Below are 144,179 nucleotides of genomic sequence, written 5' to 3' on the forward strand. Positions count from 1 at the left end.
GTTTCTGTCATTATCTTAATTCAATGCTACAGCAGAATCTTTAACTTTTAGATATCTTTGGTATGAGGGAATAGGATAGACACACTGAACAGAAAAAAAATAAATAGTAATTTGACAAAATAATCTTAAGTAAATAGCCATAGTTTAAAAGAACAAGGTCTTAATAAGGTGACTTTGGTACCATAATGACCCAAGACAGAGCTAGCGGGGGCTGCAGTGAAATCCCCAAAGGGAAAAAAAAAAAGTGACTGCAAACTGCTAAGCACACAAGAGCCACTACATGACAGCACAGATTCTATTTTCACTCATGGGGGAAGCACCAAGCTCCAAAACTACACTTCTCAATAATTACAGCATGCATGTGGCGGTAACACACGTATCTGCAAAGACAATTTGGCTCTACAATCACCACGTAGAAAATATCCCCGAGCAATCAAGTATTCATCAGAAAAGTCCAACAAAATGTAATAGCTCTCTTTTTTTTTTTTTTTTTTTTTTTTTAAATCAGATCACAAATGAAAGGTGCTTGGAATAAGCCACTTGTACATTTAACCTTATTAACGCTTCCTTTAACATTAAATTGGGTGAGCAAGCACTCCACAGACCCAAAAATCTGTATACTAAAGACATTTAAATTTGACAAGTTATCATTGCAAAGTTTTTTTCAGTTTTACTAAAATAATGTGAATGGGATAAAGTAATATTGCAAGAAAAATATCCAAATTTTACAAGTACAGAATTGAATGCAAAGTGTGAGATTATCCAAACAAAATGAAATATGGGTATGTTTATTTTAATGTTTAAATGCTAATGTAAAAATGGGGTGAAAACACTTTGGCTTTGAAGATGATCCCAGCAAGTCAGATTCTTTCTTTTCCATTCTGTCAGCGTTGAATAAGATGAAAGCAAATAGCCCAACATCAGGGAGTGCTACGCGAATAAATGGAAAGAGCTCATGTGAAGTAAAGAAAGAGCCTATGAAAGCAATGATTCCATGTGGAACATCGGACTCCTTTTAGACTCTAAAATGGATGGACTGTGTTGAAAAGACAGCATACAGTATTTTGACCCATTAAAAGATGCGCAGTTTGATTTGATTTGATTTTACCACTGGCAAAATAGAATATTTTCCCAATCACATGACTGATTTAACTGATATGAGTTGAAATGGGGCTCAATGTGTTCGACATTCAAGAGACCCGGAGGCCTCGAATACGCAAGGATTTTTCAGATCTTCAAAGATTTAACTTTTTAATCTGACAAACCCCACACATACAAATAAAAAAAATAGCATTTAAAAGCATTTAATAAAGATGATACTCTTTGCGATTCCGTACTTAATCGGTCTGAAATAGTGATGTTGCATTTACTTGTAATAATATAGAAACACCGCATTATTATTATTTTTATTTTGTCAAAATGACCCTGCACTCTCTCTCATAGGTTTCCCACCTCGGATACCTCTCATTATTTTAGTAATAGCAACTGCGCTAATCCTAATGCAGGGGGGCCGATGGGCATGGCTACGCACCCGCTCACACACATATGCTAGTTTGTAAAATATCAATCAACCGTTTATCATGGGTTGAGGCAGAGGTAGGTGGACCCAAGTGCTAGGCAGGGGTCCAGGCAAATGTTTGCCATGCTGGTGCTACTACTACCACCACTCGTACTATGAGACAAAACATGCAGAACAGCTTGAGCCAGGCTGCATCCCTATCAGTTTGGCTTGTCTCGAGAGTGCTGACAAGCCACGGAACGTTAACGCTCAAAGATGCTGCACAAATTACGTAAGGGATGTCCAAGTTATCTGTCTTCAAATACAGTAACAAGTGTGTTGGTGGAAAGCACAACTTGATTTTGAGTCTACGGAAAGCAGATAACCCGACCTTCAAACACACACCAGACGCCATTGAGGAGCTTTCTCACAACAGCCCGTGGAGCGAGAAGATGTAGGATGCCCCTGCCGCCAAACCTTCGATGCCAACTCCCGTCATGTCAAGTGCTGCCAGTGTAGTCAAGCCAACGGCAGCCGTGCTGTAGTAACTGGAAAAGAAGGAAGAGGCAGAAATGGAAGACAACGGTCTTCTCCTTCTGAAAATAAAAATAGAAGGAATGAACGGCAACAAAGTTTCCAATCAGAGCACGACATCGGAGTTCCACAAAAAGTCAGACCTGGAAGGTGGTGACAACAACAAACACCTAAGGAGGAATGAATGACTTACGGGGATTATCCCGGACACCCTCACAAGTGGTCAGAAAAGGGACAATCAAGGTCACCTGTATTGACTCCAGACCCATCTGAAAGTGCATTTTTCTTTTGCCTCAAGAATGGTTGTGTATGTGAGCATGTTGTAGTGTAATGGCATTGTTGAAATAATGCCAGTCAAGGAGTGTATTGGAATATTCTAGATGTTGCTCTTCCTGGCTGAGGGCATAAACTCATTAAGTTACAATCTCAGCTATGAAATTGTAGTAGGAAGTGACACACCGAGAAGTTTCCAGCTTCCCACAAAAGTGTGTTTGTCGCTATACAAATTAATCTACTTGTTCTTACCTTTTTAAAGGTGGTAACATGAGTAGGTGAATACATCACATTCATCCATCCATCAATTTTCTTAGCCGCTTATCCTCAAAAGGATCACGGAAGTGCTGGAGCCGATCCTAGCTGTCAACGGGCAGGAGGCAGAGTACACCCCGAACTGGTTGCCAGCCAATTGCAGGGCATATGGAGACAAACAGCCGCACTCAAAATCACACCTAGTGGCAATTTAGAGTGCCCAATTAATGTTGCATGTTTTTCGGATTTGGGAGGAAATTGGAGTGCCCGGAGAAAACCCACGCAGGCACAGGGAGAACATGCAAACTCCACACGGGCGGGTTCAGGATTTAACCCGGGACCTCAGAACTGTGAGTCCAACAGTTTTCAACTGAGGCGCCATGCCCCCATCACATTCATATTTTGCTTAACTTTGATGTGATTGTTTCATCATTCATTTACCAATACAGAGTGGTTGCATGCATGTTTAATTTACCTGCTTAGTTATTAAACCTTTACTCACCAAAGGCCTTTTGTAGCAATATTGCTGTTTCATACCATTTTAAATAAATCCTGGTAAATATAACAACTCCCTGATTCCATGCAGAAAGTGTTGGAAGGAGGGGTTCAGCTAGCTGTGAATCCCACGCTAAAATTTCCATTACATTGGGTGTAACAGAACTACATTGACACCACCCAACCATCCATTTTCCGCTCTGTTTATCCGTGCTATGGTCCGGGGTGCGGTGGAGTCTAACCCAGCTATCATTGAGTGGGAGGTTTGCTGTGGAATCAAACAAACAGCAATGTGATGTGAAATTCCAGTAGAGGTATGACAGCCAGGAGAGGCTTTTTGTTGGGTTTACGGTGAAGAAAGTGGGTGGTAAACTTTCTCAACATGATACAGAGAAAGCTCAGGGTGGTTATTGACAGTGTTGGAAAAAAACAATTGAACAGCTGGTAACAGCTAGCTGCTCAAGATAAGGTACTGTAAGTGCTGTTGAAATGAAGATGAGTCATTCGCAATAAATGTATTCAATAAATGAGTATCTACGTCTCACTAATGAAAAATTCTGTCAGCCCTTCATTTTTTAAGCGTAATGTAAAATGAGTTTAATATAACAAACATGCTATGAGATCATAGTTTGTCATGTATATACTGTATAAGTTTTCAAATATTAATATCGGTAGCTTTACAAGAAAAATGGGGTGCACCAAGTACGACCAGATTTTTATTATACGCTTTAGCGCTACTATGTTTCTAACACCTGCAAGTAGACGAGGCTTCATTCTATCCATCCATTTTCTGAGCTGCTTAGCCTCACAAAGGTCATGGGAGTGCTGGAGCCTATCCCAGCTAACATTGGGCAGGAGCCAGTGGACACCCTGCACTGGTCTCCAGCCAATCCCATAGCACAGGGGTGCTCAACCCGTGGCTCTCGAGCCGCATGCGGCTCTTTGCCTCCTTTCGAGCGGCTCTCGTGAAGGCACAAAAGCATATTGAAGTTCTGTTAATGTGTGCACACGTCCGTGCTTTGCTTGAGTTCATTACGGTTGTTACGAGACAACAAGGGTATTTTTGTTGAGCTGTGCATGCTTCCCTAGCATTTTGAGAGCGAAAGTGACAAAGATCACCATCCAACTTGGAAACTTTGAGCTATCTTCATCTAGTGTGAAAGTCAGTTTTGCAAAAATACCACACTAACCTTTTCTGCTGCGGTCACGTGACCACGGTCGGGAGACGTAGGCGAGATGTCTTCTCCGTGTCGAGGGCGTCCTGCTCGGGGTAATGCTTTCTTCTCTTGTTGTACAGCTGAGCTGGGTGGCGGGAACAATTAAGGCACTCTTCCCTGGTCATCATCACGCTTTTTTTCCCTTCTCATGCTCCCACTGCACATACTGCAGAGTCCTGTCTCACATCCATCGACGCACACACACACTGAGTTTGTTGTCCTGGATGACTCAACATCTGTAATTCTAAATAAACATACATCAGAATACAAAGAAACCAAAGTGGCACCTAAAAACCTTCGCTGAAACACTCTAAAGTTGTTCGGCACCAAAGGGCCACAGATCTTCCTTTTTGCTTGAACTAACAACTGAGCATGGTTATAAAAATAATAAAAGAAAAAAGAAGAAGAAAGAAAATAAAAAGCAAAAAAAGAACTGGTTTATGTACATTTTTCCACTTCTGGGTTGAGAAAAGGAAAGCTGCCAGGGGCAAATCAGCTCGTTAATTGATTCGGTAATTGCTCAGAATCCCTCAGTCGTCCTGCCAGTGGCATCACTATTGAGGGAGTTGACATTTTTACCCGTGTCACTCTATTCATTGGCTCTGTCCGCTAACTCCTCCACAGAGCATGAAGCATGAGATTGGATTTACGGCACATTGTTAGCAGGGAGCTTCGAGGAGGAAGCAGACGAAGAGGATATACCTGGCTGCAGAGTTGCTTAGAAATTGTTCCAGACAGGAAAGAAGTGGTGCTTGGATTCACGTTAACTTGACTTGGGAGTGTTCTGTCCTCAGCTATTTTAAGAAGACTGCATAGAAAATTAGATTAACGTGACGTTTAAGATTTTTGTCCATGTAATGTGAAATACTAATTGAATTAATAATACTTGAGTTTTGGCAGTCATTATGTCTTCCCAAAGTGCTTTAGGATTCTGACTCCTTGTTTAGGCCAGATGACGCAAAGGGACAATTTAAAGGGAAAGGAGGGCAGCATTGTATATGCTAATTTCTTTCTCTAAATTAATAGGTTCAGATATAAAATAAACAGGGCGGCATGGTGGAGCAGATGGAAAGCTTTGGCCTCACAGTTCTGAGGACCCGGGTTCAATCCCTGCCCTCCCTGTGTGGAGTTTCCATGTTCTCCCCATGCCTTTGTGGTTTTTCTCTGGGCACTCCATTTTCCTCCCACATCTCAAAAACATGCAACATTAATTGGACACTCTAAATTGCCCCTAGGTGTAATTGTGAGTGTGACTGTTGCCTGTCTCTGTGTACCCTGCCACTGGCAGGCAACCAGTTCAGGGTATACCCCGCCGCCTCTCCGATGACTGCTTGGATTGGCTCCAGCACTCACTCCCGTGACCCTTGTGAGGATAAGCAGCTAAGATAATGGATGTGTGGAGATACCAAAATCTTGGAGAAAATCTTCACCAAAGAGTGGAAGTAAGCAGTTCTAGCTGTTTGTGTATTATACATTGGAAATAAGTTTGAATCTAGTTTTTGATTTTTGCATGGAAGAGACTCAATTTAAGCAGTGTTACAGATAATCAGATAATGTAGGTATGGACATCAAAAGACCCTCACACGTGTGTGTGTGTGTGTGTGTGTGCGTGTGTGTACGTGATCTGGCTTCACTCACACTGAATGATTGATGGCATTTGCTGGACCGCGAAAACATGAAATGACTGCATACAATCAAACTGAAATCAGCCCATATCAAACCCACCACATGCACAAAACACATAACAGAAACAGCACGACTCCTGTGGGCATGATGTTGAATATTATAACCAGATGTGAAAGGTCGAGGAAAACAAAGACATGAATCTTCTCATCCTATATGTTTTTCTTTAATTCCCCATATCTGCATGTTGATGAAGGAAAACCGAGACAGTGTAGAAGTGGACTCATCTGTTCAATTTCAGTGACAGAGAGCTGATCTGAAAATACTCACACGTGCACACGGACCTTAATTCCAAATCTAATTTCTGGCTGTCTTCTTACAAACACTGTGAAAATCAACCCTGGCAGTGGAAGCAAGAGTCACAGGACTGGCAAACTAATTAATACACATGGTCCAGCTCTAGATCTGTCCAGTGAGAACACACTTCAACTAATACATTCCACGTGTAGTCCCAGTAATAGCTGCGATGGCACTGTTGGCACACAGGGTGGAATTTTTCACGGACAATGTAAATGGGTCGGACAAGCTGTCATCGCCAGTAAATGCATAGGTCTAGACTGTAAAAGTCTTTATGAAGAAGCTCCCTGGGAACCTGACATAAACATTAGGACTCGATAATGCCAAGAACCCCCACTAAAACTGAGAAATGTAACTACAGCTCAGTCCTATTAAGCAGCATAAACACACTAGATGTCATACAATTTGAAAATTTAACACCATTTGTGAGAGTGTCCCTCTTGGCTCACACAAAACCTAGACAATGAGACTTCAGTTCAGTTTGGATCCAAAGGATCAACTGTGTGTTTTGCTTTTTCTTTGGCTCTTTTTGAAGCACTTATTCCCAAAGAAAGACCAGCATCTACTAGGAGTGTCAAGCGATGAGGGGATTATACACCTAAACTGGTGTACACACACACAGACAATCACGCCGAATCTGACCACTTTTTGTTTCTCTCAAAGTCAGGAAGGCCCGATTGTCTGATGTCTCTAAAGGATTATTATAGTGACTGATTATCCAGTGATAAGAGTTGCAAACATTTTATAACTCTCTGCACCCCACAGATGGTGGAGAACCACTGGAAAGTTGGGATTCTCAGCAAATACAGTAACTTCCATAACCTGCTGATACCAAAGAAAGAAAATTACCACAGACATGCCTCGAGGCATCTAACAGACTCACAGACCTGCCACCACCTGCTATGCTACCGCTGACTTTAACTTTCTTTTTAATAAGAGCAGTATAAACCATAGTCATGTTTTTTGTCAGAAATGATTGTCACTGTAGAGCGGCTCTCTTGCGTGAATTCATTGCTAAACCTTCACTTTAACGCAATGGATGCAATCTAAGTGATGATGGTCACATTTCAAACTTTTATGTATACTACGAATTCATTGCTGCCCATGTCATCGTAAACTTTATTGTTTACCCATAAAGCCTTACCTGTAAAATGACTAAAGGCAACAGTTTGATGCTGCAACAGTCATTCTGGGGACTATGACTACTGGGAGTTTTAGTCAAACATTTAAGTAAATTCTGGTGAAGAGGCTTCCTTAAAAAAAAAAAAAAAAAATCACATCCTTCTCTACATCATTCTCGTCATGTTTATTTTCAATGAGTTTTTGGAGCCAAATGCATAGGAATGTTGGCATAGATGGATGATTTGCTCCACAGGTCACTGTGGTGACTGACACCTGACAGGTTCTCTGAGAGGAGACAATTTCTCATTTTCACCTTTCATCCTATAGATGAAGCCACCAGAGGATTAAAGTCACAAACTCGTAAATTTCTATTTGGAGCAAAAACAAAATGACTCCTCGAACCGAGAAACTGCATTTTTCCTATAAAATATGGTATGATTTGCCAAAGGTTGATGGGGGTGGGGGGGATAAGCAGGGACAACAAAAATAATAAACCAGACTGCATATTACAATGCTCCAATAAATGTCGACAGGCTCCCCCCCTGAACCATCACCACAAACCTCTCAGCGGTGAACCAATAATAAAAGATAAACCCTCATCATTTTTTTTTGACCGCTGGATAGTCAAAGCACTCAAGAAAACCACTGCCAAAAAACTCATTGTGACACTGTGAAAGATGGTTATTTTAATGAATCACTGAACTAAAAGTAAAAAGGAAAGAAAAAATATATTTTTTTGGCACCAACGACACTCTTCATGAGGTTTGAATAATTTGTTTTAAGTTTTGAAAGACGTTTACTTGGTAAACCAAGGCAAGACAAATCTGAAAAGTAACAGGCAACAAAAATGGGAAGTGGGTACCTGGTGGCTGGGATTACCCCCAGTGAGGTCTGGGCAGAAACTCCCCTTGCCCCTAGACTCACCACTTTTGGGAGGGGCCAAGGAGGTCAAGTGAATGTGAGCTGTGTGGCTGCTCAGAGTACTGTCCCTCTTGGGAGTATTTGGCGAGGGTACTGGAGACCATCCCCTCTGAGGAGTCCTTTACTCTTCTGTGGGACTTCACTGTTAACATGGCAACGACAATGACCAGGAATGTTGGACTTCTCTGCTCCTCACGGATTGTCCGTAATGAACACCGTGGTGAAACAGTTGCTTGAGCTCTCCATGAGATAGGGGGAGACTAGACCTTCCGCTCTTGCGGATCCAAAGAACCCAGGTGAGGTGGCTCAGGCATCTGGTTGGGATGAAAATCTATTAGCTCCTAAATGATATGCAGATACTTCATAGAGTCATGGGAAAACTGAGTAATGAGACCCCCCCCCCGCCCCCCACACACACCTCCTCTCTTCTTCAAATTACCTATTCAACTTCTTGGGTGAAAGCAAACCAGCTGTTCAACAACAACAATATATGTACTTTTAAATAGTGATAGCCTATGCAGCAGTGAATTAAACATTGAAATGTGCTCTTCATTTCACACATGATGTAGCTTTAATCTTAGATCACAAGGTGTGTCTTTTCCCCAGAGCTACTGCATAAGCCACTCAAAGTTTGATAACTACTGCACGTACCGTATGCATCCAAGGTCTGCGAGTGTAATACATCTCTGACAGGAAACACGGCGTAACTAATCAGTTACGCTACCTCCACCTCCTCAATTTTACAGGGGACCTCAATGAGGTTGCAAGGGGCTCAATAAATATACTTGAGTGTGCTTTATCCATTATGCGGCTGCTTAAGGTGGTGAAATATTATGATTAGTAAAGCAATCCACAAGATGGATCGCTGTATTCTCAAAATGCAAATATTGCACATGAACACAACTACTCGAGGCCTCCTGATCTTCATCTCAAAATGAAAGGCTAAAAGCTCTTTCATAATGAATTAAAAAAATGATTATCTCACTTAAAAAAAAGGAATTTAATTAACTTAAGTATCAGCCACAATATATGGACCACCTGCACAATTCAGCATTTGCAATTTTAGAGATTTTTTTTTTGGTCACGCCGGATAGGTATACAAAAGTGACACTCAATATACAGTATATGCATTGACGCCAATAGAGCTGAGCAACAGGAAGTGTCAATAGCCAATGGAGCAACACTAGCCTCTAGCGGAGGATCTACACAAATGCAACGCCAACTGAATTACCTAAATGCCGTTAAAACTAAGCTAAGAGTTACAGAGAGAAGGATGAATGTTTTTATTGGAACTTGAGCTGAAAGGTATTGGAAGCACCTTAAGAGCTGTTATTATAGACGCACTGGTCACAAGATAAATTGCTGACCCTGTGAGAAATTGAATCATCAATACTGACAGCGTCTGAGACTTGCAATGCTATATTTGAGAGACAATCTTAAAAAAACACACTGAAAACTGGACCAATTTTGATCCCGACTCCCTTCTACCAATCAATCAGAGATCTGAGTATCAGATGTTCCCAAAGATTTATTTGAATGATTTGTTCTGGCGTGTTGGGTGAGTAATCAATACCCTGTAAATTGAATTAAAGGCTGGTTTACACTAAGGACCAACTCCAGAAGGAGACTCAGCAATCTTGTTTATGTGGAGTGAGTGCAGCGTGGAGTACATTCACATCTACAAAAATCCTTGGTGAAACATCATCAATGTGCTACTTCTAAAATGGTCAATCACATTAAAGTATTATGGAGAAGTTTAATGTAAAAGATGCACCGCGCCCCCAAAATACAATAAAATAAAAAGGCACCGCCATAAATCACAAAGCCACAACATGATCTGTTGATGATTGAGCTGTACTAGGAATGCACTGGAAGTAGAAGTGGATCCGGGTGACATTAGACAGTGATACTGATGAGGGGGTACAAAGCAGTTGGGCATCACGTGGGTGCATTCAAAGCTACATTTTAAAAGGACAACAGGATTAGATGTCATCACAATACAAAACAATGTCATCGTAACAAGTTAAACGCTCAATTGTCAAAGAATTACAAATACCGTTAAAACTGTGAATTTCTCAAGGCTGAAAAAAAAAAAATAAAAATAACGCAGACCTTTAAGCAAAGTTTGGTTTGTAATGCAGCGATATGAAAAGCAAATAGCATGGTAATAACAATTGAGTGCACCAACCTGCGGTAGACTCACGTGGGTTGCAAATTGATCAAATATTTTTGGCTTGTCTTTAATTTGTATTTAAAATGCTCATGACCCTAAAAAAAATAAAAATATAAAGATAAAACTATGTATTTTCATTACCGTTTTGAGTTCAAGTGTGGCAATTTCAGTCATCACAATATGTCTCAGAAGACTTTTGAATATTTTTACTAATCCCATAAATGAGTTTTATCATTGGCACAGAACCTTGGATTACATCACATGTTGCCACTTGAGTTCATACAAACGACAAAACATTATGAAAACTGCATTATCTCACCTGTAAACAGAACCACACATCACAGCCAGCTAATGACACTCAATAAGCAGATTAATTGCGGGAACACTACGGTTGGTTCCAGTGAGCTGTATTGAATAAAATGGGAAAACTGCTCCTTAATGCCCCCTGTCGGGAGAACGTTAGCACACTACAGAATCCAGAATTCATTTCAATAAAAAAATTCTTTTCACAAGTAGTACTTTGAAAGCTAGCATGTCTTGCGTGAAACATACGGATAGGACCAGAAGTATTTGGATGAAGAGGTTTCATGATATTGTCTCTTTACACAATCACAATTGATTGAAAGGCCATGGAAAGTGAAAAAGTTGAATTTAAATTTGATACCACAGAAAAAGACTACGATTCACAATCCTGCCATATTTGAAAGAGTTTTAAAAAAAAAGTTACGGGGATCTAAACTTTTTTTTTTTTTTAATTGTGAAATGTATAATTCTACACTTTAGTTCAAACATGGTTGTGTGTAAAGGCAACACCCGCAGTAATTTACCTTAAAATATAATGTCTTCTTGATGGATTTGTTGGGTTTGACATGCTTTGGAAGAAACCACTGTCGAAAAGATGTCTCAGCTATAAGTGGAAGTCAAGAATGGGCACGTGTTTGCTAATTTCCACAAATGCCATTCAAAGATGTATAACATGTGCTACACTTATGCTACACTTGAAAGTGAGAACAGTATTTCTCTTCAGTCTGTCTGACTCTGCTGGAGCTTTAACATCTGAGCTGTCATGCTCGAGGTTGCTACAGGCAGGTTTTGAGGCACGTGGGCTTGCTGATATCTCTTACAAGCAATATCATCGGATGTCGAAAAGTAGGAAAAAGATAACTGGGCTCCAAAAGACACGTACAAGCTGGTGTCCAGTGCGATCCAACTAAGCAAGGCTGAGGTTTGACTGTAGCAAGGCAGTATTTGGGAAAAGGCAAACTGGTATTGGTTTTCAACTAGACGGACATGGTCTCAGAGTACAACTGCGTGGGGACTGCTGAGCCTTCTTGCTGTTGGGCTTGTGGCAAGGGAGACTGTGTGTAAGGGGGCGGTGCGTCGTTGGAGCTACTCGAGGCCCCTCCCTCAGAGATGAGAGGTGTGTGAGGGGAGGGCCGAGGTGCGTCAGCCTCGTCGTCGTGGGCACACTCGCTGTAGGGAGGGGGCTTCAGATCGTCCTCTGAAAAGGAAAGCATGTTGAAATAACTAAACTTCATTTATAATGGCGCTTTCACAACAGCTATAGCTGCACCAAAGTGGTGAAAGCAAAACGTAAAATAAGGACAAGACTAAGAAATTACCAACGTCTTGTTCTCCATTGAATAAAACAAGACGAAAGCTATGAGGTAAACAAAAACTGAGGGCTCGAGTGTCATTTACCCATGACTGTGATGAGTAAAAATTTATATTTGTCTCCTGGACAAAGTCTAGATTTGTTGTTCTTATTACCAACATCTGAACCAAGAAGCTGACTTTTGTGACACGATTGGACTCATATCGCTTCCAGGCAGTCAGCAAACGTGAGCAGAGTTACAAAGCTAGAGGTCATGGATGGCTTCAAACACAACGTGACAGCCCAAATGTGAGACGACCACAATGCATCCCACTGGGCATCACTTCATTTTTTTATGCTATATGGTCACGTATCATAGGATAATCTAAATTGATCAACAGTTTAATCTAGTAATTAAGAGTAGCTTCCTTCTTTACAGACCATGACTCTATATTTATATTTTTTGTACACACACATATCCCATGGTATTGTCATGAAGTCAAAATGGAAGGAGTTTTTTTTTTTTTTTTTTTTTTAAACCAGTACACTAAGTGTTGAAATACACAAAGAAAGCCATGCTATGTGTGACCGTTTAAATCCTCAATCTCAATCCTCAAATCCTGGACAAATCATTTTCCATCTTTCTTTAAATTGAGTCTAGATGCTTAAGAAAAGACCATCTAATCTCTCTCTAAAATGATAAGTACCCATTGGCAGAATTGTTCATTACCTGTAAAACCTCCCGTTGACAGTTTTTAGCATGTCAAAATGGAATTTTCATGATGAGTAAATCTCTTTCCCTTGTGTGAACAAACAGGTTATGAGCACCGTGAAATAAATTATCATTTCTTAAGGAACAACCTAGAATTTTAACATTTAACATAACACAATTTAAATTCTAATTTAACATGCTTTAACTGACTGTTTTAGCTCTGAAGAACTTTGTCAGAGACCAGATAATTTGTTGTACTCATTTTTTTGGACTGGGAGGACATTTACCTACTTTTTTGGCTATTAAGAGTCAAACAGCAGGTTTATTCATTCTGCAGAAGACAAAGTATGGATTGCACTCTCCAGCTATACTGTAGTACCTTTGTTGCAAATGTCAAGGGTATACTATTGAGTTTCAAATTTGGTATCTCAATTGACCCCTCCGTAGAAATTGCGTCATCCGCGTCGCTGACCAATCAGAGGCCAGAGATCTGCATAAACCACGCCCCTTGTTGGCGTCCGCTATTATCTCAGACGTTGCATGTTCCAGTATAGCTTTTGTTAGCGTTTTATCACGTATTTAGGTTCTTTAACAATAGATATGGTTAAGAGGTATAGTCACGGACTTTGTAATAGTGACGACAGGTATCCTGAAAGGCTAGTTGGTGGAGTACAATTCGTACCCTTTCCAAAACCGAAGACCCAGTACGAAAAATGTCTTCGATGGATCAAACTTTGGGGAAGATGGCATGATCAACTGAATCGATCTAAAATCAACCGGAACAGAAGACCGAGTACGAAAAATGTCTTCGATGGATCAAACTTTGTGGAAGATCGTATGATCAACTGAATCCATCTAAAATTAACCGGAACAGATATGTTTGCACGAAGGTAAGCCCTATATTTGATTTTCAATACATGTCTCATATAAATGAATTAGCAGTTCTTCGCTTGCATAACATAGCTACGTGTGAATGATTGACACATTTGATCTGTGTTGAGCGATATTTTGCGATGATCTGACTGCACAAACGTGTCTGTGTTGGCGGCTACCGAGCTAAGCTAAACCGGACTAGCGAGTCCTAAAAGCCTTCGACGTGCACCGAGACACCAAGACTGAAGGAAGGATGTTTGAGGACACTATAAAGTAGTGGTTGTCGTACTCGGTCGGGACTTGCGTAGGTTCGGCACTAATTCAAGAATAATTATTGAGGGGAGCGCGTGACGTTACACAAAGAAAACGAGAGAAACAACTCGTAAATCAAGCCTCGCCTTCTTCTTTTCCTTCATACGGCGGTTCACAAACGGCTATACAGATACACATACAGATTCTGCACACAAGTGTGATAGGTAACACGAAAATAGGAAACTGTCAGTGATGAATTCGTCTTTGGGTTATGATATATTATATTATGTGGCTTATCGGTCTTCCTCTGACTCCGGAAAGATCTTGCGCTAATATCAATGGTTTCTCCGTCGATATCCATGTAAATACCATTGAAATACCCCTCGCAGAAATACTTGAAGCCCTGCTGTCTGCTTTTCAACGATATTTCACTATTCGCTAAGAATGCTAGTGAGAAATCAGCTGGTAAATCGGACAATTTCGCTCTAGTCTTTTCTTCCTGCGCTGCCATTTTTGCTAATTGTTTGTCTGAGGTTAGCACACGTGAGGTGACGTAACTTCAGGAGGCGTGGTTAAGTGCCCTGTACGGAGGGGTCAATTGTCGTAGTGTACTGTATTTGAAAGCTGTAAAGAGCCAGCAGCCTAAATCACTCTTCCTGCTTCAAGGCAAAAGTGGATGTGCTACCTCCAGAGACGGCATCATAAGGTGGTGGCATGTCCATGTGGGAGAAGGCCAGAGCAGGTGGCTGCGCTGTGGAGGGCTCTTCTTGTGACAGGTCATCAGGCACGCCGTACCAGCTTGGCCAGAGCGAGGTTTGCTGTGGAGGGAGGGAAAATATTTTTAAGTCAATTGCACATCTATTAGAAAATACACACAATAAAGAGGCATACATGCTATTCAATGCCTGAAGTATTTGTGGAAAATGAGAGAACACGATGAGAGCATTTAATGTTTTTTTTTTGTTTTTACTGCACACATCTTGTTCTTTATCTTGTTAGAATACTGAATGTTCTTGTAACAGTTTGCTTCAGGTCACAAATCTACAAATTTGACAACCCAGCGCCCATTACATTCTAGGCGTGGAATACGATGACTGTACTCTACATGCAATACTGCACACTTCTGAACAGATAAACTTGATGGATATCAGCATCTAATTAGAGTGCATTTGATTAACAAGATTTTCATTTCCAAAATACAGCAACCATCCTGCAAAATTTGACGCTGACTGTGACCATTAGTCAGAACTACTGCAATGTGGGCGAAGGTTAAGACAAACAGGAAATGCCTTAAATGAGTCACACACGATTGTGTGTTGCTGCTCAGTGGTGTTCCTCAGACAGTAATGTGCAGAGAAAGGCGTTAGTGTTTCTAAAATATGGATAGTACAATTATGAAAAAATAATCCAAATGGAAATGTTTAAAAAAAAAAAAAAAGAATGCTCTATATATATATATATATATATATATATATATATATATACACGCACATTGAAAACTACAGCTGTAAAGCATGCATCTTGAACATCTGACAGACCACCCACTAACATTTTCGTCTAGTCTTGTCACATAGATGAATTCTGGCATACGTTTCATCATAATTCAGTGATCAAAGACCTTTGTTTACTTCTCACGCTTATGCTGTCACCATCAAAAGAAAAGGGGCATCAATAAATTCATTTCGTCATTGTCGACCAAAACACTGCCTGGAGGTATAACAGCACTTCTGCATGTGACGTCAATGTTGTTTTGAGTCTGGACTTACACTCTGTCGCTCGCACATCTGATGGAGATACGCCCTCCCTCCAACAATGACTATCTGGGCATTGCGGGGGTTGCTCAGGTATGCGGCGAGCTGCCTCTGTCTCGAGCGGTACCAGCATACGTAGAAGAAGATCTTGATGATGATGAACACTATGACCACTCTGTAAAGAAGGGGACAGAGAAAGTCAGCCCGTGCATCGTTCGGTCTCAATAATTATCAATATTGATATTAACTATACACACATATACCAGTACAGCTCCATTTTGGTGGGACTTCTATCACTATGCAGTGGCTTTCATAGCTGACGAATAATGCAGCCAATTTCTGAATGGAAATACAAATATTTAAAGGCAAATAAAAGCAGAATCAACAACATTATGGGTTGTCAGTTTTCTAATAACTAGCCAAAAGCAATTTCACTGGGAGTGCTGAGTACGTGTAACAAAAATTAGACAAGAGTAAAAATCAGTGGGAAAAAAAAAAAAAAAACATGAAATGCCCAAAAAGCTCACAAATATATATAGTACTTAAGAGCATTGTTGGGCAAAGTATGATTTATGGACCACATAAAGACGATGTCTTGTATTTCATAATGTATTGGTTACAAATTTTTTAGAAATTCATTATTAACACTTAAAAACGTTACGTTGTTAAAATGAAATTGTTTTTACAGTACCTAAAATTTTACTTTACCCATTCTGCACTAACGAATAGCGAGGAGGATGTAAGCATTATGTCTATATTGGGACAGCTTCCAGCTAAATTTTCAGGAACACGTTGAGAACGTCACTTGACTCAACAATAACAAAATTACTGAATCATAGCCAATGTTTCTCGAACACACCAGCCGACCAGGCGAGAAAAACACAACCCCGGACACATGAATATGAATGTATAGAGTAAATATACAGTACAGTATACAGGTTTGACGCTTAACAATTAAAAACAGCTGTTGTGAAAGCCAAGCTAGCAGCTTATGCTACCAACCATCGAACTTTGCCCAGAACAAATAAGGCGGACTTACTTTAATGTTGTGCCATAGCCTTGAAGCAGGAGACAGTTAGTTAGCCTAGCTGCGTCTTGTCGGGTAATACGACTGATGCCAGGGCAGCTCCAGGAAGCAGCTGAGGTTAAAAGCCATGAAAGCAGGCCACAAACAGTCGCGGCGGCCGCCTTTTATCAACCATTCTGCGGAGAAGGACCTGAAAATCACCTAATGTGCCAGCATTTTCAACGCAGCCCCGCGGGAAAGCTAGCTATTTACTTACCAGAATGTTTAGTTTACAACATCAGGAAAAATAACGAACTCGTCCTGCGTTTCCTGGCTAGCATTATTGTTAACCAAGCACACCCCCGTGCTGCCCACTAAAGTGGGCGGTGTTTCAGCTGTTGCCTTCAGCGATAATCGGAAAATGCTTGATTTAACCACCGGAATGCGCGTGAAGAACTGCGTTTTATGACAACAAAAAACGGCTTATTTTATTTCCAACAAACGCGACAGTCTTGCGGTCATTTTTTTTATTCATAATAATAGCACAAACTCACACTAAAGAGATAAAAATCTTTTTCAGTAATTGAGGCGTTCTACAGAAAGAACAAAGGAGCACAAACAATCGCGAGTCATAGATGGCTACGTACAGTGGATTTGATTATTTCAACTTGATAGTATTACTAATCGATTCCAAACATATTCAAGCACTAACAATAGGAAACATTATTATTATTTTTTTTTACGTCCGTCGACGCTTTGTTACGTTTAAATAGCCGTTATTGTGGAATGGAAATCGCACGTTTTTGTGATTTAAAACAAGTAAATACTGGTGTTTGTTTAAAATGCTTTTAATCACCAATATTACTTTTGTTTTCACATTTACAACATACACAATAACATTTACAATTATTAGCCAGTGAACTATCTCCATTAAGTAGTCCTCTCATTTTGTTGTTTGGCGCTGTTATCGGTTATCTTCAACAATGATGGTCCGTCTTGGGTATGTGTCTATGTCCACGAATATGTAGCGGAAGTCATATTTTCCAGATTCAGGATTCTGTAAAACATAATTAGTAAGCTGTATTCATGTTACATATTGTATAGTATATAAAGTATTTTGTACAGGTGCACCTCAATAAAAAAAATAATTATAATCCAGCCATCCATTTTCTTAGCTGCTTATCCTCACAATGGTCACGGAAGTGCTGGAGCGTATGCAAGCTGTCAACGAGCAGGAGGCGGGGTACACCCTGAACTGGTTGCCAGACAATTGCAGGGCACATCGAGACGAACAGTTAACACTCACAATCACACCAAGGGGCAACTTAGAGTCTCAAATTAATGTTGCATGTTTTTGGGATGTGGGAGGAAACCGGAGTGCCCGGACAAAACCCACGCAGGCACAGGGAGAACATGCAAACTCCACACAGGTCGGTCCGGGATCGAACCTGGGACGTCAGAACTGTAAGGCCAAAGCTTTCCAGACGATCCACCGTGCCAACAATTATTATAATATCGTGCAAAATTTAAATCATGGTAGTTGAAAAAGGGCGGCCCGCATTTTGTTAAGTCTTTGGCCTCAGAGTTCTAAGGACATAGGGTTCAAATCCCAGCCCCGCCTGTGTGGAGTTTCCATGTTCTCCCTGTGCTTGTGTGGGTTTTCTCTGGGCACTCCGGTTTCCTCCAAGATCCCTAAAACATGCATTCATTGGAGACTCTAAAATGCCGCTAGGTGTGATCGTGAGTGCGGCTGTATTCTGTCTCTATGTGCCCTGTAATTGGCTGGCAACCAGTTCAGAGTGTACCCCACCTCCTGCCCGTTGACAGCTGGGATAGGCTCCAACACTCCCACGACCCTTATGAGGATAAGCGGCTAAGAAAATGGATTGATGGATAATGAGATTAATTTTTGGAATTTAATTACTCAAAAAAACACTTTTGTATGATATTCAAATGCATTGCTTTTTATTCTTAAAGACCAGAGGAGTAATACAGACCTCTTTTGATTCAGAGTGCACTGTGCCTTTTAAGCCCGGTTCAGATCCCTCTATGTAAAACTTCAGTCTCATGTGCTTCAGTCCGTCCTTCAAGTACTCCATATGACTACAGTAGAAACACACACTATATTATATTTATTGCAAATTACAAAATTAAATAGTTGAAAATTGAGATGACACAAGATGAAAACGTCATTTGACAATTATAATGACTAATATAATCTGGTTAGTGTTATTACAATATTACAAAAACAAAACTGAATAGATTTTTTTTGAATTAGAAAAAATAAAGTTGGTTGATGAATTGACAAATGTAAAAGAACAAAAGAAAAGAAATAAAATATGGCGCATTTTCCATCAGGCTACCAGATATCCAGACATATTTATGCCATTTATACCAGAATAATATTACAAGAATTATTTCAAGCTGATTTTATTTGAGCTGACAATATTCAAAAAGGCCCAAACATTGAATCTAAGATGGTTATATTAAAGATTATATAAGGGCTTTTTGTCAACAGGAATTTCTACGCAGGAGTTATTCATGCCTGCAATGACAGGACTGAAGACGAAGTTGTCTGCTACTCAACAGCTGAAGTCAGGGATACCTGAACTTCAGTAACAGTTCTCAGTTATCTGTATTTTTCATGAATGAATTAACTTTGTAACATTGTAATACACACTGACATACACTTTTATCATGATTTAAACTAATTAACTGTTTCATCCCTTATCAACAACTAACATGAACAAGATATGTAACCATAATGAATGTGCTGCTACAATCATATTCCCAACCTGACTTGCTGTCTTCTTCCTCGACGAGTCGTCTCACCATAACACTTGATTGGTTCGCCGAATGCACCAATTACCTGAAATTTCAATCAGGAACAATGTAAATCCATTGCAGTGGTTCTCAACTGGTGCCACCCTGGCACCTGCATTTTCCTGTTGTTGCAAAGCAGTGACCCATCTTTTTTTGTCAAAATTAAGAACAATAAAAATGTCTGTTTTGTCAAAAAAAAAAAAAAAAAAATCTGAAAACACATGTACCCCGCATTACATTTTAAAATGACATTTAAAATGACTTTGCTGTACCGCTAAAAGCAATGATGCCCATTGACCAAAGGCTGAGTGGAAATGCACAGTATTTGTTTACAGAGTACACTAGTGGCTAGAAAGCAGCAATGTAACATTTCGTGTCACTTGTCTAACATTTTCCTTGGCACGAATACATCAGATTAGGACATACATTTCATCAAATAAATGAGAATAGGCATAGCGGTACTTTTAATCAGAATATATATATATATAAACAAGCTGTCCTCTCCCCACAAATTGAGAATCATCTACATCTATTGTATCTCACCTCATAACAGGCAATGAAGTTAACCCAAAATAATCTTGCATGGCAACAAACACATGGTCTTTCTAGAATGACAACACATTCAGTACCTCTGGGTCTGATCTGACTTTGTTGAACGCTTTCCCGTATACTTTATTTGGACTGGAGGAAGAAAATAATTCCTGGAAGACCACATACAGAAGACCACCTGAAACACACAAGAATGAATTCATTAAATATGATTCAACGATTAGTAAATACCTGTTAATTTGACAATCTCCTGTCTACATGCTCTATTGTCTTACTTACCTGTAACTCCAAGCCCGATGAGTACAATTATCAAATAAGTGAAATCGCGGCCAGCTTCTTTTACTGTAAAAAAAAAAAAAAAAACCAAAACAATATACATTTTAAAAAGTGATTACAACACAACATACACGATTCACTTCTGACCTGTTACTTTCGACGACAACAAATCGTGCAGGTTGAATCAAAGAGAGGCTTCATTCAAATAATGTCTCGAAAATGTATTTGTTTACCTTTGCGTGCGGCGGAGGGCTTTGGGCTCCCACTCTGGTATTTGTATACTGATTTCTGTCCAGAGTCTGACTCCTCGCTTTTATTTCTTGCTCTGAAATCTAGAGTAAAACCTCTGCGTGATTGCAAGGAGCAATGAAGATATCTACACGCAACAGGTTCGACGTGGTGTCTCCCGTGGAAGGTCAGCCTCAACACGGCTGACTGAGACTCCGTCCTGTTCGTGTGCTTGAACCAATTGCCCTCTGAAAATCTGCACGTCTGCCTCGCTGCTGACATTAAATTCCGACAAAAGACTTTCGATATCTGAATGTACGCCATTATTATTTAGTATATTGACTATAAACTAAATGCATGAAATCTACTGTCACATTAACGATGGTAACCTACAGTTTGGGCTAAAAGTGCGCCGTGGAAAGTAGCAAACAAATCCAGGCGCAGATATATGACGTCATACACTAGGAATCTTGGGAGATTGAGTTGTATTGGGGAAAAGATTTCACTGTTCTTTTTTTGTGAGTAAACGAAAAGTGTTTTTCTTTACATCAAAGCTCATTATCATCTTAATTTAATATTTTTTGACATCTTGGTTTTGTGGTGTTTTATCATGCAAAATAGCAGCTTTAGCTCAATATGAAGTAGAACATTGTGGAGTGTATAGATGGCATACAATATGTTTGAGTGTCTGTGTTAGTGGGGATAGTGATATTTTCTTCTCTCGCTACATTGAAGAATGAGTGGCTATATTGCTGATCGACTGAATCATCACAATAAATCAGTAAACATTTGTTTATTGAAATATTCCGTCCAGCATTTTCTTATCAAATCAATATGCAAATGACTCTCAAATAAAAATACAATGCAGTAATTAAGAGTGACAAACTGAGGATTTATAATGCCCAGACATGCCAAGTAAATAAAGGGTCATTGATGACATTCATCACTTTGTTTCACACATCAACCTCAATACTGTAAAGACATCACACTGCACACTTCCTGGAAATCAACATGAAACGTTTGATTGAAGCATGAAAATGATTTTAAAAAACCTGATTCTATTTTTTTTTCATGATGAACAACTTTACATTAAAGGTATTCTCTGGTTTCAGTCATTTAACAATGTTCCATGGCTAGTTCATCCTTGCCAGTTGTTGTTCACAGGTAGAGGAACAACACCTGTGTGGTCTGAAGCAAAGAAAACACTTGATGCGTACATTACAGACCCCCCCCGGCCCTGCCCCAATCACATCACTCTACAATACTCAGCCATATTAATTCTCAGAAGTTGCACAAGGGAGAGCCCTCCAAATGCTGTCAAACTTGGCAAGATGCAGACGAATGATGCATCTCTCTGACGTATCTGTAGAGAAATGAAAACACCATTATTTCAACTCCCTTCTTTTCTGAGTGAGCCTTGCATGCTTTTTTTCCCCCTTTTCTTTTTTTTTTTAATCTGCTGCCAGACCCGCTTGTGATAAATTGGTCCCGACTTACTTATTTGAACTGAGATGTCTGCTTCCATCAATTTGCTGGCAGACAAACCACTGTTTCACTTTGTGTTTTTGAGCACACGACGTGGAAGAGGGAGTATGTGAATAGCGTTTCAAAACATTGAGCGATGTTTAAAAAAATAAATGGAAAGTACAAAATGTTTAAAGAAACTAAAGTGATCGGGGATTTTCTCATATAATTATTTACTCAATTACAGAGAGTACCAGGCATCTATGCATCTGTTTGTCTAATTCAAGGAGCATTTTGTCCTTGCAATCGTCAGCTTTACAGATGCCACATCTGCTTTCCAGGTGTTGTGTATTGTAACGTCTACCATGACACATGGTGGAACCCATAATTATGAACACCTCGCAAGGAAAAATGAGGCATCTACTCAAATGGATGACCCGCTCAGTGGCGCAGTGGGCCAGTTTTAATTCCAGCTGAAGGCCACCAGTCCTCATTAGGACCAAAGGTGAGCTGGAGCTGACTTTGGGCAATGGTGAGTGCAACACCGGACCAGTCACCAGCCAATCGCAAGAGTCAAGGGCACTGTGTGAAGAAATACTATGTCTATAGACTTGATGCAAGTGTAAAAATATATATGCAGAGAAATAAATGTTTACAGATACATTGCAGAGAAACATTTTTTTCCAGTGTATTTTATAAATGAGCATCTTATGTACATGTACAGTATGCTTGCTTTGTACTATGTAAGTAATTTGTGTATGACAGGTTTTAACCCCCCCCCCCAAAAAAAAAAAAAAACAAAAAACAATTTGACAATAGACGATCTCTCCCGGTGGTTAATGTTTTACCCTCATAATCCCAGCAGCAATCTTCAACTTTTGATTAAAGGCAAAGTGAATTTCTGGTGGATTAAAATAAAAATACCCTGCAATTTTCAATTTGTTGGAATAAGTCAAGAAGAAAACAAGATACATACATTTAATACCAATAATGATGTCTGTGAGCCATGGGAGGCATGCATGATAGATTTACTACAGAGACAAGTTCAACAAAACGACAAAAAGAAGGTGCTTTATTGTTATTTAATATTAATATTGTTACAAAGCATAAAAAACAGCCCTGAAGGATTGTTTGAATAACAAAAAAAAGTATTTTGCCCAAGTAAAAAAGTCTCCATTAATACAAAGATATTAACCTTCCTGTGATGATAATTCTTAAAAAAAAAAAACTTGTATGATATAAGAGGACAAAAAAGTCAAAGGGTAAAAAAAAAAAAAGAAAAATCCTTAAATGATTTCGTTTTGGGTGTTTACCGAACTGTGATCAGCGATCAGCATGCAATGCATCTTATTTCTACAAATATTTTTGGAATTTATGTCTAATATAAGTAGGTTGAGGTTGAGGGGGGGGGTCTTTGATAGTTTAATCTTATATTTCAATGGATATTGAAGAAGATGTATACTCATTGTTAAAATAAATGTATTACCATTGATATGTGTTAGTAAATGCTCCAATTTTAATTAACAAAACTATAAATCTAAGAACTCTATGACTGATTTGGATAATGCATGCTTCAAGTTAGATCATGTAAGGTTGATCATTCTTGACAGTTAAACAAATATCCTAAATTTAGTCAGAAGACGAAGAGGCCGTTTTTCTTTGGCGACAAAAACAAAAATGGGATGCACGGCAAACTTCATTCAGAGAATAACAATGAAGTGTGTTCATCTAGTCCTTTGTGCTCATCTTTGCACATGATCACAACATTTTGGATAGCGTCAAAGCCTCCATTCAGCCTCAGCGTCATGCTGGTGTAAGTGTCCACTCCACTTTGTAACATCAGTGATGCCCTCTTGCACTCATCCGGGATTGCACTACTCTCAAGAAGTCTACATAATGGAAACAATGCCACATAATGCAGAGCATAAGTGCACACACCCACACACAGACACAAGACACACACGCACTCTTACACGTTCGCATAACACTGTTTTCATGCTAAAAGATAAAGCAGGCTCACGTGATGACTGCAAATAAATCATCGTCAATAGCAGAATAAAAGCAGGCATTAATAAGTCCACATGTACAAACTATTTGTGACTAAATCTCACTTCGTAGTATTTTTAATTACCATATTATCCAGTCACAAACTGACAATAATAAACACATACCTCTCTGACAAGATATTGTTTGTGTATTATTTTGCAAAGGAAGAATATTTGATACAACTCGTATGTCATATGCTGGTGTACTTTATGAAGTGTTTAGTGAGTATAAAATGCATAAGGAGCAAACATTATTTCACACACAAACTGCATAGATTTCATGACAACCAAACACACCAAAAACTATGTAAGATAATTCATATCCTTCACAAGTTTAGAAAAAAGTCAATTGTCTTATAATGAATGAGAATTTGCTGGTTGAAAATGAAACAAGTTACACAAAACTGGAGAAAGTTGTTTTAGATTTTTAGTTTCAACAGTTTTACATCGTAAGCATTTTCTGTTAGTTTAGATTGAGAAAATTATTCATATTCTGACCATTTTTGTGGAAACAACATTTCATGCCATTCCAAAGGACCTTGTTTGGTTCAAAAGTGTTCCATGTGGGTGCTCTTTTGTGGTACTCAAATATATATATATATATATTTTTACATTTTATGATATTTAAATACAATGTTCCAACTGCCTATTGTTACAATGATTTTCAATAAACTCTCGTTTTTTTTTTTTTTAAGAAATAAAACCTCTGCCTGTTTTTCACTGTTTCACTGCTGTTGGGGGTAGTGAAAAGCTTAACAAATACAGTATTGATTGGTAACAAATGCAATTAAAGCTTGGAAAGTTAAAAAAAAAGTCCATGCAGATTCAACATCTACAGTTTGTCCACCATAACAAATCATGCAGTCAAATCCAACATCACACAGTCAAGCTAACACACTACAGGAAAAGGGAAAGATGGCTGCAAGCAAGTGAACCATCTTAATGAAAATAAAACTGAACAACAGTAAAAAAAAAAAAAATCATCAAAGCAAACTGTGCAAAGGATAACTACACAAAATACAGCACAGAGATTATTGAATTAGGGGGCTTACCTTAGACCCTAGTTGTGTTGTACTCTGATTCATGTTTGCTCAAAGAGCCAATGAGGCAGAACCTGAAATATCACGCTTCCGTACTTTAATGTCACTTTGCAGATACGTCACAGTGCAACACGTGCTGGTGTGTTCAGATTCGGCATGCAAACTCATCTGGTAATAATATCAAAAAGTCAGAACCAGTGAGGAAAAGTGCATGCAGGAATAAAATACTAATTGATTTGATTGGTTTTCTTTTGTGAATGTCAAACAATATGTGATATCCCAGAGGTAGAAAATTCCTGGTTTTATATTGACATTATGCACTGATTTTGTTCAGAGTCAATTTTAAACTTGTAACTGTATTTTTAAAAAGGTGGATATGATAAGCGCTACAGCTGCTTCCTGAAAAGTTATACAATCATGTTGTAAATGATTCCAATAAAGTCTAGGGACAAATTTTGATTGATTGGGGGCTATTAGTTAGGAGCTGTTAGTTTTCATCCATCCACACATTTTTCAATAGTGTTCCACATAATTTCGGTTCCGGGGGACCACAACATTATCTTACTGCCCCCTCCATTAGTTCTCGCTTTTTTTTTTTTTTTAATTTTTTTTTTTTTTTTTAAATCAAGAAACAACACCATGCTTTCAACTTTGTTGCAACAGTCTACGAAAGGCCCTTTGTTGCAATACCCTTAAGGCCTTCGTTAGCTCACTAAATGTCTTTGGGATGAACTTGAACCGAGACCTGACAGATACATGTGTGAGTGAATACAAAGAAATTGTAATTGTAGTTAATTGTGGAAATTGTTAAAGCTGCAAACTAACTCCACATTTTTACTTGCTGTAAGTGGTGTCCCTACCCACAAAAAGTTTGGGATATTCTTCTTTCTGTTGAAATTTCAGGATGAACCCAAATCTCATTATAACTTTTATGGGAGAATTAAATTTCAGTCTCTCGAAACTTTTGAGTACTCGTTCAACTATTTAACATTTCACTACTTTTTACACAACTTAGGTACTGTTCTCTAACTGATCCAGGAACTGGATTGGGTGATTCATAAATCACCTGATGGCAATTTTACTGCAGAGCTCCTCACTGGAGAACTGCAAGTTATCCAAATGTACGGAAACATTAAATTCAACTATTATGTGAAGCGTGTTTTAGCTTCATCCTGCAATTTCACCCTGATGCTCAATATCCCCATGTTTTTGAAAATAGTAAAAGGGTAGCATGCAAGAGCAAGAAAACTGTTTTAAAATGTAAAGAGGAGTAAAATAAAATACTGTTTAAGAAGCGTAAAGAAAGAACAACGATGAACAAAAATGGATGATCCAAATTAAAATGATACTATTTCACAGTTAAATTAGGGCTGGTGTTCTCTCATCAAAAATCTATGGATACTGACCGCTGTACTGCCTTCTCATGGCGTGAAAGCCGGTGGCTGGTGGTTGGAACGTCATCCAAGTCGTCATCCAGGTCGCAGCCAATGTCTGCTCCTTCTTGCGAGTAGCTGTGCTTCATGACCAAGATACTCCTACGGTTCCCCGCGCTGGGCAGCAGAGGCCGCACAGACATGGGAGGCTGGGGGAGGTCTGCAAGGAGGCCGGCCGCCGCGGCGTCCCGTGAACTCAGGTTGCCGCGGCTCCCTCGCCCGCTGAGGGACAACTGGGATATCTGGGCCGAGCCCGGGTTGGAGGACGAGCCACAGTGGTGGTCGTGGATGCAGCGTGAAGAGGCACGACGGAGGGCGTGGTAGTTCTCAAAATCTTCCGCTAGGTCCACTAGGTCTGCTGAGGCAGCGGCCGTGGCACTACGTAAAGTGCACAGCTCGTAGTGAGGCGGCTCGTAGACCTCTTGAAACATGGTGGGGTCAAAGTCCTCACGCCGCAGGATGTACTTTTTGCGAGGCTGCTTGATTTGGACGACAACGGAGATGATGAGGAGGAGAAGGACGATGCAGCACGTGACGCCAATGATGGTCCCGTTTGTATTGTTCAGGTTGTCCAAGATGTTGGCTTTCGTCTTCTCTGTGATTGAGCAGAGACATTTTTTACAATGGTGATTCCCATCGTAAGAGTGCCGACAGATCATCACGTGTGCTGGGAAATTATTCACTTATTTGGCCAAAACATATCACCAAAACAATATACATATACAGTGAAACAAGCTCTTCTGAATTTACTTAATTCGAAGATGTACATGGGTTCCATATTAACATATAATATAATATAAACCTTGTGTTAGCTAGATTTCACAATGAAGAAGGAATTCATTGAGTAAGGTGAACAAGGAATTCACTGAGTATGGTGAGCTATTTTACAATGCTTTATATAGTTTATTTTGTAACATTTTGTTTTGGCGGGTGGCCTTTAGACTTTTGGAATATAAAATAAAAACATGCATATTTCATCAATGACTTAAAAAACAACACCAGTGATTGGTCAGTTCTTGGGCTCATTCCTTATTCATCAGTTTACATGACGATCATGACAATCATTATACTCTGTACTGATGATTGGTTGGTCATGGAACTTAATTTTAACCAGCTAGTCTAGAAATACAGTGTAGTAATCCATCCATCCATTTTCTGAGCCGCTTATTCTCACGAGGGTCGCGGGAGTGCTGGAGCCAGTCCCAGCTGTCGTCAGGCAGGAGACAGTGTACACCCTAAATTGGTTGCCAGCCGATCACAGGGCAGATGGAGACAGACAATAGTCACACTCACAATCACAGCTAGGGGCAATTTAGAGTCTCAAATTAATGCACGTTTATTGTGATGTGGGTGGAAACCAGAGTGCCTGGAAAAAACTCATGCAGGCAGGGGGACAAGTTGTAAACTCCATGGGCGGGGCCGGGATTTGAACTCGAGTCCTCAGAACTGTGAGCCCGATGCTTTACAGCTGCTCCACCGTGCGGCCAAGTGTAGCAATGATTACACACATTACAATTGCCACTGGTTGGTTATAGCAATCTTTCCTCAGTCTATGCATGTCATTCATAACACATTGAAAGTGCCAATCACTGAACTGAAATAATTATAAATACACGTACAAGAGGCATCTTCTGTAGACCCACATCTAAAAGTCTCAATACAAAAAAAATTACAAGCTGTTTAAGTTTAAAGATGTTGCATTAACAGATCTCACCTTTACACTGATTCTCATCCCAAGGGTACACGCAGTTTTGTTGGCCATTGCACACCAATGTGTTGTTTATGCACATGTTACTGTGACAGAAAAAGGCATCTGGATCACATGGAGCTGTAAATGGAGATGGCACACAGTGGAGGAACACTTAGACAATTTTTGGACTGAAAGTGAAGAGATTAAAACCTAAAATGAAACAGTGTCATTCACTTTCACACTCGATCCCCCAAAAAAGTCCCCCCCACCCCCACTTCAAACCCATCTTCATTAACAGCCCCAAATCTGTAAGCTGCTTAAAAATGTGCAAATCAGTTCAGGGAAAGTCTTTTGGACATTTAAAATAAGTCTGCTCCCCTAAAACCCATCTGTTGTTTGCTGTTTTTTCCCCTCACCATCATCGTCAAAATTACTTTCACTTGATACTGTATGTGTGGATTTTGTCCAGGAGATTATCTGCATACTTCAGAACTCAAATGAAACCTTTTGTCATCATCCAAATTTTGTGTGTCGCTTATTTCTTCCCATCTTATCCTCAGCAAACCTCTCACCCTTGCCTCACTGCTTTTTAGCATTGCCTCGCCATAATTATAAGACAGCCATCCTGCGATTCGTCCTGTCTATGATGTCAGCGCAAGGGCGGAACAACTAATCAAGTAGACGTGGTCATAAAATGAGTGTGCTAATGTTCCAGCCGACGTCATCATGAAGCAGCATAATATTAAACCAAGGTGACCTGTTTGTCACTTTGTCCCACCATGTCTCAAATGGCAAAATGGCATAAAATGAATTCATGTATGCATTTTTTTCTGGATTCAAACCGATGTTTAAATGGTTATTTGACTCTCCCTGAAGGAGTCTATTTGAATTTGGCTCCATACTTTTAATGACTAGCAAACCAACCAACTAACCAGCCAACCCACCAGCCAACCAAATAAATATCCAACAATACCTCATCACTCATGTGTGTTTTTGACGAGATATATTACCAGATATTTAATGCGTAAACGTTCAAGTTATTTTACCGTGTGCATATAAAGTGTTAGTGTAATGCATATCCCAAATAACAAAGCATCAAATAAAATATCTAGCTCTGTGTCTCAAGCAAAAAGCCAGAGAGTGAGGTATGAATAACCAGCAGAGGGGGCCCAGTGTCTTTGCTTTTCACCACTCAACCCTCCTATCATGAAGCCAGATCAGGGTGAGACCAGCAAGTGACCATCATTGCTCTTCTACCAAATTAATACTAACAAGTACAGTCATAAAAGTGATTTTTTTGTCAACTCATAAATATGTCCCGCAAATTAACAACCAAATCAAAAGCTGGTGTAAATAATTTGAGTGTCTGAGGAGAGAGCTTAATTGTGGGAACAAAAACAAGGTTTATGCAGCCAAGCCCTTAGAGGAAAGTGATGTTGCTTTGCGGTTTCAATTGGCTAAATTCCCATTTTGGTTCACATGGGATTACCTCCCGATTTAAAGACACCCTTTTTGACGGTATTAAATACAGTACTAAAACAGCGAGCACCGTTGTCCTAATATCACAATACATAACACTTTTATTGATTGACTCCTTTAGTCCGCTGAAATGAATTAAACCACATTTAGCTCAGTTTTCCATGGGACTGGACAGATTTTCTTATGATAGTCATTAAGGGTTTGCTTGTATTGATTGCTGCCATCATTCATTGGCTCCCAGGAAACTGCTGTGGTGTTTCTAATATTTTGGTTTGAGGAATTTGCGGCATGATCTGGGTGAAACATGACAAATCAATACACCTCTATTTTTAACAACGAACAATTACAGTCTTTGTCAATTTTGACAGTGCTGTGAGAGTGCAGAAGTATCTAATACTTTGGACTGAAGGACACAGCAGTTCTGGCTGACATCAGTACATCGTGCTCAAGATTTCTCCCTCAATACTTTTATTTATGAAATGGAGATGATTTACAGTCTGATACTTCACATTGCAGCAACATGTTTTGGGATAAGTGTTGCTGACTGTGTGTGCCTCTGTTTATGTGGTTAGGGTTAGGGTTATGAAGGCACTTTTTCTACCCCACAAAAACAAACAACCAAAGAAACAAGAATCCGCCATGTGATAATATGTAAGATTCACTTTTAATTCTTTTGATTAAACACTTTGGAGAAAGTCCCCTCTCAAAATATTTTCCTGATATGTTCATGTTCTCAGATACCCTCAAAACATACCTTTAATTATATATTCTTTGTCTTTTAAAGTATAGCTGGTGATGCATGGTATTCTCTCAGCTTGTCTAAAGATGTCCACTTATTATTCATGAATCAAGCTCACATCTGTAGCAACGAATTCACCCATATATCTTATTACAACTTGAAGACAGGTCATTGTCACTGACTAAACGAAATAACTGGCGCACATCTAAATTTGACACATGTTGCCCAACAACTGTTTGTTTGGTTCGAAAATTGTGAAGCAAGCAGAAGACTAAACTGAGTCACTTGTTGGTAAAGATGTCCATTCGCTGCTCAGTAGTTGACGATGCTGCTCTAAAGGCTGTGGTCTTTAGCCAGAGGCGTTGCTGTGGCAACAGTGCATCTTGGCTCCGCTTGGTGAAAAGGTCTTGTGAAAAATGGTGACACTGACTTCAAAACACAACAAAACACATTCTAGTCCCTAAATGAGCTCATGAACATGTATTGATACTTAATTGCACTACAATTGTATTTTTTTTGCTGCTCATGACTGCAGTTCTTAATTGACAGTCTACTTTTTTTAAATTCATGCTTCCTGGGTATATATGAAGATTTCAGACACGAAAGTAGATATATCCATTTTTGTTGTTTGTGTAGATTCTTTGATTTAAGAATTTATATACACTAGTACATAAATGCATTCCTCATTCATCTTACCTGTTATATTTTAAATTTATATCATAAATGCTTAATGCTTAGCCAAATTCAACACAATTTTCTTGTGAATACAGACATGATTTAGTAGATATCTTTGGGTGGGTTACTTTTTGAAATTCTAAATAATTTCAATGTGGTGATGTGTGCAGTCTGACTATTCATCTTTGCCTTCAATGGGCACTGCCTATAGCCCATTTTTTCCTGCAAAAAAAAAAAATAAAAATAAAAGCGCTCTGTAACCTCTTGCAAACTCTTAGCAGATCCTCCTGGTAATAACAAGCAACGAGGCAAGACTGTGTCTTTTAATCTCTCATAGATATTTGGCTCAAATACATATGGGGAAAAACACACAATCGCGTTTATTTTTCTCTGTCTTTTCACAAGAAGGCACTGACTGTCACATATTCTACATTTGTGACAGCCTTTAGCTGAGCTCAATTATGTCAGTATTGTAACCTTCACAATCACTCAGAGGCACTTCTCTGTGCATTCGTGTTGCATCCCTTTTTTTCTCCTTTTTTGCTTTTATTTGATTAGTGATTAATCTAAGTGGAAAACACTAGTTATCCAAGTGGAAATCATTAGTTTCTGATGGTAGCATCTGACAAAACCTGTGCAAGTTTGACGCTCCCTTCACATTATAGGCTACAGTCGAACGCCACCTGAGTGGCACAATCAGGAATTAAGTAATTTTCCACTTGAAAGTTGCAGACAACAAGTTTGAACAGATGTTATGAGTGACATCAAAATGTTTGACTTTACAGCGCATGGTCTGTAGCTTTAGGTTGACCATTTTAGAGTGCCTCGTTGTTGGCCATGAGGTGGAAGAGTGAGGAAAGAAAGAACCCCATTGTTGCAGCGTGGAAAAATCTCGTGAGCACATGATGGAATATATTCAGGCCACCAGAGGCTTTAAACGGATATCATTTTAAAGCTCAAACGTAGTAATGTGTGGGCAGAAAAACGATGCAGGATAAACTAGCATCCATTTTCCAAGTCATAGTAGTAGAAATCTATTGACAGATGACAGCAGAACATGGTGTTTGTTCAATTATTATCTTTGTGGTGCATCAAATTTATAAAACATTCATTTTTACCCTACAAAGACAAGTATAATGAATGAATGAATGATCATGTTCATGGGTCATGTTATGTTATAGAGTCTCACGTTCTTGGTAGGTCGTGAAAAGGATGCGGAAGCGACTTTTCCGGCTGGCCTCGTCCGCCCACATCCGGATTACGCCCAGAGTCGATACCAACATGAGGTCATTGGCCACTGTGGAGCAGAATTTGCTCTTCAGGTCCTCCACTGAACTAGGGTGACATAAGAAGTTGAGAATTTAAAAAAAAAAAAATACAAACAAAAAAATCTTGATTTTATTTTTTTCTACGAATAATGCATGGTTCCTAATGATAAAATTCAGCCATGACAGAGGTTTGGATGGTGCATGTCATTCTAATCTATCTTGTGATCACAGCTGAATATTGCAGATCTCTAGATAAAACAACCCATTACACAACTCATTATACTTGTCAAGTGCACACTTAATCATTCTTTATCTGATTTTAACATACATTATCTCAAGAAGATGTCATTGATTTGCAAGTAAAGATGATTAAAGATTTGCGAAAAAGCTTAGCTGAGGGAAAAAAATGTGTTAAAGCCAATATTTGGTGAGATTTTTTTTCCAAACTTGATGGTCTTTCAAAATAGAAGACAGCAGACAACATCAACAATTGTACTTGTACTTCACAAAATCAACCATTGACTATACATCTTTGAGAGCTTTATACATTTGTCATGTTATGTCATTATCAAAGCCACTTATCCTCACTAGGGTTGTGGGAAAGCTGGAGCCTATACGAGCTAGCTTCTGGCGAAAGACGGACTGAACTGGTCGCCAGTCAGTCGCAGGCCAGATATCGACATCATCACTGAGCGGGAATCGAAAAAGGCAGGCGTGCACACCATCAGTCACACCTTTATACATTTGATATAAAACAAAAAAAAACATTGCTTGCAGTCCTGCAGTTATATTTATTATTATTATGATTATTATTAGGATTTTCATTATTATTATTCCATACATAATATGTTATTTTTTTTTATAGAATATCTATACAGTATTACGATGGCTGTATTATGATGTGAAAAGTTGGATAAAATTGTATTTCCATGATTGTTTGGGGCAGATTTAACTTCATTTTTCAGAAAGTAATTGAACAAAATAAATGACTGGTCTTGATGCAATTAAAGGCATATGGGACAGTGTTTTGAAGGTCTTCGAGCAATAAAAGTAAGGTTGATCAGCGAGTGCGGTTAAAAGATAAAAGCTTACTTATCTTGACATAAAACAATATTACCTACTTCATCTCAAAACGGATCATACATACTGGGCTTTTATCTTGACATAACAGTATGATTAGGTACCAATTACAAAGGCCATAGGAGACCATAATGAATTTTTGTTTCGTATAATCCTACCTGCCGCCATCATACACTGCCACAAAGTTGCGCTTGCACTCATTGGAGTTGGCCATCTCATAATCAAGGAAACGCAGGTAGATCTGCATGAAGCAAGGAAGGCCAGGGAAAAACAAAAACACACATACATGACTGGAAAATCTCTAACATGAAATGTATGACTTTCCTGATGAGCAGCATGAATTAAACAAGTCAACAATGTCATTATTGTAAACAACATAATTCAGCATATGATAGTCCAGGACGCCTGCGACTCTGGAGAGCGAAGCAGTACAGAAGATGAATGGGAGACTGTGCAGACTTGAGCCAATATTAAAACTTATAAACAGCAGAGGTTTTTGATATTAAAGTAATGCATCAATGTATCGTTGCCAATTCTGTTAGACTTTCTTGATCAAAGTTAAGTTTGGGAGGTTTTACACCGAATTTCTCTGTGCGGGATACAGCAACACTTTCCTCTCTATGCTTTGGCTTTCATAATGACATCTACCATAACACATGATTGTATTAGATGTCACAGCAAAGGTAGTTACTGTCACCTTTTTTTTTTTTTTGAAGGGAGAAAAAAAACAGTTATTTTGGGTTAGAGCCAATGATTTATTTAAGATGACAATGCACACAGCAAATAAGTAAGGCAGGCAGAGTGTTCACAGAGGCCACTGTTAAATGTGGGAGGGACAAACCATTAACCTAAAGAAGTCAGCCAAAAACAATGCCTCTTACATTCTAAATAATAAAGCACAGGCTTCTTAAAAAAAAAAAAAACAAACAAAAAAAAAAAACAACTGATACTACCTTCTTAGACCAGTTTCTATGACTCATTCATCAAGACAAAAATCGCCCAGTCACATCCGTGGCTCCACTTGGCTGCACGCCCAACTCACCATCATTACGGTTAATGAGTAGAGCCGCTCACCAACTGTGACAGGAGAATGTGACTCTTTAAATGTCCAGAGAGGAAAGCTGCAGATGGGGCTTGATAATGGAGCTTGCAATATCAGCATTACTTTGGTAACATGACGAGGAAGATGGATCTCAAAGCAGAAAAACAAAACAAAAACAAAAACACCCACTCAACACGATTCGCTAGTTGTCCATAAACTCTATATTGCATTGTCACCCAAGCTTGGATTATTTGTGTTACAGGCTACACATTAACAGACCAAAGGAAACCAGTACAGGAGCTGTGTAAAGTTTTATTCAAAATCATGCCCTCACGTTGTTAAATGTGATGTTGTCAATCATAACTCAGCATCTATCTTTGATACATCTCTAGTTCTGCATACTATTAGTTTGTACAAGCCCACCTAATGGGAATTGGTTCTCAATCCAAAGTTGCATCCATCCATTGTATGTCTTGCCTATGGCGTGTACGTTACTAAAACAATGCCACTGAGTATTGGGAATTAAATCACTATTACTTTTTTAATATGATGGAAGAGCTTCAAAAGACATTTTCTCTGCCCTTTGGGAAGGATGGAGCATAGATATTTAAGGACATCACATTTTAATGTTGTTGAATTTTTATCATTATGGCTCTAAGAGTCTGAGCATGTTGGTTTCTCAGTAGGGTGGTGAACTCCCTCACTGATATGATAGGAATAGGGGAAAAAAAGAAAAGATATTTTTTTTAAACATTAATGTCAGTAATAGTTAAACTGGTCAAAGGATTAGCAGTAAGGAACAATATCTGTTTATTGAAATAAATATAATGACAGCCGTAATATTAAATAACTCAACAAAGTACATTGTTGTCACTTCAGATCTGAAGTATTCAAATAGTAGGGAACATGGGTTGAATGTAGAATACCTTCATAAATTCAAAGTAGAGTGAACCAATTAATGAAAACCTCCAGTAACTTGTTATAACGCCATGGGCTCTATTGTCATTAACTGGACAATGTGCGACAGAGATTTTCGTGCAAGAGCAAGACTTGCGGCATGTTGACAGACCGATCTGTGAGGTTGTTCCCTTGGAGATGTGCTTGGGAGAGTAAGATGTTGGTGTAAGGACATCCATGTAAACCTGTGCCTTGCCCTACCACGTTTTAGTTTTGGGGCAAGGGATCTAATACAATTTTGATGAATCACATTGGCGCACATGCAGTTCAGAAAGATATGTGAGCTTCTCTAACATGATAGATGTATTTTAACACCAGACATCTAACCCTCTGAATCATTTTAGGAATCAATTCATTGAATGCATTACTAATATTATCATAACCACCATTATTTTTTTTCATCAAACCGCGTACAGGTGGTGGAAATGAATGAGGTCTGCAAACATATTTAGTAAGGCTATAACGCTAATATTCAATGCTCCAGTCATGTATGGATCAATGATTTCTCTTAAGCATACAAGATTATTTGCGTTCATTCAAAGAGGAGGATTGAACCTGCTTAGATAGGATTGGATTAAGGTCGGATCTGATGATACCCAGACCAGCCGAGAAGTCCCATTTTAAATCTGATGGGGGTATGCGGTTGCGGGAAATTATTAAAATCGGGTCTAGCCCGCATCCTCGCCAAGGGGGACCACATCTACCAAGGTTGCCGAATTAGATGAAGGTGGAGGTAACACCTGGGGTGCATCAGACGGATCGTTCTCTCCATGAGAGACTGTCCTTGGATCTCATTTCAAGGGAATGAATGAATTAAGCTCCTTTGATTGGAGACTAATAAAGTCAGCTGTTTTCATGTTTTTGAAAGTGGTATCTGTGCATGAAATTGTTATGAAATTCAAACAATTGGTCTAACCTAGAACTGCGCCAAGTACAGTACTGGACTTGTTCTGTTTTGATACCAAAAAGAAATTGTTACAGTAGATCATTTTATTTGAAATGGTATTTCTGTATATATTGATATTGGTGGAAAATAAAAACAAAGCTGTTATTTTTCAAGATTGAGCATGCCGGTGGAAAAAAAGAACCCTGGATGAAGAAAAATTAAGTTAAGTTTCAATTTTATCACAAACCCAAACGACGGCAATGGATCAAAAAGATACAATCACCCATTTGTAAGGCAAGAGATTGGCTCAGGTACGAAAATAGGCTTCCTGCCTATTGATTCGGCCGCAGCCAGTAATGAAGCAGAATCCATCACTGACCGGTGGAAGAATACGTTCACACTTTTGCTAAAAGGCCCAGTAATGGTGAGTTCCCATTGTTCATTGCAGTCACAACCAACATCCATATTTCTGATGAATGACATGCACGTGAACATGCTGTTGAGGACAAAATGAGGCAGCATTGACAGGGGCTAACACTAGTTGGAGAAAAAGCAGAGCAGATACAATTTATAACTGGCTAAGTAGTCAACCTTTTCTAAACTGTGTGCACGAATTGGGGTTCTGGTGAGCTGGAACCTGTTATAGGTGCTGACTAAATAGTCATTTAAAATACACCGCAGAAAAGTAATTCAAACAGATTCACGGTAGTAAAGTACACCATTGTGCATTTGAGGGTACAATGGCTCATCACTGGGCTGCTACCTACAAAGATATTCCCATTTTGCCCTTGACTTTTACAATTTGGGAACATACCTTTGCTTTTTAGGCTCTGGGAAATGGCACAGACACTTGCATTTAATGTGCTCCATGGGCTAAATAACTTTTTATTATACCCTTAGACATCAAAAGTGTGCTAAATTAGTTACATTCATATGACAACTGTGTATTGCACATTTTTCGAGGAAGACTACAACAAATCGGTTTGCCTTTGCCTCACTTTAGGTTTCTTATAAAAAAAAAGGCTTCATTAAATCTTATATACAGTATTTTCTTCACCCTCTCTATTCCCAGGTTTACTCCAGGGGTTCCCTTGCTCTCTCTCGAACTCTTTGGTGCAGTTAATTAGAGCCTCTAGTATAGGATGTCATTATCAACTGTAGCTGTGCTTTGTGGAACACAGTGGTATTATAACTGTGCAATATTAGCAACATGAGAGGGAGAAATAAATGTTTCTCAGAGTGATATTGTGTAGGTCTACAGCACAATACAGTATTTTGTTGTTGTATTCTTCTTGAATAATTTTTATTTACGTCCAATATCATCTCAAATAGTAACTGCATAAAAGCTCCACCATTACCAATGTCAGTGATGTTAATATCAGAAATAACTTCCCTTCCTAAACTTTGTTCTAAAATAACTTTTTGGCTTTCTATTGTGTTATACTATACTAAAGTGCACTACTTTGTGTCAATGCATCATAGGATAAGTAAAATTGTATAGTACACAGCATATAAGGTCATCCGTGGGGGAAACAAAGTCATTTGGCGGATGTGACCTAGAGAATAATTCAGATAAGGTCTAAATAATGGATGTTGCCATACATCATAGTGGCCTCAACACTATCATGCAATGAGTGCACGTGCAATAGAACAGAGGTTAAAGCATAGTAAGTTTTTCTTTTTTTTTTTAAATTTAACCTGTCTTGTTTGGCAATTTGATCATGCGGCATGTTGAATGAGTATACCTTTTTATGCCATAACAGATTTGTTGTGCAACAGACAAGTTTTATATACTGTACCTACCATACTCTCTCTGGTTATTTGTGATAGTTTATTTTTTATGGCGATGGGTATTCATTAAAAAGCAGGGACAGAGAAATAACACAAAAAGAACTGCACAGAATGATATAAAACGGTGTATTGCATTTGCATTGCAACTGGAGTGTGGTGCCACACAGAACAACTAAATCCCATAGGTGTATGCCTCTCGAGCTTTACTTGTGAATGAACACTGTCACATATGGACCTAAGTCAATGGGGGTAGCTCTAGCCCACACAATGAGGATGAGCGGATTCTCCATGAGCCATTTGAGGGGGACACATGGGACACGTTGTCAGGCCCGGATGTACCTGGCTGACAGGACACCACCCACGCCGAGGGACACCGAGCCAAACAACTGCCCACACTCACCGCCCAGCTGTCCTGTCCCTGCGCAGTGCTCATGTGGCTCTCAGTAGAGTGCAGTGCAGTAAAATTGGAGGACGTATGATGCTGGTGGGGCTCACGCAGGAAGACTATAGTGATATGTCGACCTGCAGCCTTCTTCTGTTCCAAACGGCACAGCCCATCAAAGCACGCTCAGTATGTGATGCATTAAAAAAAAAAACAGTGGGTGATAGGTGGGGCGGGCCAGAAGGAAGCAGGGAGGCAAAGCACAATTGGCCTTGTGGGCTCTTCGCCCCACCCCTACCTAGCCCCTTAAAATGTGTGTGTGTGTGTGTGTAAAGTGTTAAAAATGGATATGGGAAGTACAGAGGACCAGAACAGCATAACCTGGGAACAGCGATGAAACTCAAACTGCCAGACACATCCCATGGCCTGCAGGACCATTTAAATCTCGTGAATTTAGTACTACATCCTTGGGTGAACATTTTCATTCGGAGGCATCAAAGTAAAGAAAATGACTATTTTTGTGAAGAGCAGACATCTTGTGTGGCGAGGAGAGCAAATGTGCAGCAATGGTAGGTTAGACAGCTGTTGGTAATTTCATACACCAGCACAGGACAGCTGATCTGATAGTGGACAGGCCGCACCACTGTGAGGATGTTCTTTCCTTTACTTTCACCACCTATCAAAGTGTTTTTTGTCATTCCCTTTAAATTTATCACAATTAAATAACAGTATAGATTGAGACATCCCCATGAGGAAACTCACAATGCATAATTGCAGGCTTCAGTGCAAGAGGGGAGGGAAGAATTGTGATCTCTGGCCAGTGGGTTAAAAGACAACATGAGCGGTTATACAGTATGAGCTGGTAATAACCGCTGGGGACTTAAATATTTCAATGATCAAAATCACCAAAATTGTATTAGTCCACTCATCTACCTTGCGTCAGGAGTCAGATGTGGTGTGATTAGCTGTAAATTTCGACTGACCCAATTGTCACTCAGCCAGGTCCTCTAAGACAGTGCCTCTCCTGTGCCAGAACGTCCAACTTAACGTAGCAGGACTTGTACTTGCACAAGGAGATGTAACACATTCACAGTAATTTCACTTCAAATTTTGTTTCTGTTCTGATGCTGTGAATCTATAATCTAGATTCCACACAATAGAGTAAACTAGTGTGTGTTCGGGGAGCAAAACACAACAAAATCAGCTTGAACAAGTTCTTTCTTTCTCTGAAAGAAAAGAAGAATTTACCCGACATGAACCACTTGGACCGAACTGTCTGACCCTTCATGAGGCAAGGCCCCCCTGCGGTCATGAATTCATACTTTGGGATACTGCTGACAGTTGCAGACAGCCCTCGTGTAATATCAAGGTTTCCTGATGCAACCCTCTGACCCTCATGTTAGTGCATGTGTTGGGAGGCTCAATGGAAGTAAAAGAAAAAAAAAAAAGTACAATCTTGACGATAACCCTTTCTTTATGAGTACCACTGAGATTAGAATTTGCCAATTGTATCAACATAATAATGCAAAAAAAAAACAAAACACATTTTGAGTTTTAATATTCTGACCTTACTGGGGAAAATCTAGAAGGGGGAAATATAAGAATGGCATCTTACTGTAATATGATGCAGTGCACTTAGTTCTACATCACTCCAAACTGCCACAACATTGCTTAAGTTCTGGTTGTCTTTCGCTTCTACAAGAACAGTTTTTTTGGCGTGGGGCTTGGATACTACAGTGCAACTGCACCTCATGAAGTGGGCGGCGAGTGTACGTGTGTGAAGTAAAGTTTACTAAGAAGGGCAGCTGACTCACCTTGGAGTGTGGCGGCGCCCGGATGTACCATTTGCAGTCAACGGCCTCATTAGCGTCAGCCTTCCCGTCTCTGGTGATCTGATGAGACTCGACGATACCTTCTGGACCAACCATATCGTACTGACATGCTGAAACGCAGACACACAGGAACACACACACACACACACACACAGGAACACACACACACACACACACAGACACCAGTGACAAAACAAAGACAGCCTTGTCAGTTCATCTAAATACAATATTTCTTAGATCCTATTGTCTAAACCAAATCCTCGTGTCCTGAACCTGCTTGCTGAATTGGTAACCCTTTTTTTTATAGATCCTTAAGCACTTTTCACTTGGTTGGACAACTCTTTTTCAGCCACTAAAACACATTTTGCAGTCAGATTCACTTGTGTTGGATAATGGTAAGTACAGGTTGCAAAAGTGAAACTCAATTAAAGCACAAGTTTCTCACTGTAAATGAAGCAACTCAAAATTGACTAAAGCTGTGACTAATGATGTGAATGAAGAAATAAGAAATAATCCAGTTCAGGGAGCACTGGTTATTGAAGTTTCACTATAGATAGAGATGATCAAAGACACAGAGGCAGAGTAAGTGTAAGGGGTGGCTGAGGAAAAAGAGGCGAGAGAGCAGGTTTAAGACAGAAAAATTACGTATCTCATATGAAATATGGGAAATGTTCCTAGCTGCTTTTCCATGGTTTGACTATATTATATTTTTGGTTTTGTTTTACAAAATGCATTCCTATTGTACAAAAATGAATATTTCTACAGCTTTATGATCTGATCATTGAGTTTTCCTTTTTTTCCGTGATGTTTAATGACTGTTCAGTGGTGTTTTTCCATTTATGGGGTCTGATTTCAAGAAATATTTTTTAGCGATTGAAAAAAAAAAGGCAGAGGGAGAAGAGAGACAGAGCAAGAGAGAGAGAGAGAGAGAGAGTGCGAGAGAGAGAGAGAGAGAGAGAGAGAGAGAGAGAGAGAGAATTATACCTACAGGGTAGAGGTGGTGGTACTCCCAAGTCTGCAAAGTCTGGATCTGAGGAGAAAGCAGAAGAGGGCTTGAACTGGAATGAAATGTATACAAAAACAGGATCTTATGAAACACGATCAGGTGACAATATAGAACAATGCCCGAATGGACTTCCTGTCATATTACAAAAAAACTGATGCGTACATTGCAGTACAAAATGAGCCCAATAAAAATATCACCATGTTTTTAGTTTTCCAGGGTATCCCCATTAAGTACAGAAGATTAATAAAATGTGAATTATCTAACGTGATCTTTTTGGAGCTGATAATATACACCAACAGGAGGGTTAGAGAAGTGAGTCAGCTCTGTTTAATGTTTTTTTTTTTAAACATTTATCAAGCACACTTGAGAGGTCACCAATTTTAGACCTGAGAGAGGGCTCAAAAATCTCTGTTCTGCAGAAGGAAAAACCGTACCTCATTATCAATTCATAACCCGCTCTGCTGCATTTTAGGTTAATAGGGGAAAAAAGTGTTAGAAGTACTACAGAAAAATGTAGAGGGTATTTAAAGATGATACATTTAATTCATGATGAAGTTTCTCACACTGGGAGTGTGCCAAGCCCATACATTTTATCAGCCTCATGAGAGAAGAGAAGTATCTGATAAAGTTTTGAAAGTCACCTTGCTGTAGAAGGTTTGAAGCAACATTTTGTATAAGGTTGCAATAAATTAAATCAAGAGCCTTGGCTGCTCTTCGCACCTGGACCATCACCACTTGATCTTCCTCACAAAGTGTCTCAACTAGTCTTAACAGACAGAAAGATTTGACCCTTGAGTCCTGTTCATCCTCTATGTATATTTTAGTTTCTATAGTGCTTATCCTCAAGAGGATCACGGATGAGTTGAAACCTAACTCAGCTGACTTTGGAAGAGAAAACGGGTACACATGGGACTGTTCACCAACCAAAGCCAAGGCTTGTATACATTTAGTTCTTAGACTGAATAGCAAGAGTAATTTCAGACCAGTTGCATGTACCGGTATATATGTGGTTATGAAGAGTTTTAAAAAAAAAAAAAACCCAACAAATCATATTGAGTCCCCTACCATCCTTTATATGGAAAATTAGAGCATTTCCAGTTGGCCTACAAAACTGGTAAATGATTTAAAACTTTTTATTCTGGTTCAAATTTACACATTTTGTGAGACAAAAGGCTTATGCACCCCATCACAGGCTTTTCTTCTACTTCTAGCAAGAAGCAGCCTCAAATTGCATCTCATTTTAAATGACCTTATCAGCTTTTATTGTAGCTTTTACATTTTCTTGCTGACAGAGTCCAGCAGATTTGGGTGAAGTGATCCATGTCAAGCAACAGACTTTCATTTATAGGTTCACCTCAAGGCTGTGTCCTGTCACCATTTGTTTTTATAATGTATACTGACAGCTGGAGAACATCACAGGAGGGCAGTCATATTGTGAACTTCCCTGATAATAGGACTCTGGGCCAAAGCCCAGATAATGATCATAGTAATGTTTTACCAGCTTTCGTTCAGTGGTTTGATGATAACTCCCCGGATCTTAAAGTGCCACTGTCATGAAATGCATGATTTTTAGTATGTTATTAATGAGAAAAAAGGCAGCCAACATGGAGCCATGTGTTTTTTCACCACAAAACATGTTTTTGACGTATGCAGCTTTTTGTAACTCCCGCCATGAAAATACTCTCGAGGCATTTGTTTTCGAGAAGAAGCAGGAAGTGACGTAAAGTACAGACCCGCCCTCAAATGGACTCATTTGTTTCAATTAGTTTTACCTCCGGGAAGGTAGCTCGTTGTTCCTTTTAACCAAAATTCCGGCTCGTTGCATTGCTGGACATCGCTTGAACACTCGGGAGAATGGATTTACCTCCCATAAGTTTGCAAGAGACCCAGTTCGTCGTGAAAAATGATTTCACGGGTGCAGAGGACGAGAGCTTTGTGGGTTCCAAATGACAGGTAGGTGTGTATACAGTTACTAAAAAAAATAATAGTTTGGGGTGGACCACGTAATCCGTCTCTCATAACAAAAGATCCACGTCGAAATGTGTTGATGTCCGCGTCGGCCGGCGTCGGGATGCTGTTGCTGGCGCTTCGCACAGGCTCCTGGATGGCGGCGGCTCTGAAGAACGCTGCCACAATGCAGCACTCAGCTGCCTGAGACGACAATGCAGTAAAGCTCCCCGGCTCGACGGTGTTGTTCATCGCGTACTGTGGAGTCCATGAACAACCCCCTAAAGCAGCCCGGCTCGGCTCCATTATAAGCCACCACGGCACCAAAAATGAGCCACACCGGATTCGGCGCTGCGGCTTCGGCGAAGGCTGCGCGTTGAGCTTTTGGACGGCGGCGGCTCTGAAGAATGCAGACAACAATGCCTCACTCAGCTGCGTTCGACGACAACGCAGTAAAGCGCCCTGGCTCGACGGTGTTGTTCATCGCGTAGTGTGGCGGCTATGAACAACCCCCTAAAGCAGCACGGCTCGGCTCTGCCTCACTCAGCCGGATGTGACCACAACGCAGTAACGCGGCCCAGCTCAACGGTGTTGTTCATCGCGTACTACGGCGGCTGTGAACAACCCCCTAAAGCAGCACGGCTCAGCTCCGTGATAAGCCACCTTGGCGCCGAAAATGAACCACTCCGGCTGGCTGCGATGAGCCGCGATGGCTCATCTCCACCGCGAAAGTGGATCGGACAGGAGGCGGTTTGGCCGTGATCGCATACAGATGAATTATCAATGAAAATTAACATGTTCTTGCCACATAATTTATCTTGATGCTCTCTGGCTGGTGTTAAACATTTGCCCCTAATAAGGACAAATAGATACTCAAAGTCATTCATTCTTTCTGCTATCAGGCCACTAAAGACAAGAACCACTTTTTTTTTTAATTGAATCAGTTTTCTAATAATTTTGAATCATTAAAATATATTTTATGTAGGCCCCGTAGCTCAGTGGTTAGAGCATTAGTTCGGTAAACCAGGGGTTGTGGGTTCATATCCCACTGGGGCCTCCACTCCCTGAGAAGGGTTGCGTCAGGAAGGGCATCTGGTGTAAAAATTGTGCCAAACGAATATGTGCATTCATCTGAGATGACACCCTGTGGTGACCCCAAAAGGGACAAGCCGAAAGAAACTTACTATTAAATAAATAAATTAAATATTTTATGTGGTCTGATTTTATTGTTTTATTGTGCTTATTTCATTCTCCTTTTTTATGCAGCCCTATGGGGGCACAAACCAGTCCAATCTGTAGGCCGGTCCCAAGCCCGGATAAATGCAAAAAGGAAAAGAAGAAGATTCTCCTTATTTATGCAGTTTTTTCACTTGGTCCTATAAACAATTTGCTGTGTTCTGTAGGATGTTGTTTCACCCTCCCTGGAGCAAATAAAATTTTGCAGAGAGAAAAATCTGATACTCTCCGAAATGATACTCTGGACTTAAAATTTTTGAATATATTAAACCAGTTGCAAATTTGCAACCCCTGCTTTAGTCTGTTAAAGATGAATGGACATTTGGACCTTGAAGCTGCAAATTGCCGACACCAGGCTCAATAAAGTTGTCTGAATCTGAAGTGTGAATGCGGAGATGTTCCATTTCTACAAAAGTAGGAACGGTACAGCAATGGTGTATTAACAATGCCATGGCATTAAAGATGATACTGTTGCCAATCAAAGTCCTCTGATGTCATTTCTATACTGCTCATATCCACTAGAATGCATACTTGTGTTGTATCCAGGAATTTCATTTCATGCAAATGATCCCTGTAATGATTACTATCCAATAAAAGTGGAAACCTTACAACATTGGCAATTGATTACACTGTAACTCTATTAGGAAGAGTAAGACAAAAGCCAGAGTATCAAACACATATGTCACTGGAAAGTACTGTATTCCAGTCCATTGACAAAGCGGTCGCACTGTTAGCTATGAGATCATGTGCAAACACACGCAAAACAACACACAAAGTCATTAAATGTGGCTGTTCCCTGCCAACTTCCGATGCTCTAACCACCAACTGAGCCCACTACGGAAGAAAGGATTGATTGCGCAGCTGGAGCAACTTCTCCAAATGTCATGGGCTTTTCTCTGTATATGCTCAACTTTTTTTTTCCTGTCAAGTCATGAGTTACTATGTCAGTGTCTGTATGTTTGTGTGTGCAGCGGATTTGCGAAGCAAGTGAAAGAAAAAAATGGTGACATGTGAGGCTAGTCGGCGAAAAGCTGTAATCAAAGAGTAGATATTCTTGGCCTGACTTCAGCTTTGTTGCATCAGGGGATCCCTAACCTCCTCCCACAGTCAGGATGCAGAAAAGTAGTGGACACAACGACTGTGATGTTACGTGCTTAAATCTGTTAATTGGGCCGTTTGTCAAATAGGAAGATTACTTTTACAGACAATAACATTGACACACTAATTAAAAAATTTGTTCATTTTGTGGCTAAGGTCGCCAATCAAAGTCCCAAGTGATGTACAGCACGGTGGTCCAAGTGGTTAACATGTCTTGGTTACAGATCAGAGGTTCGGGGTTTGAGCTTTAATTTTGGTCTTTCTGTCTGGAATTTGTTCTCAATGTGCTTGCATTGGTATTCTCCACTATTGTGAGTTCTCATCACAGTAAAACGCATGCAAATTAACTGAAGACTCTAAGCCACTCGCAGGGTTAATATGTGTAAATGAGGACAAGTCCTTTAGAAAATGGTCAGATGTAATTTTGATGTCTCTGAAAGTGGCTCACTTGCTTGACTTCTTTACTACTTCAGTTCCCACTTAGTGACATTTTGAGTGAGTATGAATGGTTTTCACTTAACTTATGTCACACTTTTTAAAACAATTTTTACACTTTTTTTCTCTTTTTTTTCTTGGAATACGTCGACTTTATTCTTGCAGTTTTACGATTTGGAAAATGAAAAATTTTAGGGTTGTGAAAAAAGGTTGGGAAGTGCACACAGGTGTCAAACACAAGGCCTGAGAGGCCACATCCAACCCACCACATGACTTTATGTGGCCCACAAAAGCAAATCACGAGTCTCAACTTCCATGATTTTTGTTAAAATCTATACCAAAATTTCAAACCATCATAAATATACATATATATATATTTTTGTTACTGAACCCATTTTTACATTGAAAAGGGTTGAACAAACTATGATTCTGGACTTCTCATTTTAAAAATTATTATCCATCAATTTGTAGTGCATATGAGCATAATATGATGAGGCGATGAAACATTTTTATTGGTTTCACAAGTCATAATGCTCCTCTGAGGGAAACCATGTCCAACCAAACAACAATGTGGCCCATGGCAAAAATTTGTTGTCACCGCTATCTGCACTAAATAAAGTTAGTTAAAGTTTCTCGTTTGCATTTGCAAGGATGCCCTTCCAGACGTCTATTAGCCTCCTCCAAGATATGTGGGTGTGTGCAGCAGGGAGGAAGATGCGCATGAAGGATGAGAAAATCAGAGAGGAAGACAGTTAATGAAACAGTGACCTTCAGGTCATGTGTGGCGCTAGTGCCAGAGATTTATGATTGGTGGCCAGCATCACTTAACCCTCTGACGTCACAAGGTCAAAGCGCCTCAGTGGAATACATGCACATGCAGCAACGCGCCTCTATTCTTACATGGCAACAGAGGCTACTGTGCTTATAAATGCCTCTCGTGTGACCCACGACCTTTTTGGACGAGGGCTGCTGAATTTGAATGAGGAAGGCTCTGTTTCAACTTCAATCAATTGCATTTCCCCTCCTCCATCTTTGATTCATTGATTGAATCAATCCCATAGATTGATGGTTTACGTAAACATGCAGTGGTAGGTAAGGTATGGTATGGTATGTGCATTATGGGCTATTGTGTCCATTATGTCAGTGTGTCTGTGTGTGAGTGTGTGTGTGCGATTGTGTGTACAACAGTTAAGAAAATAAGTATTTAAACACCCTGCTATATTGCTAAGTTCTCTTACTTAGAAATCATGGAGGAGTCTGAAATTTTCATCGTAGGTGCATGACCACTGTGAGAGAAAATCTAAAAAGAAAAATCCAGAAATCACAATGTAGGATTTTTTAATGATTTATTTGTGTAATACAGCTGCAAATGTGTATTTGAACACCTGTCCATCAGCTAGAATTCTGACCCTCAAAGACCTGTTAGTCTGCCTTTAAAAGTCCACCTCCACTCCATGTATTATCCGGAATTAGATGCGCCTCTGTGAAGTTGTTAGCTGCATAAAGACACTTGTCCACCCCATACAATCAATAAGACTCAACGTGTAACATGGCCAAGACCAAAGAGCTGTCCAACTCCACACGGCTGGAAAGGGCTATGGAGAAATTGCCAAGGAATTTGGTGAAAAAAGTACCACAGATGGAGCAATCATTAGAAAATGGAAGAAGCTAAACAAGACTGTCAATCTCAATCGGAGTGGAGCCCAATGCAAGATATCATCTCATGGGGTCTCAATGATCCTTAGAAAGGAATCAGCCCAGGAATACACGACAGGACTTGGTCAATGACCTAAAAAGAGCTGGGACCACTGTTTCCAAGTTGACTGTTGGTAATACACTTAGATGTCATGGTTTGAAATCATGCATGGCACGGAAGGTTCCCCTGCTTAAACCAGCACATGTCAAGGGCCGTCTTAAGTTTGCCAATGACCATTTGGATGAAACAGAGGAGTTATGGGAGAAGGTTTTGTGGTCAAATGAAACCAAAATTGAACTTTTCGGTCATAATTCCACGAACCGTCTTTGGAAGAAGACAAATGACGAGTTCCATCCCAAGAAAACCATCCCTACTGTGAAGGATGGGGGTGGTAGCATCATGCGTTGGGGGTGTTATTCTGCACATGGGACAGGAAGACTGCAATGTATTAAGGAGAGGATGACTCCGGCCATGTATTGTGAGATTTTGAGGAACAACCTCTTTTCCTCAGTCAGAGCATTGAAGATGGGTCGTGGCTGGGTCTTTCAACAATGACCTAAAGCACACAGCCAGGAAAACCAATGAGTGGCTCCATAAGAAGCATATCAAGGTTCTGACGTGGCCTAGCCAGTCTCCAGATATAACCAAATAGAAAAATCTTTGGAGGGAGCTGAAACTCCGTGTTTCTCAGCGACAACCCAGAAACCTCTTTGATCTAAAGAAGATGTGTGTGTGGAGGACTGGGCCAAAATCCCTCCTGCAGTTTGTGCAAACCTGGTGAACAACTACAGGAAACGTTTGACCTCTCTAATGGCAAACAAAGGCTACTGTACCAAATATCAATATTGGTTTTCTCAGGTGTTGAAATACTTATTTGCAGCTGTCGCACACAAATCGTAAAAAAAAAAAAAAAAAAAAAAATATCATACATTGTAATTTCTGGATTTTCTGTCTTTCACAGTGGACATGCACCTACGATGAAAATTTCAGACCCCTCCATGATTTCTGAGTGGGAGAACTTGCAATATGGCAGGGTGTTCAAATACTTATTTTCTTCACTGTACACCATTTTATTCATGTTTCCCTGCATGCAGCTCCCTCCACAAAAATCAGAGCACATCCACACATTGCCACACCCTCTCCACTCTTCATAAAGCTCAGCTAAAAGTGTAATCTTCTAAAGCTTCCTGTATTTTCCCTTTACAACAGTGGAAATACTCTCTTTAAAGCCAGAGACACAGATTGCAATGTTGCCATACAAGTACTGTTCAAACATGCAGATACAAGCCGAGGCTAACATGCACTTGTAGGAAAATATGGCAAACACATAAATATTCAAAGTTATCACGCAAAGCCTCCAGAGGAAAACAAATAGCTTGTAGCTCAAAATCATGTTTACCATGCTCACAGCATTGCAGAGTTTATTCACGTTAGCAGCCAGACATTCACATTACTATCAGACAGCGATTTACCATCTGCAACGTGTTCATATTTTTAAGCAAGCAGACAGCAAAGTAAATTCCCAAGAAGCACACCATCCCAGCGGTTTTATGGTATTGCAGGCAACACTTCATGTTTTATTAATGAGGTACTCTAACTGGGAATTAAACAGTAAGCGCCAATGCTCAACCTCTTTATGAATGAAAGTAAAAAAAAAAAAAGTGAATGAGTCTCAGGGTTTGAGGTGTGTTGTAATATCCCCACAATCTCTCTCATACACAAAACTCAATTTCCCAGAGGCCCTATTTCCTGCCAGTGGCTCCTCTGTGACATTTAAACAAGGATCTGATTAATAATGTCTGCTTAAGTGGTTGATCAACCTAATAAAGTGCTGTCATTAATCACGACAGGTAGTATTGCAACAGACAGAGCAAGAACATGAGGCATTGATCAAGAAAAAGAGGGAAAAGAAAGACTGCACAATAAAGTTATTAAATGCCCAAAACACACATAGCATTCATTAGGAATTATGAATAAAAACCCAATACCACCAATTAAAAATCTGAGTTTCTCTTGAAAAAATAATAACTACATGAGATAAAATTTTTATGGGCAGTGGGGTACATTTTTGTGGAGATCCAGGATTTTTCAATGGCTGAATTCCTCCTAAAATATCAGCCAGAGTTGGAACTGGGCCATGAAAACTCTCCGCCAATGTGGCTAAACCATGTAAAAAAATCTCCTAGGTACGCTTGTGTGTACTTAGCCACAGCATTACATGTGTTTATGCGGCTAAACCTTGCGCCACGCTTCGCCGGCCCTTGTCACTGGGAAGCCGATAAGCTTTATCTATCTGGGCACAATGAAAAGTACCTACAGTATTCATCAATCAGGCCCAGGGCTGAAAGAGTTTAGAAAATACTTTACCATTTTCCTATTGATTAACACTGACTAAGAGCGATATGAGTCACAATGTTGAATCAAAATCGACTACCACAGCGTTGAAACCTTATGCTGATATCAATTTCATTTTTTATGTTATTCACCAAGGGGAACTAAAGACATTGTACTTCACGCTTGCGTGGACACAAAGTGTGACCTTGGCTTGTATTGAAACGATCAAACCACTAACACGCCCTTGAGCCCCAAATGCACCGGTGGAGGTTCTGAGTAGTCGCAAATATCAGCTTAGGGGGCAGAGTGTCATAGAATGTGATCGCTGCCCTTGTGAGTGAACTCATGCTTCAGCGGATGCATTATTGATACCGATAAGAGAAGCTAGTATGAGAGCACTTCACATTTGTTGAGGTGAATAGTTGACACCGCAGAGAGCATTTTCCATGGTGCAAAATGTGTCTTTATAGTCTTATTCCAGTTTTTTTTTCCAGTAGCAATGCTTTCTACTGCATATTCCTTTTAAAAAAAAACAGTAAAAAACCTGAGATGTGTTTCTAGTAAAAAGTGCAGTGTACAGAGGAGAAATGCTGTGTAATATGTACAAGATCTCACAATTTGTCAATTTCCACACGAACAACAAGCTGCCTTGTAATCACAAATACAGTATACCTATGTTTACAGTTACTGGGATCAGAACCCAAGATTTTATTGAAGTATTTAAGTGTTAAGTCCTTCATTAATGTCCACATATCCTCATATACACAAAACATTAGGTATACAGTATAGTCAAATGGGACTGAATTTAACAAAACATCTGACTTTAAAAATATAAGGCTCTGTGACATGATGTGGGCTTACTCTAGGGATACATTAAAGAATGAGTATAATGTTCCAGTGCCTTCAAATGGAAAAAATACCTCTCGTACAGTATTTTTTATTAAGTACATTGTGAGTTATATTGAACTTTTAGCAACAATTGTATTTAATCATTTAGAAACATTTGTTTTCGAACATTGGCGTAAAAACTGTGCCAAACAAATACAGTGAAGAAAATAAGTAGTTGAACACCCTGCTATATTGCAAGTTCTCCCACTTAGAAATCATGGAGGGGTCTGAAATTTTCATCATAGGCGCATGTGCACTGTGAGAGAGATAATCTAAAAAGAAAAATTCAGAAATCAAAATGTATGATTTTTTTTAACGATTTGTGTGCAACAGTTGCAAATAAGTATTTCAACACCTGAGAAAACCAATCTTGATTTGGTACAGTAACCTTTGTTTGCCATTACAGAGGTCAAACGTTTCCTGCAGTTGTTCACCAGGTTTGCACACACTGCAGGAGGGATTTTGGCCCACTCCTCCACACACATCTTCTTTAGATCAAACAGGTTTATGGGCTGTCGCCTTAATACTCCTTAATACAGTGAAGTCGTCATGTCCCATGTGCAGAATAACACCCCCAAAGCATGATGCTACCACCCCCATGCTTCACAGTAGGGTTCTTGGGATGGAACTCATCATTCGTCTTCCTCTAAACACAGTTAGTGGAATTATGATCAAAAAGATCCATTTTGTTCTCATCTGACCCAAAAACTTTCTCCTATGGCTCCTCTGTATCATCCAAATGACGGGCCTTGACATGTGCTGGTTTAAGCAGGGGAACCTTGTGTGCCATGCATCTTAGTGTATTACCAACAGTCACCTTGGAAACAGTGGTCCCAGGTCTTTTCAGGTCATTGACCAAGTCCTGTCGCGTAGTCCTGGGCTGATTCCTCACATTTCAAAGGATCATTGAGACCCCACGAGGCGATATCATGCATGAGGCTCCACTCCAATTGAGATTTACCATAATGTTTGGCTTCGTCCATTTTCTGATGATTACTCTCACAATGGACCTTTTTTCACCAAGCTGCTTGGGAATTTCTCCGTAGACCTTTCCAGCTGTGTGGAGCTGTACAATTTTGTCTCTGGTGTCTTCGGACAGCTCTTTGGTCTTGGCCGTGTTACAAATTTGAGTCCTACTGATTGTATGGATTGGACATGTGTCTTTGTGCAACTAATGACCTCACACAAGTGCATCTGATGCAGGATAATATGTACATGGAGTGGAGGTGGACTTTTAAAGTACAGATTTTACTCTTTATTTAAGCATTGTGTTAATGTTCCAACTGTGTATAATGTTGAAGTGATTTATAATAATTTTAAATATACTTTTTTGCAATTAAACCAGTGTCATTCTTTTATGAACACTTGGGCTTACTATGCTACTGTATTTTAATATTGGTCTTGGCCTCGAAAAAAATGGCACAAACTGGGCTCGAGGCTTTTAAATACAAAAAGATCCATCCATCCATTTTCCGTAATGCTTATCCTCACTCAGGTTGTGGGTGTGCTCAAGCCTATCCCAGCTGATTCTGGGCCAGAAGTGGGGTACAGCCTAAACTGTTGACCAGCCAATTGTAGGAGACATACAAGCAAACAACCATTTGATTTCAATTAAATTTTAGAGTCTGCAATTAAAGTGTTTTGGGGATGTAGGAAGAAACCAGAGAAATGCCACAGTGCAAACTCTACACAGGTGAGGCTGGATTTGAACCCAATTCTTCACAACTGTGAGGTAGGTGTGCTAAACAGTCCACCATACCATCATTAGATAGGTCATAGCCAGATATTTTACCGACAGCTTATTTAGTTTGTACATCATTTTGTTTTTGTTTTTTAATCTGCACAATGCCCTTATCCCATTTCTGCTGAGCTCTTCTTGTATGCATGTCTAGAACCGGCTCTGCCCCCAAGTTCTTTCTTGTTGTCTGTTAATGAGCTCACTGCCTAGAACGGTAACCATTTGTTCAGCTTCCCCCTTGAAGTCTCTCAATCATCCTGTCCACTATACTGTACATTTCTTTTTGGCTCCTGAGGTTCAGTTGGGACAGAGGGGAACATTACGAGGGGTGTCTCACGGTGATTTTTGGGATTGGGGAACTTGCCTCTCTTAGGGGGAGGAGGCATTGTCTTATGATGCATGTTCTGATAATTCATTACGCTCAGACATGCACACTCTGCATCCACGAAACATGTTGCACAGTGCACTATTTTTGGCTGTGAAATTAAAAATCTAGTCATGAAAAGCATCTACGTAAGGTGATTAGGTGATGTTGTCTTATGGATCAACGCACTGCTTTAATTGGTGGCGACATTCCATGAGGTCCTAATGCCTCTGAAGTGCCTGTATCCATTATCGTATAGCATTGTTTTTGGAAAGTAAGAACCTGTGCACCCCACCGCCCCACAACACAAGTACTTAAAAAATAGGAAAACATTTGATTAAAACGGACAAAAATTTGCTATTGTGAAAGGACACTCTGAAATGAATATACACTACAGTGTAGTTTGTTTAAGAGATTATTATTGATTTTCATTCTTTTCTGACTAAGTGACCCATTTTCAGGATATGCAATGGATATGGGTTGATTACCAAACAATCCTAGAAGTTGCAAATGTGTTTATTGCGCTCTATACACAAAAGTGGATGCCTATGTCAAATACAAAATATGGCCTTCTTTGTGCTTTAAGACACATGGAGCAATAATGTTCCATTGTGTGTGTGAGTGTTTCTTTATGTGTGTCTCAATCGACAGTAGTCCATTGATCAAGTCTTTAAATGTACGCCTCCTCCCTCATCTTATAGAAAGCTCCTGGGAGACAACACTAAGGGCTGGAAGCAGACCGCCAACCCCCGCTATGCAGATTCCCAATATCAACATCGGTAGCCTACACTATAAAGTAAAATAGAGTTTTTTAGTTGAGGAGAGAAAAGGTATCTTGGGCATCAAGGTCCTTGAGGAGCACTTAGCGGTTCCCTTGTATCACAGGTGCTTCTGTCTAAGTAACAGACACGTTCCATCCAGCTTCCATTTGGGCAGCCATGCAATAAATCAACACAACATCACCGCTGAGCCATTTTATTACGGTGCACAAGTGCGTCACAGTGCAACCGAGGGAGACAAAGCGACATAAAGGGACATTTCCACAAACAATGTCTGAGACTCTTGATTGCTTTCTCAAGATTGTGTTTCATCTCACTGTCACCGAGTGTAGAGGGGGAACAGACTTCACTTTTCAATTTTCAAGGACCAGGGGACGGATCAGAGGCTCAATTATGTCTATGCCAACAATCTGGCTCAATTTGACCAGTTGGCAAGATAAACTACACCAACCCTACTTTTAGATAGCAGCAAATACAATCATACCTTGATTTTAGAAAAAATAACAATGATATTTGCTATTTTGGTAAGAATAACAATTTTAAACATTATTGAAAAACAGATTTTAATTTGCATTAAAAGTTGTGAGGGAAAATGTTAAAACTTTTATGCACAGTTTTGGATGGTGCGGGGAAGCCCAAGTACTCGCTGGTAAACAAAGAAACAAACAAAGAAACAAACAAAAAAAGCAAACCCCTACAGAACATACAAACGAAAGATCTAAAGAAACCTCGGGAGACCTTTCTCACCGAGTTATCAGGTAAGTTGATCACCTGTCTCATATTTTTAATGGGTTGTATATTCCAAAAAAATAAAAATCAGTAACATTTTGTGTAATGTTGCTTTGGTTGTGGCTAATCCCAATGTGCACTCTGAGGCAGCCAGGGCAACCGCAATGAGCCGGTCTCTTCCTGGAGAGACGGAAGCCATCTCAACCTCTCAATAACATCCGCCAATCAGCACTGAGGGGCTCCTTTAGCATGAAAATGTCGCGACTAGGGTTTAAGGAGGAAAGAAGGACAAGATAATGGTCATTGTGGTGCATACTAATGTTTGCAACTGTGCAAGTGAGGGCTTAATCAAGTAATATCTTGAAAAGGGAATCTGATTTGATGCTAAAGATGTGTTAGGATCTTCCCTCCGCTGTGTGTCCGAGATCCATTTTTCTTATTGTATATCGTCTTGAGAGAAAATTTAAACTGAGTATATTTTCTCCTTACAGGCTCTTCTATTAAGTTGATTTAGATTGGGCAGCTGTTCTTTATGAAGTTACCCATGACTGCATGTTGAAAACAATTGTTGATCTAGTTTAAATAGTCCATCTTATATTTGTTGTGAAGCAAGATTACACTATATGTTGTTTGAGTGCATGATGGTGCACATTGGCTTTGAATAGATGTTGATATATTGATACCATGCCATTGATTTTTGGCATCTAGTGCCTCACTTAAGTGAGCTGTCAATCCAGGTAAATGAAAGCAGAGTAATGATAGGTCTAATAGGAATAGATCTGCTCACCTTTTAAACTCAGATACTCAATACACAGTACAGTTCTTTGGGAAATAAACTGTATATAATACAGTAGACTGTAAAAGCAGGAAACAAGTTTCTATTTTTTGTTGAAAATTGATTATCAACTTAGAGGAGCCAGCTTCTCAAAGAAACATTTCCTCTCGCCACAAAATGTTTGATTATTGGTGCAATTTGGGTTGCTAAAGAAAAATTGTGCATGTTTTTGAGCTGTGATCAAATGCTGGATATGAAGCCATTATTAATGCAGATGGTGAAAATGAGCCAGGATGTCTCCATCTTGGAAATAAGAGATTTACGTGATTGTATTTTAAGATATAATATTGTAGGAAAAGTGTTGAAAGTTATTTTCCCTGGTATTCATCACTTTCATAACATTAATTTATTTAGGCTTATTTATAGAGGAATCTGTTTACATCAAGATGCTGAACTCAGTGAATTGGCAGTTTTGCAGTTTTACATTCTTGAGTTTATGCAATCATCTTTTTTTTTCTTGACACAGCCTGAATGAATGATGAACTGATTTTCCAGCTACACTTGGCATAACATTCCCAATCACTCTCACTCAAAAAATAATGTATTGACTGGCACCCAATTCTTCAGTCTTTCAATCAGGAAAATCTAGCTAAATGAATCAGGCTAACTGTATGGGAAATGGATTGTAGGCCAGGAAACAACACTGGTTATGCATTAAGAAAAGAACACAAAATGTACTGTAGGTGACCAAAATCTGATGCCATCTCCTGTCTGTCCTGTTTCTATTATTGCTTGACACGTATTTTTGTGATCAACACTCTCACTTCAGTAGCACTTGACTAATATTGGTTTAAAAGACTATTTCACAGTAAAAATGCATTAAATAATATATATGTTACACACACACACGTCCAATTCCTTCTTTTTAACTTTCCATGCTAACCGAAAAGTCTGTGGACAATGGGCGTGCACAAGCGACTGACAGAATATGTCACTACACTCTCTGATTGACTATTATTGTCCTGTCATGCCCAGTTCTGAAATAATAATCAAAATTAGATACAATACATTAGATGGTTCAGAGAAGGATGATTTTTCAAAATATAATTTTTATACTATGCTATTGTCAGTTCATACAGACACTTTAAACATATACTGTCAAAAAGAGTTTTTCTAACTTTCCCTATAATATTAAAGATATCAATTTTATTTCTATTTTGAAATACAAATACTGTAGTTTTGAATCCAGTTCTATTTGAAGGTCTAGAATATAGTACATGCTTATCAGTAAAGGCACAAATAAAGTTCATTTGTCCCCTTCTGTTGGTATCCTGACTCCAAGTTGAAGCAAACTGAATCCATAATCAATCTCAAGCAACGGTCTGGCCATGTGAGTGCCCTCAAAGTTGTTATTTCTTTTTTTTTGTAATTAAAGCACAGACTAATCTCGGTTTGTGGAAACAATATTTGTTCCAACATGATAAGCAATGAAAAGCAAGAGAAAGCAAATATGCCACTGCGTATGTCACCTGCAGCAGAGCAACTACCACCACTGATCTTATTTGGCTCAATGGAGGATTTTTTTCCCCATCCATCCATTCACAGCAATTTACTGTAAAAAGAAGCGACCATTCACACATAACGACAATTTCAAGTCTTCAATTAACCTAACATGCTTGCTTTTGGAATGTGGGAGGAAGTCAGAGTACATGGAGAAAACACACACAAGCACAGAGTGAATTTCACAGATGAGAGCCTAACTCAGATTAAAATTTGAGGGGCAATCAAAATTTCATTTGGAATAAAATGGGACTTTATCTCAAATAAGCAAGACTGCTGCAACATAGTCTGATGGGATTTGACAAATATGAGCATAAGAACATGTTAAATGGGATTTTATGTAACAATTAAATTGCTGCTCAATGCATCTTTAAATAAAATCTTTTTAATCTGCATTGCATACATCACATGGCTAATGGCAGAGCTGATTCAAGAGCACAAGGTTAATTTAGTATACCCGAACTGTTCACCAGCCAATCATAGTATCTTATTGTTTATTTGGCAGACTATTTAATTATTCATTTATTTATTTTGCAATCAAGCACAGTATACCTATGCATTACAAACACCAAATGACCAAATCCAGCCCAATGATCAACATATCATTATCCACCCCTACTGTGCAAACAATATACGACAGTGTAATGCAACATGTAGAAAGTAAGTTCTTTTATTCTTAAATTCAGGAACAACAACACTAAAATTTATTCGTTTCTATAATCCGGATGATTAAAGCAAAGATTTGTTTGCTTAAATCTCCTCGAAACAATACAAACATCGTCTTATCTGCCAAATCTACTGTGTGATCTCGTTTCATTTTTGATGTTGTCATATCATTTAGATCACATGGGAGTGCATTTTAGGGACATGCAGCCAGCCATCTTTTGTTTCCAGAAGCAGGACATAACTTGTGACGTATTGACATGGTAACCTTCTATAGTAAAATGACAACAGCTGCGCACCTTCCTTGTTTCTATTTTAATTTAGCATTGAGAGAATGAAAGAGATTGTGAGAGCTAGAGAGAGGTAGACACACAGAGAGAGAGAGAGAGAGAGAGAGAGAGAGAGAGAGAGAGACAGAGAGAGAGAAAGAGAGACTGTTAAAGTGTCATGCGACTTCATGTTTTGTCATCCTTTCATCTCTTCGGGCTGAAGCAGGAGAGCTTCGATTTGACTCTCCTCCTTCATCTCGCTGCCTGTGCCCATCATTCCAAAATATCAAATGGGTCCATTTTATGTGACCCATTGTCACAATTTTCTTTCATCCAATCTAACGTTCATGTATAAGGTTGAGCTCTATATTTAAAGTTCTTCATCATCCATTTCAAATGTGTCACCTACAACAAGGACGAGAGAAATACATTTTACTAACTTACTAATAAGTAACTCAATGGTCCAAATGTACAGTACATTTCCTGCATCCTGGCCTGGAAACAATAAAACTAGTATAATAGAAGAGTAAATAAAAGAAATTCCAGCATTCCAATAACAATGTGGACAGTAGTTAAGGATGCCAGTAACTTTGTTTCTTAGTAAGGCGTTAAACCAATTTTCAGTAACGAGGAAAGTTACATGTTCGTTTCCTGACAAGAGTTTCCGGACTACAGTTCCTTTTTTCAAGCCAGCAGTAGTTACTTTTAAGTCATTAATGTCTCTCACTAAGTACTGATTTGTGGCTGAGGAATTAGAAGAACTCCAATCAAGCCGTTCAATTGCATTTATCCATTCGTGCAGACCACTGATATTTAAAAAATACAGAAGAAGTGACTGGTAGGTGATTGTTGATTCTACAAAGCGCAGTGACGGTGCAGTACCATAAAAGTGCAAAGAAAAGCACAATGTCACTACCAACCACCACACTAGTTTTGTTATTTTCAGTTGTAAAACATGTATTTAATTTGCTGTTACTTTTTTTTTATTTACACTAATAATACAGTTTTACTGGAATGCAGCCCTATGGGGGCACAAACCAGTGCAATCTGTAGGCCGGTCCCAAGCCCGGATAAATGCAGAGGGTTGCGTCAGGAAGGGCATCCGGCGTAAAAACTGTGCCAAACAAATATGAGCGTTCATCTAAAGAATCCCATACCGGATCGGTCGTGGCCCGGGTTAACAACGCCCGCCCCCGGCACTGCTAACCTGCAGGGCGTCGGTGGAAATTCAGCTACTGTGGGTCGAAGACAAAGAAGAGGAGGAAACCGGATCCAGCGTCAGGAGAAAAAAAAGGAATGCACAGAGCCTACAACTGAGTGTAGGGACTTTGAATGTTGGGACTATGACAGGAAAAGCTCAGGAGTTGGTTGACATGATGATTAGGAGAAAGGTTGATATTCTGTGCATCCAAGAGAGCAGGTGGAAAGGTAGTAAGGCTAGAAGTTGGGAGCAGGGTTTAAATTATTCTACCACGGAGTAGATGGGAAGAGAAATGGAGTAGGGGTTATTTTAAAGGAAGAGCTGGCTAAGAATGTCTTGGAGGTGAAAAGAGTATCAGATCGAGTGATGAGACTAAAATTTGAAATTGAGGGTGTTATGTATAATGTGGTTAGCGGCTATGCACCACAGGTAGGATGTGACCTAGAGTTGAAAGAGAAATTCTGGAAGGAACTAGATGAAGTAGTTCTGAGCATCCCAGACAGCGAGAGAGTTGTGATTGGGGCAGATTGTAATGGACATATTGGTAAAGGAAACAGGGGCGATGAAGAAGTGATGGGTAAGTACGGCATCCAGGAAAGGAACTTTGAAGGGCAGATGGTGGTGGACTTTGCAAAAAGGATGGAGATGGCTGTAGTGAACACTTATTTCCAAAAGAGGGAGGAACATATAGTGACCTACAAGAGCGGCGGTAGAAACCACCCAGGTAGATTATATTTTGTGCAGACGATGTAATCTGAAGGAGGTTACTGACTGTAAAGTAGTGGTAGGGGAGAGTGTAGCTCGACAGCATAGGATGGTAGTATGTAGGATGATTCTGGTGGTGGGTAGGAAGATTAAGAAGACAAAGGCAGAGCAGAGAACCATGTGGTGGAAGCTGAGAAAGGAAGAATGTTGTGCGGCCTTCCGGAAAGAGGTGAGACAGGCTCTCGATGGACAACCGAAGCTCCTGGAAGACTGGACGACGACAGCCAAGATGATCAGAGAAACAGGCAGGAGAGTACTTGGTGTGTCATCTGGTAGGAAAGGGGAGAAGGAGACTTGGTGGTGGAACCCCAAAATACAGGGAGTCATACAAGGAAAGAGATTAGCGAAGAAGAAGTGGGATACTGAGAGGACTGAGGAGAGGCGAAAGGAGTACATCGAGATGCGACGTAGGGCAAAGGTAGAGGTGGCAAAGGCTAAACAAGAGGCATATGAAGACATGTACACCAGGTTGGACACGAAAGAAGGAGAAAAGGATCTCTACAGGTTGGCCAGACAGAGGGATAGAGATGGGAAGGATGTGCAGAAGGTTAGGGTGATTAAGGATAGAGATGGAAATGTGTTGACTGGTGCCGGTAGTGTGCTAAATAGATGGAAAGAATACTTTGAGAAGTTGATGAATGAAGAAAATGAGAGAGAAGGAAGAGTTGAAGAGGCAAGAGTGAAGGACCAGGAAGTGGAAATGATTACTAAGGGGGAAGTCAGAAAGGCATTACAAAGGATGAAAAATGGGAAGGCAGTTGGTCCTGATGACATACCGGTAGAGGTATGGAAGCAATTTGGAGAGATGGCTGTGGAGTTTTTGACCAACTTATTCAACAGAATACTAGCGGGCGAAAAGATGCCTGAAGAATGGAGGAAAAGTGTTCTAGTTCCCATTTTTAAGAACAAAGGGGATGTTCAGAGCTGTGGGAACTATAGAGGAATAAAGTTGATGAGCCACACAATGAAGTTATGGGAAAGAGTAGTGGAGGCTAGACTCAGGTCAGAAGTAAGTATCTGCGAGCAACAGTATGGTTTCATGCCTAGAAAGAGTACCACAGATGCATTATTTGCCTTGAGGATGCTCGTGGAAAAGTACAGAGAAGGTCAGAAGGAGCTACATTGCGTCTTTGTGGATCTAGAGAAAGCCTATGACAGAGTACCAAGAGAGGAACTGTGGTACTGCATGCGTAAGTCTGGTGTGGCAGAGAAGTATGTTAAAATAGTACAGGACATGTATGATGGCAGCAGAACAATGGTGAGGTGTGCCTTAGGTGTGACAGAGGAATTTAAGGTGGAGGTGGGACTGCATCAGGGATCAGCTCTGAGCCCCTTCCTGTTTGCAGTGGTAATGGATAGGCTGACAGATGAGGTTAGACTGGAATCCCCTTGGACCATGATGTTCGCAGATGATATTGTCATATGCAGTGAAAGCAGGGAGCATGCAGAGGAACAATTGGAAAGATGGAGACATGCACTGGAAAGGAGAGGAATGAAGATTAGCCGAAGTAAAACAGAATATATGTGCGTGAATGAGAAAAGTGGAGGGGGAAGAGTGAGGCTACAGGGAGAAGAGATAGCGAGGGTGGACGAGTTCAAATACTTGGGGTCAACAATACAGAGCAATGGAGAGTGTGGTCAGGAAGTGAAGAAACGGGTCCAAGCAGGTTGGAACAGCTGGCGAAAGGTGTCTGGTGTGTTATGTGACAGAAGAGTGTCTGCTAGGATGAAGGGCAAAGTTTACAAAACAGTGGTGAGGCCGGCCATGATGTACGGATTAGAGACGGTGGCACTGAAGAAACAACAGGAAGCTGAACTGGAGGTGGCAGAAATGAAGATGTTGAGGTTCTCGCTCGGAGTGAGCAGGTTGGATAGGATTAGAAATGAGCTCATTAGAGGGACAGCCAAAGCTGGATGTTTTGGAGACAAGATTCGAGAGAGCAGACTTCGATGGTTTGGACATGTTCAGAGGCGAGAGAGTGAGTATATTGGTAGAAGGATGCTGAGGATGGCGCTCCCAGGCAAAAGAGCGAGAGGAAGACCAAAGAGAAGGTTTATGGATGTGGTGAGGGAAGACATGAGGGCAGTTGGGGTTAGAGAGGAAGATGCAGGAGATAGGCTAAGATGGCAAAAGATGACACGCTGTGGCGACCCCTAACGGGACAAGCCGAAAGGAAAAGAAGAATACAGTTTTACTGGCGTGCTAAGTAAGCAGTGGATTGAGGGTCAATTATTCACCGTGAGTGTGCCTTCATAAATCGTTACAATAAGGGATGACTCACTGAAGGACTTAAGATACTTATCTTAAATAATATTTACAAGGAAAAGTGAGCAGTTTCAACTTCATCTGTATCCTGAACTGTGAGCTGGTTTAACACGCTGCTTGTCTAATGTCATGTAAGTTAGTGCTTCTTCCCCCATCAATCACCCACAGCATTGCTAGTTACAACAGTTACGTTAGGTTTTCTTGCTGTATCTCGTCTGCCTAGGGCCCCGATAAAATTCACCAAAATCACATTAGACCTGCGCTCTCCCTTGCGCCAGACCTGGTCCGATCAGGTGTAAATAGAGATCGACTTTCTGCCACCAATTGTCACTCCGGCAGGTTCATGACCCACTGCCATGTCAGAACGGCCAACTTGGAAGGGACTGATCTGCCAAATCGACACACACGTGTAGCGAGCCTTGCGCTACACGAAAATCAGGGTACACCGGCATTGGTGCCCCAGTGCAGATGTAGTCTCAATGACAATACCCAAAGAGTGAAACAAGACAAAGCATGAGAGCAAAAGCGTTAAAATGTCTTCATTTTTCTCAAACCCATTGGAGGCCTTTCGCCTTTGTAGCTTTAAGCATAGATCAGACCTACTTGGCAGGAGGACGTTTGCCTGCCACTAACACAAAACGGATGCTGGCCAAAACTAGCCCTTGGCATTTCCCCACAGGAGCACCACAACATACTTTATTTTACGCAACAAGTCTAAGAGTTGAGCCCTGATAACTAAAGACATCAGAATGCAACTTCAAACACGCCGCAACAGACATTAACATTTCTTACACTTCTCTTTCCGCATGCATTATTACTGTGGACATTAGTGAAATAAATTCCATTTATGCTTGACGCAGCACATAGACCCAAATAACGAGATTAATGCTGGTTAAAATCAACTAGCAGATTACGTAAGAGGTCGCATCACTTCCTAGAAAACAAGTACAACTTCTAGGGGCAAGAATGTCGAAGATATATCATCTCAGTGTGTGTATGTTGTCTGTGTACTTTTACTAGACAAGTTGTTCCCGTTTTTTATATTGTCATAAACTGCATGCATTAAATTGTCACCTGCAAAAAAACAAACAACAACAACAACAACAAAAAGCTTTCATTCAGCACAAACCGTAGCACAGGATATAAATCATAACAAGATAAAGTATTGATTTTGTTTTCACGTTTTAAAGTGTGACAAAGTGGAAAGAAACGGGCTCGCTAAGAAATACTGCAGCCTTGTCGCTCATGTAACGTGACCCAAGGGGTATCATGAGTAGTTATTGCAACGAGATTCTAGATAGAGAGCGGGGAGAAAATGTAAACTGGAAAATTGGCTGAATGACAGATGGACTTGGGTGATGGAAAGTAGAAACCGTTCTCTGTATCTGACATACAGTAAATGAATAAATGCTTACTTTTAATCTGAGGACATGTTGTCGAGATCTGTGGTGTGCGCATGTGTGAGACTGTTGATGGTCAAAGTAGCATTCTGTAAGAAAAAAGTTTTCTGTGGGAATGAGTCATAGCACTTTGATTTTTCTGCATCACTGAGGCAGCCTTTTAGTGACGCACCATCAATAGCTCCATCACAAGAGCTGCATAAAATAAGACAAGCTTTGATTGGCACTTCCATTGCCATGTCCACTGCATTACAGTCGGGTAATGTGTGCATCTACAATAAAGTAAGGTGTATTGTGAGGTGCATTGAAAGTCTAATGTACAGATACATTGTTATAATATGGACAAAAACAAAATGGTAATGGTGATACAAGATAGCTTGCATGTGTGTGTAAATTGTCATACACAATAGCGTGAGATAATTAGTTCATGTCACAAATAATGGCAGTGATCCCATCATAACTCTAATACCTTTGTAGACTTTGCAAATCACCCATGAAGAATGTGAAGCACAATTCTCCTAATGGATTTTTATACTTTACATGGGATTACAGCTGTGAGTGTTTCTATAGGAACAGAATGCCATTTAGCTACTGCAGACAGGAAAAGTGCATAAAAATTACACTGAATGGACACATGCATAAAACAAATGTCATGAAAGATTGAAGTTTGTCTTCTGCCATCAAAATTATGAATATATACAAAAACTGAGTTTTTAAGTGTAACAAATGTGAGCAAAGCAAAGCAAATTTATTTTATAGTGCATTTCTGACACAGCGTAACTTGATGTGCTTAAAATGATTCAAAGCATTTAAAAACAGAGAAAAAAAAAACATCTTACAAACATTTTAAACAGAAAAACAATTAAATGGAGCATTATGAATGACCAGCAGCTGTTCAATGCTCTTTTTGGAGAGTGCAGTCAGAAGACCATTACAATAGTCAAGCCTACTTGAAATAAAAGCATGGATGGGCAAAAACTATTCTCTCAGTTTTGCTGTCGTTTAATTCAAGAAAATGTTGGGTCATCCTGTTATTCATGTCTTAGATAGTGTCACACCTCAGTTGAACTGGAGTCACCTGGAGACTGCGAGATATATCTACCTGTGAGTCATCTGCATACCTATGATTGATTGATTGGGTCGATCAAGGACCTCATAAACAATTGCATTTGATGAGATTGAACACTTTCAATCATTACTAATTAATTCCTTTTAGGGCCTAAAACACTCAAGCACTGTTCTATTTAGTCCTACCCACATTTACAACCTGATCAGGAGCATGTTATGACTGACTGTGTCAAAAGACCCACTGATATCCAACAAGACCAGAATTGACATCTTTCCTGAGTCAGTATTCAACCTTAAATCATGAAGCACTTTGATAAGAGTAGATTCAGCACAGTGAGAAGTTCAGAAACCTGACTGAAATGCGTCATAATGTCCATTTAAGTTCATGAAATCGCTGAGTTGATTTAAAAATAACTTTTTCGACAATTTTTGTGAGGGAGATTTGAGACGGGAAATGGTAATGTAAATGGGCAGGAAAAAAATAACCCTTCAACAGATTTATGTGGTGAGCAAGAAAGACCAAAAGAAACCAGTAAGGAATAATTATACTACACTTCCAGGTTCCCCTTCTGCTAAACTGATATTTTTTAAGCCACTGTTGTGAATCCAAGGCAACGGGGTTAACTTACTTATTATGCATGGCAAATGTGTATCGGCATTTAAAAAAAAAAAAAAAAAAATCAGTAACAGTTGACTTTTTTGGGGGGCTGGTCAACTAAATTTACGGGCTGGTGAAATAGCAGATGAGGTGTTGCCATGGCATTATAGGGTAGTACAACATCAATATTATAGTTTTCTGGGGCACAATGGTGCTAAGCCAAACAAGATAACTGATTTCTTCAAACACTTCACAGCTCCAATTCTTGCTCTAGTTCAGGGCTCCCCATTTTAATAACTATAGAGACATGAGAACGATTAAAATGATGAGAACCAAACTTTGAGCAATGTTTTTTTTCATCCATTTTGTCTCGGTTTTACATGATTTATAAAAAAATCATCTATTTCTCACAAGAACTTTTTGTCTGTCTACATCAGACAGATGAGTGTGAAGGGATAATTACCAGCTTGTTTAACATTGCCTTGAGTAAACAAGCACAGAATTGGATGAAGAAGATAACATAACAAAACATCCAGGATTTTGTGCTGAAAGATACCAATTTTAGACACCGTAAAAATGCAATGATGTCTATCTTGGCATACATGAGAGCAGGTGACTCTTTGAAACATGCAGTCAGAGCTGCAGCAAATTAACAACATCCTCATCAAAAGAGGAATGAATGACTGTATGAGATGTCACTACTCCAACACAGGGGTGCATTCAGCAATCGTGTCTATCTAAATTGAAAAGAGTATTTATACCAACTTAGGGATGGGCCCTTAATGGAAGCGGTCATCCATCAGTTGGATTACATAAAGATGTCGGGTGGAAAAGGGGCGAGATAAGAACATCCTTTAAAGAGATTTTTAATTTTCTCAAATTGGCTTTTCGGGTCTGGTCGACGGTGTGAATGTGCCTCCACTACATTTCTGTGAAAGTTTTAATCAGATATCAGAAGGGGTATTAGCCGGGAAAAAGAGGCCGATTGAGTTTGAGGTAATGAAAGCCTTCCCTTTGGTTAGTGCAGGATAATGAAAGGAATAAAAAAGAAAAGCACAAAACAGCCAGGAGTGTGAAGAGCAAATACAGATACAATGATCTGGCTTTAACATACAGAATACCATCTAAAAAAATGTCCTCCTTTCAAATTCGACGAGATAACGACCGCTACTCCACAAGGTGCTTAAACCATTATAAATACAATAGAATAAAATGTATTAAGATCTAAGATAAAGTAACTCAGATGAAATAGTTACAATAAAGTTAGTTGCATAGATTTTCACTGCAGTGGTGAGCTTGTGTTTTATATACAATGGTGATGATGGGCTCCAGGGAGTAAACTTCGAGTCTGTTTGTTTGGATTTTGCAGAACCTGTAATGCCTGCCAGAGGGCTGCAAGTTAAAAAAAAAAAAAAGTGGTGACCAGGGAGGGAAGAGTCCTGAGCAATGTTTGTACCACTGCTATTTATTACAAGTGAATAAATAGTTTACGGTAATTTACTCAACTGACTTTGACGTACAGCATCAATCAGGCTCAGTGCACCAATATAACCCATTAACGTGAATCATCATCTTAAAACATTCTGTTCATTATCCAAATTGGTCACGACTTGGTTTAAGACACAACGTATCTGTAATCAGCTCCATTCATCAGTTTGGGGACTTTTCGCCAAAAAATACAAACGTGGCCACAGTGAATTGTTTAGATATGCCTTATTTGTTTGACATATTGCGCTAGACGGTGAGACTCAATACAGTATGATGCAATACTGATATTTGGTCCTACTGCTATTCAACAGTAGTTGAGTACCGTAACATCTCTGAAAACATAACAAAGGGATATTTCTATAATATTAACAACATTTCTATAAAACCATCTATTTCAAATGCATCCATGCATTTTCTGTATCTCTTGACCTCATCCGAGTCCTAAACTCAAGTCCATCTGAGCTGATCATAGGCAAGGTACAACCCCGGACAGGTAGCCAGGCAATTGCAGGTCACATACTGATCAGGCAAAGAACCATTTATACAGAACTTCTATTCACACCAGAGAAAACCTTTGAAAGCATGGAGGAGAAAATCTAAACTCCACACAGGAAGGTTGGCGCCGAGACCTTGTGACCTAAGAATTGAGGAAGGCATTGCTAAATTTTAAGTCTCAGTGCTGCGCATAAAGGGTATAGAAATACGAATAGTTATATATGACACTTTACTTGTTAAACACAAAGAAATCTGTTTTTGGCCAGTGCCTATATTCTAAACCTCAACAAAAGCCTTGATACTGAACAAATAGTGTGTCAAGAGAAACATACAGGTGCACGGAGCCCTAAACCTTTGTAAATTAATTTTTAAAATGGACCAAAGCTACGCCTTTCTTCACATGCTCCATTCTAAAGGATGTTCTCTGTGAGCAAGCTTTCGCAAAGCCTCATCGCCTCTTTAAAAACGGCGCACGACAAATTGAGGACTTCGGCTGGTTTCTACGACATGGTCGACATCTCATCTAAGCTGCAAACAGACAATGAGGTTTTAAGAGATGGTTTAAATTCCTCTAAGCCTCCGATTCATTTGTTCAGTCTTTATTTCAGTGAATGATGACCCCTCCAAGTCATTTCCATGGCTGAGGAGATTAATTCGCTGAGGTGTTGTGGATGAGAGGATGGCCTTTTTTTTTTTTTTTTTTTTTTTTGCATTATGATGGATTTAAACACCACTTTTAGAAGCTTGTTGAAATTCATGACAGTATTTTGTCTGTTAAAAAACAGACTTCAGTGCAAAAAGGTCCTCGCATGTAAGGTTTGATTTGTAAATGACAAATTGCTTGAAATTTTATCACTGTAGTCCCAATAAAAATGATTTACTAGCAATTACTATTGAATTGGTATTTTTTCACAAACTAAAAGCCATCACCACCCCCCAAAATAGAAAAAAAGTAAAATATTAAATATGAGCAGAATTTCAAATAGTGGCTATAAAGACCACAAAGACATGAATTAAAGTATCACCCAGAGGTTGAGGAGAAAATATACAGAGGGTTAAGGAGTGAGGCGCCACATCTCAATTAAATCCAGTGCTCTGAAATAGGATGCTTGTATCCAAAACATCAGGCAATCAAAAAAAAAAACTACAAACCCCTGTGGGTTAGAGTGGATTTGTATGCTTCTGCACATGAAAATTGAAGTAGCATCCACAATGGACATGGTTCCCTGGACTTCACTTGGACAACTGCCCTCCTACATACTTTGCTCATTAAGACTCAAGTCTCAGAGAACGCTTGTGGTGAAATTGCTATTGCTCCATCCATGCATGCGTGAGACAAATATAAAGCCATAGCACACAAAAAAAAGTTTCATAAAGCTTTTTGAGATGCACTTACAGTAGTTCTATTTTAAAACATTGTTTCCCTTTTACAATAAGGTAAATAAGCAAACTTTTATTAACAGGGGTGTCGATATTTACATTCACTTGGGCAGACACCCTGAACTGGTTGCCAGCCAATCGCAGGGGATATCGAGAGAAACAGCTGCACTCACAATCACACTTAGAGGCAATTTAGAGTGTCCAATTAATGTTGCACGTTTTTGGGATGTGGGAGGAAATCGAAGTACCCAGAGAAAACCCACGCAGGCACGGGGAGAATATACAAACTCCACACAGGTGGGTCCGGTATTGAACCAAGGTCCTCAGAACTGTGAGGCCAATGCTTTACCACCTGCCCCACTGTGCTGCCTATATATCTGAACCACATATCTTTACAAGGGTTGTGGGAGTGCTGTAGCCTAACCCAGCTCTTTCTTCAGGCAGGAGGCGGGGTACACCCTGGACTGGTTGTCAGCACATAGAAACAAACAATCATTCATACAATTACACCTAAGGGCAATTTAGAGTCTCCAATTCATTTTAACACAAACAACAGTCAGGAATCATCTCCTCACCACCTGAAGTGAGGCAACCCTCTGAGCTAGCTTCTGTAGTTAGGGATTTAACCCTCAAAGTCCCTGCCTTTCGCCCGTAGGCGGTAACCCCACGGGAAGGAAGACTCATATTGTCATGTGGTGCAACCCAGGGCAACAGGAATTCGGCATCACCTTCGTGCCTCACCAGTTCTCAGCCTGGGTGGCCTTACCGGGGGCCTAAAGCCTCTGTCATCTTGACTCCATCAAGGTAAGGAGTGCTTTGTTGTGCCTTGACTCAATAAAGCTTGGGAAACACTACATTCGGGAAAAGCTTTTATTCTGTTATTAACAATGAGGGACTACAGCTAAGGGGTGACACGGTGGCGCAGCTGTAGAGCGTTGGCCTCACAGTTCTGAGGACTGGGGTTAAAACCTGTGTGTAGTTTGCATGTTCTCCCCGTGCCTGCATGGGTTTTCTGTGGGCACACCGGTTTCCTCCCATATCCCAAAAGCATGCATTCATTGGAGACTTTAAATTGCCGCTAGTGCGACTGTTCTCTGTCTCCATGTGCCCTGCGATTAGCTGGAAACCAGTTCAGGGTGTACCCTGCCACCGCACAATGGCAGCTGGGATTGGGTTGAGTACTCTTGCGACCCTCGCAAAGGTTAACGGCTCAGAAAATGGATGGATGGATGGACTCCAGCTAATCCAGGTCAGCATGAATGATCATTGGTGCATTCAACTTTGAAAAAAAAAAATCTTTTAAAAAAGTTATTTGAGAGCACACCTTGATTATATCAATCATAGCAATGAATGGTTGAGTAATCCAATTTTTCAATTGATTCCATCCCCCCTCCTGTACACCAGAGATTTTGTTATACATTTTGAATAACCTATCAAAGCACAAAACAAGCTAAAGTCAACAAGTCTCCGTTTGAAAAGCAGGCTGAGGGAGAAATGGGGCTTTTCAGGAAAGTTTCTTTCATGTAAGGTGTTGAACACACCACGCATACCATACACCTACAGGCTGCTGCAAAATGCTGCTCTGTCTTGCATGTTATAGTCAGAGAAGCCTATAAGAAACCAAAAGCTAATCAGCCATTTGGTGTTCTTTTATAGACAATGGCGAGAAAAGCCCATGTCAGCTCGATGAATATTCAAATGAAAGCCCTGAGGGGGTATGGAGCAGCCAGATGCTTTTATCAGCTATCAACACAGCAATCATCCTATTCGCTAGTCATTTTCTGCCAAGCAGACAATCCCCTGTACATGTGCCCATTGCGGTATTGTGGCTATTATTTTTTTGTATTTTTTCCTGCAGCTCTGCTCCTTGATATACATTTTCCAGCATGGGGGAATAATAAGAGGCAGCAGCAGTCGGTGTGTGGCCACGTGCATTGTATAGCAGTGCTGTGATTAATCATGCTTGCCAAATGAAAAATGAAAAGGCAGCAAGGCCGTACTGCTCAGCCTGAATGTTGGTGTGGGAAAAAAATTAGTTCAGATGATTGACTTTGCCACCTTTTTTTAACAGCTGCATGCGTTCAGCAATCTGCCAGAAAGACTTCCATCATCCTACAGAGGGAGGCACTCTTAATTGACTTTGTACACTCATTGGGGCTATGGTTGAAACATAAATGTGCTTCTGCGCCTCAATAATCATAGATGGATGAGCCTTGACGGGGAAGAAGACCAATTGTTGCTGGGGTTTAAGGTTTCACAGTGATACTTTCAAGTTGAAAAGGGCCAAAACAAAACCATCTGTTTGACGCCTCCGCTACAGCAAATGTGACAAGCAGCTTTCTGACAACAAACAGTAAACATCATAAAGGTTCTGGCCTTTCATGTTAGAGCTATTTAGTAGCGACAGTTGACAAGAAACAAGCAGGTGGGCGATGTGAAAAAAATTCTGTTTTCTTGGGAACTCTACCACCATGTTTATCAGTGATCAGTCGAGGATACTTCCATCTATTTTCTATTTGCTTTGTCGCTGCTAGGGTCGGGTGCGCAAGAGACTTTTCCCAGCTGAGTAATTTTAACTCTTCAGTTAACCTATCAAGCATATTCTAGGAATGTGGGATAAAGCCGGAGTACCCAAAGACAACCTGCACAAGCAAAGGGAGAACATCCAAACTCTGAACAGAGGGCCTGAGATTTGACCCCCAAAATCCTTGGACTATGATGTAGATGTGCTTACTAAAAGTCTATTGTGTGGCACCCTTTGAACGAATAAACGAATAGTAGCCTCAACCAAGCTGGTTGACTAATGAGCTGAAAGAAGGTGTCATTGTTTCAGTCAGGTACAAGGCATAAATCACTTATCATGGCTTTATTGTGACTCCAGTAAAGTATGCATCTCCAAGACAAACTGTGATGCAGAACTGTACTGCACCCCCCTCTCATTTACAGCTGAATAACATGAATGTGAAATTTAGAAATTAGTCTCGGTGCGATGCAGTGCTGCAAACTACAACTAGCCTTTGTAGCTTTTAAACACTTGGGTCATAAAAAATTTGAACTCTCGAAAAACTATTTTGAATAGGAAAAAACACATTTTGCTGTCCCTTAATGAGGTGCGGGAGGGGGATTCGATTTCAAACCCCTCTCACGTTATCAAATGCGATCTATTCCATTGCTTCCAAGCCGAACGGAAGCACTGGAGCCTACCTCAGCTACCTTTGGACGAAAGGCGGACTACGTCCTGAACTGGTCGCCAGTCAGACGCAGGGCACACGTCAAAACCATCACTGCCTTAAGAATAAATAAATACCTGATTACCTCAATAAATACCTGAATTAACATTCACATTCTTAACATTCAGAAACATTCTCCAGTTCATCGACTGTCACGATTCTCACTGATAGAATATTATTCACTTGATGTGAATACATACCAATCTACCTATCCATCCATCCATTTTCTGAGCCACTTATGCTCACGAGGGTCGGGGGAATGCTGGAGCCTATTTCAGCTCTCAAGGGGCAGGAGGCAGGGTATATCCTCTACTGGTTGCCAGCCAATCACAGAGCACATGGAGACACTCACAGTCACTCCCAAGAGGCAATTTAGATTCTCCAATTAATGCATGTTTTTGGGATGTGCGATGAAACTGGAGTGCCTGGAGAAAACTCAGGCAGGCACGGGGAGAAGATGCAAACTTCACATAGGCCAGGTCGTGATTTGAACCCTGGTCCTCAGAATTGAGGCCAACGCTCTACAGCTGTTTCACCGTGCCGCCCATACACATCTAAATTTATGAAAATATTGAAAAAAAAATGTTGCCTATAGTCTCCATAGTCTTTAGTGGAGAAATATAATCCAAACTCCAATGATCGTTGGCATGTGACGTTTGTTGTTGTTTTGCTTCCACTTCCTGGTTTCGCCGTCTGAAATGTGTGGAACGTCACACATTTAATAATAATTCCATTATTGTGTGGTGATAAACACTGGCATCTTCCTCCCTGCTGCAAGACAAAAGATGGCTATTACCTATTGGATTAGCCGTATGCCAAATGTGATTAAGGTCTCTTGGGAATCGGACATTTGCTCTTAGATGATAAGATGGCAATGAGCAGTCCATGTCGCTGCCAAAAATGGGATGGAAGAAAATGGAGGAACAAAGTGGGGGTAATGAAAACTAAACATCCCTCAACTCTGCTACTTTTTCCTGAATGTTGTTTATCCTGGAAGGGAATCTTCCCATAGTAGAAAAAAGTAAACTATTATCCACTTAATCCCATGTTTGAGAAAAAATGCACACAGACGCAGCTCAATTCCACTGCTGACTAATAAGGCGCAATGCAGCGAGTGAGGCATCGTAGCATGAGAGTGTAAAGATCCACCATGCTGATAGGTTAATGAAAACACACAAACACTGGGCTCACAGCCGTTGTGCCTGCTTGGAAAAAAAAAAACGCACAACACATCAACGAGCTAATTTCCAATGCAGTTGCAAGAGCAAAGTGCAAACGGATGGTGTGCGCAATGTGGTAAACGCTGCATGAATACATAGTAGGTAGCTCTATTGTGGACATGTAGGTTGGCAAAGGATGGTGGCCAAATTCTGTCACAGATTGCGGAGATGTACAAAGTCAAGATTCACTTAATGCATCCTAACATTTGGGTTGATACATATGGTGTGTGCATGTTGTAGATACAGAGCTTTTTAGCAACGGTAAATACAAACAAGTGCACAAATAAACCCCAGCAGCTACATAAATACATATTTACATTACCTGGAGGTACAACAACAGCAGCACCCATCTACCACTGGAAAAAAAAAAAAAAAAAAAAAAAAAAAAAACCCACAACATCTGTGGCTGAACAGCAGGCCTGGCTAACAAACCACCAGAGAGGAAGGTGGCGGGCCAAGCAACTGATTGATCTGCAGGGTAATTGGCGGGGAGCAACCGAAAGAGCCAAAGGAAATAAATATCAGGCATACTGCTGGATGGTGGGTTAAGTTCCACAGAGGTGATAAACTCTGACTGGTTGTCCCCAGAGTGAAGGGTTGTCATCTGATACGGTGGCGAACATTCGAGGCTGCATTTTAACTGCCGAGAGGGATATGGGCTCGCGATACAAAAACAGTCAGATGAAGTCAACGTGGGCCTGAGAGAAAAAAAATAAATGGAAAGGTGACTTACAGTGGTGAACTGCTGTCTCATAACTGTCTTAAAACCATGCATCATCTCTGCAAGCAATCCCAAAAGTGAATGTGTGACACTGATAAGACAACAAAATGATAGCACATCAAGAAGAAAACTTTCATTCATCAAGTGATTATTGCAACCATTCCACTCATAATTGAGCCAGTATGATTATTCATATTTCATTAAATGTCCTCTTTATGTTTTTTTTTTTGTAAGTGGGACAGAAGCTGCTGTCTTCAATCTATGCTGCAAGAGACAATAATAAAGACAAACCTTGGCATTTCCCACAGTTTGGTGTAGTAATGCAGAACACATTACTATTGAACAGGGGTCACCAACGCGGTGCCCGCAGGCGAATGGTAGCCTGCGAGGACCATATAAATCACCCTCGAGGTATGTTCTAAAAATACCATAGGCCACAAATAGTTACTATTATTTGTGCTTTAAATTCTTAATCTGATTGCTTATGTGAATTAAAATCTTAAAATACCCGTAATGTCATTTACTGCAATATATTAAAAAAAAAAAAAAAACAATTTATGTACGTGTAATGAATTGAGTCAGATATTTGCTGCAAACAGGTCACGTAGCCCTTCATACGATCGGTGCTCACGAAGTAGCCCTCAGCCACAAAAAGGTTGCTGAGCCCTGCTATAGAATGTATAAATATTGCCTATATAGTGTAATAGTGGTGCCCATATGGGCCAAGGAAGAGTTGTTTTGGTACAAACCTCGGTAAAGATTGGATTTTAGGGATCTATTGTCACTTTTTACCATTACATTCCAGAATACAGTGTGAAAGTAATCCACTTTGGTGAGCTACCAGAATCATAAGGTGAAGCTGCGGGCTTGCAATATTTTGCATTATTTTGGATTGTGCTTTCCTGACGCCTACAGGATTGGAGTGGAACACCATGTATGTAATTAAGTTTAATCACAGCTCTTGTATTGTAGCTCACTGAATTGTGAGAGTGTACAAAATGCTAGATTGTCAAAGGTTAGAGATGCCGAGTAAGGAAAAAAAAAACACCAAACAAAACTATTATGAAAGAGGGTGAGATTGTGCAATAACAATATATAGCAACATGAGGTAGGTCAAATTCTTGTGAATCTGATGTGCAATCCATGAAGCAGGAAGTAGTGGAGAAGAAAAGAGGTAGTGTTTACAGACTTTTTTTTTTTTATTGGGGGTGTACTGCAGCCCTCTTCCACAGCTGCAGGTAGTGTGCCTGCAATGTTAACTCCCCTATCAAGTTCCATTTGCTAAGAACAGCTACTGTGCGGAGCAAAATGCGACATCAGCTGAGCTACTTCACTATTCATCAGTGACAATTAACTTTTTTTTGTTGTGCAATATGAAGTTAATCAAGCAAGTCGGGAGCTTTCTCCCAGTCTGCTCTTACATCCAAAAGTCAGGTTGTTTTCTCTTTTCCAAGCCATTCAAGCTGATAGTGTTACTTCGGGGAAATTGTATTACACACGAGGTGCTAGTAATGAAGGACTACAGATTCCCACCGTAGAGGAAAGACAACGAAACAAACAGTGGTTAGCCTCAGAATAATCAGGGAAAAAACAAGTGTAGCGAATGAGACTGGAATCGTAGAAGTAATGAATATAAACATTGGAGAAAGTGGAAGGTGTGGTGCCTCTGCGTAAGGGGCAAGATGACGCTGGTTATCTTTCCAATGTGTACAGTATTGTATATACATTTTATAATACAGAATTATGAATCAGTTTCACCAATGAAAATCAGAATTCCTTGTCCTCATGTTCTCTATCCAGCGACACGGTTTGTGATTCCAACGCCTTGTCGGACATAAAAATGGCTGATGCATATGTTTTTCTGATTCACAGAAAGGATTGTGAATTCTGCCTAGAACAACAAGGAGCATTTCTGAATGAACAAATATGAATTAATGGAAGCTATCTTGTGTTTAATTATCAGGATTGTTTCTCGGGTTACTTATAACATTGCAACTGAATTTGAATAATAATAATAATAATAATAATAATAGGGACCATAACAGTGTTGCACTTTTCCCTGGATGTGGCCTACCTATGTGGTTTGTGGCAAATAAGTTTTCCCACGTACAAACACTAAGTCAAGCTCATGAGATCTTGAGAGAATACCCCCCCAAAAATGATCTCAGGCGGACTTGTGTCTCCATTTACACTTGCGAATTTAATCCAGGTCTTTTCTGTCACGCTGTACTGTACTCCAACCAGCCTTGAGGTTGGGAAAATGGAATTGCGCTCTCTACACCAGGTCACACATGCTGTATCACTGCAGCACAATGTGAAGGGGAGAATCAGAAAATCCATTTTCCAAAGAAAGCTCTGTATTCATTTAGAAAATTACAGAATTGTGTCATGAAACTTGATTGAGTCATTTATCATATACCTTGAATGACGCAAATACGAATGCAATGAAGACCTTGCTGTAAATGTATTGTACTGAAAGAAAAAGCTGTTTGGCCTGAAAAAATAAAAATAAAACAGCTTTTCATTATTGAAAAAGTGATGGATAGCTCTGAAGTTTATTTACTCCATCCACACATTGAAATACTAGGTGTACCAAGGGAATTAAAGCACAAGTGACTTGAAGTATCTACTACTGAAGCAACATTTACTTTCTTTACAGCAGTGCTGCTGTGCAAAGCACCTCCACGAAGCGAAGAGTCAATTTCTTCGATTCAGTTTTCAATTTTCCAGTTTGAGCCTATCAAGGTTGAATCTTATGGTCGTAACCTCTTTATGATAGTCTCATCCATCTGTAATCCTAAATATAATTCTTTTCATTTCATTCCATAATGATTCCCAGTTCAGATGAAGGCTGCTTGGACTTGTGAAATACTGCTACTCAATTCATTGGCACAAGATCTCTCTATATATCCATTTTCTATACCTCTTGTCCACATTAGGGTCACAGGTGAGCTGGATTTGATCCGGCTAACTTGTGCCCAGAGGTGCATTTATATTGTCATGTTCTTCCGATTATTCTTTTTATTTTTCTGCCTGCTCTATTTTGTATTAAGAATGAGATTTATCTATCCTGTCAGTAAATTCTGTTTTGCTGTCTCTGTTCTTTCCTTCGACCTTTTGTTTTTATTGCTACTAACCCATTCATGTGTTTTCAAAGACCTTTTGTCATCACTGTTTTACGTTACCTTTTATTTTTGTGTCAAATACTTGTGTTCTCTATGTGTTCAAATAAAATCTCTGTTGCATGAGCTCATTTTACAATGCAGGTATTAAATACTCAAATCCGATTGAGACCCAATATCTCTTTGTGTGTGTGTCTGTTCAAGTGGCCGATGCCCCAGATCAGTGTGCTTACATCACTGAGCACCTGAAACAATTCGACATGCGTAACCAAAAAGATACCAAGTAAACATACACTAATGTATACTCAACATTCCAGACTATTTAATTTGGCCTAAATGGACATTTATTATTATTCCGAAGGGTCTACAGTTGGCCGTTGTTTTTAACTCTCTAATGCGTGTTAGATATATTGAGTGTTTCCAGAACCAGAACTAAATCTCAAGTAGCATTCAAGTACCTGAAAACTTTATTGTTCACTGCTGTTTTTCCACAAATAAACACAAATGCCACTGCTTTAATCGCATTATTTTATGCAAATGTGTTTTCCCCCATTGGTCTTGCTTTTACGTTGTGGCTTATCTCGATTTTCATCATTTTAATTTAATCGCTTTTTAATCATTCCTCTGTAAAGCACAATGGATTTGACATGGGTATAATGAGTGCTATCCAAATAAAGTTGCCTTGGCTTGCCTGAAGTGCAGCATGTGGCTTTTCAGTTTTGTGAATGAGTTTAATTAGTGTGTGAGGTAAACCTGAATATTGTCTCTTATTGAAATTTCCCAATATGTTCATTCTCAAGAAGCTAAGCAAGCGAGGTCAAATAAAGATCCTGCATCACCTGGACACTGGTACATGACTGTAGTTGGCTTTCTTTTGCTTGAAGACATTAAGAGATACTGACGGATATCTGATTATTTCCCATTGTCAGTGTTCAGTTAGCTAAAACCTCGTACTGGAAGAGCTGTTCAGACAATGGATGGATGAGTGAATGATCCATCAAGTCCACTTACAATTTCAGCCACAGCTGCCTTTTGTGATTATTGACCTCAGCTGGGGTGGGACGTTAGTGACAAAGAACTGACTTAAGATCTTTTTACACCACACTTTGTGCGACGTTGACCACCCTATTCATTGTGTGAACACCGCAGGGTGGGTCACTCGCCGTTGCGGTGCCGTCGCTCAAATTGAAAAATGTTCAATTGGGGAACTGCGCCACTGTCACGACAGATGGCCCCGCCTATAGGATATACGGTGGCGAAGTGATTTCACACAGCAAGAAATGGCATGGAGAAATGCTATTTAGCAACTGGTGCCAAATATGGATACGGTTGAGCCAGTCTGCCATCACGAGTCTGGCCCTACGGTGGGACAAAAACCATGCACATTATATTAAAAAAAAAAATGCTTCATTATTTGCATCATCAAGCTACTAAAAACTGTACGAAGGCAGAAAGGTGGATATTTATACAAAGTGTAAATAAATGTTATTGGATGTACAAGAAGAAATATAACCAACTACTAAATAATGCACAAGATGAATTCTTCGAAGTGATAATATGCCAAGAAAATAAAAGAAGAAGAAGAAGAAACTAGTGGCGGTTGATATAAATAAGGCTGATTTATAACAACCTACATTTTGATGCTCCCTCTGGAGCGGATGTAAACAAGTAAAGGAGCAAGAGCACAATGCTGCGTAAGGATACTGGCAGGATGCTGAGCAGTGAAATACAAGAAGAGTTGTTTTATGTTTCTTTCATATGAACAACAACTGAGGTAGGAGAGTAAAATCAGCTGATTCATGGGAACTTTACTGCTTTTCCTGGTTCTCATTCATCCAGCATAGGCAGGCATCTGTGAATTAAAGGCTGTTTATAAGTACGGTGAAAAGCGCTCCAGATGCCAGATAATATTCTCCATAAAGTGAAGAGATTCCTTAATTACATCACGCTGTCTACCTTGGTACTCACTATGCATTTATCCTCTCACAAAAGTATAACTTATCAAAGCGAGACCTGTCTGCACCTAGTGTTCCGAATAGCCCGCAACAATTGCTTTGTCCCTGTGTTGTGGAGGACACGCGTCGTCCATCTGCCAAAACCACCACAAGTCTCTTAAGTCTTTTAAAGGCTTCATACACATCACTCTCACTTACCAAGTCATTATCAAAACAGCATTTATGTGTCCCCTTCTGATCATGTGACTTTAGTGGCCTGTCTGGACCACATAACCACCCCTTAGCTAAACGGTGCTTCTCACAGTTAAAATGCTATACGATCTAAAAACAGCTCATTATACATGGGCCACTGTTTCCGAATCTATAATGTGACATCCATCATCCATACCCACAAAGTTAATGTCACCATAAGAGAGGAATCGACACCAACGCTCACCTAGACCATCAAGATAAAGCTCTCTTCTCATTACACCCGAGTGACTTTGCTCACGTGAACATGCTTCTGGGTTGTTCTGGCATATAAGGTTACTGCTCAGCTATTTATCATGAATTTAAAAAAAAAATGCACTTCAATTTTCCCTTATTAAAAATCCCCCAGGAGGTGCACTTTAATATATGTCCCTCTGCTTATCAGGATTCTAACACAAAGGAGTTGACAGTGTTATGAAATGGAGGGAATATTTTTTAGTTGTATGCTCTTGTCATCAATGGCCTCAGTAGCAAGATATCATCCAAATATGACAGACATTAGGAAATATTTAGAAACACAAGCTTAACTCTTTTTAAAAACAATGTTTGCTCCCTTTAAAACCTCTGTCCACCAAGCAGAAAAGAAGGCATCATTAGGTGTATAATTATAAATTTTTGGAGGCACCAACTGTAATGATGGATGGGTGGAGATGGACATGCTGCCATTTGTTGAGTTGTTGACAGAAATTCAGCACTTCTTTATGACAAGGGAAATGGAATAAGAAGAAGAAAAGTCATTTGTCAAACACAAGGGTTTACTGCTTGGTGATAGTGTTGCCTAAGCTTTTTTTTTTTGTTTTTGGTCTGTTTCCTCAAAAATAATAATCCACACTTGATTGGAGACGCAGGAACAAAGCAGGAAAACAGCCTGACCAGTCCTAGGAGCGTTCAGCAAATGATACAATATTTCCAAGAGAAAGAGACAACCAATCGATAATTCTACACCAGGCAGAGTCACTGGAGGATATTTGTTATTCAGCTTTAAGGCATGCAGTAACAGGAACAAGCGGACTTACAGTACCTGCAGTGAAGTTGTAACTGGCTGAAAATCCCACTGCCTCCAGTTCGCCATCTGTAACAAATTTTATCCACAGGTACCGGCCGCTACTCCTGATATCCGGCGGGCTGTGTTGACCACAATAGCGTCCGAGCATAGGAGAGAAGCCGAAAGGTCCATCGCGAACCTCAATGTTGTCAAATTTACATTCCCATGAGGACTCGATGGAATAGTTCTCCTCAAAATGGAGCTCGATGCACTGCCTTGGGGGGGCTGAAAGACATGGTGGAAATAACGACCACAAGAAGGGCTAAAGTGATAATGAACGTGTTTCATCTCTTTTGTGCTTTAGAGGTTAGTCAACTAATCTCTAAAACAGTAGAGAGGAGCTTTACCTTCAAGGATGTACACACACTCTGTGTCTGGGGGGTATTTGTTTGGGTAGTTGGGAGAAGTGAAGAGACCTCCTTCTGGTTCTTTCACCCACGCTCCACACTGACCAGCTGGTTTCACCCCAGAATTGTTTTTCACTGAGACACATATTTCAAGGGTCATATTTTGCGCCAAATATAATTACAGGGAAAACAATCCAGAAATAGAACTATGAAAACTGCACACAACTTTGAACTATAGAACCCGCGTGGAAGCTAACACAAGGTGGCAGCTATCCTAGTTGGTCCACTACTAACGTTATGGACCGCTTTCGGATGGGGTGGCCGTGGGAATTTGGGGAATTTTCTCCTTATTACAAAACAAGTACCACAAAATGATTTGGGTCATGATTACATATTGTTGGCTCAGAATGATTGAATGAAAGGGTTTTGGTGGTTACCTGATGTATCTCTCTTTGTTGCACCAGACAAGCCAAGTAGGAGAAGACTTGCAACAACTGGAATGAAAAATATAGCTCGGATGGAACAATGTCACCTCCATGTGTTGTGATTATAATTTTCCCATTCATTGAAGTCTTGGTTCACCACAAAACACATCATTGTTTTAGAATAAAACTTAAGTCAGTAAAACGGCAAAAGGTTCTAGACCAAAGCATACGTTTGATAGGAATAATTTAAAAAAATGTATATTACAAATATTCCTATATGTGGATGTACCTAAACTGTAGCCTAAATTATGAGACAACAATTTTTTTTAGGTCCATACATCTGTTGAATTGATTTGCATTTCAAGTGAAATCCAGAAGATATCTCTTTCTAGATTCATAGCTTATCTCAATTAAAGCCCGCTTAAATCAATGAGGAAAAAAATGTTCCCTCACCGTGATGGAAGCTGTGTCCATGTACCATGTCTATTCCTTTCACAAACGGCTGCAGACTCAACTAATTCCATTTAGATTTGGGAGTACTTGAGAAGAGAAAACAAGAGGTGAGTTTCGGGGAGATTCACGGTGAGAAAGCACTCATCTTCTTCTCGATGCAGTCATTAGGGAAGAATGTGTGGCAACAACTAATCGCCGGCTTCATACAAGACCCAAAACAGTTCTAGGAGTAGACACTCGCCCGTTTTCCATCCAAACGCTTCCAAAGCTCTTTGGTGCACTGAAAGGATTAATACTCCCGTCATGAGCCCACCTCTAATCGCTCCACCTTTGCGATCTTCTTTCAGAAAAAGAACACATGAGTCAGCTTGGTTTTCGTCCTGTTTGCTCCCCTCGTCAGGAGGAAGAGAGGAGGAGAGGATTCAGCTGCATAGAGAACCGTGCGAGCCTCATCTCTGCATCCTGTGTAGGGGAGGAAATAAGTTGCTTTTCTTGCTGGATTTGCGCTGCTGCAGAGAATCCAGCGATGGCGAGTGTGCGCATCAGGCTGCTGCGATGCACTGTGTGGAGTGAGAGTCTCCGCAGCCAAGTGGAGTTCTTGTAGTCCCCCCCTTTTCCATGATTCCTCTTCCTCCTCCTCCTCCTTCAGCGCGCACGTTCATTCACAGCAGACCAATGCACCACACTGCTTACACGACTGCAGCCCCCCCAAAAAAAACAAAAAAAAAACACACACAAATCAAACTGTGCACAGTAACAGTTTAAAGTTTATGCGAAGAGTTGAGGTAGAAGTGGACTCGTGCGCTCATTTATGTGTGTGTGCTTGTGTGTGGTGTATCCTTGTAAACTGAGTAAGTCAATTTCAAGCTAATGCAGAATGAAGGGGTAAGCAGAAATATGTGCAAAGGCGATGAAAGAAAACAAATAAACGAGCAAAAGATGGCAAAATGCTGACAATGACTCGAACAGAAACAAGAATGAAACTCAGCAAATACGGACAGTTTTATTTTACACTTGTGCAATTTAAAGATATCTGTTTTGTTTCTGAATACATGATGTTCAAATGCTGAAAACTTATTGAAAGACATAGTAATACAGTGCTGGATTGTTCAGACATAACTTTAGCATCTTTTGTCATGGCTTGAATTTTACTTGAATGGTATACTGTATTATGTACAGTATATGTGTTTAGTAGTCAAGGAAAGAAACTGAAATCAGAATCCTGCATTGTGTCATTGCATTGATTTAGGACAAAACCTATGGACACTGGTAGATGAGAAAAAGAAAACTACCCATTGTTTTCATGTCAATTATGTTGGGATGCAGATTTTCCAGTATGCTTTATCTATATTTTCTGTTTCCAGTATATTTTTGCTCAGTAATTGTCTCAGGGTCAGAAGGAGCTACATCGTTTTTATGTAGACCTAGAGAAAGCCCATGACAGAGTTCCAAGAGAGGAATTGTGGCACTGCATGCGCAAGTCTGGTATGGTGGAGAAATATGTTAGAATAGTACAAGACATGTGTGAGGGCAGCAGAACAGCGGGGAGGTGTGCCGTTGGTGTGTCAGAAGTATTAAGGTGGAGGTGAGACTGCATCATAGATCCGCGTGGAGTCCCTTCCTGTTTGCGGTAGTAATGGATAGGCTGACAGATGAGGTTAGACTGGAATCCCCTTGGACTATGATGTTCGCAGATGATATTGTGATCTGCAGTGAAAGCAGGGAGCAGGCAAAGGAACAATTAGAAAGACGGAGGCACGCACTGGAAAGGAAAGGAATGTAGATTAGCCAAAGTAAAACAGCATATATGTGCATGAATGTGAGGGGTGGAGGAGGAGGAGTGAATCTCCAGGGAGAAGAGTTAGCAAAGGTGGATGACTTCAAATACTTGGGGTCAACAATACAGAGCAATGGAGACTGTGGTCAGGAAGTGAAGAAATGGGTCGAAGCCGGGTGGAACAGTTGGTGGAAGGTGTTTGGTGTTCTATGCGACAGAAGAGTCTGCTAGGATGAAGGGCAAAGTTCATAAAACAGTGGTGAGGCCGGCCATGATGTACGGATTAGAGATGGTGGCACTGAAGAAACTATATGAAGCAGAACTGGAGGTAGCAGAAATTAAGACACTGAGGTTCTCGCTGAGAGTGAACATGTTGGATAGGATTAGAAACGAGCTCATTAGAGGGACAACCAAAGTTGGATGTTTTGGAGACAAGGTTAGAGAGAGCAGACTTAGATGGTTTGGACATATTCAGAGATGGGAGAGTGAGTATATTGGTAGAAGGGTGCTGAGGATGAAGCTGCCAGACAAAAGAGCAAGAGGAAGACCAAAGAAAAGGTTGATGGATATTGTGAGGGAGGACATGAGGACAGTGGATGTTAGAGAAGAAGATGCACGAGGTGGGCTTAGATGTTAAACTATGACATGCTATGGCGACCCCTAACGGGACAAGCCGAAAGGAAAAGAAGAATAATTATATATATGAACCCGGTGGAGCATTATGTCCGGGGGAAGGGAGTACAAAAACATCAGTGGCAAAACAAGGCAAAGCAGTCATAAACATGGAGTGATGGTGTTTGTCTATAAACCAAACGGTAAGGCTGTCATTGAGCACAAGCTAAAGAGATACGTAGATGATATATGATATTTTATATATATATATATATATATATATATATATATATATATAAATCTCAGGGTTTTATACTTGGAATTTGAACATTTGTCCATAATCGTGTACTCATCAGACCATATCATAGGGAGAAGCCTCAGATTTAGATAAAATAAAGCAAGCAGGGATTTAATGTATTTTTGAAAAGAAAAAAAAATAGTTTAATGAACTAGGCTCTAGCTATGACCACCAAAGTGAGCTTCTCTTTTCTGGGATTAAAAAAGAAGAAGAAACAATCCAAAAAGCAGTGCAGTATGTCCACACTAATAGTACTAGTTTCATGAAAACACACTTCTAAGCCCTGGAGTGCATGACAAGGAAACATGTGCCACCAAAACCTTTTAACCTATCAAATAAAGTCATTTCAACAAAAGGCACAATAATATAAATTCCAGAATGCAATAATATAAATTCCAGGATGAAGAAACATGGACTCATACTGTTTGTAGACAGACAATGAATTGGAGTTATCGTCTACCTCAAAGGTGTCAAACTCTATCAATCTAGTGTGTGTGTGTGTAAAAATATGAAAAGCCAATTGAATATTTATATGGTTTTACAGTCATAATGGCCCTCAGAGGGAAACGATAAGTACAATTTGGCTCATGACAAAAATAGGTTTGATATCCCTGTAAGATATTTAGCGCATGTTAAAGCGACAGGTGGAGCTCTAACAACCAGCCATCATGACATTTCAACCCATCCGAATCCGCGGCACATGTCGTTTTATTGTGTGATCCAGGATAAGCCACCATACATTGACAGAAAAAAAGGCCAACCCTTACCCATGGACTGAGTGTGAAGTGGAATTACTCACCAGGTGCCTCGAGCGTGCTATAGCAAGTGATGGTGCGGTAAACCTTAATCTTCAAATAATTTCAGCCTATCTGAACCCGGTGGAGCATTATGTCTGGGGGAAGGTTGTACAAAAACATCAGTGGCAAAACAAGGCAAAGGAGTCATAAACATGGAGTGATGGTGTTTGTCTATAAACCAAACGGTAAGGCTGTCATTGAGCACAAGCTAAAGAGATACGTAGATGATTCTTTCCCACCAAGCTACGGGGCAACTTCAGCCCATTGGAAGACAGAATAAAGTTCATGTCCAGGAAAGGCACAATAACACCAATGGTACCCATTAATGTCGGTTGCTATTTTTTTAAATCCATTATCATTATTAAATGGCATCCCTGAGGTTGACCTGTTAAAATTCACACAAGTGTTTGGGTTGTGGGACACCGCCCAGATGCCGTGGTCACTTTATGAACACGTGAGGGAGTGGGAAATCTCAGAACTATTTTCCTCTAATATATGAGGCTTCAGCTAATCTGTCGCAAAGACTGATTTAATGGACTTGGGATTTAGTACCCCTCCCCACCCCTCCTCTCACAGCTTTGCATTTAAATACCATGATGCCTTTTCACTTTACTTTCTACAAAATGTCACAAAGGCACACCACTTTTGAGTTTCGAATAGTTTCTGGAACCTTTCAAAGGAGTCAACAATATGTGTCTGTGGCCAAAATTGGTCTATCTAGCCATCCATTTTCTTAGCCGCTTATCCTCACGAGGGTTGCAGGGAGTGATGGAGCCTATCCCAACTGTCAATAGACAGGAGGCGGGGGACACCCTGAACTGGTTGCCAGCCTATCGCAGGGCACATCGAGACAAACAGCCACACTCACTGTCACAACTATGGGACATTTAGAGGCTCCAATTAATGCATGCTGAATGTTTTTGGGATGTGAGAGGAAACCGGAGTGCCTGGAGAAAACCAACGCAGGCACGGGTAGAATATTCAAATTCCACACAGGCGGGTCTGGAATTGAATCCGAGACCCCAGAACTGTGAGGCCAATGCTTTCCAGCTGCACCACCGTGCCGTCAGGTTCGATCTATCTATCTATCTCTATCTATCTATCTATCTATCTATCTATCTATCTATCTATCTATCTATCTATCTATCTATCTATCTATCTATCTATCTATCTATCTATCTATCTATCTATCTATCTATCTATCTATCTATCTATAGTACTGTGGCGTTAAATTAAATGAAGCGTCCTTTGTTCTTTGCTTAAATGGAAATTATTACCAGGCTTTGTGTAGCTGTTTAGCCAAACACAAAGGCTCTTTAACGTAACCACACCCAGAAAATAGTAGCAGGGAGGAGATTCTTGTTACTTGCTTTTTGTTTTTGTTTTGTTCAAGCGGAATTAATAAAGTGAACCTCTTACTTACCATTACCGCAAGCTTTTTAGATTTCCTGGAAGTTTGACGGGTGATGGTGAACAATCATGATGCAGCTCTAATGAGCCTCAAAGCTGATGGTTCATTCGGAGTATTTTGGAGTTTAATATTGTTGCAAAAAGGGGTTAATGTGACCACTAGCTAATTCGGATTATGAATGTTTGATGTACTATAGTGTTAGTATAAGTATTTTGCCAGCAGTTTTTACCCTGACTCTGCACCGGAATCCAGTGGACGCTAAGCAATTAAACTTTCATGCTCAGATGTCCTTGTTAGAGTTTTTCTTAGTTGCTTTTGTTCATTTGTCAGATCAGCATGGAAATTCTCAAAACTATTAAAAAGTTTCATATCAGAATCAGCTTTATTGGCCAAGTAGGTTACAAGACATACAAGGAATTTCTCTTTGGTAGTTGGAGCTAATTTGGTAAAACAGAAAAAGAGAAGTATAGCTTTAGGTGATACTTAGTGCAAATACTACATCCATGTACAGAAAATGATTGTGCAACGCTGTTTCATATATGATCAACTGCTTGTGTCAAGAACAAACTGTATTACAGTGGATCTTTATTAAAACGTCTTACATGCCAGAACATTTAAACATTAGTTCATCATTTCTCTACATGAAAAATGTTGGGAAAAGTCACCATATTTGAATATATTATCATTAGACTTTCCATTATACAGTACTTTTGACTTTCTCCAACAAAGTGAAATTTTTGAAGCATTAGATCAAGCAATGCTTGTTTTTTTGTGTTTAATTTAACTGTTTGATTAAAATAATACACAATTTCATCAGAGTTCTAAGACATAATAGCATTTATTAAGTATCATTACTGATAATAACTACTGTAATGTAGTCTCGGCGCATTACTTATTTGAAATGACTAACTTGTAGAGTTCGGTCCATATTCAGCATCAAAATGTTATCTGAGTGCTGCATCTTGTCTGTCAGTCAGTGCGTCTTGATCCACTGAGCAATTAATCTGAACCCAGGAGGAGCAGCTGCCCTATCTTTGAACCAAAATGCCTGCTGGGTCCTGCTCCTTTGTTTTTCATGCTTTTCACATTTACAAGCCTGCTCTGACAGAAGCCGTGATATGTCACTTCATGGGTGTCCTGGATTCAGGATGGCATGCCCTTTGTGAACTGATCCATGTCCCACACTCTTGGGTTAAACTATGTGTAATTGGTGATTTGACCTCATTAGCTACTTGGCAGGGAGTAAAACAACCACTGTGGGACGTCACGGCACCCCCAATGGGGGAGTTGGAGAGGCCACTGAGACCCAGTTTTGTTTGGACACGAAACTGGAGCCAGAATACTAAGCCGCCCGCCTCCAGCGTCATGCATGAAAGTGCGGCAGCGAACAATTTGAAACAGCGGTGAATGGAATTTCCTTTCAAAGGCCATGTGTTTAAGAACACACTAGGACAAAGGAAGTGAGACCACTCCGATTCCAACACTAGGTGGGCTTTGTTATCCAGCTGACCTTTCATAAAGTCTGACACTCCAAAAGACTGATGTTGTTCAACTCTTAAAATATTGCAGCTCGCTTTCCTCTCAATTTGTGCTCGTACATTTTATACACTTTGACAGCACTCAAGGATGTTGGGTTGGAAAATGTCACAGGTAATTAATGCTTGTCTTCAGAGGAAGTACCATTTGGATAAGAACATGATTGACGATGATGGGGGAAAAAAAAGCCCTAGCTCACATAAGCTACACACAGGAAACTTTTTTTCAAATTATTTGAGCACATAACCATTGAGGCCCGTCTGTACTCATGGAGAGAGAAAAGCGTCCCGAGGTAGCAAAAACTGATTAATTCCAGCCAGAACATTTCATACTACATGATAAGTCTTTCCAAGAGGTTATCACATGTCCAACTACACAAGTGTACAAGGACACGATAAGTTCTGCCAAAATAATATGTCGAGAACAAGTTTTGAGAAGTCCCTCTAAAGAAACAAAATGACAGGAGTCTTTTCTCGCAACCCCTCGAGCGAGAATAAATGTCTAATTTTTTTTGTGTGTGTGTTGTGAATTGGCCCAAGGCTTTCTGAGCCAATCACAAACCTGAAGAAAATAATTTCAGTTTTAAACCTAAAACAATGAATGTAAAAACAAGGACATAGTGGATCATGTGTGAGTATTTGTTGACTGGAGTTATTCTCGAAGAGCTTCTTTTTCTTTCGGCATAAGTCATTTTTCTATCTATGTTTATCTTCTTGTGAAGATGATGACAATGGTGAAGCGCATACTTGAATACATCATAACCCAAACCCTGTTATGGGATCAAGATGGAACCAACCAGTGTGGCGGCCATCGGCATGTACTGTCTGATACTGTTTATAATAATGCTTGTACAAATTAATCACTTCCAAAATTATTAACATATTTACTTAGCACTGGCATCCCAAAATTACTTTATCTTTTGTTTTGATGTTGTGCACAGTATTTATGCATACATATTGAAAAATATTGGCTGGTAGGTGGGAGGGTAAGCTTAGGGGACCATTGTGTGTGTTTTTGTGTGTAGGTGTGTATGTCCGCTCTGATTTTCATTTACATTTAATTCATGGTAACTATTTGTATCCAACGATAGGAACCTCTTGAAAATGAAATGATGTATCCCATGGGGTAATCCTTGAAGCAAACAAACCAGTACATAAACAAATAATGCACAGTAGAAAATAAATATGTTTTTGTACACTGTAAAGGCAGCTATTACCAACTTTTTAGGATCTTTGATCATTTTCAGGTAAAGACATTCATGGTTATATACACCATGGCGATAATTAACCATTCTTTTATGATATATATGATTCAGACATGCCCACATACTGACCATATGCCGTATTACGCTGGACGTCTGAGAAGTGGCATGATTTTGGTTGGTGTGCATTACCAGATTTTTATTTTTTTTGGGGGGGGGAATGAATTAAGTCCTTGTGAGTACACAGTTGTTGTCCACACATTATTTCCCCTGGAATTGCCTTCAAATATTTGAAATAAAACAACACAGAAACAGAACAAGGGGCCATATGGATTAATAGCAGAAATGTGGGCCCGCCCAAGTGTTGCAATATGGCAATAATTGAATAATTTATCACACAGATGGCTCCCGACATATTGACTTCCCATTATATCATAACCAGCGCCATACAGTGTAGGTTACAATTTTTGGACTTTTATCTGGATGAATCAATTTCCTTGTGACTTAATTCAGTAAATAATATCATTGATTAGAGCAATTTAAATGGCAGTGTGGCACAATGCAGTTGAGGAAATTCAATCTGAAAGCTAACCTTAGTGAGGATAGGTGAGCAATGAAGTATATATTAGAAGAAAAAGCTTAAATTGACCAGAAATGTTCGGTAGAAAATAGTTTGTTGTGTTTTTAAAAGTGAGGTCAGTGATAAAACAATCAGGCTAATAACTTTAATGTGATGTACTGCATAGGGCTAGTAGTGCTTTGTAGCTAACAGTGTGAACAGGATTATAGCCACTGACTTTTCTGTATAATTCTTATGTGGTGGCTTCTTTGTCAACGTTTATGGCCATTAGGCATGTTAGTGTTATCTCCTCACTGCAGGATCTTCCAGGAATGCTGGAACGGCGCGGCTGCAGAGTCGCGCAAATATACTGACAAGGAAGAAAATTAAGGAGAAGACGGGGGTAAAGGCGGAGGAGAGCAGAGATGATTAATGATGACTGGAGAGAAGATGGCCAAGGTGGTTAGTGGAATTAACGGAGGCTTAGCCAGCAGTGGGCCTCAGGGAGCAGAAGGCTTTTCAACCCTTGGTATTAACTCAAATTTAACTAGTGTGCGCGTGTGGGTGACTTTGCCAATTTATTTTATTTTTTTCTTCATTAAAAAAGAAAAAAAATGTCTGTCATTGCATTTGTAAAAAAATAAAAAATAAAATGCAGCCACTGAACAAAGAGTAAAATCATTGTGTTACAAGACAAAAATATTGTAATTTATATATATAGGGTGCGGCATGGTCTATCAGCTGGTAAAGCGTTGGCCTCACAGTTCTGAGGTGCGGGTTCAATCCCGTACCTGCCTGTGTGGAGTTTGTATGTTATCCCCGTGCCTGCATGGATTTTTTCTGGGCACTCCAGTTTCCTTCCGCATTCCAAAAACACGCAACATTAATTGGACAGCCTAAATTGTCCCTAGGTGTGATCATGAGTGCGGATGTTTGTCTCTATGTGCCCGACTGGCTGGCACCCAGTTCGAGTGTACCCTGCCTCCTGCCCATTGACAGCTGGGATAGGCACCAGCGCGCCACCGTGACCCTTGTGAGGATGAATGGCAAAGAAAATGGTAGAATGGATGGATGGATGGATGGATGGATGGATATGTATATATACGCAGTACAGAGATGCAGCTGGTTAGAGAACTGGCCTCAGAGTTCTGGGGACTGAGGTTCAACTCCCAGCCGCTTGTGTGGAGTTTCTCTCCATACCTGTGTGCTTTTTCTCCAGGTTCAGAATACCAAGCTAAAACCAGTTTGCCCATTGCATGTGGTCTTGGTACAAGTTTTGTATCCATATGAGGTTGGGTTGTAATTACTTCAAAAGGCCAGCCGTAAATCATTAATTTGGCCTATTGCTGTCTGCCATTCTTTTGACAGCAGCTAGCAGTGTACAAGCTGTTTGGTTCCGAATTGACACAAACTGTTCATTTGTGATTTACTGCAGGTCAGAGCACAGTCCATGGGCCATAGCTTGGAAATATCCGTCATGTTGTCCCCATGTTTGTGTGCTTTTTTGGCTTCTTTCCGCCTTCTGAAAAGCAATGGTTGGACATGCGTTTGGCGAAGAGAGATATTGTCTTATTATTATTCTCATAATTTACATATTTTTAAATCAAACCATGTAGTGGCTGGTAGAGGTGGCTTGGAATGCATTACATTAACTCAAGTAACATTTTGGATAAATTGTACTTGTCAGACTAATTTTAATGAAGCATACTTTTTAATTTGTGCTTAAATATTTATGTTAAGGAGGGACAGTGGAAATTAACAAGCAGTGGAATTTATGTAGATAACCTCCTCGGACATAGTATTTAGGGCATCAGATGTTTCCACTGACTAATTCTGCATTTAATTAGCGTACCTGTGAACATGATCGTCAAGAAACCACTGATGTTTTCTCCGTGGAAGTGTTTTAGCTGCTCAACGGTGACGTATAAACATGCAGAGAATGAGGGAGGAATGGACTCTTCGAGAACCCATATCCACATTGAGTAAGAAACAACTACGGGCTCTGTGTTCGAATATCAGAAAGAGGAACTGGCTATCACAGTTAGTGATAGAGGAAGTACAATTCATCTCATATGTGGTACAAAGATGCTGCAGTAAGGGTTAGGTCTTTATGGGGGCAATTTCACCATTACCCCCAAACAAGGAGATTGGGTTCCAAGCTCTACAAAGAGAAACGCTCAATACAAGTGCAATTGACCCGAGAGTACACACACACACACACACACACACACACACACACACACATCCTGGTTTTTCTGTTTTTCACACATGCACACACACACTCACACACACACACACACACACACACACACACACACACACACACACACGCACATGCACACGCACACATACAGACTCAGTTTGGCCAAGTAGCTTACCATGAGCCCAGGAGGAGCAGGAGAGAGGACAATAGGGCAGCCGGGTCCATGCCATCCAATGGCGAACACATAGAAGGTACCACCGAGGTCAGTCCTCTCAGGACCCTGAAACAACTCCATGGCATGACTCACATCCCCAAGGATCCAACGATTATTTTTTGACAGGTGTTGTATTTGTTTCTGCCTCAGTTGCAACTTGTTTCTAAGAGGTTATTTTTTCCATTGGGTACGTTTGAGTGTTTGCAGGCCAGGTGAAAAAAAAAATCCCATTTTGGTGCAACTCTAGATGTAGATATGAATCCAGAATTCATGCTAATACTGCTACGATTCTTGAACCTCGGGGTACTCGGGGTGACAAAAGCATGTCATGTTATTAAACCATCTGGGTAGTGTTGTAAATTGTGGGAAAATGTTTCTTTAATTAATATCCATTAACCAAGGTATTAGCTTATACACATTTACCTACAGTATTGTCTGTATACTTCTTTTTCTTTAAAAAAAAATCTTATCCCATGAGATAAAAGTAAAATCTTGATATTGTCAGGTAACTGCATTTTACACTATGTTGTCATAAGTATGCGCACACGTCTTGACCGATTATTAGTATTATAACATATTAGACTCTTCAGAGAAGGCTTTCCACAAGGTTTACAAAACACATTTGTAATTTTATACACTGATGTTGGACGAAAAGGCCTGGCTATCAGTCTCGGCTCCATTTCATCCAAAAGTATTCCTTAGGATTGAGGTCAGGAATGTGCGGTCCAGTCAAGATCATCCACATCGGACTCTCTCTGGCATCTCTTTATGAACCTTCATTTGTGCAACTGATGCAGTCATATTGACTGCAGGACGGGGCCATGCCCGGTCTGTTCCCACAAAGTTGGAAATGTCCAAAATATTTTCCCCCGATCTCTACTGAGAGGAACTTCTTTTAGCATACCAAGATATTTTGTACAGTCAAACAGTTTGGGGACGATCCCTTCCTGTTTCAACATGACAGTCCACCAGTGCTCAAAGCAAGGTCCATTGATGAGAGGATTTCTTGGGATGAAATTGACTGGCCTGCACAGAGTCCTGCCCTCAACCTTATAAGAACATCGGCTCACAATTGTGCTCCTGGAAGAATGGGCAAAGATTTCCATGGACTCAATCCTAAACCGTGTTGGAAGTCTTCTTACAAGAGAACAGCACCATACTAAACCAAATGGATTCAAAATGGGATATTTCTCTTTTATTATATCATGTTTAAAAAATGGCATGGCACATCCCTACTTCTTTCACAATCGTATTTAGATGCTTTTTTTAGAGGTAGGTCTTGCACAAATATACACTGACCCTTCAGATAGTCCAGACGTCCATATTCTTCCTCAGCAGGATGTCTTCAGCTACATAGAAAAAAAAAAACAACAACACTGCCCTGCGGAACACCATGGCAAGCTATGGGATGGATGGCCGCATTGTTGCACTGTGGATGGTTTCTGATGCTGTATCTTCCCCATGCTCTGCGGGCGTTTTTTACACCAAAAGAATGGATCAATTATCACACTGTTCCACACCACTCACAGACTTCTAACTCAGTGGGACACATGGCGAGAGCACTGGTCAATTCGCAAGTTCTTTTTCGCTCAGAAAATGGATCTAATTGCATCCCTCTCCCAACTTTTTCTGAAAAAGAGCCCCATTTTCCCAGCTGCATTGTTTTCAATGGGGACCCTTAATTCATAGGCACACAGTTCCCATTTAATTAGACACAATAAAGCTCCAACACTGAGGCAAAGTTGCCTTCTTCAGCAGTGACCCAATTACAGAGACGTGTTTATATTTGTTAGTTGCAAATATGAAACAGTTTATTCATATCTCTTGTGCTTGACCACAAATCTACTTTGAATCTGTAACTTATTTTACAACTATCCTTTTTAGAAAATTTTATGTGTGACTAGGCCTGGATGTTTTTGTGGAAACAAGTGTGTAGTTTACTAATTTCAAATAACATTTCCCAACATCACTTAAAATTACAGTACTGCCATACAAATATAGATGAAAGTAAAATAATTAAATAAATAAAAGTACCTACTCTTTGAAGACACCAGTCACAAAAACAATATATAGAGTGATAGAGAGTAACAGTTGGTGATATTTAATTAAATCTGAATAACAGTTACTGTTTTCTCAGCAACAGGTTGGTAAAATAATTTTTTCAATCAATCACACTTTTAATCATCACACGTTTCCACTTTGTCATTACGCATTACGGTGGCACTGGGGGGAAAAAAACACTTTTATCAAAGACAAAGCAAAACTCTCATACTGAGTTAATCTTTTTCGATTTCCACTGAGCTAAAGTCTCACAGGTTCGGCTGACTCCGATGGTTTCGTATACTGCCAGATTCCAGTTTGTTTGACTGTACCCTCAAACACGATCGATTCATAACTTCTTTGAAGGAAGTATCAAGAGAACCCTATACAAAGGGTAGAACAGACACAGAGCAATAGTAGTAGACATCAGACAGCTGAGGTCATGATTTAGTCAGTGAAGAATATAACTGGAAACATAGGATATGGACACAAGAGTGTTACCTTGGCAACCACCCAGCTAGAATGTCCACAAGACACCACCTTGTATTGGCGTCAATGCACCACAGGAATTGAGACGGTTGTGGAACTTCCCAACACTCGTTAATTGCAATAAGCAGTGGTGCAACATGAGTCTTTCACAACAGGCCTTGACAAATTTTAACTCAATACTGTCACTCATATGTGAATATTAGAAAAAAAACTGGGGGTAAAAGCTCAGGAGGTGCCATGTGTTCATTGCATTTCACAGCACTATAAGGGAACTCCAGCAAAGGAAGGTTGTGCACAAATCATCTAAAAAAAAAACTCATTTAGGTGACCTGATTAGACTCTGAGGAAGAATCATACCACATTAGAGAGCGCACTAACAAACCCAGCATGGCTCCTCTCAATATAATCCACAGAATTCATAAATGGAGTTGTCACTCCAGCGCAATTATTTTGGGGTGAACTTTTCGAGCAACTTGTCGGGGCATTAGCATATGTTGGCCCAGACATTTTATTGCCTCGTCGAATGTTTTTCGTTGGCCCGGCAGATGTTCCCAGTGGCTATCATCAAAGAGATTTATGCAAGTTGATTACAGCCCAAGAGTCAGCAGAATGTAATATACATATTCACGCCCAAAACGTACCTCAGATACGTCTGGAGCAAAGGTCATTTCTGGAGCCCTTTGGGAAATAGTTTACAATATGCTAAAGAGAAGCTGTAGGTTAATCATGGTCCCTAAGTATAATATTTAACATCTTCAGTGTCAAATCTCGGTATGAAAATAGATAATAAGCTGAAACTTGATAGTCAGATTTATTCTTGTAACATTTGAGACCGGTCTTGGTCTACAGATCACTGCAGAGATGACATTTTTTGAAGGTCTCAGCCTTCTTCTGCAATTTTTTTTGACCCTACACCTACGTGTGCTTGTTCTCAAAACAAAAACAAAACTCAGAGGTGACTGCAGCTTTTTAGTTGCTCCCCCAAAAGTCTGCAATGAGCTCCCTCTGCACTTTAGGCAGCCCAGTTCACTGACTGTTTTGAAGTACTCTCGTAACATCCACCTTTCTCACTGCCTTTTGACACAGTTTGAGATGTTGGCTTTTATCTTTTTTCATCATTTATTGTTTATTGTTGCATCTGTGCTTTTATAGTTCATTTCACATGCCTCCATCATATTTATTATTCTTTATTGTGTTTGAACCTTACTGCTGTGCACAGCACTTTGGTCAACTTTGTTGTTTTACAATTGCTCTACAAATAAAATTAAATTGGATTGAATTAGAGAAATTCAACAAGAAATAGTTTTGGGTTTTTTTTATTAATCCTTCGGGCACAACTTTTTGACACTTTATTATACCCATTCCAGACAGAAAATTGATCAACAAATGATAAAAAAAAATGTAGTACAAAATTTGGCCCAGTTATGCATTGAGTTACTTTGTCTATGAAATGCGCTATACAAATCTATATCACATGGAATTCATCTAGTTCGCTATCTGAAATACTGTAATACCCTCACATGTAGGAAAGGAGAGTACTGGAGTTCTCAGATGTTAAATGAATGGTGTGATAACAGCAAAATACCTAAACACAATGAGCACATTCATCCAGGACCTACCCTTTGCCATAGTACATGCCCAGAAACTCACACATAGACCTCAATTTAATCCCATAAAATAGCTTTTAATGGCCTTAATTTTTTATTTGATACTCTTTAAAACTGTTCTAACACCGAGTTATTGTGCCATCACGGCAAGGCTCCTGGAGATTCGATTCCATCCAAATTTCTGTAGGCCAAGTCTCAATCCCATAACATTCGCAAAGTATTGACATTTTATTCTTTCTGTTCTGTTCTGTTGCTCATAGTTCCACCGGTGCTCACAAATGGCTCATTGGATTTCATCCTGGCTGACACTGGTGCACCACTAACCCACGCGCCACCGTCTCCAATTTCCGCGAACATGCTGGTTCGCTCGCAGGTCCCAAGATTCATTCAAACGGGGCCAGGCTGGGATGTGCACGCTTGAGTATGCGTCACCGCGGCATGTGTGCGTGTGTATGTGTTCCTTTGAGGCTGTTCCTCGGCATCTACTCATCTGAAGGCCACATTATTAAAGTCAGAAGGCTGTAATTAGTGAGTCCATGCATAGTAAAGAGCAACTCAACAGCAGTTTTGAAAAGCACCAAGCTGCCGCTGTCACTTGCAGCCAATAATCTGCTACTAATGTTCAGATAGGTGCACAAGGGTGATTAGGGGAAAAGCAGAACTCATGGTATCCTTCTGCGCTTTATCTTTATTAGGCCATGTGGAATATATGTTTGAGTGATGGATGATAATAAAAAAATGTTTGATAGTTCACATTACAAGCATTTGACAGAATTTTTGTTTGGTACTTAAAAACGTTTTTTTCTCACATTTGAAAATAGGGACATCTTTTGAAAGTTCATTTTTAAATTGTTTTATACAGATAGAAAAATAGCACTGTGTTGTATAAATCCATCTATCCATCCATCCATCCATCCATCCATCCATCCATTTTCTTAGCTGCTCATCCTCACAAGGGTCGCTGGGAGTGCTGTAGCCTATCCCAGCTGGGTAGGAGGCGGGGCACACACCGAACTGGTCGCCAGCCAATCGCAGGACACTGTATAAATAAATAAATAAATAATAAATAATTAATTAATTAAACACATAAATAAATAAATAGATAAATAAATATTTATTATCATTACTCTTTAAGCCAAAAAGCCGCAACTTCGTAATGTCTGTGTGCCTTTAAGGGGTGTGGCCTCCTGAGTGACTTAAGGCACATGGGGAGTTAGTCTGTTTATGAGCATCTGGATGTGAGTTTTGTTTTATTTTACATGCTTGCAAGTGTTTTCGTTTCAGATTAAGTGTACTGTAATGAGTATTCCGTTTCTGAAGCTTTCGTGAAAACATGTCATGATTCTGTTATCTGCCTGTTAGCCATACTGGTTTTCAGTTGGCTGGACAGTGAAGCTGGGCAGATCCCCCTGCAAACACTTGCTCTCCATGACAATTATCAAGGTTCTTCAGCACAGGAGAAACATGCGAAAGACACTCAGATATTGCCTCCATGCCTTTGGTATCCAATATTCAGTTTAGTCATACTGAAACACAAGTAGTAATTTCAGTAATTGTTCATCATTTTTAAAAAAATCGACTAAGAATGTCAAAAACTTTTATTAGGAAAACCGGGGACCATTATAAACTACCCCCCCCCCAAAAAAAAACATGCCTTCTTTCAGAATGTTCTCGTGTCATATATTTTAAAACTATTTCAGGGCCTTGGACAGAGGCCTTTACACTCTCAAGCTGTGTTAGGTGTACATGATAATGAGATCTAATTAATCCATCCATCCATTTTCTCTGTCGCTTATCCTCACGAGGGTCGCGGGGAGTGCTGGAGCCTATCCTAGCTGTCAACGGGCAGGAGGCAGACTAAAAATAGGACCTAAATATGATTGTGAAAGAAGTAGGAATGTGCCATGTCATTTTTTGAACATGATATAATAAAAGAGGCATATCCCATTTTGAATCCATTTGGTTTAGGATGGTGTTGTTCTCTTGTAAGAAGACTTTCAACACAGTTTAGGAGGGATTTCATGGAAATCTTTGCTCATTCTACCAGGAACTGGTTGCCAGCCAATTGCAGGGCACATGGAGACAGACAACAGCCGCACTCACAATCACACCCAGGGGCAATTTAGAGTGTCCAAATAATGTTGCATGTTTTTGGGATGTGGGAGGAAACCGGAGTGCCCAGAGAAAACCCACCGAGGCACGGGGAGATCATGCAAACTCCCCACAGGCGCGGCCGGGATCGAACCCAGGTCCTCAGAACTGTGAGGCCAACGCTTTATCAGCTGATCTACCATGCCGCCAGATCTTATTAATCTAAGCGAAAAAAACCTCTTTGTGAGTACATTTGCTCTTTTATGTACAGTTAGGTCCAAAATGAATTATATCCTGGCCAAATGATAAGGCCAAGTGAGTTTACAAAGAAAATTGCAAGTACTGTAATTGCATTTTCACATCATTGTAACTAATATAGGAATTGATTTTAAACATTAGATATGCAGGAACAAGCATTGGCAAACAATATGAACAACGGGCTCCATATTCCATAACAGCGTTCCGTTCCTGTAACTATTTTTTTTCCTCTATAATCCTTCGGTAAGTCAGAACTCACTTGGACATTAACATTAAAATTAACAAAACACAACTGAAAAAATGATGGAAGGATAATTCACTTTTTAGAAATACTCAGTTGTGTGCTATTGTTCTCTCAACCACGTTTTTGAGATCATTATACTGAGAGAATAGTAATTATAACAAAAAATACTGCTCAAAACCAAATTGCATACTTGTAAGAATTGTCAACACTTTCATATTGTTCAATCAAATTGAACCATTTTGACATTTGACAGCATTAAAATCCCATCAATGTCGTTCTTTCACCTCGACATATGATGATTTCTCCTTGAGTGAACTAAAATTCAACAAAAAAATGAAATACTCTTTGATTGTAGATGTGTAACTAGTGTGCATTACATTTAAAAACAATGTTGTAATGGCGGGAGAGTTTGAGCTGTTGAAATACAAATGCCGTAAACGTGTGTATTTCTATGGAATTGTGGAAAGAATGTTCAAGTGGGATGTTGAAACCAGCCCTGGAACTGTCAATATTTCCACCCAATTTGCAGAGGAACGCGTCAACATGTTTCAAGGCTTTGGGAATTTACTCGAGGGTCAATACATCACTTTTCTACAATGCCAGATTTAATTGTAAATGCCAAAACTTCCTGATTCCATAATTATGTATAATAATGATTAAACTAAAATATTAGATCCACCTTAAGACAGAAGAAAGCAACATCCCCTTCTATAGAAGACTTGTTTTGGTATGCTTTGACCATAATTATGTTGACTCAGCATCCATGGAACCGTTGTCATTAAAGCATTAAGCACTAGCTTGTGCTAAACCCCTCAATTATTTTCTTTCTTTAATTTTTTTTGAGGGGATTGCTGTACCGCGTTAAATACTCTATTTGAAAGCTGCAGCATGCATTATGATTACCTTCGACTCCAGCTCTGGATAATAGACCCTATTTAACAAATGACCTTATTGTGAACCCAGGCTGCTATTTTAAGTTTTGGCATCTTTTCTAGGGCCAATTTCTTTCTCATTTTGCTCCCTACTTGAAGATGAAAAATGTTTGGACTTCTTGGGCCAAAGTATTGATGTTGCACTGGCGAGCTCATTTTATCTTGCAAATGGGAGAAGATGGGAGAGAAATATGAAAAGAGAAGTTACTTATATGAATGTGGGTGGCAATAGCTCGTCGGTTAGAACTCAATCTTTGGAACCAGAGTGTCAAAAAATGGCAACTATTTGTTGGAAAATGGTATAGTCCTGACTACTCTTGTGGTGCCATTCAGCAAGGCACCAACGCCACCATCTCTTGAGTTTGAGGGTGTCAGCATGTTGATTAAGGACTGTCATGAAGCAGAGTCACGCCTGTCCAACGAATTGTAATTTTACTTTTATTTGCTGCTGCTGCACGAGTACCCATTCCTAAACCCATTTTTTTTTGTTCCTGACAGATGAGCTACTGTTGCGGCAAATTTAAATAATAAAAGCATTACTCTATCATAAAACTGCTATTTTTAGGGCTTTATTTAAGACATGAAAATAACACATCATTAAAAGCAGTTTTAGAAGCCCCCCACCCCATTATTTATTTAATGTTTCAGATGATTTTATTTAGTATGATATCTATCTATCTATCTATCTATCTATCTATCTATCTATCTATCTATCTATCTCTATCTATCTATCTATCTATCTATCTATCTATCTATCTATCTATCTATCTATCTATCTATCTATCTATCTATCTATCTATCTATCTATCTATCTATCTATCTATATGTATGTATATATATATATATATATATATTTTTTTTTTTTTACTGGGCCACCATTTGAGGGAATTTTATTAAATAACAGATTAACAACTCCAATAACATGAATACTATTACAACAAGAATGAAAAGGAAAGCCATGTAGGGTAATAAATGGATACATTTATATGACTGAATGTATTATTCATTTGAATCATGAACTACTTTATTGGTTGTGGCATGTAAATATGGACTTCATCACTGTGTAATTTGTTTTTACTGTGCCCATCTGTTCTAATTAACCACTGAGCACATAGTTACTAATAATGCTGTTTGGCAAATGAGATTACAAAACCGATGATCAGCAGCTAGGACAGCGAATGAACTCACCGATCTCTGGCAATCAATGTCTTCCTCTTAACGCAACGCTGGTATTTTCCGCCTGCTGCCACAAGGCTACTTTCCCTCTCCCCCGCAAGGTCTAAAACATTTGAATGGCTACAATGGTTATTGGCTGACGGCAGTGCAAGGGCTAAAGGGGGAGAAGATTTATGGTGACCTCTTTCGAGCCATCTCTGCTGCATTAGTGTGAGCAGGGCGGCCATTCCCACGTTATTTATCTTTTCCCACCGTTCCCACACGGGTAAGGGCATTTGGAGTCACAGGAAGTGGAGTGGCTGAAGAGCAAAGCGGTTGGCAAAGGGGTTGTTTTCTAGATGACATAGATTGTTTGCTGCATGAACTATTATTGTTTTTATTATTTTTTTGTTATAATCCTGCTTTAAAAAAAAAAAATTACAAACAATATCAGTTGAACCCTCACAATGGATGGATGTGACCATAGCGATTTAACCACTACTAAATTTGTGGATGGTGGAATGGTACACATAAAAAAATACTGCTGTACTGTACTGTACATTGCTTTTAAGGTCAAAGTTTTGTTCACATCCTGTTTAGCAATAAAGAAAAGCAAAATACAAAATTTCATGTAAACAGATATTTAAAATAGAACAAAAAATGATTGGGGACTGGTATGAATACATTTCCCAAGAGTGGGGAAATTGAGGGTGCTTAAAGCTTTCATTGGTTAAAGTCTGTCTTGTAGTTTTGAAGTCTAGTACTATTACGACACAATTTCAAATCAATTTTAATCATTTACTGTAAAACTGACCCACACTCTGCCACTGTTACCAGTAACTCTAGAGTAAATGACGCTCATACAATAAATTAAACATATGGTATAAAATAACTTGGTTTGCTAGTCTGTTTTCAGTACTTTGTGTCCTCATGGTGGATTTTCTGGCTTCTGTCCACCTTCCTCAGTGTTTTTAGCTTTTGATGCTGTAGATTTTGTAGCTGATAACACGTTTTTACTTTTGTGAAAGATAATATAGTTAAGTCGCACGTTTGTCACTGGGAGCTGACAAAATGCTCCACCGATGGACACCTCCACATTTGACTATATATTGTTAACAGTAAAAATATGGCCATGTTCATTCACAATCTTCCCCACTTTGGGACCACATTCTGAAGAACCCATTTCAGCACGTTTGAAATGTGACTAGAAATAATGTGACTCAATCCATATTGTAATTGAGAGGGTGTCTGTGCTTTCTTTGCAGAGGACTACCTGAGGCAGAGCTTACGCGCTGTAGGTTGATAAACTCAACTCCAAGTACTGCATTAGCTGAGAACAGCCACTAATCTCTGCACTGACACGTCAGCCTTTTGTCAAGTTCACAGCTTCTGAATTGCTGCATGCTGCCACCTTGCTCTTTGCTGGATAGGACTGGACTTAGCGTGATAACATGATAGCAAGTAGGTCTGCCCCCCAGTTCTGAATTTATAGCTTCAAACATTCGGTCCGGCATGACTCTGTGGCGTTTGCACAGTCTCCCTGTGCTTCCACAGGTTTTCTCTAGGTACTATAGATTCCTCCCACATTCGAAAAACGTGGATGTTCATGTGAGTGTATTTTTTTGTGTGTTTGTGGGGTGGCTATACGTATCCCGTGATTGGCTGGTGACCAAACCTTGGTGTATATACTAAGCTACAATGATGAATTTACAGTATAATCTCCGTGCTCATGTGAGTGCAAGAGTAACTGTTGCTTTTCACTAACATGGCTGGAACATGCATTCCATATTCCAATAGTGAATTTTCTGGCGTAAGAAGAAAAAACTCAATCCCCCCCTGTGGAGCGGATAAAGCAGCTCCAAATGAAAAAATCTTCTCATGGAACCAGGCAAAAAGCCAAGCACAATGTCTGTTGGCACTGCCTTACTTTAAGGATTCAGGCTGCCCCCCTTCCACACTTCACCCACCCACCCCTCAACCTTCTTTTCATGTTTGACACGCTTGAGACAAAGAGCAGCATCTATCAAGTTAGGCTAAAGAGCTCTTCAAATGCTGTCAATCTAAAAAAAACCAACCAAAAAAAAAAACGCCTAAATAGACATATAAAGAGTACCACAATCAAATGCAGTTGATAGATGGATTGATAAAAAATAAGAGGCCAAACTGAGAAATATTTAATAACATAGACCATGGATGACCAACAAACGACTTGACAGTCAAAAATCAATTCCAAATTGATTTGTCAGATTTTAACCCTTGTTGTTAGGACCAGCACAAAGACTGGCGTGTGCGTAGAAAGCCATCCAGGTCTGAATTTCATCCATAATGTGTATACTGTACAAGCAAGAGGACTCAAGTTTCCAAACAAATTGACTGAGTGTATTAATGTAATTTATAAAAAGTCAGACATGATGAGATTAAGGCATTTAGTATCTGCAATTCGCAATGGGAGTTCTATAATTGCACCTCTACTTGGCAGAAGCTTTGCATGAAACATCTGGTGCACACATGAATCGAGACCCTATGCACAAAACACGTGCAGGTGTCATGCATGGTTTCCCCCTTGGTCCTATATCCTATGGCGCAGTCCTGTCATTAAGCTTCAATCACAGCAATCTGATGGCTGAAGCTGTGGAGCGGCAACTCATTTGCTTAATAACAGATGCTATCTCGGAACACAGGAGGAAAATTGGCAGTGGTTGAGTAAGAACGAGCTGCAGGAGTGAGCGTATCGTTTCCTTATTAAGCCAAGCAATGGGGGTTGAGGAAGAAAGCGGCGGGTCGCTGGCAAAAGTAGTAAACATTTCATAGTAGTACAGTTTTAGATGTAGATCCATCCTTGAATAAAAATGTCAAAGTTTTTATTGCCCCCTTTGCATCAAGATGCAATGCAAGATTTTGCATCAAGATGCGATGCAAGATTGAAGAGTGACAGTCAGTGGCGTCACTGACCTATGATAGCTGATGAATGTGTGTCAAAGTGGAGGTAGCATGCGGGCGGTCACAATACAGCAATTACCAATCACACACACTGTTGGACTGCTCTCATCTTTTATGACACCAGTGCCAAATGTGTCATCACTGATTGGCTTATTCACAAATCCTGGTGGTTAGTGTCCCTGCTTTCAGCACACCATTTTTTTTGTTCAAAGTCCGCAGGAATTCATGAAGTTTTTTTTTACAAGTCATATAATATATAGGCTACTAACTGTTGTTTGTTGTTAAAATAATTCTGTCGTTACAAAATTTAGGACTTGGGCCGATCTTGCACTTTCTTCATAGAACCCGATGTGAGAACTACGGAGGGAATACATAGTGCTACATACATGATGCTGATGCCACGGATACAGCTGTCCGCCCTCGTGACATTGAACGAACCAAACATAGGCCGCATGCTAGCAACCTGATCGCTGCTGCAGGGGTGCATGATCGATGTCAGCACCACCATGTGTGTCAAAGATATAAAAATTATTGGGTGGCTGTGAACTGGAAGTAGCTGACAAGTTGCACTTGTCTGCTCTGCACTGGCACAGAATAAGCCTTCCTACTATAAAATATTCCGAGGTTGTACGATAGAATGTCGGTAGGTGGAAAGTTGGAAGCAAAATTATGAAGTATGATTTTTGTGGCACCGTTTTCTATGCAAAAAAACATGGCAAGAGGGAGCTAAGGGCTTGTCAGGAAAGTCATGAATAGCCTAATAGAACATCAGATTTTTATCGGAGATTTATCAGAGGAACTTAAAATGATAGTCAGTGTATGCAAACCCCAGTTTAACGCGAGTTTGACTTTAATGGATTAATTCTGAACATGGTGTAACTTCATTGTTTACTGTTATTTACTCTCTCTAAAATACATAAATCTTTGAAGTGAGTTGTACAGGTTATCGATCACCTTAATTGTTTTGTAAACACTTTTCAAATTTATTTTGACCCGAATGCAACAGAGTATTAGAAAAGAACAGTGGCGTGTAAAAGTTTTATAACCACTGTATTAACATGCTATTACATTGCAACTTAAGCTACATGCTGCTTCACCACATCTAAATAAAATATATTATAGTTTATAAGATCATGTGTATCAACTTGCTCTGGAAAATTCAGAATAATAAACATTCCTGAATACCTTTCAATAACAGTTTTATTTTTTTTAAATAGCTCTTGTAATGGATTTCATGAGATCATGCTGGTATTCTTAATGAAGTGCCCCACGTCCCTTGTTGCAGATTTTTTTGTTTCCATGTCAACTATATTTTTGCAGTCGTTTCAAAGAAATGTCACACAAATAGCTTATTTTCTACCCTGCTGCCAAATAACATCAATTCTGTCAAATATGACCACGATGAACAAGTGGGTGATGATTTTAAGTCTTGTTCCTGATTAAACATGTTTTATTTTATACGTAAGACAGTGTCAGGTAACTTGATGAATGTGAAGACAAGCCCTGCAGCGCTCTCAGAGGTCCGCCTTTTTATGAGATGATTAAATGCTCCTGAAGGGAAAAAAAAGAAAGAAATTCACACCTATTCTAAGTATTCCCCATCTTTCATGCTTTGGGAAATGTTTGAATATTTCAACATCCCATTGGAGGGACTGGCTGAGCCCCATCACGCCTCAGCACTCTTGCTACCATTTCTGATATTCTCCATGTGCAAAGGGATGAAAGGCTTTCTAGTCATGTTACCATCAAACACGAGAGCAAATGTTGGATGTGTTTCAGCAAATAATAAAACATCAGAAAACAACGCCCAGTGGCAAAGCAAACTTTTCATCCATCTCATTAAGCGTTAATTACGCCAAGCAAGATTTCCCTTTTGAGTCACATCTTTATGCGACAAATCGGTTGGATCCCATTTCACTGTGAAAGGTTTTGTAATCGTCGGGCATGGTTGCAAATCAAAGTGTCAGCACAAGTACGACCTGTGTCGTGGATCATAAAACTGCTCTCGTAGGATGAAAGCAGATACCATAAAAGGCACAGTTGGTGTGACTTCTAAAATTACAAAGTACAACAAAATCAAGCACAGCATATGGGAAGCTTGGTTATTTTAAACGCTCTTAATACAAACTAAGAATTTATAGACGCTAAGACTTGAGGATATTTTTAGGGATAGAAACTAGCAGTGGTTGAAGGTATATAATTAATAGAATCATCCAGCCATTTTCTTCTTCGCTTATCCTCACGAGGGTCGCAGGGAGTGCTGGAGCCTATCCCAGCTGTCAACATGCAGGAGGCGGGGTACACCCTGAACTGGTTGCCAGCCAAACACTGGGCGCATCGAGACAAACAGCCGCACTCACAATCACACCTATGGGCAATTTAGTGTCCAATTAATGTTGCATGTTTTTGGATTGTGTGAGGAAACCGGAGTGCCCGGAGGAAACCCATACAGGGTTTGCACCCACACACATGCAAACTCCACACAGGCGGGGGCCGGGATGGAACCCGGGTCCTCAGGACTGTAAACACTTAACCAGCTGAGCTTGTTTAGGTTAAACATTTTGGTTTTGAATACACCACATTTAACCCATTTATGGGCAGGGTGGCAATTTTTTGCCTTATTGAGTTAAAAGTCTCCTAACGGGCCACAATCAAGGAAATAACACTTGTTTTTCGTTGAACACATAAAACAAAGGGCAAAAAAGATGTACCCTCTCACGGGCAGCGTCCCAAAACGGGACGGGTATGTTATCAGTTCTGTGAAGTCGTACATACTAGAGATATGTTTATTAATCCTTTTTCTAGAACAACACTTACACATTAATAATGCTGAAGGATTAGCATTTTGATGACAAACTTGGTTGCATACTGACCTTTCTCCCTTTCCTCTCTTGGAAAACGCTCCATGTGTACTTGAGGCAGCAATGTTGGGTCAGGAAAGAAAGGGAAATAACTCCGTGCTAACTTTGACCGATGAGTTATCCTCTCCTGATACCAAATTATGGCTTCAGATTAAAACACTTAAATATTTTGATATAGTGAAGGATATAATGCGTGAAAATCATCATGTCCCAAAAATGGGACGCTGCCCATGAATGGATTAAGAGATTTTACAGTAGGCTAAATGTCAATTGGGAGCAACTAGTAGCTTGAAGCCAACACACCTTGTTACATATTTGGAGAAGTGGTGTCATCCTGCCTCATTGCTATTGAAGAATGTTAACTCCCAATCATTTGAGAAGCGGCGCTAAAGGTTATGTGAAAAGTTTGTTTTATGAATTGGAAATGTGAGGGGAGGGAGGAGTAAAACTGTATAACAAAGAAAAACAATTTTATGGTCTCCCTCGGCGGCACAGTGGCCAAGTGGTAGACATTTATTTTTGAATTACTGTCCGCCACCCACCCAGAATGTAAAACGTAATCAAGATTTACAGTCCCTTTCCCTTAAAATAAACGTGCACGACTCAATCCTCCAATTAATTTCAGTTTAATCATTTTGGCTATTCAGACTATCAGAAGATTATTTTTTATTTTTAACTCAATTCGTCTTCTGGACTAAACAAAGCACACCACGCATGAACTAAAAGCACCTTGAATGATTTTCAGTTGGTCCTGTAGAATGCATATTAATAAGCATTAATTTCAGCAATGATTTAGAGTAGTTTAAGTGCTCATTTATTTTCTCCTTTAATCAAAAGAGCTTTTTTCATGCTTGGTGCAGTGTACCTCAATAGTACTAGAAAGACTCAATTTTGGATTTGAGGGAAAATCATCCCATTGAATTACAATTGACATGATTGGAAATAATTCCAATAATGTCCTTTGAAGATGGGGGGAAAAGTGGCTCGGGCCAAAATGAGTAGAAGTGAATGAGGATGTGGAAGATGGGTTGGGGATGGGGGTGCTCACTGGGCCAGCCAAGCAGCAATTGCTCTGCACAGTTGAGCAGTAGAGATAAGCTACAAAGCAGATGCCTGCATATCAAGTGTTTTTCCTTCGTTGCCTGATTTCCAACAGTTGACTGTCCTGATTTGCCCAGTGTTGTTGTCAGTGGACTTGTGTCTGTGTGGCAGGCAGTGTCTAAATGTTGAGAGGATTAGCGGGTGTTTGAGAACAAAAAAAAAGCAAGTGTTTTTGAAAGGGCTCACGCTGGTTGCTAGAAGAGTAGTGCCTGTGACAGGAAAAGTGCAGGGGGCATCAATCATGGGTGGCTCAGCAACCGCAGGAGCAGGAGCCATTGGAGGTGCTTTGACTATGCAGTGGTGCAACTGCTAAATGATGGAAAATTCAAACACAGTAGAATCCCCTTTGATTGTTTCTGATGGGAGCTTAAGAAAGGATCTGCCTAGATATGGCTAGATTGCAGTTAATGTCCTCATATACTCAAGCTATTGTAAAAACATCCACGAGAAAGGACCCTACTTGTAGAACGGGACCTAAGTCTACATTTTCTTTACTTTATGTTGCAATGTGACATGTGTAATTTTGCTAGTTTCATGATGAAACTTTGAAGCATAATGCTTGTCAACCGTAAGTGTTACGCCGTTTGATTTGGATGTTGCTATGGATGCGTCCAATCTTGTTTTCCGCCAGGTTTAATCTAAATCTGTTGTCAATAATTGTTGGTGAGGACGGTAATGATGACTCAACACATACAGAATCTGCACTATGCATATTACGTATATCCCTCATGTATAAGAGTCAATAATTTAAAATTCAAGCCAAACTGTCACAAAAGCAAATGAAAATCCGATGCTAGGTTGTATATCAAATTAAAAATAGGCATCATAAAGAGCTACTAATACAAAATGATTTAAAAAATGTGCTTCTGTAAGTATTTGATACTCTTAACGCCACTCTATACTTGTGCAGTCATGCATTTCGCAATGCCCCATTCCAGCACTTGACCTTCGCATTGTCCCTTGTAAGCACCTCTGCAGAGCTTGCCACACAGTCGTCGAATAAAGTTGCTGCGCAGAGAATGCTGCAGAGTTCATCTCTCGTGATTGTTCCGTTTGAGTCACATTCTCTGATGACCTACTCAACGTTCCTCACAACTTCACATAGCACCTACGCCGCTGTCGTCTTTATCGTAGAACACCCCCCCAAAAAAAAATTCTACAAACATTCTGAAACCAACCAACGCCAGCCCCACCCCAACCTCCAAAGGGTAAAAACTCCAATTGCCAAATTAATGAATGTAATCCATTCAAATGTTTGTTCCAATGAGCAGCAATATAGCGACCACTCAAGAGTTGTACAAAAAGTTCTAAACCCAACCAACCAATCAAAGCAACCTACCAACCCCCAGGGTAAAAAATGCAATTGGCAAATTTAATGAATGTAATAAGCATGTGTAGCGGTGGGCCATAAGTAGAAAACAAATGAGCCGATTAATTGCCATGCGAGTACCATCGACGTTGCTCCTGCTTAGTTAGCACATGCTAATGCCAGATAAACGTTGTGTCATCATTGATTTGAAAATAAATACTAAATAAAAAAAATAAATGTTAAATAATGAAATAAAGAGTTTGACTTTGTTGAGTCTGTTAGCATTTTATTTGCTTGGATTGTGTGTGTACCCACTTAGTCAGTCCAAAAGAATGTATAGAATTACAATTATGTGAATGTTCCAGTTTTTGTATGCTTTTCTACAAATACTTGAACTTCATTCTGATGGGTTTGCTTTAGGTCTTCTCTGTCAGAAAATATGAATACCTCTCCAATGAACAGAGAAAACAAACTGACGCTCTTCTGTTAAGGTCACCTACATTTGTATTTTTTTCTTTTTTTTCAAACTTATTCCGATAACGTTATTCCTGTATCACACATTTCATTGTGAGTTCTGCTTTTGTAATCAGCTACTGTCATGTAAAATGTCTAACAAAATAAATGTCAGAGAGCACAAACTAGCATGCGAATGATGTGATTGCAATAGCGTAAACTAGGATTGATCACATTTAAAGCTTGAAAGTTAAGAACTGGATAGCGTACAGATAAATTGAAGACTTAAAACCACACTATAGTAATTTGTCATTCATAATAGTTTTCAAGACAGTTATGTGGATGATTATTGAACTCTGGCAACCACCGAGGTAAGGATACATTTCCAATATGTTGAAGTCAAGTGGCAAGGTTACAAAAGCACTTCCATCCTGGTATCAATCACTTGCTTCTTTACGAGGTTAGTGTCCACATCAAGGGAAGACCCCCTTTAAATAGACCAGAAAAGGGAGCAACAATACAATTTCGATGAATAATGCATGATAATGATCACGTCTGTCCACGGTTATTCCCTTTTGGAGAGTGTATTCAAACGTTGTGAGGCATTAATATACAGTAATGACCTTAAAACAAAGCAAAAGGGGAGATTTGTTTTTTGCAAGGGTTTGGCGATTGGACTTGGAGCTCTTAAAAATCTTTTCGAAATCTTGACTGGAAGCTCTACTTATTTTGGTCATTTCATTCCATCTCTTCTCAAATCAGGTCAGGGTAAGGATAGTGTTGCACATCCGCAACTTGCACTGGCTGGTGTGCAGCACCTGAATCTGGACAATAGCCGGGGAAATCTGGCCCATTGCTTTCAGAGCCATTTCTTGTACATTTTTGCCTGAGGTACTTGTTGGCCTGCATATGTCTCTTCTGTGCATTAGCAATTTTTTTTTTACACTGTTGCTAAATTTACAAACACTTTTTGCTGATAAATGCTTTACAGGCCTCGTTAAATGCACTTGCTGTCCATTTACCCGTATGCCCTGTCCCATTGGGGACATTACTATTCCATTACCAGGTCCCAGTTCCTTATGTTCCCTCTCCTTTGTAAGCAGCATCTCGTTTGATCACCCTTTGGATAAGAACCATGCAAATACATGTCAAACTATGAGAAAACAAGTCCGGATCGAACTGATGTACTCGATGTGCTTCATTGTGCATCATGGTTTGAATAACTACCCGCCACTTCAGCCGCATTAACAGATGCTGCCGTCGTCTCTTGGTTAACTTTTAATGAATCCTCCAAAGCATTTATATTTTGTTGCTCCTCTGGAGTTTCACATTTAAATCTGCAGGACTGCATCTTTTCCCCATTCTCTGCTACAAGGATGTAATTTTCACGTCGCAATTTTGCAATCAATTCATCCTTTTCTTGAATGACCTCGATCGTGTGCTGTTGGAGGCTCTCCATTTCACTTCTGAAGTACGCAGACATTTCTATATTGTGCCTCCGCATGCTCTCTAGCTCAGTGTTGAAATGGACCGCCATGTCATCCATGTGCCACTGCATGTTCTCCCGCTGCGTCTGAAACTGTTCGGCAGTCTCCTGCTCTCTGTAGACCCACCACTTGTGCCACTCCGCATTTATGGCTGCCGCCATGTTGTTGGCGTCATCTTCAAATCTTTTGGTAAGCTGTTCGTAAGCATCCATCCACGACTTGCTGACGAACACGGTGAGGGTTTCAACGTCAGCCAAAGTGTTGCGGAGGCAATTTATCTCTTGTTCCTTTTCCACAAGCTTTTGTTCCATCTCCCGTCTATCCTTCTGTTCCTGAGCTTTGTGGTGGCACTCCCCCTTCTGCTGCTCCCTCAGGGCAGCAGATCCATCTGCTTGAGCAGAGCTCTCATCAAAGACGAGGCCATTTTGTTGGGACGTGTGGCAAACTTCCTCTGTAGTATCACAGTGATTATGCTGCTGTGCCTGAAAGGCAATGACATATGAATAAGAGTGTAAATGTTCATTCACAGAAAAAGACATTATTTGATTTCTCAGTCATTCATCTGTCTAACTTAATAACATTCAGTCATGAAGGAGATAGCCATCTACTGTTTGTAGGTGTATAATTGGGTGGGCCCTGCTCATGTCCCTCTTTTAATTTATACTTTTATACCAACCTTTTCATTGTTTCATGTTTATCCAATGGCCGTTTTGGATGTTTTGGGCCATGATATTCTTTGGAGCAGAGTATCTGCGTTTGTTACTGTGCACCTTGGCACGGTGACTTCCATGAGTGGGAGCAGAAAATGTCAGCAGCACTCTTGGATTGTTGCCACCAGATTGCGATGGTATGGCCACGGGGAGGTTGCTGTTTCACCCTTAATGGGCAGCATTTTTTTGCAAACAGTCTTGTTTTGTTGAGGGGAAAATGTTGGTGCCATTGAACGGCACAACTGCAAGGAGGAACAGGATGCTTCACACCCCAATGTGGAGTCATGTTTGCACACCCCAGGAGATGACGCAAGGAGCAATGAGTGTCAGCACGAGAAAGTTCCAGAAACGACTAGATGGGCCGAGAAAGAATGAACCAATCTTTCTGTATGCATTTTTAAGGCTGCCGCACACCAAGCAATATGACTGAACCCGACTAAAACTGTTGTGCAGTGTACGAAGTTTGGCGACTATTTTCAGAAGGGGCCAATCCCCCACTGGCTAGTGGCCAGTCAGCCACTGGTTTTGCCACCGTTCAAAATATGACAGAATCGGACTGTTATGGAATACAGCCAATTAAAAGGCACATAAGATTTCACTCACGCTAGAAATACATCTTGTGGTTTTCAGCAAGTGAGATAAAATGGCACGCACGCTGCCTTGACCCAATATAATTACACTCAAGGTATGTTTCTAAATCCAGAAACCTGGCTGCCATTTTCTTTCCATTTCATCCACGCATCCATCAATCCATTTTCTTAGGTGCTTATCCTCACAAGAGTCACAGGGAGTGCTGGAGCCTATCCCAGCTATCAACGGACAGGAGGCGGGGTACACTCTTAACTGGTTGCCAGTCAAACGCAGGGCACATAGAGACAAACAGCCCCACTCACAACCACACCTAGGGACAATTTAGAGTGTCCAATTAACGTTTAGTATTTTTGGGGATGTGGGAGGAAACCGGAGTGCCCGGAGGAAACCCACGCTGGCACAGGGAGAACATGCAAACTCCACACAGGAGGGTCTGAGATTGAACCCGGGACCACAGAACTGTGAGGCCAACCCTTTAGAGCTGCACCACCACGCCGCCATTTCCATTTCACAGAACCAGAAATCGTGACTTTAGTGGAGGTCCACCAAAATTACATCTTGTTTCAGTCACACATTTTCCAGTGATTTACATTGATTTCTGTGCACAAAATTAGGCTGAATTTTCAACATGAATAGTAGCAGAAAATCCTTCATCTTCATTCACGACTAAGAAACCACAGCTAATTTGATTATTTGTTTTCGTAACATTGCAAAAAACTTCACATAAACTATCAAATATTGTTTTATACGAATGAAAACCAAAGCTTGTTGCCAAAATGTACACACGCCTTATGTGTCTATGCTGAGTATGTTAAAATGGTCTTAAAATATCCACATTCTTGCTATCATTCTCACCCACGTCCACTCTTTAGCAACCTCCTTCCGGACTATTATTCTATCTTCATAAATAGAGAAAGTATAATATACCATATATCCAGCATAAAAAACAACAAAGGCTCGCTGTTCAGGGCGTGTGTAGACAGAGGCACATGTGATTCCACACCTGTTTGCGAAGTGCCAAAGTGAAGGGAGCTACAGTGCATTTTCATTGGCAAGTAAGATTTTGTTTGGTGACTTGTAATTGTATAAATGAGAAACTGTTATCAAATTCCTTAACGGGTTCAATAAGGGTCAAATAAAATAACACCCTCAACCAATACTGAACATTTATTTCACAGCAACAGGTCAACAAAAACATACCAAGCTTTTGTGAAAAATGCTTATATCAAAATAGTTATTTCTTAAGAGAAATGAGTGACAATGACCAAACAACTGAGCAAGTGGGGGCTTTAGTCTGTGCACGGGCCTTAATAAACCAAGAACCAAGAAGTGCAAGGTTGCAGAAAACCGCATTGCACCCCCTTGGCATCCTATTATTTATGATACTACTGTCAGTAATGTGTATGTACTCTAAAACGCAGAATTTTTTTTCAACATTTACTCCAATTTAGCAATCCAACACTATATTGTGCTTCCATCCGCTGTTCAAATGAAGCTCAAAATATATGTTTTCCCTTGTACAGAATGTAATATACTTGGAGAGAAATGGCAGCAGGATTTATACTTTGTTGCCAATGGTGAGTTGGCAGTCAATTACAGCTCCAAACACAAATTTGAATGTAATCCAAATAAACCTGTCAGCTGCGTTCCTCTCACAAGAAATCTCGGCAACATATGGCAGACGATAAATCCACGGCAACCAATAATATTGTAGCGTGTCAAAAGATATTTCAGCTGCTCCGTTTGTTACTTAGCAATCTTGCTATTTGCATCAGGCAGTGTTGACGACAGTGCAATACACAAAAGACGTGCTGTACCTCTCTGACTATTATTCAAATCTCAAGTATCTTTGTAGTCGGCGCTTTCTAGTGATTTTCATTTTTAGTTAGACAAACTCACCCTGAGTGGATTGTGCTCTTGCTCAACATTGTCAACGTTCCCGTTCTCATGACTGCTTTTCTCCACCTCATCCATTCTGTTATTCACCGGCCACAAAATTTTTTTAGACTTGAAGAAATTCTCTCAGAGGTTAGCAGATGGATTTTGAAGGCTAGCAACACCTGGAGAACCCTGCGTAGCTCTGACGCAACTCAATAAAATAAATGAACTAAGCAGAATATTGCAGCTACTGAAGTCATAAGGGCTCACACTCGTCACAAAGGAAGAAAGACATAAAAGAGGAGAGGCTCATAGCATGCTCTACATCCCATAATTCACATTATGTAATAGGCACTGCTCAGAATCAAACTGAAAAGGGAAGAAAAGGCTAAATTTTTTTGATATCTCTTATATTGGAAGGACCACTATGGCAAGACTACATTAAACTTAAGCAGGTGTTTTTCGGAGTTCCATCTTCTTTTTCATGGCTTGCATTATAATACCAGGGCAATTGAATGGAACATGACTCTACTGAGACCATCTGGTTCTAAAGTCCACATTGGGTATTTTATGGCATTCAAACCACAAAATTATTTTAAAGATACACATCAAGTGTAGCTACGGTGAATCAGTTGTAAAGTGTTGGGCTCACAGTTCTGAGGACCCAGGTTCGATCCCGGCCCCGCCTGTGTGGAATTTGGACATTCCCCCCGTGCCTGCTTGGGTTTTGCGCGGGCACTCCGGTTTCCTCCCACATCCCAAAAACATAAAACATTTATTGGACACTCTAAATTGCCTCTAGGGGTGATTGTAAGCAAGACACTGTTGTCTGTCTCCATGTGCTCTGCGATTGCCTGGCAACTTGTTCAGGGTGTAACCCGCCTCCTGCCCGGTGACAGTTGGAATAGGTTCCAGTACTTCTGTGACCCACGTGAGGATAAGCAGCTAACAAAATGGATGGATGGATATCAAGTGTAGACTGAGTAATCAGAGGGTTCATTTTTGTGTCTGAGGTTTTTAGTGGTATACAACTGTACTGGATTAAGAGGTTCTTAATATTAGTGATACGTAACTAATCGAGGTAACCAAAATATTAGACACAACTTACAGTTGTGTTTTTTGTTTTCTGTTTTCTGCCCAACGTTCAATGCAAAAAACTTCTACATCACTGTAAACTTCATCCACAAAAAACAACATTAACTGTATGGCCCAAAACTAAGGATTATTATTTTGTATACAGCGCTTATATTGAATATACAGTCTTGGTAATGGTCATTAAGTGATCATCTTTGGTGGCACAGGTCCAGCAGGCGACCCTTGTGAGGATAAGCAGCTAAAAAAATGGATGGATGATCATATTTTAGCTGGTTGTTTGTAACCAAGAGAATGGATGGATGGAAACACAGGAAGGGACTTAATATAAATTACGTCTCATAAAAATGACTAGTTAGTCTGTGAGTTCAAGCATATCTAAGGTAACATACAGTATATGACTTTGTTTCATAAGAGCTCCTCAGGTATCACCACAAGAGGGAAAAAAAATGAATGTATGTTATATCAGACTAATACTACCCTACTGTTATGATCTGTGTCTTTTAACGTTAGTAGATTCTTCTTGTTTTTTATGACTAGGCTCACAGTCAAGCCCTCGTTGCTCTTGTTTCTCCTCCATCCTGGGAATTTTATCGCTGAACATTCATCAACGAGTTTTCCTTCCTCATCCTATTTATCATATCTTCACTTGGTGCTTCATTGGTGTGGAGCTGTGTCAGTCATTTCACGCTGTGACGCCTCTTGTCAGCTTTCGTGAGTGACAGTGGAATCAGAGAGGATTAACTCTCCCTGCATGAAGACAAGATGAGGATCTTGACAGTTAGTTTGCATCCATTAAAAAAAAAAAAAAATCCAACAAGAGTGTGGTACGGCACATAAACTACTTTCAGTACTTGTTATGATCCTGGATTCCAGCCAGGGCTGGGCGTGGCCGTCTAATCGGAAGGGTCACACCTGCGCCTCATGACCTCCGATTAGACCCAGTACATATAGGACCCGGGGGACGACTATTACTCTGCTAGATCGTTGCCTCTCATGCCTCGTTCCCGCACTACCGTTCTCCTGACGTGTACCGACCAACGCCTGTCTCCCGACCTACCCCGTAAGCCTGCCGTCACTGATCTTGCTGCTTGTTTGGACTGACTCCCTGGTAACCGACATTGGAACGAATAAAGGCTTATTCCGCACTGCTTACCTCTCACCTGAGTCGTGCATTTGGGTCCACCCCCGAGTCTCGTCCGTGACAGTACTCTTGTAATACAATTACACGTGGATAAAATTGTTGGTAACACCTCTGTTAATGAAAAAACAGAAATAGAATCTTACAAAAGCAGAAATAAATCTGTCGTTGCTTTTACTCAATTAAAATTAAAATGATTCATTTTAAGATAGCAAATTTTGGTCACCTTAATATTTTAGATGCACAACATTGTGAGGCAGTCAGTGCAATCTGTTTTTTTTTTTTTTTTTTGTAGCTTTCAAATGAGATTTGTGCAACTTTAAGTGGGTATTTTGGCACACTGCGAAGCAAAGTGGTCCACTGGTCCCAGGTATGAAGGTTACATTTTCCATACGGAATGTTTCGGCTCCTTCCACAGATGTTCAACAGGATTTAGATCAGAAATCATACCAGATGACTTCATAATAGCCCAATATTTCGCTTTATGCCATTCCTGGGAAGTTTTAGCTGTGTTTTTTAGGTCAGTCATTATGCTGTTGCAAGACCCATGACGAGCTACTGAGACCAAGCTTTCTGACACTGTGCATCACATGTCTCTGTAGAATACCTTGATAGTCTTGAAATTTCACTATGCCTTGTATAAATTCAAGAGACCCTTGCCAGGTGCATCAAAGTCCCCCGAGAACTTAACAGAGCTCCCTCCACGATTCACGGGAGAGACAGTGTTCTTTTCTTAGTATGCTTCATTGTTGCATCTGTGCCTGCCTGAGGTTTCTCCGGGCATACGGGTTTCCTCCCACATCCCCAAAACATGCATTAATCAGAGACTCTAAATTGCCCTTAAGTGTGATTGTGAGTGCGATCGGTTGTTTGTTTCTAGGTATCTTGCAATTGGCTGGAAACCAGTTCAGGATGTACCCCACCTCCTATCCAGAGAGAGCTGGGATAGGCTCCAGCACTCCCATGACCCTTGTGAGGTTAGGCGGCTGGGATAATTAATGGATGGATGGATAAACATAGTAGTGATGACTTGCCAAAAAGTTCCAGTTTTGGGTCCTTGGTCACAAGCTCACTGTTCCAGAAGCTTTTTGGCTCGTCAATATGCAGTTTGCCAAATTCCAGTGTCAGTTTTTTATGATTTAGTTTCACCAGTTGTTTTCTCTTTGGTCACCTACCATGACCAACCTCCTGGATGGAAACCTCTGACACTGATATACCTTAACCTTAGAGTTCACGTTTTATTTCTTTGGTGGGTGTTTCGTTATTACACTTTGTATTATTATTATTATTGTATTGTATAATAATATGTACAACCTTAGTCACAGGAACATCAGGTGCTAGCAGATCATCTTATAGTCTTGTTATTTTCTTTCAAATCGCCTGAGACTACTTAACTTCCTCTGGTCCAGGTTTCATATGGTACACGCCACGTCACCAAACAGTTCAGGACTACTTGTCAACCTTTAAATATGCTGACTGAGTGATTACAAGTTTGAAAAGATGCTCCATGATGGTACTTAAAAGGACACTTGTTTGAACATGTTCCTATGATCAAATTGTTTTACTTTTGTAGGATTCTATTATTTTGTACAGGCCAGTTTTCATTGGTTTGTTCTTTTAAAATAATGACAAAACCCCAAAAAGCAATATCTGAATTTTATTGATTAATTTTCATTATTTCTTTCATTTATTGTTCAATTTGACAGATTCATGTTGTACCTGCAACCAGTGTGGGGTTTTCTTTAATTGACAGAGAAGTACCAACAATTTTGTCCACTTTTGTTTCAGACATTCAAAATAAAGCAAAGTTCTTTACAATTCATATTGTAAGCAATGACCTGATCAGATAAGTACAGTAGTTTCTCCAAAATATTTGTTTTTGCCTGTATTAAAGTTGATGTTGTTGTTATGTGGCGACAGTATTTATCACGATAATGAGTGTTTCAGTAGACTCTGACGATGTTGCCCCGCAATATATTTTGTGATCCATCTGAGTTGTGTTTTTTAGTTAAATTTTTTATTTGCTGTCATTTTGCTCTCACCTTTGTTTTTGAACAATTGGCAATCAGCTCCTAGTATAAAGTGCTGCAGGCGCAGGAGGAAGGCGACAGATCGTTCCTTGTTTTTTTTTTTTTTTTTTTTTTTTTTTTTTTTTTTTTGTGTCCCTCTTTGTTTGCTTTGTGCATTCTGTTGTGCTGCTTAACTGTTTTGTACAACCGTCTGTCGGATTTGCTCTTTTTTATGGAGCTGTTTAGTTAGTTTTACCATCTTTCTTGTGACAGTCTTCATTCTACGTACCTATGTTTTCCTCGGTTTTGCCTTTTGTAGTGGTGCTATTGTTTGAATGGTGGCTTGCACGAGAGTTTCGCGTATTAGGTTGGTAGTACTTTTGGGTCCACATTGTTTTTTTTTTTTTTTTTTTTTTTTAAATTAAGTTTTATTTGAGGCTCACTGATGGACTGACTTTGATGCAGGCAAGATGGGATCAATTCCTGCTCAGTGATGTTGTCGATATATCCCCTGTGACAGACTGGTGACCAGTTCAGGGTGTAGTCTGCTGTTTGCCCAATGTTATCTGGGAGAGGCGCAGCCTCTGCTCTGACCCTTGAGGATAAGCAGCTTCGACAATGAAGATGGACAGTTTTATATGCTTTTTATTTTTTAAAAGACTGGAAAATCACATCCTCTGTTACCACTTTGGAATTCAACCTGTCACAAACTTTAACATACACATTTATGGTTAAAGGTCAACTGTCATGAAATGCAGGATTTTTAGTATGTTATTAATGGGGGGCCGGGAAGGCATCTGGAATGGACCCATCTGTTTTTTTCACCACAACATGATTTTGACGTATATGGCTTTTTGTCACTCCCGCCATGAAAATCCTCTCGAGGGATTTGTTTTTGAGAAGAAGCAGGAAGTGACTGTAGTAGCAGATGCCCACTCAGGCGATCTCGTATGTTTCTACTAGTTTTACCTGCTGGAAGGTAACGCTTTGTTCCTTCGTGTTAGCCAAAATGCCGGCTCGATGTCTTGCTGGATTTTGTTCGAACAATCGGGAGGAGGGATTCACTCTTCATACTTCTCAAAAAGACCCAGTTCATCGAGAAAAATGGATTGCACAAGTGCAAAGGACGAGAGCTTCGTGGTTTCCAAATGACAGGTGAGTGTGTATACAGCTACTAAAAATATAAATATATATAATGGTTGTGGGGAAGGTAATCTCTGAAAGAATGTAACCAAAGATCCGCGCACATAAGTCAGGGGTGCTAAATGTGTCAATGTACCCATCGGCGCCAAGTGCAGCTTCGGCCAGGCTGGCTCATACATACTGTCTGGGAGTCTGTTGTTAGTTAGAAGTGATCCACATATCATCTAAATATGGCTCGAAATGATGGGGTAATATTGCCCTGGTCACTTATGAGATCTTCTCTTCTTTGAAAAGAGCTTCCATGTCCCATAGTAGGTGGCACATCGTATTTTCAATGAGAAATGTCCGGTTTGACGGAATCAAGGCAATATGGCTACCACTTGGATGTCAAATGAGACTTCCGCAACTTTGCGTATGGATGACGCAGTCTCCGCTCATATTTATTTTTTCGTATGGAAATCGAAGTGAATGTTATATGTATTTATCATTAGACTATTTTAGAATGTTTACAGGCATGACACTTGACATTTAAAGTTACACACCCTATTTTTTAGCTTTTTTTTCCTGGTTTGATGGATTTTTATTACCTCTTTCACTTGACATAAATTGTAGTTTGTAAGTGCATAATATCCCTACATGTGAGTAAATAAATGCCTCCAGCAATGAATTGCAGAAACGCACTATGCCCTAAAATGCCCACTACTGTACTGTATTGTAGTCTTTGGTGCAACAGAGCTAAAAGCATGATTGTCTTTATCAATAACATTGATTTCCATGGAAACATTACCATCCTTTATAGAAACTTCAACATCAAAAGTGAATTAAATCTTCAAGAGTGGGTGGTAAGGACTCACCGTTAGAATATCAAAGATGAATCCTATTTGGAGAGCCAACCAAGCCAATTAGACAAAAAAAAATGACTTGCTTCTAATTGCTAATCAGTGTTGCAAGGCATGTCAACTGGCGTCTTTAACCATGTCAAGGGAGCAAAGGTAGCATTATTAAAGATCCAGCAATCAATATCATTTGTTGTATCACCAGGAGAGGACAAAGGAAGAATTTTACAAAGCTTGCTAATGTTTTTGAAGGGCGGATGTTACCTGATGGACGACAGTAACTGTGTAATCTCTCTCGGGTGTTCAGTTATCGGTTATTCCACCAAGCAACATTTTCCACCAACATAAACCTACAGATTTCTCTGAATGTTTGTTTTGTTATCGGCATCCTGACATCAGAACTTTGCTGCATTAAATATCTGTCAAATCTCCTCCTCCTGAGCTAGCACAACTCTTTTTCACATCTGCACACTGTAATGCCTCAGGGATTTACTGACAGTCATTTTTACACCTTTTACCGGCCAGCCGCAGTCGGCAAAACATTGAAATTTTGTACACAAACCACCAAGGTGTTCCGCTCTCCAGTGTATTGGATCAGGTTGTCTGATGTAAAGTCAGCTCCATAAATATTCAGACACAATTTTGATCTTTTTGTCTCTAAGCCCCACCATGATGAATTTGAAATTAAACGAAAAATATGTGCTTTAACTACAGAATGAATTAACTTGGTCATTGTACAACATTCCCAGTTTTTTTTTTTTTTTTTGCAGTATGCTTCTGTTCCAGTATTTATGGAACTGACTATATATAAAACAAATTTATGGAAATCCAAACATGGATGCTGATAATTAAGCACTTTGCAAGATGTCTTCTAGAATGAACCAGTAGTTTTAATACCCTGGACTCGTGGTTCGGTAACTTTTTAGTACCACCTCAAAAATCTCCAAGTATCAGTCCTATGACCAGCATTAGAATACAGTAGTGTAGAATGTGTAAGTGTTCGTCAAAAATAAAATGGGATTTTTGGTACTATCAATCACTGCCACATCACATCTAGGTAATTCAGTGTCCAAATATGCCTATTTGGGCTGGAGTCAAAGTACAAGAGGAAACCCCCATAAACCACAGAGACAACACAGATGTGGCAAAACTGGACTTGACAACCACATAAAACACCTTTCAGATTAAAAAAAAAAAAAAAATGCATCAATGATTTCTGTATGAACGGCTACAAAATTTTCCATGATTACACTCCAAAAACTCCAGGCAGCAAAGTGGCACAAAACAAATAATCTAACTTCTGACTTCATTAATATGAGAAAGCCAGTCTTTTAATCAACACCAATCTGCCTGTGTGAAAGAAAAGCACCATCTTTATACAAACCCTAAGGTAAAATAATTACAATGCAAAAATATTAACTATAAATAAGATTGTATTGTTAATTCAAGTGCAGAAACCAAATAATCTTCCTGTCCTCTTTTTTTTTTTTTTTTTTTGATGGAACAGCAGTCGAGTGAATACTATAAAAGACATTTATTTACCCATGTAAGATTTTTTTTTTCACTGCACTTCCTGGGGGAGATTAATGAAAGGTTCAACTGTAGGACGCTCGCTTAAGCTGGAGGAACACTTGAGCAGCTGCTTGACATGCTGCCAGAAACCAACAGGAGGCTTCACTGCCTCTCCTTTGCTTTATACCACATGTACCTTTGTTCATCCACTTGATTTTCATAATAATACATTTAACTAAGCTTTTATGATCTGACTTTTTTTTTTTTTTTTTCTTGTGGTAAATCTAGGCTAAATCTTTGAGATCCCGTGATCCACACTGGCTGCCTTCGCTTGTTAAGACTTTATAAGACCAAACTTCCCAAATAAATCCCATGAGACATGTTCGAGCTGCGGTTAATCATTTCATATAAACCCTCTGCTCGCCGTGCAATTCATCTTCTTATTTATATCTGAAGAGCCAATCGTAGATTAGCACTGAGTCATGTGTCCTATGTGATGTTGCGGTGACTGAGAACAATCATCTGTGATGGTTTGGTGACATTCACGTGACAATTCAGAGGATAATGCACATACACTCACTGATTTCTCAAACATTTTGGGTTTCGTAGCATTCAGACTTACTGTTGATTTTGTTTTTAATTGCGTATGGATAAGTACTGGGAGCGAACTGCGAAAATACCCCAAGTTTCATTTTTACTTCCGCTATGCCGACATCTTTTTACTCATTGGAGTCAAAATTAATAGGGTTCTTGCTATGGCATAATTTCTATAATGTGTGAAAGTTTTAACATAATAGAATATATGAATGGCAACAATGTAGATGAACATGCACTGAATAGAATTTTGACCTTAGCTACGTCTTGTAGAGTTGATGATGGCACTAAAATTAAACTGGGTTGTTGCCGTGGCATTCATCAATCTTTTCGAAAAGATAAACGTGTCAGATCAAATTAGTGACCGGTAGAACTAAAACCTCACAAAACCTCGCCCTATTTTTGCGTAACGGTGCCTTTCTAATTCCGTTCCTCCACGCGGTGAAATTGGAATTGCAGCATTAAAAAAAGATGAGTCACAATCAGCTTTCCAATTCAAAGTGAGGTACATTAAAGGATTCAATTAACGCCTCGACATGGAGTAGCTTTGTAATGGCGAGAGAGAACGGGTTGATAAAATGTCATTTAAAATGATTAATCTGAACATTTGTCAAGTCTGTGTCATCCTTTTCTCCTGTGCGTTTGCTGGGAACTGAAATGCTGGTGGAGGAGAACGTTGAAAAAGATGATCCAAGCCCAGAATCACCTGTTTAAGCAAGGTATGCTTTTAGTCATGAGCTTTTTTTTTTTTTTGCGAAACAGTTTCATCAAGCTGTAATGTATTAGAATCAAATTTTAGGAACACTACGATACCTTATATCCTAATTTTCTACAGTGAAATCTCCAGTCTTGGAAGGAAATCTATTTTAGGACTGAGCTATTGTTTTTTTTTTTTTTTTTTTTATAATAAATAATCTGTCCATTAAAGGATTTGTATTATTCTTAAAAGGATTGGAGATGCTTTGTAAATTTAAATGTTCAAAATTGAGCAGTAGAATTCTTCCTGGAGGAATTAGCCTAGCGAAGGTCTGTGAGGTGGTTTGTAGTGCAAAATTCTATAGGTCAGGGGTGTCATTTTTGTAATGAGCCACTTTGCAGTTTTGGTTTCCCTTAGTAGGCTCTCATGACTGTATTTCAATCAAAATGTATAAATGCATAATCGCCTCAGGTTTCATAAGCCCCGGGTTGTATCAACCGGTTTTCAACAGTTTTTTTTTTTTTTTTTTTGCCCACTTTGTCCCAGATTTTTATACATGCACTTGGTTTTCGGAAAGTTGAAAATGGTCCAAACGCTAAATGCACCCACCACCATGTCACTCCTTAATTTCCTATTTTAAAATGCTTGCAATTTTTTAATGTTATTAAAAGTGAAGACAATTTTAAATTTTGGTGCAGAAGAACATAATCTAGACACAAGATAGTTTGATTACAGGGGGGACATGAAACGATATGATGGGCCAGATCTGGTCCCCAGACCTTAAATTTGAAACATATATGAGGGATGTAATTTTTTGATTGTAAAATTGAATCAACAGCACTCATGTGATCATTAAACAGCCAGTACTACAATCAATTTGACCTAAGTTTCCACAGTATATTTTCCAAAACCTTTTGAATATTTCACCTCAAAAAGATGTTTTTTTTTCCTGTCTTTAAGGAATGTTGTCTCATTTTAGAGACTACTGCTGCTATAAGTATATTTTGTATTCAAGTGTTTACTGAATCTTCAATTAAGAGACTAGGACCGGTAGGTACTGTACATATCGTGACAATGCAAGGCTTTACTTAGCCCCGCAAGGGAGCGACTGCAATCCATTGATTTCTTTCATCACTTTAAGGTAATTATGCAGGAGTACCGAGTGAGCCCTGATGGGGGGAGGACGAGGTGGTGGCAGGGTGGGATGCTTTCTGTCGTTAGCCCACAGCTCCTCCGTGATATATGCTCTGCGGGCACACTCTGCGAGTGGAATCTTTCACTAGACGCATTATAACGGGCAACGAGGAATGGATTTTAATGCAACAGAGCAGAGGGCCTGCATACATTACAACAGACCTTTTTATATTTTACACTTCTGCACGTCTTCAAACCTTATTCTTTTATGTCCGCAGAATAGTTCCAGCGCAGGTAGCATATTTTCCACCAGGGTTTTGGAGGTGATGTCAGGCTCCAATTGCACTTACAAAGTTGACTGGAATGATCTTGAAATGCCGAAAATCGACTACACTAGTTTTAATGAAGGAGAGAGGAAGGTTAGGAGCAGGAACTCACAACAAGGTAAGAAGACAAGTTTCTTGCTAGCTCAATAAGATAACCTTAGTGAGACACCTTGGGAGTTTTCAGGCAGTGGACACGGACAAATCATTAACTTTAAAGTTGACTGAGTGACCAATTCAGTTAACAGGTCTACAAACACCGCCGATACGCTGTACTAGAATTAAATTTCCACTGAGTTGCAGGAACTTTAAGCTTTTGGTACTTGTTGTTCTTGGACCTAACCCTATCAGTACTGCTAACTTTGCCCCGAACACTTTCTAGACTTTATGAATGTACTGCCCCGATTGCTAGCGCTAAAGTTGTGACTTAAAGGGAAATTCCAATGGTTTGGATTAACAATGTATCCAATAGGTCATGTCATATGTACTGTACCTTGACAATGTGATGTTAATCCTCTCTCATTTAATGTTTGAGAAGATTTTTATCGGCAATTACAAATTTTCTCGGGCGCTGCCATTTTGGCGAGTCACATGACGTACATGCACGGATGTGACATAATAGGCGCGACAACAAAGGCTCGCTTACGTCAAACAATTGTGGCCAGCGCTGATTTCTCAGATTTATCCTCATCTGATGAAGAAATAGCAGTATCAGTTGATCATGACATGACCTATTGGATCCATTGTTAATCCAAACCACCAGAATGTACTTTAAATATACAATCTCAACAATGAAACGCAGTGGAGGTAATGTCATGGTTTGGGCTGGGCTGGCTTCACCTGGAACATGCTTTAATCTTCATTATGCCAAGCTTGTGATAGTTTGATGATGTCAACTGGTCACAGGTGAGATGAAAGTTAAATGATTTGCTGTCAAACCCTAGAGTTTTCAGTATGTGGAGAAAATAGATTCTGTCTCACTGAACTCACACTTTTGCAGGAAAGGGTAATGCTCATTGTGCGTCAGTTCTATTTCCTTAGGGCGAATGTAACCAAATGCTCTCCTAACCTACTACTAATGACAACAACAATAATAATAATAATGCATGTCTTCTCATAAGGTTGTGAAATAGCATTTCAAACATAAGCGACAATCTCTCCTCAGCAGCCAAAGGTGCGTTAGAGATGAGGCTCCTCTACTCACTGTCACTGTAAGCGTGTGCTGCATCACTTCCTCTGACACATCTGAAATTGGTCGAGGACGACCCGCGTGCACACGGAGATCCAGGCTGACATTTTGTTGCTCTGTGCGGAGGGCTTACATCGTAAAGGACAAGGAGTGAGTTGATGAGTGGCAGTGGAAAAACAACCAACTACGTCACACTGGTTTCGTGGGGACAGCTGTAATTTGTAGGTTTGAAGGCCGCTCTCTTGAGTTATCTCAAAAACATGAACAACAAACAGGATTTATAGTGACTGATTATAATGTCAAGGAGAAAGCTCCATATTTACAGAGGATGTGAAAAGTATTTTTTTCTGGAAGAAGACTGAATGTTTTGTGCCATCACTGAATTGTATAAAAATAATTTCAAACGTTTCATCTTTACTTCCACATTGTTTAAGGGAGGTGTGGGCACCCTGCGGGCCACATCTGGCACATTGATCATTTAAATCTGGCCTGCCAAATATTAGTAGAGTCGCCAAAATCATCTCAAAATTATGACTGCCTTCATTCGACCTTGTCTTGTAATGCCGAATAGTTCCACCAGGTACAACTGTTGGTATGTACAATGATACATTGACTGCGATTGGGTGGGAACCTCCTGTCCGTTGGCAGCTGGGATAGGCTGCAGCGTTCCCGTGACTCTTGTGAAGGTAAGCAGCTAAGAAAATAGATGGAATGATACTTTGACTTGTCTTTGGCTGTTCTGTTTTTAATTCTGTTACCACTCATGCCTTGCCTTCATGCCATGTTTCAGGCCTGGAAAGAGTACCACAGATGCATTATTTAGCTTGAGGATGCTAGTGGAAAAGTACAGAGAAGGTCAGAAGGAGCTACATTGTGTCTTTGTGGATCTAAAGAAAGCCTATGACAGAGTACCAAGAGAGGAACTGTGGTACTGCATGCTTAAGTCTGGTGTGGCAGACAAGTATGTTAAAATAGTACAGGACATGTATGATGGCAGCAGAACAGTGGTGAGGTGTGCCTTAGGTGTGACAGAAGAATTTAAGGTGGAGGTGGGACTGCATCAGGGATCAGCTCTGAGCCCCTTCCAGTTTGCAGTGGTAATGGATAGGCTGACAGATGAGGTTAGACTGGAATCCCCTTGGACCATGATGTTCGGAGATGATATTGTGATATGCAGGGAGCATGCAGAGGAACAAATAGAAAGATGGAGACAAGCACGGGAAAGGAGAGGAATGAAGATTAGCCGAAATAAAACAGAATATATGTGCGTGAATGAGAAAAGTGGAGGGGGAAGAGTGAGGCTACAGGGAGAAGAGATAGCGAGGGTGGACGACTTCAAATATTTAGGGTCAACAATCCAGAGCAATGGTGAGTGTGGTAAGGAAGTGAAGAAACTGGTCCAAGCAGGTTGGAACAGCTGGCGAAAGGTGTCTGGTGTGTTATGTGACAGAAGAGTTTCTGCTAGGATGAAGGGCAAAGTTTACAAAACAGTGGTGAGGCCGGCCATGATGTACGGATTAGAGACGGTGGCACTGAAGAAACAACAGGAAGCTAAACTGGAGGTGGCAGAAATGAAGATGTTGAGGTTCTCGCTCGGAGTGACCACGTTGGATAGGATTAGAAATGAGCTCATTAGAGGGACAGCCAAAGTTGGATGTTTTGCTGACAAGGTTCGAGAGAGCAGACTTTGATGATTTGGACATGTTCAGAGGCAAGAGAGTGAGTATATTGGTGGAAGGGTGCTGAGGATGGAGCTGCCAGGCAAAAGGGTGAGAGGAAGACCAAAGAGAAGGTTTATGGATGTGGTGAGGGAAGACATGAGGGCAGTTGGGGTTAGAGAGGAAGATGCAGGAGATAGGCTAAGATGACACGCTGTGGCGACCCCTAACGGGACAAGCCGAAAGGAAAAGAAGACTGAACCCTTCTTCAGCCATGAGTGGGCAAAAGAAAAGGTGACAGTGAGTCCTGAGTGTTTAATATGAAATCAACTACTAAATATACGTCCGGTCAAAGGCTGTAGGTCTAATTTAAGAAACCATTGCAGTTTCAGAGGACTATAACATCAGGAGTTAAATTTCTACCAAGTATGCTTATTATGCTAACAGCCAATCAATGCAGGAACTGATGGCTATGGGTCAGCGCGTAAAATCCAGCTTGCAAGCTCAGCAAAAACACCTTTATCTGACAAACTGCCATCCTAGATTAAGTCACACAAGAGCCTGAAACAGCGCCGCGGGTGCTTCAGATGGAACTGATTGATCTCCAATATGATACTGGAAGTTCAACTCTCAATCTGGATCAGTTTTATGCTTCATTAAGCACAAATTTCCAAAAATCCGTAAGGTGGCACAGAGGATGCTGGTGGTGTTTGGGTCTACATGTGTGTGGACAGATTTTTTTTGTGTGATGAAAACCGACAAAACCTCCTACAGATCCCAGCTGAGTAATGAGCACCTCAGATGTTTTCTGAGAATTGCCACGACAAAAACTAAGACCAGATTTTGATGTACTGGCCAATCAAAATCAACAACATTGTTCCAATTAATAGTAAATCTTAGTGTTAATAATGACAGAGAATTTCTGAGGTTGATTTGCACGTTTTGTAACAAAACAAGTTAATCTCTGGGAAATAGAGCCCATCTCGTTTCTGAGTGGTTTGATGGCTGGACATTACCGTGATGATTGTACTTGCGTATAAGTGTTTGAACATATGAACGTGGCACCTTAAAGTATTTGGAAATTGCACCCAAGGATGAGCCAGACCTGTGGAGCTCTAAAATTCTCTGATTTCCAGGCCAATTTCTTTTGATTTTCTCATGATTTCAAACAAGGAAGCAGAGGGATTGAGGTTTGACCTTCCTTGAATACATCTATAAGTGTGCCATCAATTAACTTACTGTTGTCATTGAACCGATCGGGACCTTCCAAATCCTTGACCTCATCATCTGGAGTTCGCCAGATTCTTTAAAGACAGAACTTTTTGTGTATGCAAACTTGTGACCTCGAAGAAAATGTCTAATTGTCTTTCTCATTATTGTGCCTTTTAACCAAATTAGATAATTTTGTGATCCTGACCTGAAACCAAAAAGGTTTAGTCTGATTTGACTTCAGACAATGAGACGAAAAAATTGAATGTTTTTGCAGTGGATGTAAACTTCTAGTCTCCACTGTTTTAGCACGTGTCTGTTAAAATGAATACTTATGTAATCATGCTTAATTTTCGACATGCATGTTGATTACGGTATTTCACAAATGTAAATACGTTGATAAGCACAAAACATAAAAAAATATGCAATCTACCCTAATTGCAACTGAACACTTCAATGCAATGCGATTCGGATTCAGCCGAAGATCAAACCACAGTAGTATGTCATCTATGAAACAAAAGTTAATTTAAAAAAAAAAAAAAACATAAATTTGCCTTTTTAAGATCTTAACATGAGCATACTGACAAAGCTTAATTCCATGATATGCTCGAAGAGAATATAATTCTGTGCTTGTTATTTTACATTGAAAATGGTTCGTGTGGGGGGGAGAAAGCTAAACCCAGTAAGGAGACTTAATGTAATAGCAAAGACAAATCACTTTTTTATGTTTTGAATGATTGCATGTGGTCGAGTCCCAGTGTACTGTGAAATGCTGTAAAATGTGGTCTCGTTGTGTTTTAGGTTTGCAACTCGTAGATGGCTGCTTCTTTGCAAGAACTGAAGAACCTGGACAGGGCATCCTGTGCGCAGCTGAGGTGGCAAAGGTCACACAATGTGCTGCAGGATACAGAGAAATTGCTATTTGCAGGGTATAGGGCACACTTATAGGAAGAAATGCACAACTGGCAAAAAGCCCATGACGTTGATGAATGCTGTCCTCTAAGTGTTAGCTAAAATTATCCGATGAGACGCGGTACGTGTTCCAATTCACAAGGTTGATGAAATGACAGCAGAGGAGGACACGCATGAGGGTATTCACCGATCTCACACACACACAAAAAAAAAGTCATTTGTCTTTCTGGGAAGGTCTACCTACATGGAGAAACTAAATGACATGTCAAACCATTTTATAGAAATTGGAAGCATAGAATTTGAACATACACCGATAACGCAGCCTGAGTAGGTTTGCAGGATTAGTTTGCAACGTGGCACATAAGCACATAATTTCAAATTATATAGAAATTTAACATCAAATCCCTTTTTGATATGTATGTTTCAGGCTGAAGTAGCTTCAATAGATTACCTTGTTTAAAGTGGAAGCAAATAAATCTACCCATCCAACCCAAAAAGGGATTGCCCCAAGGTGCTTTACTGCCCTCGTGTGGTGACTTTCCTCCACTTTCTCAAGGATATCGATTCAAAAGTGGACCACTTGCCACATACACTGAATGATTCATCCATCCATTTCCGAAGCCACTTATCCTCACAAGGGTTGCGGGAGTGTTGGAGCCTGTCCCAGCTGTCAACGGGCAGGAGGCGGGGCACACCCTGAACTGGTTGTCAGCCAATCGCATGGCACATAGACACAGACAACAATCTCACACACAATCACACCTAAGGGCAATTTAAATTTTTCTGGGATGTGGGAGGAAACCTGAGTGCTCGAAAAAAAAAAAAAAAAACATGCAGGAACGGGGAGAAGATGCAAATTCCATACAGATAGGGCTATATGGTGTTTCACCCCAGTCCTCAGAACTGTGAGGCCAACGCTCTAACCTGTTGTTCCACCGTGCAGCCTGTATGATTCAAGGAAAGAAATAACAAAAAATCTAATTATTCTCTATCCAGTTTAAACTGTTGCAATTATTTTGAACTGCATGTTCTTCTATGTCTGTATTTTACTGTGGCAATCAAGCTTCTTCTCGCTATATTAAACAAATGATTGCATTTACAGTGACAAATCATCCTTAGTACTTTAAGCACTCACTATTAATTATTATTTACGTCTGAGCAATTTTGTTTTTCTGCCAGAGCTTTCGCGTGGGCAGGGGAAAGCAATTTCTGGTGCTCGATGCAAGTAATTGACCATTTGTCTCACTAAGAACAGAAATGAGTTATTATGAAGCGTGACAAGAAGGGATAAAATAAGTATTGGGATTTTATGTATTTATTTTTTTTTAATTCATCATATATCAAATACAGGCATGCCACCACACAATACCCAATGTCTTTGGTTGTGAATGCGCTGTGGGTCACATTTTATTAACATGGCATCTTAATTCAATTTAGGTACAAAAAAAGTGTAATTACACACAGTGATGACATCCTCAAAATGGCCACCCCATCTTGAAGCAAATAAACAGAGAGTGGCCCAATGAAACTTTATGACAACCACATGACTCAGCAACTTCCAAGTCGTTTGGCAGGTTTCCGAGGAATTGCCCTAATATTAAAATGGCCGACTGCCAAAAATGCAGTGCATATTTTCATTTGCTTTGGACACTTATGGCTTTGTGGATATTAAAGAATCAAAGTGACGGCTACCAACGCTAATGGGTGTCGCAATAAAGGTGGCCTCATGATGGAGAGATAATTACGTAATGTAGGTGAGCGGGGATGGTGGTTTGAAAAGTGTCGTGAGGTTTTTCGGTGATTGGTGGTGAATACTTTTGCATCACTCTTACAACTGTATACATTCAAGCAATTTGAAATGCTATTTTTATAACCATCGTTATTAATATGCAATAACTGTCACAACAGTCTGAGATCATTTATACAGAAACTAAAAGCCTCTGGATGTGCACCAAAGTTAAACCTTGCATGTTGTCACTGTTTCAATCATATATCTCTATCAACCATATTATGTGACGTGTATTGTCATTTGTAACAAATATGTGTCCATTTCTGCCACAATAGTACTTAGACTTGAGACCACACTTCCCCTTCCAACCATATATTGAAGGTGAGCAAAATACTTACAAAGGAAGACAAGTACCAACTGCCATTAGCTGTACTTTTTTTTTTTTTAATGAGCCAAGGGCAGACAAGCTTGAGTTATAAACATGTATTGAGCAGCTGACTGATGTTCACCGGTCAAAATTGTGGGTTGAGGGCTACATTCGCCATTAACCATTTACTCCATATTAAGAGCTATTTCTGATGCTAAATCTGTCTGATATCCTTTCACGCAATTGTAACAAGTAATTGCAGTGGGGTGAAGCGGAGGTGTTCCGGTACCATTTTGAATCAATTACACACGAAACAAATTGTTCCCAAGGAGGCCTAAAAGCAATGGTGCTCTTACTCTTGGCCACTCGTAAAACCAAGGTGAATGAGAAACAAAATATTCATTCACAAGCAAATACTCCAAAAACCATTTCATGATTTCATTTTAATAAGAGGTCTGTCTGGTCTTTCATGAGAGACCCATTATCTTAAAAAAAAAAAAAAAAAAAAAAATCAGCCGGTGAGGAAGATGCTTTTAATAGGGCTGTTCCCCCCCCCCCCCCAAAAAAAAGACATCCTTTGTGTCTTTGACCAACCTAAAAAAATTCTTATTAAAACAGATTACTATTGAGATGGTACTGTTAAATGTATTCTTTTCAAAGTAAAAGAACAATGGACATATTATGTGCAATATTTTCACTACATCCAAATCCTTACTTTTCTGCACACATTCACAACTGCAAATATTTTTTATTTGACTATTTTTTTTTCTGCTGTTGTATTTTATTTATAGTTCACAAGTCTTGAGACTTACTAGGCTTATATGGGACCACACATACCTTACAGTATCATGTGGAAATGTGTGTGAAGAAAGTCATCGATACTGTTGTGGTAAAAATGTTTTAATAGATTTGTGAAATTGCAACCTACTGGAACACAATTTAAACATAACTTCTCCCAGAGCTTTTAATACACTTGGTGGACACAACATATGTACCCCAACTTTGGATTCAGAGCTCATTTCAATGTACAAGTTTGCCTATGACCTGAATTTTATTGGGTTAACAGGTACCAGCACAGGATGAGTACTAAAGTTAATGGAAGGGTGATTAGATGAAGTTTTGACACAGGGAAGCCACGTTTGCATTCAAGGCTTTTTAGGAGTTACAGTGAAGAAAATAAGTATTTGAATACTCTGGTATATTGCAAGTTGTCCCACCTATAAATCATAGAAGGGTCTGAAATTTTAATCGTAGGTGCATGTCCACTGAGAGAAAGATAATCTAAAAAGAAAAATCCAGAAATCAAAGTATGATTTTTTTTTAATGATTTGTGTTATACAGCTGCAAATGATTAGTTTAGTTAATATTTGGTACAGTAGCCTTTGTTTGCAATTGCAGAGGTCAAACGTTTCCTGTACTTGTTCACCAGATTTTCACACACTGCAGGAGGGATTTTGGCCCACTCCTCCACACAGATCTTCTCTAGATCAGAGAGGTTTCTGGGCTGTCGCTGAGAAACAATGAGTTTAAGATCCCTCCAAAGATTTTCTATTGGGTTTAGGTCTGGAGACCAGCTAGGCCACGCCAGAACCTTGATATGCTTCTTACGGAGCCACTTCTTGGTTTTCCTGGCTGTGTGCTTTAGGTCATTGTTGAAAGACCCAGCCACGACCCATCTTCACTGCTCTGACTGAGGGAAAGAGGTTGTTCCCCAAAATCTCACAATACATGGCCGCGGTCAACCTCTCTTTAATACAGTGCAGTCGTCCTGACCCATGTGCAGAAAAAAAAACACCCCCAAAGCATGATGCTATCACCACCATGCTTTAAAGTAGGGATGGTGTTCTTGGGATGGAACTCATCATTCGTCTTCCTCCAAACACAGTTCGTGGAATTATGACCAGAAAGTTCCATTTTGGTCTCATCTGACCACAAAACTTTCTCCCATGACTCCTCTGTATTATCCAAATGGTCATTGGCAAACTTAAGACGGGCCTTGACATGTGTTGGTTTAACCTTCGTGGGCAGCGTTCTATTTTTGGGACATCATGAGTTTCACGCATTATATCCTTTGGTTTATCAAAATATTAAAGTGTTTTAATCTGAAGCTATAATTTCATATCAGGAGAGGATAACTCATTGGCCAAAGTTAGCACGGAGTTATTTCCCTTTCCTTCCTGAGCCAACATAACTGCCTCAAGTACACATGGAGCGTTTTCCAAGAGAAGAAAGGGAGAAAGGTCAGTATGAACCAAGTTTGTCTTCAAAATGCTAATCCATTAGGAATATTAATGCGTAAGTGTCATTCTAGAATAAGAATTAATTAATAAATATATCTCTAGTATGTATCACTTCACAGAACTGATAACATACCCGTCCCGTTTTGGGACGCTGCCTGCAAGAGGGTACATCTTTTTTGCCCTTTGTTTACTGCGTTACACGAAAAAAAGTGTTATTTCCTTGATTGTGGCCTGTAAGGAGACTTTTATCTCAATAAGGCAAAAAATTGCAACCCTGCCCATGAATGGGTTAAGCAGGGGAACTTTCCGTGCCATGCATGATTTCAAACCATGACGTCTTAGTGTATTACCAACTGTCACCTTTCAAATGGTGGTCCCAGCTCTTTTCAGGTCATTGACCAAGTCCTGCCGTGTAGTCCTGGGTTGATTCCTCACATTTCTAAGTATCACTGAAACCCCGCAAGGTGATATCTCTCATGGGGCTCCACTCTGATTGAGATTGACCGTCATGTTTAGTTTCTTCCATTTTCTAATGATTGCTCCAACAGTGGACCTTTTTTCACCAAGCTGCTTGGCAATTACTCTGTTGCCCTTTCCAGCCATGTGGGGTTGTACAATTTTGTCTCTGGTGTCTTTGGACAGGTTCTTTGGTCTTGGCCAAGTTACACCTTTGAGTCTTACTGATTGTATAGGGTGAACAGTTGTCTTTATCCAGCTAACAACCTCATGCAGGTGCATTTGATGCAGGATAATACGTACATGGAGTGGAGGTGGACTTTTAAAGGCGGACTAACAGGTCTTTGAGGGTCAGAATTCTCGCTGATAGACAGGTGTTCAAATAGTTATTTGCAGCTGTATCACACAAATAAATCCTTAAAAAAATCATACATTGTGATTTCTGGAGTTTTCTTTTTTCATTCTTTCTCTCACAGTGGACATGCACCTACGATGGAAATTTCAGACCCCTCCATGATTTCTAAGTGGGAGAATTTGCAATTTAGCAGGGTGTTCAAATACTTATTTTCTTCACTGTAATACATTCAGTATTTTTGATAGTAGTAGTTTTGAGTTGGTTGGAATGGAAATGGAAGGAATCTGATTACCTACACAACTGCATTACGTGACTGCTCACTCCAATACTAAATTTTCTTAGTGTGCTCAGAATGTGGACATGTGTGATTTGATAAAGAAAGGTCAATCCCATTGCTAAGCTGTACATGTTCAGTATTCTTTTCTGAAGTACTTGTTGACTTTGCAGATTGTCACATAAACCACTAAGTTGATGAGGAAAAACTGCTTCTGCTGCTCCGCCCACACAAATTTCATCAATACTTGACCCTCTGAGTCCCGATATTGGATGAGGAACTGTTCCGCGGAATAGAAAAGTGAACATGGCATCTCGAGGTGCATCATGGCAACCGGTGAGCTTACACACCAAAAGGGTTTGATGAACTCATCTAGAAGAGTGAGCGTCATGATACAGCGATCCTGATGAAGAGGAGACAGAATTGAATTGTTTAGATAACAACGCACTGCAAAGAGTACTGGATATCTTTTAGCAGCGTGCCAGGCAATGTCTTGCGAGGGATGATCCAGTTCTGAATTTGTTTGGGATGATGTTTAACCTAGTTATAGTGAGAAGTCTCATAATATGTGATGGAAAATTGGGAAAAAACAGCATCACCACAGGACTCAAAGAGTCTCTCGAAGTGTGGAGACTCACCACATATTGTGAACGAGTTCTGTGTGCAGTATTAAACAGCATCTTAAACTTCCACTGTCATGCCTATAAACATTCTAAAATAGATATTGTAATGAAATATACATACAACATTATCCACTTCAATGTCTATACGAAGAAATAAATATGAGCGGACAGCGTGTCATCCATGCGCAAAGTTGCGGAAGTCTCATTTGACATCCAAGTGGTCGCCATATTGCCTCCAACGTCATCAGCAGATGTTACACCGGGACATTTGCCATTGAAAACACGTAGTGACAACTTGCTATGGATCACAAAAGCTCTTTTCGAAGAAGAGAACATTTCACAATCAGGTGAAATGACCTGGGGAGTACTACCCTATCATTTTGAGCCATATTTTGATGATACGCGGATCACTTCTAACAACAACAACAACAGACTCCCCGACAGTATGTAGCGTACTCAGGAGGACCCATGCCGGGCAGGGGGGGGAGAGCTCCTTTCTCCTCCCACAAGCGGCCAAACCACCTCTGCGTTGGCCCCAATGCGGAAGCCGTCGTCGGCGAGCAAACCGACCCAGGAGCCGTGGCCAGTGAGCCGATGCTCGAAGTGGGGTGCCCAGACACCAGTGGCTGGTGGGGGGAGAGTCCGCCCAAATCACCTCCCCGCCGATTCACCTCCGCGTCGTGACTAATGCCAGGCCCGGCCTTGCGGCGATCCACAAAGCCGTGCGGAGGCTGTCACTCCGCGGCTAACTGCGTGGAAGCCGTCCGACGCGCACATCGACACATTTAGCACCCCTCACTTACGTAGCTGATCTTTTGTTACGTTATGAGAGGATTGTGTCCCCACCCCTACTATTGTTTTTTTTTAGTAGCTCTATACACACCTACCTGTCATTTGGAACCCACAAAGCTCTTATCCATTGCACCTGTACAATCCATTTTTCACGACGAACCCGGTCTTTTTCAAAAGTATGAAGAGTAAATCCATCCTCCCGAGTGTTCGAACAATATCTAGCAATACAACAAGCCGGCATTTTGGCTAACACGAGCTACCTTCCAGCGGGTAAAACTAGTATAAACAGATGAGCCAGCTTGAGTGCACTGCTGCTGTTAACGTCATTGCTTCTTCTCAAAAACAAATCCCTCGAGAGGATTTTCATGGCGGGAGTTACAAAAACCCATATAGGTGAAAATCATGTTTTGTGGCGAAAAAATGGATGGCTCCATTCCGGCTGCCTTTTTTCATAAATAACATACTAAAAATTATGCATTTCATGACAGTGGACCTTTAAGTAAGTGTCCCATTCGACCCTGATGAATAATTGCGCTACAATGGTGCTTGTTCACTTTTTTTTTTGGTTGCTGCATTTCTCCTTAATGCTATCTAATATTATACAAAAAAAATGTATTTGTACAAATAGAGGTGTCTCCCAATGAAAAAGTTTTGTAAATAAATGCCCTTGGTCACTATTTGCGGAACTACATTGATTGATATTTGGTTGGCTCAGAACTTTCTACCATTTAGCGATTGAGTGAAACCCAGACAGTGAACAAGTCTTATAACAAAGTAATTGGTACCTTTACTTTGCCCTGCAGCTCCTCACACTTCCAGGGCAGAGTGACACTACCTGATAGAGGTGTGTGCTGCGAAAAGCAGGTGTCGTTAATGGCAGTAAGACGGATGTGGCCATTGCAGATCTGATCTGAAGGACATTGTGATAGTGCTTGATCATGACCAACAGATGCATTCATTTATTAACTTAAAGTTGTTTTATGCATAGGATATACTGCACAGATTTACCTCTTGGGCAGAATAACTTAGAGAAACTTGCAGACATGAGCTCACATTCAGTGCTGTGGAGAGCTATGTTTAGCTGGTAACCATGGAGACCATAATCAGGGTCGATGTCATCAAATGGGGCTTTGACCATCGGCTCCACGTAGGGACTATTGGATGGAAAATAATGTTATCAATTCTAGCCAGTAGAGGGGGCTGTGCGCATACTTATGAGTTATTAGATATGCTGGAGGAAAAAGGGAGAAGATGAGGTATGTGATTATATTTTGTGTGTGTAAATTAAAGGGCCCTCCTCTTTTAAACAATTTTCTTTGTCGTACAGATGGAATTCCAGAAATCCACTTTCCGAGCCACAGTAGTGCAGAACCGTATCGGGCTTCCGGCTCTTTTGGGGTGTGGGAGAAAACCCACGCAGGCACGGAGAGAACATGCAAAATCCACATAGCCGGGGGCCAGGATTCAAACCCCGGTCCTCAGAACTGTGAGGCAGATGTTCAAAACCAGTCGGTACACCGTTCCACCCAAATGTAACTCATATTTACAAAGATAACGCCTTGTCCTGTTTACCAGAGTTCAATCCATTCTAGAATTTTGGTTTTTCGTTGAAACATTCGAAGACATCTCCCAAACCGTACTCCGCAGACAAGCCGTAGCTGACGCAAACATAAGACGGAGAGGGGAAAAGGCCAGAATGTTGACAAGATAACAACCCCAGTCGGAGTCGAAGCGGCAGTGACGGATCACCAAGCAGAGCATCAAAGACGGATCACCCCGGGAATGAACGCTGTCAGTTGCATTTGCTGGTGACACACTTTTGAGCGTTTGAACACGTGAAGGAGAGGTGTAGCCTACCGAAGGGAGGATCCCTGGGTACTTCTCTCCAGCAGTCGATAGAAGTGGAGAGTGAAAATGACAAAGGCAACACTGCGTCGCTCCTGCGAACAAAAGACTCAAAAATCAACAATGTTCAATTGTCATTGTCTTCACTTTCCGTACGAGAATTGTAGATCTCCACCCATCACCACATTTTCTTTTGTATTTATATTAATAAAATTAGTCACAGGTCTTAATTGTGTGACTACAAATTTTAGGATTACCTGCATCATTTTACATCTTGATTATTTCTTATTTTTAAAAATATCAAACTAGGTTAGCTCGGTTAAAACGTGTTAGTTTTAATACATTGAAAGTCACAATTTTTATCCAAGCTTTTAACTTATTTGGTTGTATTTATAGGACACACACTTTTACACTGTTCATCATAGTTGTTTTATTGCAGCTTTTTTCCTGTGTCGCTGTTCTGTGTGAAAGGTACTGACTGATACAGAGCAACGGGTGGGGAATGGAGGCAACCTCTCAATTACTCAAGTTCGGAGGTAGTGTTAGCGCAAGTGAGACTAAAAAAAAAAAAAAAAAAAAAGGAAAGTCAGAGAGGGTGTGTGACAGTGACCTGCCAGAAGTTCACTTCTGCAGTCCTGTTTCACACCACATGCTAGAGATGATCTGGATGCAGGAACGTGGCTGGATTTTTTTGTGTGTGTGAGTGTGAAAATCATAGTTTCCAGGAACTTTGTGTGAAAGAAGCAACAGTTTCCAACCAGTCTCCCGTCAAACGTTTCTGGCATGGTTTGACGTATTAACAAGGACAACCTAGCTGATGGAATTTGTCACTGTCCCTGCAGTCACAGTTTTCCAAAACGTGCTCAAAAGTTTCAGCTTTTTTTTAATTATTACTTTTTGTCTTTGTTTTTTCCCTTGTTCATCCCAAGTTTCCCCAACCAGGTGCTAGCAGGTGTAGTTGCAGATTTTTGTCTTTGGACATTTAGTTCTGCTTTTTCTGTGTACCTTCCTTAAACAATACCTCGTGACATTCCAAATGAATGATCATGTCGTATATCTAGAGTTAAACATATACATTTGGGTTGAATGCTCTGAATTAGTTTTTCAGAGATGGTGGGCTGCATCATAATTACCTTCCAAAGCCCCATGACAATGTCAGGCTTCAATAGCTTCAGTTCAACCATTTCATCCCAACCATAGTCTTGCATGCTTTTGGTCACACTCTCCATGTCGACCACATCCATGAGGGACCGCCAGCCAGGTCTGCCAGAGCAAGGAAAAGACAATCACTTTTACAATGAAGAAGAGAAGCGCTGGAGCGACAGATGATTGGGGGATGGATGTTGACTGTCCCACGCTTTGAGTCCAGGGCAGTTGAGGGCGACTCTCCTGACGCCGTGGAGCTGAATGGTGGAGATTTGATGGAAGTCGGGCCAGAGGCTCCCATTCCAGCACAGCACCGCAGAGCTCTCGAAGAACTGGAGCTGGCTGAGATCATATGTGGTTTCATTCTTTGATTTGTCGACGACCGTCAGCTCCCAGGTTAGGTTTCTGGTGTGCCATCACATGCATAATTCATAAGAGAATTGGGCTACGTTGTAATCTGGGTGAGTAAAGACACATTTCAAGACCTGTTGGAAGGCCAAAAATCACTGAACCAATTGGAGTGGGAAAGATGGGTTGAATATTTGATCACAATATTTATAGAAATGGTGGAATAATTTTCAAAACATTGATTGGAGATTGCAATATTTATAAATGTCAGTTGTAATGTACCTTATCCACACGCAACTCAATAAAATATAGTCTTAACTTGTTCAGCAAGTCTGACACATTGAACCACAATATGCCATTTTTTTACAGCTTTGGAAAATTCAATTCGAACGGCAAATGTGGTTTTCATATGCTCATAAAATTTCAACATTGTTCTTTAAAAAGTCCTTCATTGCTTCTTTTCTGTTTGCTGTGGCCTAGTGGAGCTCTGTAAATTTGCTATAAAAACTGCTTAATGTAAACTGCAATGAAAAGAGTGAAATTTAACAGAAAGGTTGTCATTTGTTTAGTTATTACATTTTAAATTCACTCAACTGAGAGTTTAAAGGCTATTCTATTTCCATTATCAGCAGTGACGGGACTTCTGCGAATTTGCTAATGGAATACAATGTAATAATGACATAAAACTGCAGCTGCTCCGAAGAATTTGTTGATCTGATTCAGCCCAAACTGACACTCAGGACTGGCCCTATTGTGATTTTGCTCGCGCTTCACTGAGGGAAGGAACAAAAGAAAAAACTGGAGCAGCCTGTAAGGACTGAGATCACCCTGGGGATTTAGCCCGCCATTGTCTGTGTGTGTGATGTCTTGTGAAATGCTTATTAGCAAGGTAAATCGCACGCTCCTGTGTGTCTCAAACAGATAAAAACCCCTGGGGGTTGGGGGGGGGGGGCTGTCTGACTTGGTTGGGAAGGAAAGAGAGTGAAAGTATGTGTTCTAGATGAGGGGTCGGAAGGGGGCGTGGGTAATTTATTTCGACAATTCAGACAGCCTCCGCAAGGAAAACCCTTACTTCTACCTCCCCCTCTGTACCCCAGCAACCAGGATGCGACGCCAAATGTAGCGCCTCTAATAAGAGGTTCTAAAAACTAAGGTGAGAGTTCGGGGGAGGTGGAGAGGGAGGTGCCCCTCGATCACGGATGCTGCTATAAGTCTGAGCAGATGATGAAGACTAAGCACGATCCGCTGGCCCGTTAGGTGATACAAATACTTTGCAAAGAAAAAATCGGGAAATGATTCCCCTTCAAAACGATCATCAGGCCCCATTATTGTCATCATTTTGTAATGTAAAATATATGACCTGATCAGAATACAGTCGACACCCATATACAGTAAATGAATAACTCATTTTAAATAGACACAATGCTCCATCTTGTGATCAGATCAGTGATAGGTGATCTGTTTTTTTTTTTTTTTTAACTCGCAAATCAGTTTTTGGCCCCAAAAATCATGATCGTATAAGCCACGTTTTCCTCATCGACTGTATCAAATTCTGACATGGTAACAGAGTTTTTCCTGGGTGTCTTCAAATCTACGGTAGGATCCCGTGATAAAGGGAAATGTGTGTGGTATAAAGTTTGATATGGACAATTTTATAAATTTGTGATACCGGGAGACTGCAAAAAGTGAAATGTGATATGACAAGGGATGACTGTAACACATAAAACAAGAACTCTTTCTCTTACCTGAGCATCTGAAGTGTGCGACTGGGCAACCCTGTGTGGCGATTGACGACTCCAATGTGCGTTTTCCATTTCCTCCTAATCCCTGCATCCAGAGTTTTAAAGTATCGTAGCTTCCAGTCACGTGAATGCTGATCGTGACCCTCCAGCGTGGTGATCTCCAGCATCTCCCCAACCATGTGCATTGGCTTCTTTTTAAACAGCCTCTTGCATAGATTTCTCCATAATGCCCTGCATTGGTTGTATTGATCATAAGAGAAAAATGAGAAATTGCTTTTTGACCTCAAAAGGTACCACCATACATCTAGTTACACCTAGTTCATACACATGCCTTTTACAGAAACTCTGAGGTTATTTTTCAATCAGATGGCCTCCCAATAGCTTTTATTATATTGAGAGAGTAAACTGTTCTGCCCTCTGACCTTTCCACAGGAATTGTCAGCAGACCACAGTGGCCTAGAAGGACAATAAAATGACATAATGGAACGGTATGACCAGTTCTGGAGGAAATCACTGACTGTGATGGTTAAAATGTTTTACGGAATCCAAAACATAACAGGGATCCAGTGCAAGGAAAGGATTTCTTACACTAGAAATGCATGAAAGTTATTTTCTGAAGGAAGCTGTAGAGTTGAATTAATTATCTCTGCAAAGCTTCCTTTTCCTTGTCAGGCTTTAAGATTGCATTTGAATCCTCAAATCCTTTTTGGAGTGGCTTTTTTTCATGTAGTTGTAGCCTTTAAATGCACCGTGTATGATGTATTGTAATACCTACTCATCATTGGCGAGTTGATTGAAGATTTTACTGACTTGGCTGATGCATAGTAGTGCGCCAGCATCCAGGTAGGACAAGATCTTATTTTGGATCTCGTATGGTAGTCTACACAAAAAAGGTAAAGAAACATCAAAAACCAAGAAAAAAAAAAGTTTTTATGCCACTTGCTGTTCTTCCTGCTGTTCTTTTGTATGCATGGCACTGGCAGCGTTATTATCCCCTTGACTGCATGAAATGATGAAGCGAATAGCAAAACACTAATAACATGTTCATCTAATATCATGAATACAATCAGTAGTTGTCTACATTTACTTTTGACAAATTGACATAACTATATGCACACTCTCTGGGGGGACTTTAATGAACAACATTAATTATCTTGGAATTAGTAGCAAGGAGTGTTTCTCAGTCTTAGAGACGGAAACAATTGGAGAAAATGAATAGAGCGATGGCATGTTACCTTTCGGTAAAGTTTTGAAGGGATGCTCGAGAGTGTTTGTCAGCTCGTTGGGACTTTGTTGCTTTTAATGCTAACATGCTAGCGCTTGTTTTTCCTGATTCTAGCATAAAATACTTCTTTAACAGTGTATAATAGTTAGTGTGAAACCATTAGTGAAACATTTGCCGAGCGTCCTTATGAACGTCTAATCGAGGGTGAAAAATCAGCGATCAACAGTTTCACATCGCTGGCGTCTTGTCGCCGTAGCAACATCGACGTTGGGCGTCCTTTAACTAGCATTAGCTCAGAAAACGTTTCCGGGATTCAGCAGAGACTTCCGGCGTCAAGATAAAAGCTTAAAAACAAACAAACAAAAAATAATAATAATAATAAAAAATACGCAGGGCTACAGCTTAGCCGGTACTTTCGAAAGATTCCATTCCAAAAGGTCTGCGGTCCATCTCGAACTTTTACGTAAGTTGGAAAAGGTTTTTAGTTTATCACTAACCTCGGATAATGTAGTAGTTTTTACTTTACTTTTTTACTTTACTCACTTGCAGTAAATACTTGAAAAAGAGGAGCCTTTTTCTTGTAAATATTTGCTACTTCATTCAAAACTGTAAGTACGGCGATAACTGAGCGAGCCATCAGCTGGAAAAGTATACCAACATAATATATTTAATTTTATGATGGGATCATCATTTCCCTGTACAGTACATAAAAAACCTAGACCTTATAGAAAAGTTAAATTATTATTATTATTTTTACACATACTTTGAACTAATTAATCAGGTATTTGTGAAGGGACAGTCCCTGACTCGTGAATGTGTGGTTGTTGGTAAGACACAAAAGAAACAATTTTTAAGGTCACACATATTTGGGAAATATGACTTTTAATGTTTGTATGATGTCAGGAATGCCTGCCCACCAATCAAGCGTTCAGTACTACTGAACTACTACTACTACTAAGGAAGATACATCTGGCATATTACTGTGACTGTTACTTTTATGATCCCAATCCCACACCGAGTTGCTCAGCCCATCGCAAGATCGGGTAGGCTGGCTGAAAATCCAGCGGCACTTTCAAATGATGGCCGGAGTGTGTTTTCTGGACTGCAAAATCTGGGGAGGGATAAGGGGCTGGCACACTTTCATGTCCCCCTCTCAAACAAACAAAGACTAGAAATGGAGTGTGGTAAGTTGACAATAATTCTTGTTTGATTAAAAAAAAAAGTGCTGTTCATAAGTCTTGGGGGCTTTTAAAAGGGCAATATGTCCTTTACACCTAACTACAAATCGCAACTCCGTTTACAACTAAATGCTGGGAAATGCTGTAAAGAGAAATCAAATGAAGCCTGATTGATCCATCCATTTTCCAAGCTGGAGCTGATGCTAGTAATAATTCCTCACATGCCATCTATTTCGTACCTTCCTATAATCAAGGTCATGCTCAGCATAATTGACAGAAAAAAAATATAATTAAATTGTGAATGTGGGAAAGTCAGCGATGACAGCCAAGACAATATCAATGGCCTTAAGCAATATGTTTGAGAGATAATTGTCAC

The 144,179-nt window shown here is 40.0% G+C and overlaps 6 protein-coding genes and 1 long non-coding RNA gene across 15 annotated transcripts in view; 2 read left to right on the plus strand and 5 right to left on the minus strand.

Moving 5' to 3' along the window:
- Positions 1 to 9,805: 9,805 nt before the first annotated feature.
- On the minus strand, positions 9,806 to 17,082 carry si:dkey-118j18.2 (uncharacterized). Its single transcript, XM_061805662.1, has 6 exons — positions 16,934 to 17,082; positions 16,690 to 16,853; positions 15,908 to 15,989; positions 15,666 to 15,825; positions 14,585 to 14,717; positions 9,806 to 11,969 (listed from the first exon to the last, which is right to left on the minus strand). The coding sequence occupies exons 3-6, from the start codon at positions 15,925 to 15,927 to the stop codon at positions 11,749 to 11,751; spliced, it is 534 nt and encodes a 177-aa protein (XP_061661646.1). The 5' UTR covers positions 15,928 to 15,989; positions 16,690 to 16,853; positions 16,934 to 17,082; the 3' UTR covers positions 9,806 to 11,748.
- A 117-nt stretch (positions 17,083 to 17,199) lies between these two features.
- Positions 17,200 to 20,979, minus strand: timm21 (translocase of inner mitochondrial membrane 21). Its single transcript, XM_061805661.1, has 6 exons — positions 20,538 to 20,979; positions 20,308 to 20,370; positions 20,109 to 20,206; positions 19,452 to 19,525; positions 18,654 to 18,759; positions 17,200 to 17,713 (listed from the first exon to the last, which is right to left on the minus strand). Exons 1-6 carry the CDS (start codon positions 20,854 to 20,856, stop codon positions 17,621 to 17,623), a joined length of 753 nt encoding a protein of 250 aa, XP_061661645.1. The 5' UTR covers positions 20,857 to 20,979; the 3' UTR covers positions 17,200 to 17,620.
- A 785-nt stretch (positions 20,980 to 21,764) lies between these two features.
- neto1l (neuropilin (NRP) and tolloid (TLL)-like 1, like) lies at positions 21,765 to 85,206 on the minus strand. Of its 4 annotated transcripts, none has more exons than XM_061805844.1 (13): positions 84,767 to 85,206; positions 81,594 to 81,977; positions 81,281 to 81,366; positions 80,840 to 80,896; positions 80,403 to 80,537; positions 80,032 to 80,280; positions 41,324 to 41,365; positions 40,318 to 40,445; positions 33,604 to 33,686; positions 32,287 to 32,432; positions 28,229 to 28,342; positions 26,488 to 27,109; positions 23,164 to 25,155 (listed from the first exon to the last, which is right to left on the minus strand). In XM_061805844.1, the coding sequence occupies exons 3-13, from the start codon at positions 81,306 to 81,308 to the stop codon at positions 25,095 to 25,097; spliced, it is 1,665 nt and encodes a 554-aa protein (XP_061661828.1). In that variant the 5' UTR covers positions 81,309 to 81,366; positions 81,594 to 81,977; positions 84,767 to 85,206; the 3' UTR covers positions 23,164 to 25,094. The 4 variants fall into 4 exon arrangements, with proteins under 4 accessions (XP_061661829.1, XP_061661828.1, XP_061661827.1 ...); XM_061805843.1 differs by having other exon boundaries at positions 23,164 to 23,885; positions 25,094 to 25,155; positions 81,281 to 81,977; XM_061805845.1 differs by lacking the exon at positions 23,164 to 25,155 and adding an exon at positions 21,765 to 21,895 and having other exon boundaries at positions 81,281 to 81,977.
- A 20,958-nt stretch (positions 85,207 to 106,164) lies between these two features.
- Positions 106,165 to 114,274, minus strand: LOC133493003 (uncharacterized). The gene is made up of 2 exons (XM_061805901.1): positions 114,056 to 114,274; positions 106,165 to 111,337 (listed from the first exon to the last, which is right to left on the minus strand). The coding sequence occupies exons 1-2, from the start codon at positions 114,128 to 114,130 to the stop codon at positions 110,567 to 110,569; spliced, it is 846 nt and encodes a 281-aa protein (XP_061661885.1). The 5' UTR covers positions 114,131 to 114,274; the 3' UTR covers positions 106,165 to 110,566.
- Positions 114,275 to 115,664: 1,390 nt separating this feature from the next.
- On the minus strand, positions 115,665 to 142,899 carry fbxo15 (F-box protein 15). Of its 5 annotated transcripts, XM_061805907.1 has the most exons (10): positions 142,636 to 142,899; positions 142,176 to 142,280; positions 141,404 to 141,631; positions 139,521 to 139,715; positions 139,298 to 139,427; positions 138,177 to 138,259; positions 137,328 to 137,473; positions 137,105 to 137,229; positions 116,283 to 116,381; positions 115,665 to 115,876 (listed from the first exon to the last, which is right to left on the minus strand). In XM_061805907.1, the coding sequence occupies exons 1-9, from the start codon at positions 142,740 to 142,742 to the stop codon at positions 116,286 to 116,288; spliced, it is 1,215 nt and encodes a 404-aa protein (XP_061661891.1). In that variant the 5' UTR covers positions 142,743 to 142,899; the 3' UTR covers positions 115,665 to 115,876; positions 116,283 to 116,285. The 5 variants fall into 5 exon arrangements, with proteins under 5 accessions (XP_061661891.1, XP_061661889.1, XP_061661887.1 ...); XM_061805905.1 differs by lacking the exons at positions 115,665 to 115,876; positions 116,283 to 116,381 and adding an exon at positions 132,160 to 135,307 and having other exon boundaries at positions 139,521 to 139,652; XM_061805903.1 differs by lacking the exons at positions 115,665 to 115,876; positions 116,283 to 116,381 and adding an exon at positions 132,160 to 135,307 and having other exon boundaries at positions 137,373 to 137,473.
- Positions 122,282 to 130,435, plus strand: LOC133492820 (uncharacterized). The gene is made up of 3 exons (XR_009792755.1): positions 122,282 to 123,080; positions 124,471 to 124,636; positions 129,373 to 130,435. It is a non-coding gene; the product is annotated as an uncharacterized LOC133492820 (long non-coding RNA).
- A 40-nt stretch (positions 142,900 to 142,939) lies between the features above and the next one.
- The window catches only part of cbln2b (cerebellin 2b precursor), a 7,668-nt gene continuing 6,428 nt past the window's right edge, over positions 142,940 to 144,179 (plus strand). For both annotated transcript variants that reach the window (XM_061805331.1, XM_061805329.1), the window contains exon 1: positions 142,940 to 143,088. The gene's annotated coding sequence lies outside the window, so the exon portion shown is untranslated. The remainder of the gene's footprint in view (positions 143,089 to 144,179) is intronic.

The sequence above is a fragment of the Syngnathoides biaculeatus genome, chromosome 19, assembly GCF_019802595.1.
Source record: "Syngnathoides biaculeatus isolate LvHL_M chromosome 19, ASM1980259v1, whole genome shotgun sequence".
NCBI lineage: Eukaryota > Metazoa > Chordata > Actinopteri > Syngnathiformes > Syngnathidae > Syngnathoides > Syngnathoides biaculeatus.

Bases quoted from the DNA above. Each gene is read 5' to 3' on its own strand.
- si:dkey-118j18.2 (XM_061805662.1), bottom strand. From the start codon at position 15,927: ATGGAGCTGTACTGGTATAT. The intron at 15,826-15,907 runs GTGTGTATAGTT...CCTTCTTTACAG, and splicing joins ATGGAGCTGTACTGGTATAT to AGTGGTCATAGTGTTCATCA. The intron at 11,970-14,584 runs GTAGCACATCCA...TTTCCTTTTCAG, and splicing joins TTATGATGCCGTCTCTGGAG to AGGACGATCTGAAGCCCCCT.
- fbxo15 (XM_061805902.1), bottom strand. From the start codon at position 142,742: ATGCTAGAATCAGGAAAAACAAGCGCTAGCATGTTAGCATTAAAAGCA. The intron at 139,428-139,520 runs GTGGGACAGTCA...TTGCTCTGGCAG, and splicing joins AACTGCCCTGGACTCAAAGC to ACCTGGCTGGCGGTCCCTCA. The intron at 135,308-137,104 runs GTACCAATTACT...CCTCTTCATCAG, and splicing joins AGCTGCAGGGCAAAGTAAAG to GATCGCTGTATCATGACGCT.
- timm21 (XM_061805661.1), bottom strand. From the start codon at position 20,856: ATGGCGTACATTCAGATATCGAAAGTCTTTTGTCGGAATTTAATGTCA. The intron at 19,526-20,108 runs GTACTGAATGTG...TTGAAATTTCAG, and splicing joins AAGTCAGATCAGACCCAGAG to GTAATTGGTGCATTCGGCGA. The intron at 17,714-18,653 runs GTCTGTATTACT...TATGTTTTACAG, and splicing joins TGCACTCTGAATCAAAAGAG to AATCCTGAATCTGGAAAATA.
- LOC133493003 (XM_061805901.1), bottom strand. From the start codon at position 114,130: ATGGATGAGGTGGAGAAAAGCAGTCATGAGAACGGGAACGTTGACAAT. The intron at 111,338-114,055 runs GTGAGTTTGTCT...ATTGCCTTTCAG, and splicing joins AAGAGCACAATCCACTCAGG to GCACAGCAGCATAATCACTG.
- neto1l (XM_061805844.1), bottom strand. From the start codon at position 81,308: ATGGTACATGGACACAGCTTCCATCACG. The intron at 80,281-80,402 runs GTAAAGCTCCTC...CATGTCTTTCAG, and splicing joins GTGTGTGTACATCCTTGAAG to CCCCCCCAAGGCAGTGCATC. The intron at 28,343-32,286 runs GTGAGACTCTAT...CTCCATTTACAG, and splicing joins TTTCACGACCTACCAAGAAC to CTCCATGTGATCCAGATGCC.